Consider the following 107,918-nt stretch of genomic DNA (forward strand, 5'->3'; position numbering starts at 1 on the left):
ATATGTCTCATCTATTATTATTATTATTATTATTATTATTATTATTATTATTATTATTATTATTATTATTTGGTAATCTATCTCTCAAGTATTTTTGATTATTTTTTTACTTATTATTAAGATTTGTATTTAAAAAAAGTGTGTTATAATCTAAAATCATTGAATATATTTTTTTAGGAAATTTGTCAAGAACATTTAACCAAATATTGACACTTTATGAAAAAGTGTAACGAAGTTTTTTAGTAGTTTTGTTTTATTGAAGATAAATAGTTTATCAACTTTTTTATTTTTGAAAAAAAAAACTTCTATTAGGTATCTATTTAGTTTTTTGTTTTTATTTTTAAAGAATCAAGCACGTTTTAATTTATTGGCGTGTTTTATGTTTTGTTTTCTACGTTTTAACAAATTTTGAAATTTTTTTTTTTTTTGAAAAAAATTATATGAAACTCAAATGTTTATACGAAAATTATGTATAAGAAAACATGAATTATAAAAATTTCAAATGATTAGCAAACCTTAGTGGAATAAGCCATAAACACACTTCATGTTTCTTTCTTTTTTTCAAATGAACTTCAATAAAAAACCAATTTTATTTTCTTTAAGGAAAATTATTCTAAACTTAGTAATAAACTCTAAAATTATATACTGATTATAGATATTTCCAACATCACTCTTAGTCAACTACTTTATAATAAGTATCTTCGATCAAAAAGTTAAAAGTTCGAGTTCTTTCATCTCGTTCATTATTCTATTCCACGTGTATATAATTAGACGTATAAATCAACTAACTTAGTCAACTAATGTATCCATGAATTATTTTTAGTTCTAGTAGAATAGGGTGCAGAATCGACCCACCTCTAACTCTCAACTTGGACATTTCTTCAACCATTAATTAAACTATATGTTGAGGATAATATTTCCTAGATTTGAAATGAGGTATTATACATTTAATGTGCAATTAATGATATCTATTTTCAAAATCTTTTGCGGTCACCGTCCAAATTTCCTTCCACCCAAATTGTCAACTCTCTTGTAATTAAAGATCGTAGAACTTTGAAACATACACACATATATACGAATGGTTATGGTTCTCTTTTGATACATAAACTTGAAGAGAAAGAGAAAAGACAGGTTGAAAATTCATCCGAGATTGTACTATCTCGCTCTAAGTGTATCTCGAAATTGTTCTGAGTCTAGGTTTAACTTGATCAATATTAAAATTTAGAGTGCCTGAAATTAAATTAGTTCTATTAGAAGAAGAATCAACGTAGAAGATTTTTAAAGTAGTTCGGTTATCAACAACGACCTTGAGAGCAAGATTTTTTTCGAAAAATTTCTTTTCAATTTGATATAAAGTATTTTATTTTTCTACCCCTAAGACTATGTAAAGAAGAGATTAAAAGATTTAGTTAGATTTCTTTTACAATTAGCTAGAAACAAATAATTAATTTTTAAAAATGAGAATTTAATTATTACTTAATTATTGATTAGGTAATGGGATGACCATATTACAATAATAATTTGTTTGCATTGATTTGTTGGGATGATTCTGATCTTAAACCAATATGCCATATATTATTATATAGTTTTTCTTTTCTTTTTTAAATATTGAAAGGTGAATTTAATTAGATTTGGTATGTTTAGGAATTAGATTATTGGAGATTTAAAAGTGGAGACATAGAGACAAAGGGGCTTTACTTGAGTTGCAAACAAATTATTAGATGCTAAAAAAGAAAATTTCTTTAGAATAAAGTAATTGATGAGACATTATGTTGGTCTCCTTTGTGGGTTTCAACCCCTACCCTCAAGTGGTTTTGATTATCCCTTCATGTTCCCCACTATAACTCTCCCCCCAAACCTTTCTTAACCTAGCTACTACACTATAACATCCCCACATTATAATCTATTTATATTATATAACATCCAAATCTATTTATATTCAAGATGTACAATATCACAAAAGTGAAATCCCTTTTCAATTTTTTTTTCTTTTTAATTTTAATTTCTTGTACAATTTCATCAACAACTACCTTAAATATATATATATATATATATAGATATATATATATTCACAATCTTGTTCGACCAAAAGCTCATTTTCATACAAGAGTTTGATCTCTCTTCCAAAGCTTAATTAATTGGATGGGTTTTATATGTAACCTATCTCTTTGTATTATCAATTTTAAGCTTCGTTTGACTCTTATTTGTATGTTTTTTATGATAATTAATACATATATTTATGGTGTTAGGGGATGTGATGAGAATGTGAAGGATGTGTCAATCTAGCTAGTTAAGATATATTTCGATGTATCTATTGATTTCCTTACCTTCATAACTTCTTAAAAAAGGCAAAAAAAAAAAAGAACGGTTGTTTCTCTTTTTATGTTTTCTTTCGATTGATTTGTTTCCTCAATATATTAATTAGAAAAAAAAAGGGAGAATAAGTAGACTTACACGTGCTTCAATAAAAATAACGTGAGATACAAAATGTAAAGAAATAAAATAATGTGACATACGAAACTCAAATGTTCAAATATTCCAATGCTTAAGTCTAGATGAGAGTATAAAAAGTTTATGGTTTACTCAATATAGAGGACGTTGGAGTTACTCCATCTAAAGTCGTTAACATATATTATTTGACGTCAATAGAAGAGACAATATTTTTAGACAAGAACATGTTGAAAAATAGGTAAATCTATTAGAGGACATTTGACCCCAATTTGATTTAGGTGTGGAGTGGATTATTAGAGACTCCACCTAATATTTTGGTCTCATTACAATAGTTGAAGTTTCCAATTATTATAACTTACACTTAGTTACAACAAAACTATTTGAAAACTCTCACTGTCTACCGTGCGTATAACTTTTGTCTCTCATTTGTAAGTTATACTAAAATAATCTGTCCTCCAAACATATACTATTATAATCTCAAACTATTATAATCCAAAAAGTACATAATAATTATTAATCATTAATAACCAACACCAAATTAAACAACTCCTAGATTTTATAAATATAACTAAACCCAAATATCCCTAGAGATTTATACTTTTATCTTCCCATACAAATGACAACAAAAATAGAAAAGAACCTTCTAAACAAAAATAGAAAAGAAAAATATGGAATCATGTGGGGAAGAGTAGAAAAATACACATAAGAGAGAGTTGAGATTTGCAATTTTGGAGTTACCGATTTCATCCTTGCACATTATTGGGCTACTAGAGTCGAGCCCAAAACTAAGACAAATGGTGAGAATGGGCCTGAAATCAGGCCCAAAACATTTGATCCGGAGATGTTTGTATAGAATGGACACTGTCGGCCGGTCTACTTTTGTTGGCGTGGTGCTGAGGCAACGGATATTCTACTTTTGTTGTGTTATATCTACATACGTCCACGCTGCGGGGCGGGGACGAAGATGCCACTCTCGTTCCCAAAATCCCACCCCTATCCCATTCTCTATTTTTATAAATTTTTTTTGTAGAGAACGGGATGAGGATTCTCCATCCTCGACCTCGAATTGTCATTGTATTTGGGGATCCCTCATCTGATCTGAGGTGAAGCCCTATGGATCCCGCCTTTACTGGTTAGATAGACATATATAGTTATATTGGGATGGACTATCTTTGATAAAATATCATCCACGAAAACCTAAAATTCATTTTAATTTTAAAAAATAGTGAAAATCTTTGCTTTTCTTTTCAAAGTTAGAAAAAATTGTTTTATCATTAGGCCGGTTTCGAGAAGCTCAATGTCGATATCGCTTGATGCAACGGTAGGAAGTTACATGAGATTAGAATGAGTGGTTTGTGAGTCCACTATCTTAATTAATCTATGTTCAATAGGACGTGGCCTATTAAAGCTTTGGATGGGAAGACTATTTGGGTTGACCTTTTTTCCCTTGTTGATCTTTGTTAGGATTTCTCTTTCTTTGCAGGGACTTTTCTTATTGATGATCTCTAACTAGAATGAAGTTTATTTCCAAAATAATAATAATAATACAATAAAAGTTGAGAACATATTCACATGTTTTTATTTCTTTCTTTACATGAAAATTATTATTATTATTATTTAACCAATTTCAATAAAAATTAACTTCAAAGTACAAAGATTAGAATAGTAGTTTACATTGATAAGGGTTCTTTTAAATAAAAATTGTGATATTTATAATTTAATCGATAATCCAATCGAAAATGAATATAAAAATAGAACTTTATTTCTATTTAAAGAATAAATTGTTGCCTCGTAAATATTCGTACTCAATGAACCAAACTCTTAGAAAAAGAGAGAGAGAGAAAAAAAAAGGGAAGATGACTCATGTCTCATTATTCTTGATGCATCCTTAAAGGTTAAGGAATGTCTTGTTGTGTCACTAATGCTTTTTTATGCCTAATTTTTCAAAAGGCCTTTAACCATGAAAATTAGACTACAAAGTTACTAACAAATATTGTTTTTCTAAAGCCTTTAATATAAACTAGAATAAATTATACAATGAAAACGGAAATTCGTTTTATAATAATTATTAAAGATAAATACTAATCTTTAGTTTCTAAGTTTCTAAAACTTATCTTTTTAGTCTCTAAATTTATAAAAATAGGTTTATTTGGTCTTTGTCGTCTTTGAATTTTTAAAAATAAGTTTAAAAAGTTCTTAAAACAATTTTAGTTTGATATTTAATATATTTTAATTAAAAAATAACTTTTTTATTTTTTTAAAAATAAAAATTTATTTATTTTATTGTTTCTTTAAAATAATTGTAATATATATTGGGTGAAAATTTGAACAAGTTGAGTTAAGTTCAAGTCGACAAGAAACATGGATCCGGAGGAACAATAAAAGAAGAGGAATTTAGGAGTATAAAGAAGCAATCTTAGGAAATAATAAAAGACGAGGGAATTTATCTAATTGGCGCATAAAAAGCGGATGCTCCAACGACCAACTGGAGCCTAAATTCGCGAGCGGCTTGGGCGACGTTGCAAAAGTCAAGGCGGAGACGGCGACGGCAACGGACAGAGATGAAGCCGGAGACGGTGACACTGATTCTGGTCAACCTTGCTGGAGTCATGGAGAGGGCTGACGAATCTCTCTTACCTGGTGTCTACAAAGAGGTCGGTGCCGCCTTGCACACCGATCCTACTGGTCTCGGTTCCTTGACTCTCTTCAGATCTATCGTTCAGGCCGCTTGCTATCCCTTGGCTGCTTATTTGGCCGTCCGCCATAACCGAGCTCATGTGATTGCTCTCGGCGCTTTCCTTTGGGCCTCCGCTACGTTTCTCGTCGCCTTTTCCTCTACTTTCCTTCAGGTTCATCCGATTCTACTCTTGCTCCTGATTCTCTTTTTTTTTTTCTCTCTCTCTTTCATTTCACTATTGTGTAGCCCTAGATAATGCTGCATTTTCCCCCATTGTTTTGGTCTCGCCTATTTTGCTTCCTTCTCTTTGCCTGATTGTGTCTTCGCTTCCGGATATTATTGTGTACCTATAATAACGAATAGAAGTTTAGGGCGGTTGCACGAATCAATTAAAATAGAACGTATTTGTCTTCATTGTTTGTATACGAATACTGATGTAATCATAAATAATGGAAAAGTTGGGACACAAACCATGAAACCGTCCTAGAATGATTATTAAAAATAATAAGCCATATCAATCAATTAGTGATTTACAATTCCAATTTTGCCTTATCCACTTATAGCAGAAACTTTGTGAAACACTAAGAAGTAGATTTCAAATGAAGATTTGGAACACTTGTGGTTGTTTGTTTGTTTATTTATTGTTGAAAGTTTGAAACTATGAACATAGTTGTTTAGCCTTTGACAGTTGCAGTGAGGCGTAATCTTTGCTCAATTCTGGTTGGAAATGTATATTTTTCTCAGTAAATTGCTCATGCGCTCATCATGTACAAAAATACATTTGCAAATAGGCAATTACTTGAAAGCATATAGCAAGGAATGATGTGAGATCATGAAGAATTAGAATTGATAATAACTGGTATATAAGGAAGTAGGTAATAAATTTGGGACGGAGAAACTGATGTTGACACTTTTGTGGCTTAAAGGGTTTGTTTCACTCTTTGCCAGTTATGTTTGAACTTACATGTTCTGTTGGAAGTTTGTGTATGAAGCCAGTTGCCTTTGGGAAATGAAGAAATTGATTCGAAAATTTCTGCGGGTGGGCGATTTATCTGTAGGATTAATATATTTTTGACAAGCATACAAAATTTGGATGATATGCTGGAAGAGGGAAAGCCTGCACCGATTTATAGACTAATTTCCATTGGTGCTTAGATATTGTGTTAAGTCACCCGAACTTGCAAAGTTGATTTGTTAGAAGTTCTTTAGTTGTCAATATATTAATATGTGGCAGATTTACCTATGCTGGGATTAAATATTAGCTGATTATAAGTCATTCAGATTATATCCAACAGGTTGCTATTTCAAGAGGCTTGAATGGGATTGGTCTCGCATTAGTTGCACCTGCCATCCAGTCCCTTGTAGCAGATTCAACAGATGACAGTAACCGTGGTTTGGCTTTTGGATGGCTTCAAACAACAGGCAACCTAGGCTCCATTATTGGTGGGTTGTGTTCAATTGTGATAGCTCCAATAACATTTATGGGAATCCCTGGTTGGAGAATTGCATTTCATCTAGTTGGATTAATCAGTGTTGTTGTTGGGATTCTAGTCCGGTTATTTGCACAGGATCCACATTTTTTAGACGATGGCATTAAAATGGGTAATAATGTTCCACCTCGAAGTTCTTTTTGGTCTGAAGTGAAGGTCTTGGCAAGGGAAGCCAAATCAGTTATGAAGATTCCATCATTCCAGATCATTGTAGCGCAGGGTGTCACAGGTTCGTTTCCCTGGTCAGCCTTGTCATTTGCAACAATGTGGTTGGAGCTCAAGGGCTTCTCCCATGAGACGACTGCTTTTCTGATGGGCATGTTTGTGATTGGAAACTCTCTTGGAGGTTTGTTTGGAGGTAAAATGGGAGATGTCCTCTCCACACGTTTCCCAAACTCCGGAAGGATTATTCTAGCCCAGATCAGCTCAGGGTCAGGCATTCCTCTAGCTGCAGTTCTTCTTCTCTTCTTGCCTGATGGGCCCTCTACAGCAGTTATCCATGGACTAGTCTTGATCGTTGTGGGGTTTTTTATTTCTTGGAATGCTCCAGCTACAAATAAGTAAGTGTCATATTTGCTGTCATCTATCTCAATCTATGAGAAAAAATAGTGTTCAGGTGGGCCAATTACATAGAAATTGAAAAGTTGATATCCAGATTCCCTGAAAATTGATTAGAAAATTGAATAATAAGCTATACATCTTTCGAAGAATAGGTTTTCTCCAAAACTAAAAGAATCCTACTTGTAGTTTTGGCTCATAAAGTGACAACATGACGTAGAGGATTAGCATCTTTAATGACAATTGGATATTGATTACTTATAAACAATATCGAGAAAAAATGCATGTTAAGAATAGAATGTTAATACATACAGCCTTGAACATTGAATGGATAACAATAGAAGTTTTTGGCGCGTACATTACTTTATAATTCATGTACCAAAGGAACAAAGATACAATATTGACTTTGAATCATGGTTTGATTTATTGTTTTGCAGTCCTATTTTTGCCGAGATAGTTCCTGAGAAATCTCGGACTAGTGTCTATGCTTTAGATCGGTCCTTTGAGTCTATTTTGTCATCATTTGCCCCTCCTGTTGTTGGAATTCTGGCTCAGCATGTCTATGGATATAAGCCTGTTCAGAAAGGATCTAGTGAATCCGAAGAAATTGCCACAGATAGGGAGAATGCAGCATCATTAGCTCGGGCATTGTACACAGCAATAGGAATTCCATTGGCTCTCTGTTGTTTTATTTACTCGTTTCTCTACTGCACCTATCCAAGAGATAGAGAACGAGCACGAATGGAAGTTTTAATTGAATCAGAAATGCAGCAAATAGAATCTGAAAGGTCACCTTCAGGGGCTGGATACTCTCAAGTCCATTTAGGAGGGTCAGACGATCTATATGCTAGAGATAGAACAGTTATCGATATGGATTATGAGGATGATCTAGATTTTGATGATGACGAAAAGACAGCCCTTTATCGTCAGTTGACATTTTCAAATTTTGTCCAACAATAGCCTTCCAACGGGATGTACTCTGTTGTCTAGCTCCTCGACTCGCTGAGAGATCAGAAAAGTGACTCCATTCCACATATTGGACTTCAAACCTTGATGGTTGGAAAGTATTATAATTTTGACTTGGAGTTCTCTAAAATTCAAAACTACAGATGAAATATTCTTTAAAGAATTAAAATGAGTAGATATGTTTCGGTTTATCTTGTGACAGATTAATAGGACACGATATAAGAACATATTGTCAGGTCGTCTTCTTGCAGAGTTTGTAGATTGTCATATGAACCTCTGCTATTTTTACATGTATATGTTCAACTACATGTGTTGTACAGTGGAATCAAACTCGTATTTTGTTGTAATAGGAACCATTCTTATTCCGTTTAGTAGTTACAAGGAGTCTATTAACATTTGTTGTGTACTACAAATTCTTATTTATACAATATGCTAAGATAAGTAAATAGTAATCCTATTTTCCAAGCCTTTCTTTGCAAGTTCTTCTGATTCCTACTTTATGGAGTATCAGTTTTTTGCAAAGATCACGTTAAATACATTCATTCTCTATTCTTTAGAAAAGTTGGTACGCCACATGTTACTCTCCATGAGGAGGGGGAGGGTATGTAATTATGGATGGGCTGGCTCGGCTGTGGTTCGAGACCTCTAATGGGGAGGAACCGGGAATTCTTCTCTCGAGCTTGTCGAAATAAAACTATCCGCCTTTTTTGATAACCCCTATGGGTGAGAGTTCGTTCATCCGAGGGTTCTGAGATCTTAGAGAGCTCTGTATAAGACTTTATCATCTATGTTTGAGTTGCTTGAACTCATAACGGAAGTAACTAGTGGAGTGGGAAAGATACAAGCATGGTTCTACATGTGTTAAAAAGAACTATGATAGGTAAGTAAGGAGTAAGGACAACTACAACTACTTTCATTAGTCTAGTCTTTTGGATGTTATAAAAATAGTTGTGAAAGTTAACATTTAAAATAGACAATTTTAGAGGAATTGTCCCCTTCACCCTATAGTTTTCTAGAATTTTGTTGGATGCATTTTGTTGTTTTTTATTTTTATTTTTGTACTTAGTTGCAAAAGAGAATTTTAATTTCTTCGTATGATTAACAAGGTCTTAAAATGTGTGTAATATTAACTAATCGTCACAATTGTAAAAACCTGTTGGTAGCTAGAATCTTTAATCAAAAATTGTGTAAGTGAACAAAATAGTTAGATTACTATGTTATACCAATAAGCTGGAATAGCTCAGTTGGTTAGAGCGTGTGGCTGTTAACCACAAGGTCGGAGGTTCAAGCCCTCCTTCTAGCGTTTTTTTTAGATTTATTTTTGTCTTTTTGTAATAGATTAGTTGGTTAGAGCGTGGCTGTTAATCACAAGGTCCGAACTAAAAAACAGGTAATTTTCACCTAACCATGGGCATCTCCTTTTTCTACACACAAAGAGAAAATAAAGAAGAATTTTATTGGATAATTACTTCGGTTGCACCATGGTACAGCCAAGAGAAAACTCAAGCTTTTCACTTTGATAAATTACATTTCAAACAGATGTGTAGACAACCAACACCAACATACATATAAAACACCAACATTTGAAATGTTTGTTATAATGGTATGATGAAGGGAACGGACTAGAAACCATTAGAAAAACCAAATGTTTAGCTCCGTTTTGTAGCGGACAACATTACAAACTGCCTATTTCTTAAACATTTAAAGTCAACTAGACCACAGGCTGTGCAAAGTTCTTCTAATTCACGTTCAGATAAGAAGATGCGGCTCCCTGCTATTTGCTGAATACCCTGTGGAGTGCGATGCAAATAATAAAACTTAAGGGTTAAATTAGGCCAAACTGAATATGGTTCAGTGATATTGACATGTTCTCCGTCCCTAAACATTGGAGGTACAATCTCCTAGTACTGGAAAACAATATATAAATAAAAGTAGAATCGGTGGCAAGGAACCGCAATTCTACCACAATTCTATTATTAGTAAGTAATATGAATTGAACGTTGCAGCATACTTATATGGTTTAACCAACTTAAGTAAATGTGATTGTTTTTCTTGGCAGCGGCACTCTAGATAGTATCAAAGAATTTCAAAGCAACAAAAGATATAATAGGACTTAAGTAATCAAACTACCGAAGCTTCGAAGGAGAATCTCAGTAGTTGTAGAGAGGAAAATTAAAAGCAAATTGCGAGCATACCTCTATTTGAATCCTCAAAAATGGTACAAAAGAAAACGGCCCATCCATTATGAAAGTACTGGCAACAAATACTCCTCCAGGTCTCAAAATTCTACTTATTTCAGCCACCTGCAAAGTTCGTTATGCACATAGTTAATTACTAAAAGCTTGTCCGTGGGGCGTGGATTACGTTAGTGGGATGATTCTATTGTATAATTATAGGTATATGTCACAACATAAATCAGCAGGTGCCAGTAGATATACACATTTCACTATCAAACAGAGAAGCAAAGTTGAGAGTGTTAAAATAGGTTTCCTTTGAAGATGAGAAGTCATATCACTCTAGTGAAAAGTCAGTAGCCATTAACAAACTGCAGTTTCTGCCGTGTGCTTTTAATTAGTGCAAACTATGGAAAGTCAAATCACATGCTATAAACCCAGATATAGATGAAAACTACTCACACCAGCTGATGGTGAAGGCCAGCAGTGTACAGCAGCACCAGCATGCACTGCATCAACAGAACTTGAAGCAAATGGAAGTCGAGCAATATCAGCTCTAATCAGAACCAAGCGCCTAAGAAGGTATAGATCCATGTAAATTAAAAACTTAAACAACAATTTAAATTATACCACACGAAGTTCCTTGAACTATGGAAATCCCACAGCTACTCAAGTAAAGCTAAAACTAAAAGAGAATATTGTTTACTCGTTGGGGAAGTTTTCCTCTTGTTTGATGAATCCATAGCACTGCCTTAACATGTTCTCTGAGTAGTCCAAAGCAACGACAGAGGAAAATAACCCACTCTTGGCAAAGATTCTTGAAAACATTCCACTTCCACAACTTGCATCAATTATGCTTCCACCTAAGACTGGTGTTATGAAATTCTTTATCAACTCGAACTGCAATGAAATCATCATGTCAAGGCATTGGAAACAATAACTGGATCAAGAATTGATATCACAAGTCTCGTTGACATGCAAATAGTAATTAAAATCAATAATCTTTGCCATCCTCAACATGGCTCAAGGGGTTGGCACTAGGGCTTCCCCTTTATAGGACGTTAAGCTTGAATTCCCTCCCCCAGCATCTGTAATATAAAATTCTAGATCAAAACAATAATCCCTCTCTTTGAATTAGTATTGAATTACTAATGGACCAATCGAATTCCTAAATTAAACTATACTTGCTGATATTACATGAGAAGCACCATGTAGACATTTTGATCATGAAGAGCAATAAAAGAGCTAACATCACCTCCTTTTCTGGGCCAGGAAAACCAAGCAATACTGAAAAACTTTGACGCCAGCCCCTCTCATAAAGAAAAGACACCAATCTAGTCCTGATCCAGAGAAAAGCTGAAAAATATGAGATGAGAAACAAAGGGGAGGGAGCCAGCGAGGGAAAGATATCAAAAGTTCTAACCAAACATAGCTTCTGTTTCCTTAATACAACTAATGCTATCTAGCTACCAGTGTAGTCCTAATTCCAACATAGCAAAAAATCAAAATATTTACGAAAATAGCCCAGATAAGTAAACTAATATGTCCATACTGAATTTGTAGCCAATTGTATTGTACCAATGGTTTCTTTGTGTATATGGCATACCCAGTTTATAGTTTGTTTTTCAACATAAAGCATAAAGATTCATCACAGGGCATTTGTACCAGAATTAAATTCTCTTGAGATTAAGAAGCTCTTTACATATGAAAGTCTAAGTACCATGCTAATTAGCTACCTGTTCACAATAAATAGCAGGCGATAAAGTTGAAATACCGAAAAATCTCAGTGGCAGCAGGCATGGATTCACCACTGTTGATTCCACCGGTTATCGTCAAGTCCAAATGAGATTCACTGCCAGTGAATGACTTTTTACATGTGCCACATTCCAATTGATATCCATTGGTGGACTCCCTACCTCAAAACATATAAATAAAGACACATCAATTACTAAGACGAAATAGAAGAAATAAGCAAAACAAAAGTAGGTACAACAATACAGTTTCAAACATACACTGAAAGGCCCGAATCAGCTGCTGCTGTCAATGGGCCACGACATATGGAACAAGCTAAGATATTCTTAATCTTATTGACTTCTTTATCAATCATAACAGAGTCCTATGCAAAATAAAAACAGAAGATTATTAAATCTAGAGAAAGAAAAAAAAAACAATGAAATTCGAGAAGGTCAAATCGACAGGTTTGGTAAACTATTCATTTTTTCCACAATATATTTTTGTCACTCTAATTTCACACATGTGACTAATTTAATCTCATCAGTGTATTCTTTAACAACTTAGTTTCATCGGTAATGCAGAATGAAACAGTTCATTCAAATCAATATAGAAATTAGAAACAACAACTTTGAACTCAATTTCACTACCAGAAAAACAAATTAAAGGTCTAAAACCTTCAAGAAATTACTGATACTGTAACATTACACCGATGGCCATACCTTCCTCGAAAGAAGTCTGAAACTGACGTAATAAGTATCACTCAAACTCTCAGTATAAGTATAACTCAATCAAATTCAATAGAAATTATAGAACTCGGCCAGCAGAATGGAATTGGCTGATTATTTATTCTCTGCTGAATATGAGCTAATGGTTCCGATTGGAATTATAGAAGCATCGGGCAATTCCATTTAGCTCATATTCAGCAGAATAGAAATTACAACAACATGGAGCAGATTCCATAGTAAAATTCAATAAATATGCAGCAGAGGAAGGGAGAAAGAGAAGAGAGAATACAAACCGATGGTGGAATAATATTAGTTCTAGTTTCCATGGGGGGAGCAGAAGAAGATCGAAGAGTAGAAAGGGAAAGACGGGGAGAAATGGATAGGGTTGAATGGAAGTTGAAGAAGCAGCGGGTGAAGGAAGAGAATTGGGTGGGAAGTGGAAGTGGAAGGAAGGGGGAAATATGCATGGCACTGGCAGCCATTCAAGTTTACATGTAACGCTTACGAATTCAGGGGATGGAGTTCAAAATCCCGTTCCCGACATTCGTTTTCCCTTTTTAATTTAATTCTCCGGCCGACATATCGTCGGAATATTATTTTTTAAAAAATCATTTTAAATATAAAAAAAACAATTTCACAATTTGTTTCACTGTCATTTTAAGTTTATAGACACTACTTTTACCTTTTAATTTTTCTTTTATCTATGTATTAATCAAACTAAAATTTTAAAAGTTATTGAACATTATGTTTTTGTTTTAAAAAGGGTAGAGAAATGTTAATGGAGGGTTTTGCATGAAGGAGAGAGAGTAGTTGATATTAGATGATGCCATGCATGTTGATATTGTACGTCCTGTTGTGTGCTGTGCATGCATCAGAAAACGCACACACACATACCATATTTATTCATTTGTTGCCTTTTTATGCTTACAACATAAACTAAGCTTCACATTAATTGCTCAATTAGTTTGTTTGTTAGACTTTCTAGGAAAATACAATCTTTTAACTTATTTTTGTATGGTGAGAAGATAGAGAGCATACAAGACATGTCACCTAACCATTTTATAATGTAATTTAGATGTTTTTTACAATATATATAGGGTGAGAGAATTCAACTTTAACTTTGAAGTTGATTGTATCTACGAACTATGTCGATGGAATTGTACTTATTTTGACGTAATTTTGATCAATTATAGATGAGTGTAGATGTAAGAATATAAGGGATTTGATAAGTAGAGAAGACACTCTTCCAAAATCTTTTTCACATGATTATAAGAGTGAGTCGAAAAAATGTGACCGTGACGGTGGTAGACATGAGTCAGAGAATATTGACACATCTTTAAAATAATTTTAACTCTTAATTTAGTGTCGGTCAACCATAAAAGATATATCTCTTAAAAGAGGTTAGTCTCATTAAACGTAAGGACAATAGGAAGCCCGAAAAGCGACCTAAATAATCACAAAGCATATTTCAAACCCAAATTAAATCCCACATTTGTTAATAGAGGGAAGAACTTATTGGGTTGCTAACTTAAAATCCCATTACAGTTTTAAGTTATAAACATCATCAACTCATATATATTCTACATATATATATATATATATATATATATATATATATATATATATATATATATATATATATCCAACTAAACTTATAGTTTGTTTCTATTAATTAAAATTTGATAGTATTATTTAATTACTTTTTCTTTTAGTACAACATAATTTGTTACCTCTAAATCCTAACTCATTGAACGAGCATACTTAGTCACTCGAGGTAACAAATTTAAACATTCCAACATATCAAATTAATTATTAGAAAAAATACTAAATTCTAACCTTTGTTTCTAAAATACACTTACTCGTTCAAAATTAGGAATAGTAACTTTACCTTTTTATAGACTTTTTTAAAACTATACAATGGAGTAGAAGAATAGAAGTTGACATTAGAATTACAAAGCAATAATGTCTTGTTAAAATTAACCTTCATTGTTAAACATGGTCAATGATTAAAATTTAATATCCAAATTACATACTTTAAATGTAATTATGAAACCTATCTTTTTGAAGTGAGATGATAATTAGTATCCTATTCACCAAGTTACACTTCAGGTGGCAATCACATAACTTAATCGGTCTATCTTAACCCAACTTGTATGAAATTAATTCTTATGGAGGTTACCACCATGAATTGAACATTATATTTGACCTCTTAGCCATTTATCGAGACTATGTCACGTTTTTACCACTAGGTCAACCCATGGTGATTCTTAGTTCTTTCTTGTTTATAGATTACTCAATCAATTATTTAAAATCAAATTTTAACCCACTTGATCGATAGTTAATTAACAAACACAATAAAGACTTGGAGTTTGATTTTTCTTGTTGAATTCTTGTAGAAAGGTCAACACATATTTAAAGGGATGTTTTGAATAAAACTAAATTAAATAAGCTTTAGATCAATGATAATTGACATGATTTTTATTTCTAAAGATCGAGAGGTTCAATCTTCACATTCCACGATCGTGGTTCTAATAAAAAAGGTCAAGTGTAGTAATAAAGCAACCGTTTTACGATGGCCATCATCCTCCTTTTGGCTTTAACATTTAAGTGAATTCATGAGGAATTAAATGAAGGCAGGTAGCCTTTTACTTGAAATCAATCCCTCTTCCCTTCATAGCATTTAATGACTTCACATATCCCTTTTTGCTAACAATTAAATCTCTTCCTCCTCTTCCAAACACAATTAAATACCTCTTTATTCAAGAGAAAATAAAAATCTAGTACTATAGTGTAGTATAATAATATTTCTCTCACATGTGAAACACATATTTAGATTAAGTTATATAATATATTAATTTTACTCATTGAAATTTTCATGGACAAGAAAAAATAGATATAGGAATGAGTTTCTAAGTGTTTGTTGATTCTATTTGTTATCCATACAAAAACTTCTTATACCCTAATCGACCGTAATTGTAACTTTGCAACTTAACTATCCATGAATGACAAAAATGAGTTTTTCGACGACAAGACTTGAAAATTAAAATCATTCCCTATGGATGGATTGATCCACTCTTCGTTATGATTTTATTTCCTTATCTTTTTTAGTTCCTTTTCTACTATCGTTTAAACAAATGTTCTTTTATGATATACAATTAATGAAATATGGTGTAACAATGAGTTTGCTACATCTACGACAAGGAGGGAAACTTTTTTATCATCTTAATAGGAACAACATATACTATATAATACACAAAAAAAAATTCAAGAAAATAGTTGAATAATTATATCACTCTTTTTAGATTAATTTAGGAAGTGTTTAGGTCATCCAAGTAAATTGAAGTTTGATAGAGAGGATTATTATAGTTCACTCCATGTTTGAGGCTCCATTTTTAATAGGTGATGTCTTGAACATTTATATTTTACCCTTCTCAAATTTTATTATTGTTCCTCTAAGGGTTTAATTACTATTTTCTACCAAGACTAAAATAATTTGCATCCTAAAGACAAACTATTATATAATTCAAACAAAAACAATTTGCATCCGATCAAAATACATATTATTATTAGTAGCCTACAAACTATTATAATCCACCAACAATAATCAAACATTATCTAATATATAAAACCCTATCCCAAAACGAAAATCAAATAATAATCTCCATAAAACTAGCCTAAAAGACGAGATTACATCTTTTGGTGCTAGATAACAGTTTCAAGACAATTAATTTCAGTGCTAGAAAGCCAACTTTTTTCCCATATGTACGTGAAGAAATAATATATTTTATTACTCATGATATATCCAACCATTAATTAGTTTTGTGAGGTGATGTTCATAAGTTGTTTTAAATGGGGAGTGTGGTAGATATAACATACATATATGTATATGTGTGTGTGTGTGTGTGTATGTTGAGAGCTTTAAAGGGTGTTTATAGGTTATTGAGTGAGCCAGTTGAGGAAGTTGGAGTTATTGAGTATATTAAAGATCCCATAGCCATCAAAGACCTTCCCCCCTTCAACTGCTTTTCCACTTCCAACATTAATTTCACCCATTCAACATACCCACCTTCCCTCTTCCCCCATTGTCACCGCCTTCATAAATATATGTATACACACATACACACACACATAGCATTATTATTCACTTAATCCACATTTTCCCTTTTCCCACCTTCCACTACGTAATCTTAATCTAACTTGATAGAGAGACTTGTAGTGTTAATCACGCGTTGAGGCGATCCTACAATCTTTAGAAGACATAGAGGCTATACTAATATGCTGATCTCAACATTAATTTGTTTTGAGATTAAATCGATATCATGTTGAAGTATACTATCGAGATCAAGGTGGTTTTATTGGTAATTAATGGAGATGGATAGTTAAACAAACAAAAACAAAGATTGTGGTGTGTGTTTAATATTCTAACCGATACGAGTAGGAGTTGGTTAGGGCTTCACATCATGGATTCAATTAGGGTTAGCACTAGGCTTTGGAGTTGAGCTACATAAGGAAAATTATCTAATACACAATATAACTGTCATTTCAAAAATTTATTGAATATAAATGTGAGATACTTTTGCTGTTTTTCTCTCATGTATATTGAAGAGTTTGAAACTGCTATCCGTGTATATTGTGATGGTCTATTTGAATAATTTTTCTCTACAAACTGTCGTACAAAAACCCTTTATTTCAACCTCCAAAGCCTGTCCCCAACTAGATTCTTCCCTTGCAGTTATAGCTAACCCCATCGTCCATATTATATCTAAGCCTTTTTCACCCCTTCCTAACACACACATACACAAAGTGATCTCACAACCCCCTTTTGAAATCAGAACTACAAAAGATATCTCTCTCTCCCTCTCCCTCTCCTTTCGTTTTCTCTCTGCAAATCCAAAATGAAGAGAAAATGGGAAGACCCACAAGGAGAAAACTTCAATTCTCCAACTGATAATATCGAGCTCCATCTCGAGACTCCATTACCTTTGGAGTGGCAAAGGTGTCTAGATATTCAGGTATATGACAGTTTAACTTTTAAGTGTCATGAAATCCTAGTTTTCCAGTATTATATAATACTGTTCTCTTATTATTTTCTTCTCTTTGTCTCATCTTTTTGTTTTAAAGTCAGGAGAGATACATTTCTTCAACACAAAGACTCAAAAGAGAACCTCAATGGATCCAAGAAGAAATAAATTAGAGGGTCCTACTACTACTCCTAGTAGAAGCCATGTAAGTGATCATCAAGCCTTGAGCTTGGACCTGGAGCTCAATCTAAATTGTCAATCAAAGAAGAAGATCTTAAGCAATAATAATGATGATACTGGAGGTTTGATGAAATTACAAGCAAATAATTATGGGATCAGTTGTCCATGGCTAAGATTTGAAAGAGAGCAACAAGAAATGGTTGCAAGAGTTTGCATGCAATGTCATTTATTAGTTATGCTTTTGAAATCCTCACCTACATGCCCAAATTGCAAATTCATACACCCAATAACAGATCATCATCAGTACCTCCAAAATAACCCTCCAACTACTACTACTACAACAACAACAACAACCTTCTTTTTACCTAATTCTCTCCCTACTGAGAATGATAATAATCATCATCATCAAACTGAGTCCTTAAAGAGTTTCTTCCCAAATCCTATTCAAAATAAAGTTTAGTTAATTTCTTTTCTTTTTTATTATATTATTCATTTAGTATTATAATTACATATATACTGAATTATCAGGGATATATGTTTAGAGGTAAAACCCCTTTTGTTTTTTGGAAATGTGTAATTATATATATATGCATAAAAAAAGAATCATTATTGTTGTGTGAGAGATCAAACCCATTAGGTCAAGAGAGTTTTTCTTTTCTTTTTTAACAATATTCAAAATGCAAGAAGGATCGAGAAGTACATCAAGACATCTCACTTGGATTGATGATAGTACCGTCGAGCATCATCACCGCATTAGGGTTAAGAAAGTTGAAATATGAATTATGGTAAATTTAGTTACATAGATGTTTCAACCTCTAACCTATTACGTATTAATTAATTTAATTGATTATTAATGTGACCCATCAAAATTTAAAGCAAGGTTTTCACTTCATACGAAAATAGATATTTTTTTTTTTTCTTATAGTCTAATGATGTAAGAGATATGTGAATTAATTTGAAGCTACGTTTGGACCAATAATCAGGGGTTCAAATTTTGGAAAGAAAATAAATAATAATGTGCAAGAGGAAATGGATATATATTTATGGTGTTTCAATTTATTTTTCAAGAGAGAGTTAATTAAAATATAGTTGTGTATCTATTCATATATCATAATTAATGACAACTACATTGGAAGAAATGCTATTAGTCATTTGACCTGTGACCCATTACATTTATATTGTTAGGTTCCTCAAAGTTATTAAACCACACAACTTGGAAGAGTACCAACTCCATTCATGATTTTACCAATATCTAAAATGTCTCTAACATTGTTCATACAATTTATATAATTTTAAGGGTATATATGTAGACTACAAAACATAGATATTTTGACGTGTGCAGAGAATCGGTATCAAATATGTTGACAAATGTAAAGTGTTTTAACTAATCATTTCGAAGGTTCCATACATAATTCTTAAGTTTGAATTAGAAAAGAATCCAAATGATTATAGAATAATTATTAGTACAACTTTTGGAAGTCTAATATTATAATTCTGATAAGATATGATATTTTATAAAGAAAAAATATTATAACTTCTGATAAGATCACGTGATATTCTCTAAAGATAAGAGATGACATAATTTTGTAGTTAAAATATCATTTTGATCTATGCAATATATTTGTTTAGTTTTAGTTTTTATACTTTAAAACGTAAATCATCTTAAATTTAGTCGTTATGGTTAAACTCTATCAAAATTGATTAAATCATAATAATAACTTTTCATGGAAAAAGAAATACAACGTGTGAATATGTTTTACAGTGAAAATGTTAAATATAATAGAAATACGAAAATAATGAAAAAAATTGCAATAAAATAGTAGTAGAGATTAAATTCAAGATTTATTTAATATATAAAATTAAACTTACATTTTAAAAGTATAAGAACTAAGGGATGTTGTTTGGGACACGACATCAATTAGAAGTTTAATTAGCCCACTCCATGTCGGAGAGACCAACTACAAATATAATAGTTGTGTTTGCATCTATTTATAACACACAATTAAGTAACAACCCTTATTTAATATTTGTTATAGTATATTGAATATTTTTATCTCATCTTCTCTTTTCTTCTTTACGACTTTTCTATTTTCTATCTAAACAAAAATAATTTATATCTCAAACGCAAATATAATTAGGATTATTAGACTAAAATAATTTGTCTCCAAAAACTAAATATTATACCTCATAAACTAGAATAACTCATCGCCTCAACGCTCCCCTAAAATTGAACAAATTACAAAGTATAGGACCAAGATGAAATTTTAGCCCAATTATTTTTTTTTCTTTTTATTGTTTGGAAAAGTCACCTTTTAGTCTCCAAATTTTAATGAATATGTGTGTTTGGTCACTCAATCTAGTTTTAAAAATATATATTTTTAATCCCCAAATTTATAAGAATACTCTTTTGATCTCTTTGATTTTCAAATATATCTGAGTTTTTAAAAATATGTTTAAAAGGTCCTAAAAATATTTTTGTTTGACGATGTTTTGAAATAATCAAGTAATACTTAAAATTAGAAAAGAATAGTTTTAGAAATAACGTGATCTTAAAAAAGTATTCCTAAAAACTCAAGAACAACAAATATAATGAAATAGATTTGTTCCAAAAAAAATTACTAAAAATGACATTTTCAAACATAACAAAATAAACTAAAATATTTACTAAAAGGATTCTATCAAACCACTGATGTCTCTAATATCAATATTGTCTATCAATATCTATTATAGATAGAATCTAAAAATTTTGTTATATTTTGTAAATTATTTATCAATTTTATTATTTTTAATAACTATAAAAAATATATTTTTTTAAATTCACGATGGAAAGTCATATATTCTTCGAAATTTGGACTAAAAATTCATCTTTTCTCTTTTCTGTATATCATTCGCATAGAAACGTGAGAAAAACAGGACGGAGCATGAATGTGTGTGTGTGTATATATATATGAACTGCCCAACCCAAAATTTCAAATAACTCGATACTAAAACTGCATTGCAAAAATTTTCTTGTAATGTTACGACAGATTACCTTCATAATTTCTTTCGATCAGTTGTAGTTGTAGCAGAAATCATGGAGAACGTTGAAGCGGAATCCAAAGACGAAGCAATGCGAGGATCCAAAACCGCCATTCGATGTGCAAAAGCAGCTTTTCTACTTTCTTCACTCAAATCCTCCCAAAATCGCCAACTCAGAGCCACTGCCCATGAACAAGCCAAGGTACTCAAAGTCACAATTTACGATCACTATATAATTAATCTATCCTAACTTGTCTATATATATATATATCGCTCTGGCTTACTTATTTTTTTGATTCGCGATTTTGATAAATTAAAACGTCGATCGATTACCTGTCAGGAGAGGAAGATGCTAAGGAAAACTGTGGGAGATTTGAAGATCCAGTTGGCTAGGGAGCGTCTGAGGAATAAGAGGATCAAACTCTGCGGTTTGATGGAATTTGTTCTTCAGCTTCTGCTGGTTATCTCTCTTTCGAGTTTATCCCTTTTTGTTGCCTTCAAATTTGTTTGAGTTCTGATGGAATGATCGATGGTAAGGCTACGGAGTTTGCTTGAGGAAATTAAACAACCCTAACCAGTTCATGAATTACACCACTGGATTCATCGTCGTCTTCCATTGTTGTTTGTAGTTTTAGAGTTCTTAGATTTTGAAGGCTTCAGAGAACTACTTCGTTCCAACTGAAATCGTTTTTTTCAAGGGGGAAAGAGAAACTTCAATACAATTTGGAAGTGTAATGCTTCGAACGAATTGTTATATTAATAAAAGTTTTTGATATTCCATATAAGTCCAAAATAACAAAAATAGAAACAAAAAATTATATATATATATATATATATATATACACACGAAAGAGAAAAAAGAAAAAAGAACTAGTGAATTAAAAATAACAGATGTTTAGGAATAAACGACCATTTTTCAAACATATAATACTAGAAAAGTAGATAGATTTGATAGGGTTCATTTACGAACCATAACTTGTTCATGACGGTAAACTCGAGGATCATTGCATTACTACTCCATGTAGTGTAATTGGATTCATTAATGAGGATATTCAAAAACCAAAATGAGGTGTGTGTATGCTATGCAAATAGTGAAGAAAATATAGGGATAAGCATATAAGTGATGAACCATTGATTTGAGCAATAGAAGGAGAAAGACGAAGAAGTCATTACAAACCCAATTTCGGCCATGAAAACCCTGGAAGAAAGAGAAGCACTCAAGAGCAAGAATTAGAAAATAACATGATATCATACTAATTCTTCATATTGCTACTTAAGTGTAAATAAAACTTACATAATTTTTCTGACCGAACAAATTAAGTATACAACATAATAACAAACTAATTAATTTTCTCCAATAGTTTCAAGTATAAAAATTGAATTATGTATGATTATTACCATAATTATTGATCTTTTTTCCTTCTTAAAAGACACAAATATGTCATTGAAGTAGGGGTACTTTTTGACCCTTTTATTTCCTCCCTTTATGGTATAAAAATAAACTTCACTATATATTCAAAGAAGAATTTAAAATTATATTATTTTTTACATTTGCTCCATGAAAACATTGATACATCATTTTATATATATTATTATGTTACAAGTTGGAGAATATAGATTTGAATGACTTCACGTCTAAGAAATGGAAAAGATTGATGACTTATCATGCCCTTCTTGATCATCAAATACATTCAATTCTTGATCATCTAATTCAACTCTCGAGCATGTTCAATTACTATATAAATCTGAGCATGTTCAATTATGTCATTTGTTTCAACATGTCATCAACCATTCGTAATCACTAACCAAACAGTTACTCCATAGTTGAATGGAAAATCATGCAATTGAAGTGTATGAATCAAAGTAAGATTTAAGGGATCAGTGAACTTTTTAACAAGGAATGTTTCTAAAGTTCACACCCAATTTATCAACACAGATTACGCCGCATTCTCGGTCCTGTAAACATCCATGGCGAGCTACACATTTTAAATTGGACAAGAAAACATATGGGCATTGTATAAGTACGTATACAGAGAACAGTTCAATGAAATAAGCAGGCAACGCATTGAGAAGATGAAACTTGCCTTTCAAAAATAGACATGCAAGGCCATCTCACATCTTTGGCTTATCGAGTCCCGCGGCCATCCGTGTGCTCTCTGTTCAATTTCAATGGATGCAGTACCTAAAGGGAGAGGCAATATTCATTTGAAACTTTATGCTTCAATAATAAAATACAGTTTACTGGGTATAATTGATCAATCCGGATCTTGTTTGTCAATTATTTATTTTACTTTACTTGTTTACGACCGACAATAATCTTAAGACAACCGATAGTTTTCAATAATACTTCCTACACAGACACTCAATCATAAATCTTGTGTTTATTTTTTGATCAACCAATGTCCAAACTCCAGTAGGGATGTCACTAAAGAGAAATTAACTAAGTCCACTTCTTTGATGAAAACTTTGCAAGCATGGACCAAGTTAATGAGTCCTTCTGAGCATAAGATCAGAACGAAGTCGATGTTCTTTCCTACCATTTTGGAACTCATGATATTGTTTGGTATATTGGTACCCATTTCATGATTCACCTCTTTGAGTCGGAAATTTGGGAGAATAACGACTGTAACCACTTATAAAGGAAAGGCCAAACGATTCTTCTCTTCGGGACTAAGGCGAATGCAATATCTGATCAAAACATAGTTTTGTCCCTGGACATATTGACGTGCTGACAAACTTTGGATAGCAAAAACAGCCAAATGGACATTAACTGCTGAAGATTATGCACAAGGAGCAAAAATATTAAATTCTCTTTGAAAGATAACTAAAGACTAACAGCGTATGGTTGAATATACCTTCAATCAAATGCATAAGGATCATCTGCATAGGGATTCAAGGACCCTTCCGAAAACAAATCACCAATGTTTGAAGGACGTGATTCAACTCCACCCTTGATTTTCTACGCAGAGAGCGGGATAATACAAGTTATGTACAACAATATGCAATAATGTGACATTTAGATGACGTTACAGTGCAAACTAAAAAAATTTAAAGAAAATTGTGATTCTTAATATTTTGAATTTCATAAAGAAAAAATTGCTTAGGTGCATATAGGAAGAATCTATCTTTGTACAGCCCACCAAATTGTCCAATCATAAATTTTTCATGTGGCAAATACTTTAATTCAATGTGTGTAATGAGAATGAGATGCATAAAGATGGGTACATCTCTTACATAAAACCAATTTTTTTGTATTACGAAAACCCCCTTTTTTCAATATAGTTCTCATCGCATTGATACTGAGAAATTATTTGAAGTTAGCATGAATCAGCAACCAACTAATTACCAACTGCAGTACACAAATCAAGAAGGAAAAACTCCCAATAGGATATGAGCCTCTGCCTTACCTTGACAACAGGACCTCTGGGGGTATTTCTTCTTGGAGTTTTATTATGTTTTCTCGGGTCCTGATATACATGAAGACCAAATTTTACTATTGCATAATAGTTATGAGCAATAATTATGAGATGATCCAGTTTCTCAACATACGCAAGGTTCTATCGGTTCATTTTAGCGTTGAAGTTTATACCTCAAACAAAACTGTACTTTTGGTTTTTCTTCTTTTAGTGATCGTCCTTCCATTTGTGGTTTCAACTTCATATTCACGGCGAGTGACCTGCCAGCCATTAATTAAGTTTCAGTATGCAGAGGGAAGGCAGAGTGTAAAACCATGTGGAAAAAATTGGAACTTCACATAATTCCCTTGATCTTCAATCGTGATGTTAATAGTTACATCCACTAATCTCGACTGTTAACATAATGTGAAGTGCACATCATTTAACATAAAGCGTACCTTCTTATGGTGCTTAGGTATATTTGCAACACTTCCTGTGTTCATGTCCTCTACGGTCTTCAACAACTGTGACACTGGTGTTTGAGTTGGTTGCAGGTAAGGTGACACCTATGAGAAGACATAAGATACAAATGAATTTAAAACGTGGCTGATATACAGACTTCTTTTCGGTCATCTATCTATCAGCTGTCAGTAGCACCTGTGCATTTGCTGTTCTAATCAGAGCACGCTTGTTTCTTCTGGAACCACCGGAATCTCTCATCTTGATTGATGACATGGAGTAGTCCTGCAATATATCAAGTTATTAAAGTATGAAGGATCGACTACTATTGATATCCGAAAATGAAGAATTACTAGCTTGGATCCAATACTACAAAGTGCGGTAGTAGTCTAAAGATTTCATGTTTGAATTTACATCTTTAATTTTGGAAAATAAAATAATACACAAATTAAATTAAATGTACATTAAAAAGGAAAAAAGTAAAAAAAACATAATTGAGAGTGTTCAATTTGACAATGGTTTTGATGGGAAATTGACTCAGTTGAGGATGTTTGTAAACCCCAAGACTTAATAATGCATTTCTAAAATTACAGGATTACATTATTTTAAAGAAGAATTGAAGGACCAAAATATTACAAATGGTGCAAGAACTGGAAATATATTTTAACCTCATTTTGATCCAATGAAGTTCTATATGGAGAAATAGGCCGCTCTTTATTACAAAATTAAATTTTGATAATGGAGAAAAATGATCTATCAAGAATTAGTTTCATTTTTGCAAATAATATAAAAAGTCTGAATCAGATCAACGAGGCAAAGATGACGGAATACATCTAGCTACCAGTTCAAGCTACAAGAAAGCCTCAGTGAGAGAAATAGAATCGCATTGATTGGTAACCTTACATGCATGTACACACTTACACATGGACAGGAGATTACCTTCTTTGAATTCACTTCTTGGTCCTCTTGTAGTTTGTCACCCATCACTTTCCATTGCAATTGCAACAACGTTCTCTGCCTGTCTTCCTGTAACGTTTATGAGCATATTAAGTCATGAGCACAATACTAAATAGTTATACCCGAGTTTGTCAGTACTTTGGTTCTTTGGAGATCCAATTCCTCTTGAAGTTTCCTACATTCATCTTCGCTTTGACATCTTACAGCTTTCATCTGAGCCTCATGTTCACTTCTCAGTGATGTCAATTTCTGGAACATTGTAAATTACTGAACTATTAATTAATGGTGAGGGTTGACAGAAACCAAAAATTTAATCTATGTAACCTCTTTCAAGTCGTTCTCAGCTTGAAGTTGAGCATACTTTAACTCTTCATTGTGTTTGGCTTTACAAATTTGTTCATTTCTGGCATGATCTTGCTGAATTTGACTCAACTGTGAAATCAAAATGTAAGATATCAAACACCATACTCATTGAGCCTCAGTATCGACCCTCAAATAAACATATAAACATATGATAGCCAGTAAGATTAATGCACCGCCTGAACAAAGAAGCTTCTGAAATTGTCTAATGAATTACAACTATTGGTAGTGAAAGACAATAAATGCAATTTCTGCTAAACTACAAGTTAATTTCACTCATAAGCTGGCCAATCCACCAAGTCTATCACATAGTCTCTCATCGTTTATGATATCATAAATTTAACATGTTAATATTTTAACTTGGATAAAAAAGGAATCTGATGCACACATCCCTAATCCAGAATATAAGTTTTGCTAACAATTCAAGCACAAGAAAAAAAATAGGAACAAAGAAAAGATGGCAAATATTATCGGATGGGCCATGTCAATTATGAAAATCTTGATCAGAGAAAGATAAGTAAACTTCTTTTCAAATGTTACCAGAGCAGCATGTTCTTCCCGAATGCGAATCAAGCATTGCCTAGATTCTTCTTTCATTTCTTCCAGTCTTTGTTCACAATTTCGTTCCATCTCTTGTACAACTTGATCTGCCTGTATGCTTGAATGAATAAGCAAAAAGTTTAAATATTTCAATATGCTCCAATATGAGTATTAAAGTGAACCTTTTCTTTTTCCTTGCTGACAATCTCCAATTTCTCCACTTCATATTTGTTCCGGATGTCATTGATAGCCTAAAAGTTTCTCTGCTGTCAGCCTAAATAAAGATAATCTTACTGCATTAAGAGCATGTATGAGAAAAATAATGTCGAATAGTACCTGATCGTTTCTATGGGATATTTCTTTCAAATGCCTTGATAACTCCATCTGTTTACTCTCCAGCATAGTATCGTGCTGCCTTTCAGCGTCAGAAAGCTTCATTTCAGCAGCAACCAGTAGCGCTTGATTCTGTAATAGATAAGTACTTGGTTTTAAATTTAAGTTCATTCAAAATCTAGTCACAAGAATTTGTCGTGAACCAACAACTACACAATATAATTTACAAAACCTCTTTAATTTTGTCTTCTAGCTTCTTCTCACGCTCCTTAGACAAAAGAATAAATTCTTCCTTTTCTTTCAGAATATTACGAAGTTGCTCGCTCTCTAACTCGATCATATCTGCATGTTTTTTATGATTCTCACTCTCCTTCATCAAAGTACCTATCTCTTCTGCTTTTTCGTGTAACTCTTTCTCCAATTTTTTTATGTTGTACTGATTCTCGATTTCTAGTGCGGAAATCTTCTGCAACAAACTTTGCTGCAAGAAAATATATCATAAAATTAGTTGAATAACAATGCTTATCATCAAATTGTTTAGACCTTTTGAGAGAGGTGTTGACCATTTTACTGTCAGATAATCTTGAACTTTCTGACAAAGTACCAATTGTCCCCTCTAACTTGGAAATTAATGATTCTGTCTCCATCTTTTCTGAAACGAGAGTTTCTATTTCAGACTCCAACTTTTGAATTTTCTCTCCTGCTAAACGTGATTCTTCTGAATGCTGTGCCTTGAGTGATTCTTGGACTTTTTGAAGTCCATCTACCTTCTGCTGTGATTCCACATTTACCAAATTGAGTGCATTGTTTTCTGATGTTATACAAATCAATTTGTCATGGAGCTTGTTGTATCGTTTTTGGGCCAGCTCTGAAGCAACATCGCTCTCCAATTTGGCCAGCTTAAAGCAAGAGTCACTAAGAAGGCTTAGAAGATTAAATTTCTCTAAAAAAGTTGAGCTATGACAATCCAACTGAATCAGCTGTTCAGACAATAAATTGACGAGATCTTCAAGTTTTCTGGTCTCCAAGAGTGACATGTTTAATTTCTTATGAACCTCGTCCTTATGCATCTCCAGATCCCTCTTTTCCTTTTGCAAGTCATCCAGCGAGGCTATCAAACTAGTAATTTTGTCTTCTTTCAAGTTCAACTCTAATTGTGCCTCTTCCAGTTTAGAGCTCAGTCCCTCTATGATCAACCTGTTCTCCGCTAGTGTTTCTTCAAATCTCTTGGTCATATAGTCTGCAAGAAAGTAATGTAGTAGTCCACTTTTACGAGAATAAAGCAACAAAACACTGCAGATTATAATTTTATTTTCTCAAGTTGAGAATAAAGTAACAAAACACCACAAGATTATAATTCTACTTTTCTCCAGTTTTTGAACATCATGAGCTATTTTGAAATATTTCAACAAGCTTTAATGGTTTTATATCAAGATTGTGAAAAGCATTGAGTCAAATACTGTGATGGGGAAACAGAAAACTGGAAAGTTGATTCTCATCTACTTTAATAAATCCAAATTCTAGAACCGTGAATATATTACAACTATGGAGTATGGATATGCATGTGATTAGAGATCTAGTCCGGCATTTAAGAGTTCTCTGGAAAATTTTCAGGTGAAACATGGATATAAGAAAGTGAAAAAACACCAATAGCCAAATTTATATTTCATTGGGTCAATGAAGGATGAAGGAGGATCATGAGGGAGGAAATGCATTAGGCAGACAAAAGAATGATATTTGTACCACCTTATTTGTCCCTAACCAGAAAGGATATTCATAATATTGTATTTCATAAAATTAAGAATATTCTGATTGTAAATAATGTTGAAAAAAGTCCAACAAGGTAGTTTTCAGCCCCAAATGAAACAACAAAGTATGCTTAATGCTCCTGAATAACCTAAATGACTGGAGTACTCAGAGCAAACCCCCAAATTACTCCAAATATTTTAGTTGCGAATCTCAGAAGAGAAGTCTACAAAGTTACATTGAACTTTACTGTCTATACTGCATAATGAAAAAAAGACCAGATTAAACATTGCTTTAATTAAACTTTTACCTATTCTGAGACTCCCATAACTAGTCGAATATGAAAAGTATTAGGGGCTTTAGGAATCTCTGTGCAAAATTCTTCAAGCATAAAGGAATCAACTATCAAGGTTAGGATCGGAAATTATATGGTAGGGAGTAGTTTCACGCAGGCTTAGTTCTATTTTGTTTGCATAACATAATCAAATAAACCTTCATCAATTCATAATTATGCAATGCAAATAGGAATTGGCAAAGTTATGGCATTGCATGTTAATACGTATCTATATTGGTAAAGAAAATAGAAAAATGAGAGCAATTTATTGTCGGACGATACTTCTTTGCCTCATCTCCAAAATGAAATCTTCCATATTAAGTCAGGCGAATTATTTCTCCAAATTACCAAGCATAAATTGTTTTATGAACTTCCTGAAATTTTTAGCCTTAATTGTTATAGTTACCTTTTTCCTCACTCAGATTTGCAGTTCTCTGCTGTTCTTCTCTGTACAATTTACAATTATCCTCTTTCTCAATTTTGAGCTCCGCCAGCTCCTTCTCACCTATGTTCAGAGTTCAAAAGCATTAGATAACAAACTGCACTCCAAAGTTTAATTACCAAGATAGAACAGAGAAATTTATGGTACATTCTGATATTAACCAACAAAGTATTGCAAGAAGTCAAGTTCAAAAGTTTAAGATCTTACGATTTCTTATTGTCTCTTCTGCAGACTCTACTTTTATTGATAACTCCTGCATTTTTTGGTTTAACCCATCAATCGCCGTACAACTTGCAGATAATTTGGCTTCTAAAACCTCCTTGTCTTTCTCAGCTGTATGATTTCATTAATACAATGATTAAATTTTGAGTAAGCCGTACTTGAGATCAATTATTACTGACAAAGAAAAACGGAAGGCTTAAATTTTGAGGCTCAGATTAGTGACTACCATCCTGAACCTGACTTGCTAAACGTTGTAATGTTTCATTGAGCTGATCACACAGTGACTTAGCCGACGAGAATTTCGATTCCAGTCCCTCCCACAACTTCTCGTCTTCTTTATGCTTCACCTGTAGTTTGGCATTTTCATTCAAGGCATTCTGCAGTTTATCCTCTAAAGCACGTGTGTGCTCCAATGATTTCCTCAATTTCCCATTCTGTAAACTTTTCAAACTTAAAAATCCAGTACTCCGCAGAATGATCATAGAAAAAGGAAAAAGAAAAAACGCAACATTGCCGAGAAAAAGTAATCCAGACCTAACAAAACTGCGAACTACATAAAATAGCACACAGACTATTCATGAACTGAGACTAAAAAGGAGATTGTTGCTATTCGACCAATTCCATATAAAGTTTGCATGAAGATGCGCGCGCGCGCAACATATAAAGAATGAACCTTCATACCGCCATTTCCAGATCAGTCTTTAAAGAAGCTTGCTCCTTCATCAATTTTTCTGCATATTTTGACGAACACGATCAAAAATAAAACTCCATTCCTTACAAAAAAATGATTAACACAGAACTTTCCGATTAGAACCTGCAGCAATCTTCAAATTGACAAAACTTCCTGATGAGGCAGAGTCGGGAACGGAACGCGAAGAGAAGGACAATGTTTTCGAAGTTCCTTGTGCCGAACCAGAGAGTGGTGACTTCAACTGGTTCAACCTCTTCATGCTAGAAAATCCGAGCTTCTCCATCGTTGAATCAAACGGAGAGAAAACCTAATAACTTTTACTTCCACTCCGCTCTCAAGCCCGCCGATTTTCGCATATCATAGTGTTTGTCTGAAGAGGTTTGGGCGCCAAGGGACCCGAAGTTCAACCAACTGCCCCCTTCACCCTCCAGTGCTTCTTTTATACTACATGGTACCGTAAGTTCCGCGAGCTTGTAATTTTACAGTTTTGCCCTTACGAGACAATTTCTTTAAAGAAAAATTACTTACGTGGAGTTTTATTAAAATTCACCGATTACGATTAATAATAATTTTAGAGATAATAATAAGTGTCTAACAATATTTTTAAAAAATTGTAAATATAGCAATCTATAGACTTGTACTTTTATGGTCTATCACTATAGACCAATATCTATTACTAATAGATGTCTATCATTGACAAGAAATGACGAAGTTGTTATATTTGTAATTTTATTAAAATATTACTATAGAAGCTAATACTTTTTGATCTAATTGTAATATTTGTAATTGTTACTTAAATTTATGTGATTGTTACAAATTTTTATATTTGATTTTCTTAAGGTACAACTTACTCTCTCTTCATCATTAGTTTAAGCACCATCGTGTTTCTAAATTTTACCTTTTGATAGTGTTAGTAAATGAAATGTAACTCCACAATTTCACTTATTTGCAGAAATTTATGGTCCAATATATTAAAAAAAAAAGTTCTTATAATATACTTTGTGGAATGATGGAAGATCGAACCAAACATTGAGTTTGATAGTATATGTTTAGTATATGTTTATGAAAGTTGAGTTAGCTCAAGTTAGCTAAGATCCGATCTATCATGTACTACATATTTGAAAATAAAAAGTTAATAAATCATTAAATATCAAATAGATTTAAGAAATAAAATTATGGACGATAAAATACTAAAACTTCAGTTTTATATTTAATAGATATAAGAATTTTAGAAAATGTCAAATAGGTCAGGACTTCATAATCTAACCTTGTTCCCTTCTAACAAAGTAACCCCCTTTTGAATCATTGTTCTTCATCCCTCCTCCAACGCCCAACTAGCCAAAATAAGAACAATGAATGCATATCTTACCTCTTTTATTCATTCATATTTTATCATTCGATAAATATTCTTTTTTTGCTTTGTATATTCTTCTTACATCTTTTTAAAAGTATATATTATTATTTTGGTGGAATTTACGTTAGCACATTCTGAACTCGAATACTACACTTTCAAAATAGAGAATAATATCTTAAAGTAGATGAATGATTGAAAAATAGGGGTAAATGATGATATTAGTTAATAATACCTTTTCTTTACCAGGTTAGCTACCTACTGACTGACGATACTATTGATTGAATAAATGAACCAACACGGTACAACATTTTGATAATAGTTGATGTTCTGTTGTGTTTGCACCAAGGAATTTCAAAGTAGAAATAGGAATGTTGGAGTTATGAACTTCACTCCTCATTTGGTTTAAAAAGTTTGTGGATTACACCACTAAAAAGACATTCATCTTATACCTTATCAACTCCATCCACGTTGTACTGGCTCACAACTCCTTGTCATGAAGGAACTTGAAATATTGTTAGATGCACTTTTACATATGAAAAAACTTGAACAAACGAAGGCCCTTTGAGGTAACATCCCAAGGTTTATGATGTAAAGGAAAATTTTAAGAATGGATACATGCATTAAGTAAATCAAGTAATAACATTTAAATTCCAAGATTATAAACTTAAAAAACTCGGGCACAAGCCTTCAACACTCTAATATCTGAGTGACATTTGAGTGAGTGCAGACATTCGAAGTTGCTTTCCAGAAGTGTCTATCTACACTAATAATAGTACAAAGTGAAGATGAAAAATGGATAAGGTTGGCCTTAAATGGAGTAAACGTTCCTTTAGTAAAAACCTCGTCAAAAAAGGCAGATCAACTAAAAAACTATTGGAGGATAACTCAATCCAGTTTCACTCTGTCCAAATCATTTATCATCCCTTCGAGCTGTCAGAAAGAAAAACAAAAGCATGATTATCGTTTCATCCAGATAATAAGCGCAGAGATGCAAGGTTAACAGGGAACTTTACATACTTTAACAATTTGCCGCAAGAAGAAATCTCCATAGCGATTTACGGGCTTAGATTCAACAACATGAATAATGTCCTGCAATGAATTAAGGTAAAAGACAACGTTCTTTAAGATAGCAATTCTTTAAAACGCTAAAGAAAATAATTATTCATCAGGAACATCTATCTATTATATATTATCACAAACAAGGAATAAGTCTGGACCGAGTCAAATTTGTATGGCAGCAAAATCAACATATAAAAATATGATAGATCAGAGAATAAAAATAATTGTAGAAGAACCAAACGAATCCAATCCAGACAGTCATACTCAGCAGGGCTAACGTATAAACATTTATTTGCAATCTAAAGGATTTTTCTAAAATAATAAATAAATAATAATAAAATGAAAAAGAAAAAGAAAAAGCTAAAACCAACCCATAAAATATAGACCACACAAGTTAGCATTAATTTCAATTTGAAACCATCTGAAATCCAACAATGTTAATAACAAAAATGAAATACTGATAGACATGCCATGTGAACCGAATTCAAAATGCATTTGCAAACCAAAGAAGAAGCACTTGAAGAAAAGTAGGCGTACATCATCAATGTAGAAATCCACGTCTGCATTGGACATAATTTTTCCAACACTATCAACGGCATGGGTTTTATGCTTGTATGTCAACAAAATAGTCCTGTAAATATAACCCAACGAAAAGCGTCGGTTAACTAATCTTAAGAAACACAGCTAATAAAATGAGAACATGTCTTCTAATTCCAACCTTAGAGTAGATTCATCCACTTCCATATAAATCGCAAGCTGACCAAGGGAGATGGTGGAATACACTTTCAAGAAGGTCCGGACGCCAGATAGTAACTGTTGTTGCTTTACTTCGTAAAGAAACAGTTTCAATTGAAGTCTATAGGCATCCTGGAAAAGATAAGAGATGCAAATAAAACCTCTGAAAGAGAGAGCCCACACACCCAACTTCTTTTCTTGTCAACTTCATTACTCCATCGGATATAACTTCAACAGGAATATCAGTGGCAGATATATCTGGAATTTACTTTACAAATAACTGCTGCTTGCTAAAAGTTACAAAATACAACTTCTTTGGAAATACAAATATAAAGCTTACTTGGTTGTAGTTTACTAGTGGCTCCTCAAAGCTAGGAGCAGATGGAGTGATGAACTTCGGACAAGCATAAGAGAAAAGCTCATCATAGATGGCAAAAGCCTCCTCATCATACCTTTGCATTCTGATCATCTTTTCACCATACTTCTCCCGCAACTGAGAGTTCACAGTTTCATCAACAAGCTTCACTTGTGGACAGAGTGAAACACATATAGCCAACAAGGCATACATCTGCTCGTTCTTCTTCAGAATCTGCTCATACTGAGGAGATTTCTGGTGGTATTGCTTGGTTTTATAAATATACAAGAGAATTCGGTTAAATTCATGAATGGCGTCCACATACCTGAAAATAGGGGGAAATGAACTTTATTTAGAATTCATTAAGTGAGAAATGAAGGGAAATAGTCCAATGCACTAAATACAGTACACTATGAGATCTAATAAAGATATGACATTTAACTTTCCATAACAGATTGGACATTTCCTTTAATCCTTTAAAGTAAACTAGCAACATTTAAAAAGTTTCCAAAAATTGTTAGGACTTAGGCCATTTGAAACAGATCAAAAGAACAAAAATATTGAAAGAACAAAAAGGATGAGCAGCACCACATGCAATTCCTCAACACATGACAGACCCACCTAAAATTCAAGAACTTTCTCATAATCCATCCATAATAAATGCACGAACATCATTATAATTATGTATAGAACATTAGTACCTTCAACCAAATGCACAATGCATCAATAAGATGGAACGCATGAAAGAAATACAGAATGAAGAAAAATAATTCATACCGCCGCAACATTAGGTTGGCAAACCCGTAATGGTATATAGTAGTAATATGGCTTCCAATCACACTCGTAAAAACACCTTGCTGGCTTATGTCAATTGGGAGTAAGCACTTCAAACCAGTGTGATAATCACCTAACAGGCAATGAACCCGAAGTAATCCAACCATGCTGAAATATCCCAATACCTTCAAAACATTACTACTTCCACCACTATAGTCATACCCATCAGTGGCTGTAAATTGTTCAAGACCTTCTTTCTCCTCCTCAAGAATATGAATGATTGAGGATTTCTCTACAAAAGCTTGCAAGTAGTTGAGGACACCATATACGTTCCAAGCCTGGAATCAAACAACCAGTGATGTTAAAAGATTGTCATTCGAAGTTTAAAAACAGTTGGATTCATGGATATTCCTACTATTTTCCATCATCCTTAGAGAAGGTATAGCTTATAGTCTTCAAATTCACTCCTAAGATAATACAAATTTGATGAAACTAAATGCACATAAGAGAAGAATGCCAAGGCCAAGAAGTACTATCGGTTTGTAAAAGCTCACTTCCTTCTCCAATTAGTAACACGCAGCCTCCACATTTTCAAACAACAACTAGATCTCATTTAAACAATGGAGAAAAAGAAGCGAAGTTAATCGTACTAACCTGATCGAATTGCCTCAGAAGAGCAATTTCCTGCTCGGTCTTATTCTTCATCTTAGCCCGGTACTGGCAGAAACTCTGGAACTGATAAACAAACTCATCCACCATATCCCATAACCACTGGTTAGGCAATTGCATATTCACGACTCCGTGCAAAACCACCTGAAATAAGCTACAATAGTTATCCCAAGAGTCAATCCTCTGCTTCAAAGTTGGTGATAGCCTAGCATAGAGATGGCGAAACCACATCTCACGGTAAAGCAGGCAGAACACATGGTCATTATCCACAAAGTGAGCCACAGCATCAACTGAGGGCCAGGGTGTGTCCTTGAATAGGCGGTCAGATAAGGACTGGAAGGACGTTTCATACATTTGATGGGTTTCATATACATTCTTCTCACGGATGTGGCGGTATAGATGAACGACAAAGGACTTGACGGAATCTGGAACGAAATTGGGGTCGTAGCCAATGTCTTGGCCAGCCGGAGACGACACCGGAGCGTGGCGGGGGTCATCGTAGTTGGCCCGTGAGTCGTCGTAATCGTATGATGCCATGATGAGTGAATTCTGGTGTGTTAGTGAGATCGACGGAAACTAGGGTTTTAGTATGGAGTTGGGAATTTGGGTGGCGAAGCAAGGGGAAGGGATTGCTGAGTTGTGAATCTCATTCATCAAAATTTTGGGCTTTCGGTCCTGGGCCGAAATTTCTTAGTAATGGGCCTAGTCCGAGTATGTACCCATCTCTATTTTAAAACGGTAATAATATTAAAAGGGCAAAAATAATAATAATAATAATAATAATAATACGTACCTAACCCAATTTTCTAAATTACAAAAGTAGCAAATTTATAAACGGATAGTTCCTTTAGCCCAATTACTTGTCATATTTTTCATATTTGTAATATACAAAAAGGACGTGTTATAGATTGTTTTTTTCTCTAAATTTTGTTGTCATCTGATGCAATTTTCTTGATAATTAAGTATATAACAACATTTTAAAAAGATTGCAAATATAGTAAAGTTTATATATAGACTTCTATCGTTGATAGATTTTTATGGTATATTTACAAAGTGATCTATCATTTTCTATCATTAATAAACTTTGATAGATTTCATCTAATTGTTATATTTGCAACTATTCCAATTTAAAAATAGAGATATCTAATGGCATAGATATTACCTACCGATTTAAACAAAAAAAAAAAAAAAAAATCTTGAACAAAGAAGATAGGGTGATAGTCGATGATTCAATTTGGTCGATTTTGAAGTCAACCAATAACAAAACAAAGTCAATAGGTTTTAAAAAAGATCGATCAAAACCAATAGATCTAACTCGAATCGGTCATTTGTGTTTTTATTTTCTCAACAATAAATATACATGTACCCTAATAATTAAAATACTATAAAATATACAATAAAATATTTAATATATATATATATATATATCATTTCTTGATATTAACCAAACTATTAGCTAGTTTAGATTGGTTTGGTTTTTTTATTTTCCGATAATTGCATCTCTAATAGGCGGTAGCAATGCTTCTTTATAATTTTTGATTAATCTTAAATGGTCTCAATACCATATGAAAAGTTTAATCCTAAAAAACTCATATACTCATCTTAATTTCGAGTTTTGTTCATTGTTTAAATTTCATCCTATCTTCCTCAACATATTTTATCTTTTCTTTTTTATCTTTTGACCCTATCTTTTTCTCTGCTATTGATTTTAAATTTTTTATTATCTTTATTATAATTTTAAAAATTTTTAAACAATAAACATGTCTGTTTAATTAATTATTTTGTTGTTCATCTTTATTATCTTTTATCTCTTGATGATGTTGGTTGGTTGTTTTATTTGCTTTTTGTATGTTATTATTATTTAAAGTTTCTTGAATAGACTTTAGGTTGGTATATATAGATTCTTATATATAGTGTGTTTCTTTTCTTTTCATTTATTATCCTTTTTTTTTTATCTAGTCAAACTATATAAAATCAATATTATATATATATTTAAAAAATAATATATATATATATATATATTATTATGTATTATCTTTCTCAATCTTTAAGATATATACAAATTTTTTAAGATTCTAGGGTTTTGCAATAGTGTCTCAAAAAACAATAATTTATTTCTTTTTTTAATCTAATATTTTTTAAAAAATAGTTAACAATATAATATTTGACAAAATATTTACGTTTTACATAAAGTATAATAAATTATGTGTTGATCAATTCTTTTCTATTTTTGAAAAAATATCTATTTTTTTATTATACTCTTATTAATATATTTTTGTAATTTTGTATAATTTCTTGGTTGAGATGTGTCTTGATTCTTTTTTTTTTTTACTAGGAATATGCTTGTTTGATCGAATTGATACTTTGCATGTTTATGTATGTTTGAACGTTACTTTTTCTATGCAATTATCATAATTCTGTACTTAATTTTAGTAGTGACTAGATAGGTTCGTGTTTCTTTTAAAGGGGTTTTCTTCGATCTATTTACACAATAGACTTTTTAATTATTTCAAATTTCAATCGCAATCAATTTATATATAGTACCCATTAATTCAGTATGAAACAAAATCCAACTAAATAAGTGGTTTACCAAATTTGGTCTCTAGATTTTAGAAGTAATTTATCGCAGTCTAAGTAATTATCGAAACTAAGCCAATGTTCACCGGATAAAAGAAGAAAAATACATTTCGTGCTCTTAGATTTTATAAATAAATAATTTTCTTCTTAAAAATAAAGGATAAATTTTAGGGTTTTTTTGAAAAAAATTGACAAAACTATTTAAAAACTACTAAATTTTATTATGCTTGATTTTTTTAAAAATATTTTGTTTTTTATAATTTCCCTTCATTTTACCACTTGAAAACACTCCAATTAAATTGAAACAGAATTGAATTCTCCAAATAAAAAAGGTTGAAATTAATTGAAAAAATGTAACATAAAATTTAGCATATAAATATGAAATATAATGGTAACTTAAAAATTGAATAAATAAAAAAAACTATATTTTATAAATATTTTAATTCATTTTTCTATATTAAAAAAAGATTTTAAAATAAAATCATCATCACAAAAAAACAACAGAAAAATTTAAAATAGCAATGGCCGTCTGGCCTTTTGCTTGGCGAGCGATGGTGAGAAGAGCGATGGCGGACGGCGGACTACCATCGTCTTTACTTTGCTAAAAGCAATCAGATTCGTCAAACACCACTGTACAGTTTTATACTACTACAAAGGGTCAAATGCTGTAGTAGCATCTCAATCAGATTTGTCCACGAACACCCTCTCTAGGATATTTCATGGCTTCTCTCCAGTCTATTCTCCGGCCCATTCCTCAGGCAACAAACAGCCCGGCAGTGTTACCTCACCGTTCTCAAAGCTCAATACGTTTTACTCGATTTCGCTCTCACCATGTACAGAATTTGCGCAATACCCGACGGCTGTATTTCCGAGGATTCAGAATTATGGCTTCGATTGCAGGTTAGTTCTCTTAATTCGTCGTGAGACTGTGCGATTCTCCTATGGCACTTGATAAAAGCCTTAGAGATATTGATTGAAGCAAGTTTGTATGGCGCGTGTATGATAGTTAACTTGATTTTCAGTTTTCATAATCTGGGTGTTTATAATCCTGTTTGGGTTTTTGCTTTATTTCAATTTTCCTTATCCACCCCTTAGAAATGTCGGTTATTGAACTAACTGCCTTGTGTTGTTGCAGATACTGTCGATCACACTTCTGATGCTCCGGTGCTTACTAGTTCAGAGGTTCACTTTTGATGTCTCCATCATTCTTTGAAATTTCTTGTATGTTAGGGATATATTTTTGGGTTGAAATACACGTAGAACAAGATTTAATGTTCTACGTGTGGAAGATGGTGGATATATAGATGTACTGATTGTTATTTCGATCTATGTTGTTGTACTGAAGGTTATCGAAAGGCTAAGGGCAAGAAGAGAAAATCAAGAAAACCAGCAAGAATACCTTGCCATGTATTCCAGCGTTTTTGGAGGAATTACGACAGACCCAGCTGCTATGGTAATTCCAATTGATGATCACATGGTCCACCGGGGACACGGTGTTTTTGATACTGCTGCCATAGTAGATGGGTATGTGAGAATTTTATACAGTTCACGAAGATTACGATGTCAATTTAATCCAAGACATGCATAATTCTCACAGTAAACTATATGTCTTTTATGTTTGTTTGAAAGGATTGACCTACTAGAGATTCAAACAGGCCAATCGTCTTTGATCTACTAAAGAAAAGACAATTTAAATGGATATAGTGTAAATCAGCTCTTAGAGTGTCCATTTGCTCAAAGTTTGGAAGAAGGAAGTTTAATAGTCATAATCTCGGTTACAAACGTTCAGTATAACTCATGAACTGACTCCAGGACTAATCGCTCAATCACAACACTTTTGAAGATTTTTCCTTAATTTTATAAGTGAAAGAATGTAATATATAGGACGTGTAAAGTTGTTTCTTATATCACAATAACAAACAAGAAGCTAGACTATGTGTAGAAAGTAAACAGATCTATCTTTAAAGTTCGCTAAGGCTGCTCAGTTTTTGTATTTGTTCCTTTTTTGAAAAAATTACGAGATTTAAATGTTGTGGCTTTTTCCTTCGTGGGTTATAGAGTAGGAAAGTCATATTTTCATTTCATGATTTTGTCAGTGGTAGAGTTACTGCAAACATTCCTTTAATTTACTTTTGATTTAGCCAGATATCTGTATGAGTTGGACCAGCACCTTGACCGCATTTTGAAGTCAGCATCGATGGCAAAAATTAACCTCCCAATTCCATATGATCGGGAGATGATAAGAAGGATACTCATAAGAACTGTGAGTGCTTCTAAGTGTAGAAATGGATCACTTCGATACTGGCTCTCTGCAGGACCTGGAGATTTTCAACTTTCTTCTTCTGGCTGTCATCTGTCAGCCCTTTATGCAGTTGTAATTCAAGGGAAGCCGCCATCTCGTCCAAAAGGCATCAAAGTTATAACTTCATCAGTCCCGATGAAACCACCCCAATTTGCAATTATGAAGAGTGTAAATTACCTACCAAATGTTCTTTCAAAGATGGAAGCAGAAGAAAAAGGTGCATATGCATCCATTTGGTTGGACAGTGATGGATTCATTGCTGAAGGGCCTAATATGAACGTGGCTTTAATTACAAACGATAAGGAATTTATAATGCCTCACTTCGACAAAATTCTAAGCGGGTGCACGGCTAAGAGAATTATAAATCTTGCTGAGAGGCTGGTGAAAGAGGGTAAGCTTCGGAGTATAAGCTGTGAAAATATAACCATGGAGGAAGGGAAGAAGGCGGATGAAATGATGCTTATTGGAAGTGGAGTCCTTGTTTCTCCTGTACTGCAGTGGGATGAGCAGATAATTGGTGATGGTAAGTATCCCTATAATCGGCCTGATGAATTTTTATCTCATAAACTAACCTTGTGAATCTTTGTTCGTACAAATTTTGTGAAGCTTTCGTACTACTACAACCACTTGATGATTTAAGAGAACCATCGTTGTAATTTTTCTTATGGTGGGGATGGATGTTCTTATTATATTAACAATGAAAACATGGAAGTATTTGTTATCTTACAATTTAAGAACTTTTTGGGTTTGCTCCTCAGGAAAAGAAGGTCCATTGGTTCAGGCACTTTTCGATCTTCTTATCGAGGACATGAAATCCGGTCCCCCAACAGTCCGAATACCGGTTCCATATTAACCCAACCTGCCATCTCTCTCAGAATTTACTGATGCAGCTTCCATGAATGCTGCTAGCTCAAGCAGTGCAGGGCATGACTATGAGAGATAGGACAGCAGTTTCCCTGATGGTTGGGTTGTTTTTAAACGCTTTTTTGTTCTCCCTTTCTTTTGTGTATAAGAAAAAGGGCTTTAATAAATCACCAATAACACACATTTCTTTAGCTGTTTTTCATTGTTGATATAGTCTTAACAAAGTATGTTATAATCGTTATTAGAAGCCGACCAATATAGGGACGTGTAGAACCATTTTACGGTATTTCCTATTTGTACTTTTCAAATAGCTATAATCAAACGTCAATTTGTTACAATTTTTTACTATTTGAACTATCATGATTAACTATAATACCCTAATAATCTAGGACCAAAATAATCAACTCTATCGTCTCTAACATCCCATATATTCTACACTAAAGGAAGCAATTATATTTTGTTGAAATCTTTATTTCACTTCTTTCTGTATTATATCAAATTCATATTAAATATTCTATTTGAAAATTATTTGTGCCACCAACTTTTAAAGTTATAGATGTCAATACTGTTAAAACGTAGCTTAGAATTATTTTTTTCTTTAGTTTGAAAAAGAAGACAAACTCACATAAACATTGTAATAATTTAAAGTGCCAAAACTTAATTTCTTTGACTTTTGAAATACCAAACCAAATTTGATATTTAAGAAGCTAGAGCTCAAAGTCTAACCAATTGTGACACATTGACAATCCTACGTAGGAAGAGTGTAGCAACAATCATATTTGACCATCCAATGCATACAATATTCTACTTGAAAATATCAAAATTTATTTGTGATAGACTATTATTTGTATCTATAACGTTACAGATATCATATAGACTATGATATTTGTAAATATTTTGTCATATTGGACAATAATTCAAAAATAAATTTAGAGAATCTTTTTTTTTAATAATGCATTTTAAAAAAGTAATGTCAAAAATAGGGTAGTAGGCAAACTATTGACAAAAATAGAGTGATTTTGTGGAAGTCGTGTACCCCGTACACGACTTTGCTAGGAAATCGTAGACGGGGTCCACGATTTCAACGCGTGGACCCCACTCCTTTCTTTTTTAATTCAAAGATATTCAATATATATATTTGTTTATTTAGTATTTAATACGTGGGTCCCACACATATTAAATATATATTTATATATTTATTTATTTATTATTTAATACGTGGGCCCCACAAGTTATTTATTTTTAAATTTAAATATATTATATATTTATATATTTATGTAACATTTAATTAATTAATATATATATATATATATATATATATATATATATATATATTATTTTGGATTTTTAATAAATGCATTAATTTTCTTAAAACGAAATTAAACAAACTCAATCTTTTGGATTTCTATTATACCAAATTTCGTTATTCGGACTAAGCTAAGTAGATAAAAGATGAAAAATAAGTAAAAACGAGCTTAAAAAAATTAAGACAATAGTATTCTATATATACATCAAATTTATATCAATAAAATCCAACAAAATTTAGGAATATTTTTTTTTAATAATACATCTATTTTTGTCAATAGTTTGCCTCGTACCCTATTTTTGATATTATTTTTTTAAAATGCATTATTAAAAAAAATATTCCCAAATTTTTTTACATATTTTTCATCTTTTATTTGCTTAGCTTAGTCCGAATAACGAAATTTGGTAGAATAGAAATCTAAAAGATTGAGTTTGTTTAATTTCGTTTTAAGAAAATTAATGCATTTATTAAAAATCCAAAATAATATATATATATATATATATATATATATATTAATTAATTAAATGTTAAATAAATATATAAATATATAATATATTTAAATTTAAAAATAAATAACTTGTGGGGCCCACGTATTAAATAATAAATAGATAAATATATAAATATATATTTAATATGTGTGGAACCCACGTATTAAATACTAAATAAATAAATATATATATTGAATATCTTTGAATTAAAAAAAGGAGGGAGTGGGGTCCACGCATGGAAGTCGTGGACCCCGTATACGATTTTCTAACAAACTCGTGTACATGGTACACGACTTCCACAAAATCACTCTATTTTTGTCAATAGTTTGCCTTCCACCCTATTTTTGACATTACTTTTTTAAAATGTATTATTAAAAAAAAAAATCCAAATTTAGATAATAAATAAATATTTTATTATTTTAAAATAAACAAATCTATATTATATTTATATCGATGACATCAAGATGTTTACTTTTACTTTTTTATGTTCCCCAGATTTATAAAAATAATTGAAATTTAATATTTATTAGGACCCTGAAGAATCGTAAAAAATGTTAAATTTAACAAAATATTTATAAAATATAACAAAATATCATATTTTATAATGGATCAACGGTAACTAAAGTTTATCCATTTGATCCAAATTTTTGATATATTTTAATTTATTTTATGAAAATTATTTTTACTTTATAATAAAGTCACGTTGAAAAATAGTTTATGATCCAATAATTAAAAAAAGAAAGTATAAATATAGAAAGGAGTGGCGGGCGATCAAAGTGCGGCGAAGTGGTCGGGCCGTTAGAGAAGAAAATGCCAAAGAGCAGTTGATTAGTCGGCGTTGTCTGAATCAGCAGAGGAAGAAGAAAAATCTATCGTCACCCTCCAACTCCAAAGCTAACAATCTCAAAGACGAATTTCTTTGCTAAGCTTCTCCATACGACTGAAGAACGCTCATGGAATAATCGGAATAAGGGTGAGAGTTGGGGACTTTGAAAGAAAGATTTTGATACCATACTATCATTCCACAATTTGAATAGTTTGGACTAGGAATTTTTCTTTTCTATACAGTTGGGTTGATTGTTTTTGTGGTAGTGGTGGTCGTGGAGATGGTGAATCCGATAGTTGAACGTGCCACGAGCGATATGCTGATCGGTCCAGACTGGGCTGCGAACATGGAGATATGTGATATGATCAACAGAGATTATGGGTAGGCGTTGGTTTATTTTCTCTATTACACTCCCCTTCTCCTTAGATTTCAGTGTTTTTCTTGGTTGTCGTTTGGTTATTCCTTCTCGTATGTTGATGTTTTGTTATGGATTTTTTAAGGATTAATTCATTGAGTGGTTTCAAGCAGTTGTTGGAGTCCGTTTGCTGTGGCAGTACCTTGTGTAGAATTTTTTCTTTTTTAATGAAAATAACAACTTTCAATGAGAAAGAAGGAAAGAATACAAGTGCATATAAAATATTCCAGCCCAACAAACCACTCAACTAAAAAAAGGAGTTCCAACTAAGTAAAATGTTATCAATAGAATAGTTAAAAAGGTATTCGAAATGGAAGCTTAAAGCAAAACATGAAATCTAACAAGGGACTAAACCTCACAGTAATCCCTCTCCCATCATTCCTCTTCCCCCAAATATTCCACATAACAGCACACTGCAACCAACCACAAAATCAAAATATTTAATTTTATTTTGGCTCTCTTAATTTTGGTTTCGTCTTTATTTAATAGACAATAACATACTGTTGTGAAGATAGGTGGAGGTTACATTGTCCTTGTCGAAAATTCAGAATTCATGATAAATATGTTACTGATAATTAATATTGCTTCTTATGCAAGCAGCTAACCTAGTCCATATACTCTGTTCTGGATAGAACTTATAAAACTAAGTAGGTAAGGGAGGAAGCTTCTTCCATCAATAGAAGCTTCCATATATCAGTTTGCCAAGTTTTCTTGAATTGGCTGCCAAATGGAAGCCTCTATTTATGGGAAGAAGCTCCCACATCGGTGGATACTATGAACAGCCTTCCTTTAGTTCAGTGAACGTACTAATAGTAACAGTATAGAAGAACTGTTATGCATAGCGATCACCCAATTTAGTCAGTTAAAATTTCGGCAAATATTTTCAAATATTTTCATTATGGTCATTTCTTTTTTCTCTTACAATAAGACACAATCAATCGTCTCTTTGAACAATACAAAGTAAAGTTTGGTACTTTAGAAAAATTCAACCTGTTGAAGGACTAAGAATTTATGTGGAAGTAGTATTCTTTTCATTATCGTTTAGTGTAAACTATTCAGTTTGTTGATGATTTACCAGGCAAACAAAAGATGTTGTTAAGGGAATAAAGAAGCGCCTTGGAAGTAAGCACCCCAAAGTTCAGCTTCTTGCTCTAACAGTAAGCTTTGGACATCCCTATCATTTCAACCACCAACATTTTTAATCAACTTATTGACATGATTTTGTCCCTATTTACCTTGCTCACAAATTGCCATGGGGGAAATCAAGTGTTGAATACATTTCACCTTTTGTATCTGCTTATATGCAGCTCTTGGAGACCATCTTCAAGAATTGTGGAAACATCAGTCACGCACATGTGGCGGAGAAGGAAATTCCCCATGATATGGTCAAAATTGTAAAGAAGAAGGTAAGAGAGGCTGATTTTACCTTTACTTTTTTTTTTCTTTAGGGGTAAAAAAAGAGTGTTTAGCTTGGTTTCATGGGGTATGTGATGCATGGTGTAGTGTGACCTTCGTGTCCAAGAGAAGATATTGCTCTTGATAGATACCTGGCAAGATGCTTTAGGAGGACCAACAGGACGATATCCACAATATTATGCTGCTTATCAAGAACTATTGGTATGGTTTATCAACGTTATCCATGATATTATGTAGCGTATTGTTATGTGCGAGTCCTTGGACATGAAAATTTCATTGTTAAATAATAAAATCTGATTGATAAGGAGACCATCTTGAGTTCTAAACAATGTTGTCTAGAACTAATACGTGCAAGTATCTTATCTTTGGTAGGCGTAGGACCAAACGATCTCAACAGAAACTGACAGTTTCTGAAAATCTGTTCCTTTTCAGCGTGCTGGGGCAGTTTTTCCCCATAAATCTGAAGGACCAGCGCCTGGATTCACACCTATTCAAAAACAACAAGTGGTATTGGATAATCAGAATCTCCACAATCCTGATTATCAGCAAGATGCTCCAGGATCCTCAAGTGATGTTAAATTTTCAGCCTTAAGGTACACTGTTTTAGTCTTTTAGATTGATTGTATGTCTGAAGAACAGACTTAACTAGAAACTATCGAGTGTTCTAATTCCCTTCCCTCTCCTCTGTTTAGCTACTTTCTGATAGTCAGTTACATAAGCTCCCCTTGAATTCTCAGTTTTAAACTATTCGCTTCATTACATCTTACAACTTCCCCTTTTTGCCCCTTCTCACTTTTCTTACATGAATTCAATGCTTTTTAAGATCTATTGAGAAACGACAGTGGAATGGAAGGTTGATAGTTCCCTGATACACTACAGTTTTCTTGCCCAAATGGAACTGTTTTCCAGGAGTTTGAGACGGAGGCTTGATGATCTGCTAGTCTTCATTTGTTAGACATTTGAGTGGGTGGTTCATTGTCTTTTGTTTGACGTTTGTCTTCAATCTTGTTCTGGAGTAACTTGTAGTTCCACCATTAAACTTTTGTTTGACGTGATAGTTTATTCCGTCCTTTTGACATTTTCGCTCTATTGCCTAAAATACTATTTCGGGACCTTTTGTGACTTGAAATTTCGTATTCAGCTTGAGTGAGATCCAACTTGCACGGGGAGTAGTGGATGTCCTTAAAGAAATGCTAAATGCATTAGATCCGGGAAACAAGGAGGTAAGTTATTGATTTGAGAAAACATTGGATCAATATTGTAACAAAACCCTGCACTAATAATGGTGGTTTTGAGTAGTAATATCATAATGTATTTTCTCGGGTACAGGTGAGCTAAGCTCCAACTCTCGGTTATTGAAAAATATATCTCATAATATAACTTGTGATTTATCAATTTTCTAATGTTACCTAGTAATTAGTAAATGATCCCATATTTTTAATCAACCTTTTGTGCATTACAACTCCTTAATTATTATGTCCCTTTGGAGACATCCTATACTTTTTTCTTATTATCAATTCTATTTTTATGATAAATGTTTATCACCAATTTGATGTGTCACTTCACTTTGTGCAGGATATTAGGCAGGATGTCGTTGTTGACTTGGTAGAACAATGCCATAATTACAAGCAGAGAGCTGTTCATCTCGTGAATTCAACTTCGTATGACTTTGTTTTTTACTTTTTGGGTATTATATCATTGTTTTTTCCTCGATATTTTTCTATCGTACTGTCATTCTGTTGGCATGCAGTGGAACCAGGTGGTTGGTGTAGTTAGGTACTGTGTTGGATGATGTATACTTGTTATGAGACTGCCTTGTATGCTACCCTTTTGTCTTAGATCCTGAAAGATGCTGGAAGTTAATATCACATTTAACCGTGGGTGAAAAAATTTACTTCAGTATCTATTGGAACTTTTCCTTTGAAAATTATGTTTGTGTTACTTTTGTGTTCGTTAGAGGGGATACCCATATCCAGAGCTCCTCATCATATTACTTTGGCTACCAATTCAGTTTCATGAAATACAGTTCCCTTTCAATACATAGATCATATAACGGTATATACTAATTTCAACTCTTTCTTTAGGGATGAATCATTGCTGTGCGAAGGATTGTCACTTAATGATGAATTAGAACGTGTACTTTCCAAACATGAAGCCATTGCTTCAGGAACTTCTGTTCTGAAGGGGGAACCAAAGTCCGAATTGGTTGGAGCACACCGTAATGATCATTTTCCTCTTGGTAACACTGGAGATAACAACCAACAACCTGAGAAGAAGTAATTATATTCTTTGATTTCTTCGCATTTGTCTCTTTGGACACTATAACTTTAGAATCAAATTCATTTTATGTTTACCCATCAAAACTGCTGAGCATAATACTTTCTGTATCATTTTATATTTGACTTGTTAGTGCCAATGAATTTATTGCAGGTTGCCCTCCAATACTACTGGCTCAAGCACACAAACAGTAAATCAGTCCTCGAGTGCATCTCCATCCATTGATTGTACAGCTTCTCCAGCTAAGTTTGATCCTAAATTGGACCTGCTGAGTGGTGACGACTACATTCATCCTGATGCGAACATTTCACTGGCTCTCGTTCCTTTGACTGAGCAGCAGCCAACTACTCCTTTATCTGAACAGAATGCCCTCGTCCCTTTTGACGTGCATTATGATAGAAACCAAGCAACTGAAGCTCAATCCAACAATCCTGGAGATCAGAGCCATGGTTCTGTCTCAAACTTCCACCAGCACCAAGTTTTTCAGCCCCCGCAGGGTGGATTGCACCTTAATGGAACTGTCCAATTCCCCACATCGGCTCACTGCGAGCAGTCACTGTACACAAATACTTCTGGTCCTGGTCCCTCCATGACTAGCCAGGTTTCCCAGTCAGAACAGAAACAACCCCTCGGTCCATATAATGGTTTGTATATTCATTTGCTAGACATATATATCTTTGTGAAATTGACTGTAATCTTCCAAACAAAAGTCCATTCAACTCTTTAATATATGTTAGTTCACATGTATTGCACTCTGTCGTTTTAGGCTATTCATAAAAAATATGATGCACCATATAATCCACGCCACTTCCCAAACAGGGAGATAAAACAAACAAACTACAAACTTTACAAAGGTTGATTTGATCTAAAACAGAGTGTTTGTTTTAGCTTTGGACAGCGTATACTCACTCACTGATCTCACTGTTTGGGTGGCTGATCAGGTTCTGAAAACCAGGAGTCGTTTCCACCACCACCTTGGGAATCTCAGCCCGTGGGTGACAATGGTTTGGTAGCAAGCGATGAGTATCACCATCCAATGACGGTAACTCAGGCCGTTTTCAAACATGTACGAAATGGTCTATATCCTCAAGGACTTCAACCAATTGCAAATGACCAAGTTGTAGGTGTGTATATCCAGCCAATTGTAGGCAGCCAGATTTCAACACTTGATGGCCAGTTTAGTCTTAACGATCAGCTGGATTTGGCTCCTCAAACATTCCACAGAGGGGCTTATGGAGCCATGCTTTCACAGCAAACTGGACAGATGGCAACTTTGTATCCTTTGCAAATGTTTGGCAACCAATTCTATGGCCACATCCAACCAAAGGGAACACAGTATTTGGAGCAGAGAACGTATATTAGTGATGATAATGGCCTAAGAAATTCATCCTACCAAATCTCTGCCCTGCCTAGTATGCCTCCCAATAAGCCTTCTAAGCCAGAGGACAATCTGTTTGGTGATCTTGTTGACTTGGCAAAGTTCAAGGCCATGAAATCTACTCCCGCTGCTGCTGGTGGCGACTGAATTTTGATTTCACATCCACCAAGTACTTTTTGGCATTCTTTATACTCTCTCTCTTGATGCAATTCTTTTCCTCACTGTTTGGTGAGGGGTAAGAGTCCCTGTATATATTGATGAACCTTTGGCTTTCTTTGCGTTATGTCAAGGCCGTGTAGGAATATCTGGTCATTGGATCTTCAGTATGCCTCGTTGATTTATTTTGGAATAAATGTTATGCTCTTTTTTCTTTTCTTTCATGAAATTCTAATCTACTTACTTCTATAGTAGTAATTCTTAGGACGAAACTGAACAACTGTTATAAAACGCTAATGACGGTTTTTAAACTATTGATAGAATATCTAGACTTAATTTTAAAACAAAAAAACAAAAAATATTATCAAATGAAGCCTAAATTACTATAATTTTGAAATTACATGAACTAAATTACATTTCCTTTAATGTTGCAATTCAAACAATCTCACTCTAGTTTTGACCCAACTAGAGCATGAAATGTAAGGAACTTGTTAAGTACCAAGTAAGACAACAGATTTTTCAAGCTAACAAATAACATTTCAATAGTAAGGAAATTGTTACTCGTACATGAAGAACATTGTATTCATAAATGCATATATAATAGACGATCCAAAGGAATTAAGGGACGAGAAAAGTCATTACTCTTTGATACTCTCGCATAAGAACTTGTCAAACCAATCACTTGCTTCTTTTACCATCTCTGTTGTCATTTCATGACCAATCCCAGTTTGTGCGATGAACTGCACAACATAAAACATTATAAAGCAGATAAAATAAAAGTCCATCCTGTTGGGAAGTCCCATATTCTTGTTCTTTCTTATAAGCTACTTGTAAGTGACACTTTGAAACGCTTAATAATCATTCACTTAAAGAATTCAAAAATTAATTAACAAATAAAAGAAGGTAGAAACTGGAAAGTCATATGTACCTTGAAATTTTCTGGACAACCAAACTTTTGATAAGCTGTCTGGATTCTTGACACCGGAGCATCCAAACCGGCAACTGGACATCGAGGATCGTCTGCACCTATTGAATGAAAAAATTATATGTGTGTGTGTGTGTGTGGATTTCAGCAACTTTAAGGAGACAGCCTACTGTTTACTGATATGATGTCAGGACTACTGGATGCTTAAAAATAAAGCATTAGTTTTGTTTTTGAACTGCATATTTGAATCTTCCAATTCCTCTAAATTTGAGGTTGGTTTGTGATTAAAATCATGAAAGTATAGGCAGTATATGAATGTTACCATTTAATAACAACAAAGGACGGGGCGCAATAGCTGGAACTGAATAAATTGAGTCAAATTGGGAATCCAAACCAGGAGCAATCCTATTCCAGACCTGAATCAAACAGTAGAAACCGTCGTGGTAATTCAACTTCAAATTTGACAGATAAAAGTATGTATAAGTTCTAGCGTCCAAAAGAAAAAGAAAGAAAAGAAACAACTCTTGTAATAAGCATAATATAGGTTTGGGATTGATCATAATTCATAAACTCCATTCGAAAAGCTGAATACTAAATCAAAAGTTGATAAACCAAGAACTTGAAAAACAAACCTTCTTCACCACTTCTTTGTTGATCTCATTCATGCCTAAGTCAATTCGTGCTTCTGCAGACAAAATACAAAGACCGGTTATGTGTATTTATAAAGTTGTTAACTTTTTCAAATTATCATAACTTAGAAAACGCTCACACAAGAGGGCACAGCTATACAACGATCTCTTGCTAATTATCATTCAGAAGTTATTAATCACTCCATTTTTTTCTTTAAATTATTGAATGTGTTCTTCTTTCTAGCTTATGTGCTTCGTGTGTAACAACTAACAACTACCAGTCACCTAACCAATTGCCATTTGCACCTTACCCTCAAAAACAGGCTTTATACTGTCAACTCGTGCCTGCCACTTATCATTATCTACAGCCCATCCAAAAGACTGCAATCATATCACAATATATCAGCTGGACCCCGTTTCTCCTTTCCAAAAAGGAATATACTAACACAAGATCCAGAGTGTGGGTTAAGTTAACTACCTGCACACCGATTATGGGGACAACCACAGAATAGCGAGTGTCAGCAGCAGCAGCAAACCATGCATGCATTCCTGCAATGAAAATGTGAAGTGGTAAGCCTTATATAACAAAGAAAAGGCATGTTCCCAATTTGTTCCATATTATTTTACTTTCGACTGACCTCCAAGTGATTCACCAGTAATTCCTATTCTACATGGATCGATGTCTTCCCTCCTTGTCAGATAATCTGCCAACTTTATCAAGTCCCAAACCTGCAAGTGATTTAGTCTATTAACTCTTTATAAACCAGAGTCACTCTATTAGCATAACGGAAGTTATTCATTTGTTACATTTTCAGCTAATAGTTCATTCATAATCCAAAAAATTCAGCTACTAAATGAAATGAGGAGCTACCGTGTCAAATATGAACGGCATGGTATCACCTTTTTTCCATGCAGAAATAAGAGCCTGCTCCAGATTATGACATCAGGTTAGGATTGCAAAAGAAAAGAGAATTTTTCTGTAGAACTAGAGAAAAGCTAAAAATGCCATATTTACAACTATCATCTCATGGGTTGATTGACAATCTCAAAAGCAGAGAATATTTTTCTCAATTAATAAACTAAATTACTGGTCTACCAATTCCTTGGCAGCCAGATTAAATAAAATTATACACCAATTCCTTGCCTGAGATTTGAAGATCTTGTGTTCACAGTTTAACTAATTGGTGATAGCTCGTTAAGCTAGCCAATGAGCGTACATATTTTTGAGTTGAGTCATAAATAAAAGACATCTCATTGGCTAAATGAAACAAACTTAAACAATATTGGCATACATCACGGTATGTGGTTTTGGTCTTGGCCCTTTCACCATGGTAACGAGAATCAATGGCAATAGCTACATATCCCCTCGATGCATAAGCCTGAAAGAAGCAAGAATATATTGTAAAATCTAGTTCTCAACTTGTTGACAACGAAAAAAGGCCAGAGCAAAGGAAAACCTCAAGCAATGGTCTCAACCACTCTTTACACTTGTTTGTACTGTGCAGAAAAACAATTCCCGGTCTTTTTTGCTGTCTGCTCTCCTTCATGCTCATGATCAATATGGGCAGCTGCCCTTGCTCTCCCTCCTATATATCATTAGTGAATAACTACATTATTTGTTTTGTCCCAAAAAAAAAACATATGGACTAAAAAGCAAAAAATTGTTGTTTTTACGAACTATGCCAGCAGATGTTTTACTGAATGCGTGACGGTAGAAAAGTTCCGGATCTAATTCAGCTTCTCCTAATGCACCATTAAAACATGCACATAACTTAATGTGAAAAGTATGAGAGCATAGCTTGCCTCCGTAGTAAGATGAAGATTTTCCTCGTGAAGCAAGTCCTTCAAATTGCAAGAAGTTTCCTTTGGACAAGAAGCCATCGCCTTTAAACAGGTAAAACAAATCAACATGGATAAACTACAACTTAAGCAAAGATAAAAGAACGAAGAAATAATATTAATTCAACCTTACTAAAGGTTGGCGGGCTGGCCTCCTGAATCAGAGGGTTGAGAACAGGCTCTGTGTGCTTCACATTCAGCGGAACTGAGAAATTAAATTAGAAGTAATCATCGATTCATAACTCTTAACAACAATCTCAAGAACTAGTACACTTAATGAATCAAAACAAGCACTACCTGAAGTAAGAAATGATGGTCCGAGCTTAACTTTCTTACATGAATTTTCTTCAGGTTATAAGTACGTAACAAGAAAAGACAATACACCCACTGACTAAAAAGACGAACAAATACACACAAACAGTAAAATGGTCCCAGAATCACAAAAAGGCTAAACATTTTCCAAAAGATGTCAAAAGCAAGAAACATGTCAGCAAAGAGACGACGACGACCATTCAAATGAACTAAGAATTTCAGACACAAATTCACAAGCTTTCCAGCGACCCAGAACAGAACAGACATCATAATTTACAAGGCAACTAAAACAGATAATAGAGAAACAACATTCGAATTCAATTCTCGCACCTTCCCCAGATCGTCTACTACGGAGAACTCGAAGGAATTCGGCCCGAAACTTGTCGGCGTCAACGACAGCTTCTTCCATTTGATTGACTTCCTTTGGGTACCTGCCCCTGGCTGCAACACGGTACGAGGATTTAAAGGCATAGAGACTTTGCCGGTTCATGGGAAAGTTGGTGCGTGGCAAAGGCATGCGAGGGAAGGGAGGAGTCGCACGTGAGATATGAGAATTGCCATTATTATTAATTATTGTTGCCATTGAAGTGGAAGCAACCGAAGAAGGCCCACGTCATTTTTCCGATCGCTGACGCAAAGTTGCCGCCATTCTTTCTCGTTATCCTTTTTATCTTTTCTGATCGACGAATCTTTTTGTCATGCCGGCTTCTAGAACTCGCATTTACTACATTTTTTGAGTGGATGTTTGGTTAGAGATAATAATTTGTTTAATCCCAGATTAAAATAATAAGAATAAATAAAACATTTTGATATAACATTTTTAAATAAAGTAAAATAAATTAAAATATTTACTATATATAATAAAATTTTAAATTTTGTCAGGAGTTTTAATAAACTTCTATCAACTTCTATCACTATCTATTAATATTATTGATAGAAGCATATTAATCTATTAATATCTATTATAAATAGAATTTCATTTTTTTTTGTTATATTTTGTAAATAGTTCGTTAGATTTACTATATTTGATAATTTTTCTATTTTAATATAAAAGCATTATTAAACTTATATTTTTCAAAATTTTAGAAAAATTGATACTATGAATTAGTTAAATATATGATTTTAGAAAATAAATATATAAACATTTATTAAAGATAAAAATTGTATAATTTTATTAAATAAATATATAAACGTCAATGTAAAGGTTCATTTAGATATGGTAATTAATTGAGAATATATCATAGATGGAGATTCATATAGTAAAGATCTGATTCAATATTTTAACATAAGCCCAATTATTTAGCAATATTGTCTTCGATGGTTTACAAATATAAAACACACAACCCCAATAAAAGAGTTACAAAAAAATTTAGGTGGCATAAATAATTTTAAATTATAATTTTTAAAAGTAATTACAAAGGTGATAAAATATTACCCAATATATATTACGATCCATTATAAATAGTCCGTAGTATTTTGTTATATTTTATAAATATTTTGATTCATTCTGTTATATTCGAACCTAACTCATTATTTATTATAGCCAATACAATTAAAGCGGAAAAATTTTAATGCATTCCAAAATTTACTTTGTGATGCATTAAACTACTTTCTTAATTGAAAACTACGACCCTTTATTTACCACTGAATCAATTCTCATTTACCTCTCCACCACTAATTTTGTTTAGGGAATCTAGCGTTGATGCATACAAACAACAAGGTTACTAGTTTAATTAAAGTGGGTGACATGTAAGTTCTCTGAGATAAAAAAAAAAAATTTATCAATCTCTATTTGCAACCAAGTATGATAAACAAATTAATTATTATATTGCAGTATATATAATTGTTTTTTTTAAAATTGCATATTTGGTTTCAAAGCAAATAATAGAGAAATTACGGTAATGTGTACAATTGACACAAAAGTTTAAACTAATATATAAAGTAAATTTAATATTATATCATCCTAACATCTAAGACTTCTCCTCGTTTATAGAGTAGATCGAAGACCCAACAAGCTAAGTAAAAAATCAAATATTTAATGGGAGTGTGAAAACAACATGATAACAAATAGGCATGTTAAATCATTAATAGCCCAACCGCGTTTAAGCTCATGTATGAAAATAGATTTAATATTACATCATCTAACATATAATACTAGGCATGGTCTTGTTAGTTGCTAAACATAAACCTTTGAGTTGCAAGATAAACAGACAGGTACTTGTTGAGAAATTCTCACCTTTTAATGGCCAAGTTCTGTAAAAATTGCACAAGATGTAGGTGAAAGTGATGAAGAAGGGTTACATAGATTGAGCTGTAGGCTCATATTTTTATGAATATAGTAAGAGTTCAAAAAGGATGCGTAGATCAGAATATTGAAGAGGGGGGGCATAAAGTGAAGTTAATTAATTATTCTTTCTTTTTAGCAAATGTACCATAAAGTAACCAAGTGGAAGGCTGAATAAATAATGGAAGTGCGTCTCACTTTAGAGCATAAAGTAACTAACACACACCTTTCTTTAAGAAAAGAAAAAGGATTTTCTTTGGTTTTATATAAGGCAAGGAGGCAGGACTACCCAACCCCTTCATGTAAATTTGGTTGCATTAGCTACCTTTTGAGTGTGTAACATGCAAGCCACCATGATATCTGGATATTGTCTACGAGTAAAAGGCAGACTGTCAAAAATAATCTATAGTAAAACGAGAAAAAGTTAAGAAGCAATCACTTTTTAAAGAAAAGAAAATTCGTATATTAGGAGGCAGTAGTACCGTACGTACACCTCGAATCTTGTGATTCACGGAACTGCATGCTGACACAACCTTTAATTTTGGTACAATTGCATATTACGTTCTAGGGTTGTATTGTACAAGCTGCATCATGTCATGTCTAGCTAGCAGCTTCTCTGTCCTCAACATTTTTGGGAAGGAAAGAATTCCTTTGCAAATTAAATTCCTGAACCAAATAGAATGTAACAAGTAAACAAAATATACACATTACAGAAAAAGAAAAAGAAGGGGGTGGAAATGCAGTTTCACAGTTTGCCTATTTCACCAAGTCAAAATCTGATTAAACTAACTTCTAAACTTCAAAGAGGTGTGAAGTAATACGTTTTGGTAAGGACTTATGGCGTAATTAAGACCAGGACATAATCATTTAAGTCCATATGACTATACTTTAAGTCCATATACTTATAAATTTTATTTTTATCTATTTACTGTGTGACTTTTAGTCACTGTCATAGCAAACTCAACTGGAGTAAGTAGGGGTACCACTCACTTGGTTCCTCTAATTAGGCACGGTCAAAGTTGGGGGTATGTTATTCAAGTCATTGGCTTTCTATAGAGAACCTTTTTTTCTCCTTTCCAATGATGTAGTTGTAGCACCTTTAGACAGTCTCCAAGGCTAAACAATATCAAGTGGGCGCTTGAATTAGGGTCTTTGGTGATATAATCAACAGTGTCTTCTAGATAAGGAACAAATGGGGTAGTCCGAGGCTGCTAGCGCATGCCCCACATGATAGGCCACATATCAAAAGCAGCATTACTTCAGAAATATTATTCTACGGTACATAAGTTTTACTCAAAGGGCACAGCTTCTCAGTTCTGATATCATGAACTTCTGGGACATGATATTATTATTATTATTATTATTATTACTACAGAGAAAATGACAAAGGAGAGGACAAACCTTCCTTGGTATTCTCTAGAAGATGACCTGTCCAAAAGTAACAATGGACCTTAAAAAGTTTTTGTTAGGGGTAAAAGTCAATTGGACATGTGAGGTCTGTAAGCAAATTCAAGTTTTCTGTAATTGATCATTACGTTATCCATACAGACCAATAAAATCATATGTTATATATTTATATATATATTTTTAGTGTCCTTCTCGCTATGTATTTATACATATGAGCGTTGGGTTAAATTATGCTCTTGGTTCTAAAGGTTTCTGTTTTACCCTTTTCAGAAAACGAAACAAAATAAAGTTTCAATTTTTACCATATAAATCATTATGATGCTTTTACACCCATAAAACCCCTTCTTTAACAATATGCATTAAAATGTGTGATAGAAATTAAAATATGCGTAATATACTTAGACGTAGATATCATTCATCTCTATGGATTCTACTATCAACTTACATATATAAAAAGTAATTTAAATGTTATAAGAAAGGAAGAAAGAATAATCTGACACATGCCAAATTGTGATTGGATAATTTAGTTAGATAATTTGGTGAAATAAATAGAGATAGGTGTTACTCATAATGCACCTAAGTATCTTTCATAAAAAAATAGAGTAAAGTTAAAATCAAAAGCAATACACTACATGATTTGTTTGGTTTCAAATTTTCGATTTCTTTCCAAACAATTTAAGGGAGTGTTTGGAGTAAAGAATGAGTTACTATAGTCCTTGGATTATTATAATTTAGTTATAATAACTTTTGTTTAGGACGTGGATTATTTTAGTTTGAGTTCTAATATTATGTATTTGTAGTGTGTATTATTTTAGTTTGAAAAAAAAATAATAAACACAATAGCAAATAAAGGAATTGAAAACTTTTAAATAATATTTACGGTAGCTGAATGTAGTTATTATAGTCTTGCAATCCTTGTTTTCGACGGCTCCTATGATAATATAAGTACTCAACTCACATGTCTAAGGAGGCAAAATATTTAAATCTCAAATCTAAACATTGTTTAAGAGAGGGAAAGATCCCTAAAAAAATGAAAGTAAAGAGAGATGGACTTTACAAATGGATAAGAGGTAAACTGAAGGGTAATTTGCACTCAAAAACTGAGTTCATAACTTTAACACTTTATAACTGAAACAATCGTTTGACCAAAATGACCACAATTTGATAGAATAGATTCATAAGTACTAGATTTTCATAAAAATCTAACTGTCATATGATTATTAATGATGTAGATTGATATTTGGTTTTTACCATTTAATTGCTATTTGATACAAATTATCATTAGTTGCTATCTTCAACTAATTTTGTTGTTTGATATTAATTATTGTCTAGTTATAATAATATTAATTATTATTTGATAGGTTTGTTTGATTACTTTAATATCTATTGTTGTTTAATTATTATCTGATACTAATTGACTAATTACTATTCAATTATTATTTTAGACTAATTGTCAGCAATATCATTTACTATAGGATTGTTTTTACTAATTCAATACCAACTGCTGTTTGGTTCTTTTTGTTGAATCCTTCGGTTGATCTTAAGTGATTTTGTATGTAAGAAAAACAAAATGAATGTTAACAAAAGAAGTAAAGCTTTTTATATTGAATAGATATATTGCCACCTGTTACCTCTTCGTTTTTCTAAGCTGATGATTGAATAGAAACAGACAACCAATTCGTGGAGGGTGACTTATTTTTAAGTTCTACAAAAATTTGTTGCAATAAGCTCAATACCTGTTTATGAATATGAAGGTAACAAGTCTAATCTTCATAGTCTAAATCAATCATCTTTTTTTTCTTCTTCTTTGTTCTCCAATGGAGAAATTAAAGAGTGATTTAATTCGATCGTAGGATTGAGCTTACTATGTTCTTTAATGCCACTGTTTCATGGAAAGTACTTCGACAAATATCTCGGTAATTCCTTGACTAGGTCGACATAATCTTAAAGCATACAATCGATACCTCTTCTTTATTTTCTTTGAAAGCCACAGGCATCAGATTTGGACATAGTAAAAAATAAACGTGCAAAATACTATTTTAAAATTGACAAAAACGGTAATTTCTCTAAATTAAAAAGGGTCAGATTTCAGACATCTAAATATAGAAAAAAAAAAAAAAAAGATTAATGGATGGTTTAAACTATTTCCAATATTCCTTAAAGAAAAAGGTTAGGCTTAGTAGATGTCTGGCCCTTGCTTTTTTTTTCTTTTTTCCAATGTTATGAAAACAAACAGTCTACTTATCAGCTATCACATTCCCCTGTAGGAAAAATGTCAGATTTTGGATTTTACATAACTTTGACCATATAGTAGTAGCCATATATATATATTCTTTATTTACATAATTTCATAATCCACCGGGAAGGATAGAAGCATAAACTTACTTGAGTCAGTCACATAGTGAAGCGCTTTCATCCGATGTAATTTAGTTTGCTCCTCCGTGGCCATATGTTATACGTGCTAGATATAAGGACCTAGCTATGACCCGAATCAACTGTTAAATGAAACAAATTAAGTTCAATTAATGGTCGATATATACAAACGTAATGTTAGTTTGATCTAATCGAAAGAAAATTCGTTTACGAGCTTGTGTTCAATAAACCTTCCTCTCTCTTCTTTTTTCTTTCCGATCTTTTCTGCACTAATTCACACATCTATTATTATATATAGAAGATTGAAAATTTTAATTTTAAGTTTCCTACTCACTATTAAACGGATTTACTAAAGAATTCATTGGATTTTGATTAATTACAAAATATCTAAAACGATGTAAAATTATTGATTATCATCGATATAATAAACATAAATCCTTGTAGTTTTATTGTTAGTTCTACCAAAAAGATATAATAAACATAAATCCTTGTAGCTTTATTTTTAGTTCTACCAAAAAAAAATATAGGTCATCGAATCGAGTTACGATTTGTAGCTCTTCATTAGTTAACTACTACTCTTTTATGGCATTACACCCCACTGTGACTATATTTCTTATGTTTTTCGAAGGAGTGGTCGACATCATGTATAAAAAACCGATTGAATTGTTAGACCTAAAGGGTTAGTGAGTAGAAGTTGGATGAACGGAGTTATAACCTTCCCTCCTTGTTTAACGAGGAAATTCGTAGATTTCATGACTAAAGAACATCAATTTTGTATGGGCTTAGAAGTTCAAAATTCCTCATCCTTCACAACTCCACTTCTTGCAATTGGGTCGTTGCGATTACGGGTCGCGCAACGGGTACATGCGGGACCCGAACAGGTGGCTCCACAGATTTCCTTTAAAAAAAAAAACCTCTCCATCTAAGCTTTTCTATACAGACAGTAAACTTTACTAATTAGCATGACAAAATACTAAAAGATATCATAAAGAAAAGAAAAAATCACTAGGGAAAAGTCATCCCCCCATGCAACGGGAGCATCAAGAATCTTATGTCAATGGTGGGGAACTGATGAAAGGGCCGCAACATAATGAATGGTCTTCCAATTGAGCTACACTACAACCGACAACTAAATAAAAACAATCTGAACCCTCACTCATTGCGTGGCCAAACGAAACCGCAACTGATTACGCCATATGAATGTGATATTGCGTTTGACAATCCATCCTGGAGTGCAGCTGGAGAAAAAGAAAAAGGAAAACGAGACGTCGACTGCCGACCGCTCTGTTAGAAATAGAACTAGTACCCTAATTCGTCGTTATGCAATAACCAAATTTGGGGAAAATTTTGAAAATCGTTAATTAATCTAACGAATTAATTCCAGAAAGCTTTTCGAGGAATTAATGTCCTAAAGAACTCGAGCCTTAAAGTATTTCTGGTGAAGATAGGCGATCAAGGCGGGATCTGAGAGCTGATTCTGAACAAAAACAATGGTAATTTATACGGAAAATGAGAAACTTATGAAGATTTTAAGAGTAGATGAGATCGTACGTACCTCCGGAATCCTGAACTCGTAAGGCGGAGCAAAGTGGACGAAGATTGCAAAGAACAGTTCGTCTTTAACGCGTTCTGTGTAGGTTTATTTGAAAATCGAAAATTTTCCGTTCGGTGATTCGTGAGGATTGACACAAATTAACTCCACCGATCTTTCTCTATGTTGACGGCAAGATCGATATGAGAATGATCGGAGGGGTGAAATTGAAAATCAACGTGATCGTGGAAATTGAGCGAATCGGAGAGCAGGGGCGGGTTACCGTCTGATTACGAATGGGTTTTAGGTTTCGTTCATCAAGCGGTGATTTGGGGATCGATTTTGGCGCGAATGGGGCCGGACAAGTATCGGCGGTTCGCGCCAGCGAGATATGAGACATACGTGGAATTTTATCCTTTTTTCCGATAATATGCGAAAAATTGTTTCTAAAAAAATCTTTTTAAAAAAGATGAAAAAATCAAAATTATTTACAAAATATAATAAAATTCATCTAACCGTCTCGCCAATTTAAACATTTGACTATAATTTATTTATTTTTTATGTTAATTATCTATAATAATTTTCTAAAATAACTCCGTGAAAAGATTAAATGAAATAGTTGCAAATACGACATTTTAGAAAATTGTAACTATAAAAGAATTTGTTAAAGTCGATCGATTGATCGACTATAAGATATTATTTTATATAAATATTTTTACTAACAACATATTTTCAAATAATTTGTCTATGGCAACTTTGACAAATATAAATTCGTAAATTTTTCAAATAATTAGTAATTAACTCTAATTGTCTAACGAATTTAGATAAAATTTTGTTTTTGTGTCAAATAATGAAGTGTACAGTAACTTCGATAAATCTTACACTATTTTGTAATTTTTTTAAATATTAAAATATACATAAATATTTTGAATATAATTATTATATTTATAGTTGTCCATATGTCTAATTATTTATATTTAAAAGTCAACCAAAACTTTTTAACTCTAAAAATAAAAGTTACCAATTTGAAATAAATTTTGAATTATTATATTATAAAATGAATGTAGTATACTCCATTTATAACACAATTCGCTTTCTAACTTAAAAAAAAAAAAAGAATAATAGCATATTGTAAATATGACAAACATAAATAATTAAAAAAAAAAAAAGTCCAATGTTATACGAAAAAGTATAAATAATTAACTTTTATAAATTTGCAAGAATGTCTATTAAAAATTTTACGTCACGATGAAATTATTAACTTTAAAACAATGCCTAGTAAATCTTTATCGAGGACATATCAATTTTATTTTGTGTAAAAAAAAGAACTTCAACCTATTTAATTAACATCGTTTTTTAAATTTTATGAAATTATTAACGATGCGGCTTGTTATGTATAAAAACAGATTATAACATGATTGTATACTATTACATAGTTGACATTGGTATGTGATGTTTGTCGGTGACGAATAATAATGCAGATTTATCGATCATATTTGAGAAAATTAATATTTTTCAATGAAGCGATGTATCGTAATATATAATTAGCATACGATCATAGTGAAAAATAAAATAAAGTAAAGATAGTAGTAGAAACAATCAAAATGGGCAGCAGCATTAAGCACAATGCTAAAAAGGATGTGTTATGTCAACACAATTTTGAGCCAAGCAAGACACCCTTTCTTGGCATTTGCGAACTCCCAAATGGGGCAACATCCCACCGTCTTTCTTTCGGTAAAATATTTCCTACAATGTTAACTATAAATATAAATATATTTTCACTATTTATAAAATATTTATAAATACAATAAAATATCATAGTTGAAATATTTTCTATGGTATAGATAGGAATACCAATAAAAGTTTACTGCAATCATAGCTATATTTTGTATATACTTTAATTCATTTTGTTATATTTGAAAATAATTGGTTTTTTAAAATTAATTTTAGCCAAAAGCTAATATAAAATATCATCTCGAATGTTATTGTTACTGTATTATTACTTTCACCTACTATAGTCGTTGTATAATTCGTTATATTTCCCAACTTAAAAAATCTCAAACTAATAAATTGTGTTGTCATTTTGTTTATTTAATAGAGGTTAATAAACTTATCGCGAACAATGGCTTAGTTCAATCAACCAACAAACAAACTTAGGTTTGAAAATTAAGAAAGAAAGTTATTGTTGACACTTAATTAAATAGTTTATTAAAGATACTAACCAGATAGGCAATATTATTATTATTATTTAAAATCGATTAAAAACTAAAAAGTGTTTTCTAAATCGGAAAATACAACAAATAAATTATATTGGTATAAATTCTATTTTATTTTAAAGTTTTTCTAGAAACGAGCATAACATTTACAAATTTATAATAAAATCATATATCCTCGAATAGTTGCTCTAATCTCCCATATGATCACTATTTCAATATTTTAGGGTATTTGAACTCGAACTTCGAGAACAAAATATATTTCATCAATAGTTGAGTTAATTATCACAAATAATGAAATTGTTTCGAAATAAGTGAGAATATTACGAATGTATTAGTTTAGTTGAGAGATATTCAGACGCATCCATCAATTATTATCGTTAGATTTGTTTATAATTCAATAATGTTTATTGATAATACGTATGTATGAGTTAATTGAGGTTTTTTATAACCTTTTCTAATATACATTCGTGCTATTACCAAACCAAATTTTCAGAAGAAATTTCTATTTTATTCCAAACCATCGTATGTTTTAGGAATATATTCTAGTGGATATTGATTTCATTGAGATAACTCATACGAAAAACTAAAAAGACTCGACAGAATTGTCTTTTCAAAAAATTAAAAATTTGAACCAATTAAATCAAATCAAATACTAAAAAAGTAAATATTATTCAAATGAATATATATATATATATATATATATATATATAGATATTTATTGATGTTGAACTAAATTAAGTGGGTAATAATGGGTGTAAATAACTTTGCTTTAAATTTTAAAACACGCAAGTCTAAATATTAGACAATTGATTAGGTTGAATCGACTCCACCTAACATATATTTATTTGAGCTTCACAAATTATTCAATACATTAACTACTTAAAAGTTTTGGTTCCTATAATGAAATTAGATTGATGGATAAATGGTAATAAACTCGAATTAATTTTTTTTTGTCGTATATACTTGGAATTATGAATTTTGTAAAATTTACATCAATATCGGTAACAATAATAGTAATACTCAAATGTAATTGGATTGAGTACTCTCAATTTTATAAATCACATTGCTTTATTTCATTATAGATTTGAATGTAATCTCCATGTATCAATACAATTACATAACATAACATAAGTAAACAACACTAAAAGTAAGAAAATAATGTTATTTTCCATATTTTCGTTCATCTATTTTCCGTGAACTGGTAAATTGAAAGAGACCAACAACCTCAAGAACTGAGATTAGCGAAATGGGAAAATGTGATTGACCCATGTAAATCCTAATTAAGTATATATTAAAAAGAGAGAGAGAGAGAGAGAGATTAGATCATAAGCATTCAACCTAAGTAATTTGATTGTGACATTGTGAAAAGACATAGAGAGAAAAAGGAAAGTAGGTATATATATTCTTAAAATATATACAATGGAGGTAATTAATTTAATTATGTAGGAAAAAATAGAATTTTATTTATTTGTGGAAACTAAATAAATAATTAAAACAGTGGTGGGTCAATTTGAATTATATGGTGGCGTTGGAGTCCGGTTTGAGCTGGCTTTGGCATACATGGAGGGGTTGCAAGCAGGGCGCGGGGGGGGGGGGGGGGGGGGGGGGGGGGGGGGGGAGAGAGGGCATATTTAATTATGAAGGGGGAATTGTAAAATAGGATCTTCAAACCGATTCACTGGCCCATGCAAATATATATTGGAATCAATACACTCAGGTAATTCATGGCAACACGACATTTCACCTTTTTAGGTTTTCCCTTTCTCCATCCTCACTTTTATATTGTCCCCCTATACATACATATATATACACACACACACACGTCCTTCCTTTCAATTATTATTTATCAATTTTTAAGAATCTTTTTTTTGTTTTTCGCTTTTTTTTTAACAATATTATTGTGTTGTGTTATGTCACGTTAACGTGAATAATGTTTGAATTTGTCGTATGACATTAGTTTTGATGTTTTAGTATCATTAATTAATTACTTTTTGATCTCTTTGGTTCTTTTTGGTATATTAGAATCCTTATGTGGAAAGATGCGATTTAAATGGACATAGATATATATAGATGTGTTCGAGTATAGAATTTTGGGAGAATTTACTTTTTTTTTTTAATAAATAATTTTCTAGAGAAATTGCAATTTTTTTTTAGAAAAAAACTTTTGATTAATTCATGAACTTTGCTTTTCCAATAATTTTTATTGTTCCACATAAAAAATTGTGCGGAGTTTTTAATTAATCTAATTATAGGACAATGGATTTTGTGCTGGATTTATATAAAATTCACCGGTATACTTAGTGGTTCCATTAATAAATTTTAAAATTTTGAATGATAAAGTTTAATTATATATATATATATATATATAAAACTCAACATACCAGAAAAATAAAAAATAAGCTTTCTTCGAAATAAAATCGAACAAAAGAATATTACATTACGATTTATGGATACGTAGATATAATTATCAAACACATAGCTTAGCTTAATTAATAAAAGGATATTCACTGACTAAAAATGATAAAACACGCATTCTTAATGTGACTCGTGTATCTAAGTTAAATAAAATTAACCTAGAAAAAGTAAAAGAATAGTGACAAATGTTAATTAATTATCGTGACATTGGGTAGTAATTATTAATTAAACTCTAAAATGCAGTCATAAAATGGTAATTAATAAAATTTGTATAAATAGTATAGACTATATGGTTTAACATTTACAACTAATTGTAATTAGAGAGACGATGTTAAGTTTCTAATTAAGCAGAGGGTGGGTTTAGAAATTTTTAGGGTTTCCAATGGGGTAGTAGAAGTAGTAGTAGTAGTCGTCGTCTTGGTCCTAGTCGAGGTTGGAAGGGAAGTGGCGTGTAAGACACGAACCAATTAAAAGAGGTTTAAGTGGGAAGGCATCTTTTGGCTTTGGTGACACGACAGGCACAAATGGACTATGTGTATACGTTAAATAAGCGCGCGTGTAAAGTACGCATGGTAAAATGTTGTGTTTTTAACTTCGCTAGGGTTTCCTCTTTCGGTTCATTCACGCTCAAAGCCTGATATAGCCCTTCAGATAAACAATCCACATGAACCTGCCACGTGTCGACTTATAATTACCTCCACGAGTTCCTCCCTCTCTTTTAATTTAACATCACCTAAATAAATAGGTCGCGGATGTTATGTACATGTGGAATGTGGATGGCATGGGCATAGATGATTTTAATACACCCACACATTAAGGACTGAGGAAAAATATTATTAAATTACCCAACAAAAAAAGAAAAAGAAAAAAAGAAAAAGAAAAATAATAAAATAAATAAATCCACTCCACTATCTATAGATCTCTTTCTCTCTTTCTCTCTCTCAAAGTATCGAGACTTCCCTTTCTCTCTCTCTCTCTCTCTCTCTAGGGTTTATCGGAGCTTCGCACTCAAATTCTCTTCGATCAGCTTCGAATCTCATCTTACAGTTTTGATCTGTTTCTTATTCTCTAAATGCTCTCTCTATCAGTACAGTTTCCTCGACTAGCCGTGAAGAATCGTTGTCTTCTTAATTCATCGTCGTTCCGATTGTTACTTGGCTGGACTTAGGTACGTTCTTCAACTACATCGTATTTTTCTTCTTTTTCTTCTGTGTGAAATCTTCGATTTCTTTCCTTTTAATCGTTTCAAGCTTTTTTTCAGCTGTTTTCTTCGTATTTTAGTCTTTTTTTTCTCTCTCTCTACACCGAAGTTGTTGGCTCTTGTTTTTTTTTTTTTTTCTTCTTTGAGTTTTCTTGTATGGCTGATAATTGGAGAGTGAATTGGCTAAGTATCCGGCATTTTATATGTTATTGTTAGTTATTTGATTGTCACTGAGTCAACTGTTTGTCCGTCGAGAATTTCTGAGCTGAATAAAAACCCTAAATATTTATCTGTGGACCAATTCGCATCCTTCGTCTCTTCCACTGCTGTTAGAAATCTCAGATGGTGAGTAATTTAGGTGGTTTTGTTAAATCCATTTTCCTTGTGTCATCTACTGTATTTCCTCTATTTTCAAATAATTGATCTCAGTAAACCCTAGATTATGCTGTTCTTACTGCAGTACTGATTATTGCTTTTCTTTGAATTATATGTGGGCGGAACTGGTTATTGATATAATTTATTGTTTGTAATAGTTAAAATTATGGTTTGTCGAGGTCCTTGCTTTGTTATCTAAAAGAATTAGGGTTTGAGGTTCATTTCCCTTGAATTATTTGTACTAATAAGTTGCAAAGTGTTTATTATTTTATGTGGAATGTTGTGTGTTTTAGATTAGTGTTTGCTTCACGAGTTGTTTACATGAATTATACATACTTCATTTTTGTTAGAAACTGTTATTTTATGTGAGAAATAAGTACACATGATGACCATTTTACATAACTTCATGTAAGGAGTGTATGTGCATTTTACATAACTTCATGTAAGGAGTGTATGTGCTTTTTTACTAACTTTTTATTGTCTGTAAAAACATTAGATACGTGTTTTCAAATGGACTTGTTTGAGAGTAGATCTCTAGATCTTATTGTTTTCTTTTTATACGTATCAACACTTTGATGATTATTATTTTATGATACTTTCAGTACTAATTGATGACTAATATTTAGCTCTTCTGCTGCCTGGTATATATATATTCAGAAATTGGTCATAGCACAGCTATAAACTGTAGCGTACCAGAAGTCTTCTAATGGACGAAGAACATCATCAGAAGAATGATTCTAGTATCATATTGAGGACTACAGTCCCATTCATTGAGATTGATTCTTTATTCATAGATCTTTCCAGTTGTATTGATAAACCTGATGCTGGAAACTGTGACCATTTCTCCATTCGGTATGACCCGTACCCTATCAAGTTTAATCATATTTTTTTCTTCCTTTTTCTTAACTAGATTATATGACTTTGTTTGAAAATTTAGACTGGGTTAACTAAAGAGCATGGGTTCATGCACGTGTCATTGAGATCGACATTCATGCTTAAGGTCTCTCGTACTGCACTTATACACACAAATGGATAATTATCTAGGCTCAGTTTTCATGCTAGTCTTATTGTCCATACACAAACGATAACGTCCTTACTGTCTTTCGATGTTTTGTCCAATTTGGAAATTTTTGTAGGAAGCTTCACTAAGAATGTAACAATCCATAGCAACTAGAACTACTCATCTCATAGTTGCCTTTTGATATTGCTTTCCAAGAAAGAGACCGAATGTGGAAAATGATACTTAGCATTTGAGCTCACCTAGTTTAACCTGTTCTTCCAACATGAATTTCAAACAGGAGCTTAGAGTTTAGGTTTAGAAACTATTTCTCGATGAAGTGAAGGTTCGTTAATATATCCTTTGCAAATCTAGTGTCTTTCGTTACATTATTGCCCCATGAATTAATTTCCTCAAATCACGATCTCAACATCAATGTAAAACTCCTTTTTCTGATCAACTGCCTTTTGTTCAGTGGATATGCATCCCAAATGCGTGAAAAAGATTGGAAAAAATGCTGGCCATTTGATTTTGATGGTGACTATGAGTCTGCAGAGACAATATCCTTGCTTCCACCTTTTCATGTTCCGCAGTTCAGGTGGTGGCGCTGTCAAAATTGCAGGAAGGAAACTCCTGCAGGTGGTGCTATAAAGGATTTAATAGTTGACTTTTATGTTGCATTCCTCCTCCCCCAAGTTTCTCACCTTTCCATTTTTGCCGTCTTTTCCATGTCAGGTGTTGAGAAATTTTCAAATCTAGATATGCCTGATGCTATAGAGGCAGTCGCTAATGCCTCTACGAATGTGTGCAACCTCAATCATCCTCCATCTTTCACGAGTGAGAGAGAAAAGAAAGCTGAAGGCATTCTTTGTTCTGACTTTTCCATTTTAATGTCCTACTTTTTCAGGCTCTTGAATATTTTATTTTTTTCTTTCCAGGAGATGAGGTGGACTCTAGATGGATCTTGAATACAGAATTTCCCATAGCGACTAGTGTCATGCCGGAAGTTGAGTCAAATCTTATGTTAGAACAAAACAGAAGTGATCCAGGTAATTAATTTACTGCTGTTATGATGCCATTGAAGAAACCAGCTGGTTGGGGATCCTTGCTGAAATTATAGTAGTTAGATAAGCAACCACACATGTTGCCATATAGAGGAAAATTCCTTAGGCATGTCTTTATAAAAGTATCTCTGTTCATTGATATTGCTTCTCATAGTTGCATATAATACATATTTGGCTTGCTTCTATAATTTTATATCTTATTTGTGAAAAAGTTATTCTTAATTCAGTGCATAGGGAATCCGTTAAAAACTCTAAGCTACTCTGTGGAAATGAAGTTGCTGAGGTTGAGCTTGGTCTTCGGAACCTCAAAGTGATTGATGAAAATCTTGAAGGCTTTGATGATGAGGAACAAAAAATTGCACATAATGAACAAACTGAGGTAACTCGTTCATCATCAGGATTCAAGGTGATTGATCAGGCTTGTAAAAGCGAGAGACAGAGGTTTCCTGCAGACATTGATGGGAGTTATGCAACAGCATCTGAGCATACTGAAATTTCAGTAGAAAATGATACGCAAGGCCATCACATAGATAAGTCAGGCAGTTTGCACCGTCGAAAGGCTCGTAAGGTGCGCCTACTGACTGAGTTGCTGAATGAGAATGAAAACGTAAAAACGAATCACATTGATACGGAAGAGTCCCCATCCCATGGGACTTCTGAAAAATCTGAAGGGTTAAAAGACCTTTCTGCTTCCCGATGTACAGTGGCTGCCAAAAAGAATGTCAGGTGTTCAGGTCAGACTTCAAAAAGTAAAATGCCTCTGGATGAAGATTGCCTTGCAGCAGAGACTTCCTCTTCATACAACGTATATGACAAGATTCAGCCATTGAAGGGAGATGAGGAAACAACAAATTCTTTTCATGCTAGTGAATCTGAAAATGCATTAATTGCAACTGATGTACGAACTAAGAAAAGTCTCTTGAACAAGTGTAGGAATGATCTGAAATCTCTTCATGGTAAGAAAAACAAAAAGATCCCAATTGAAGCATGCTCTCCTCTTGACATTCCACCAGGAAGTGGTGACAACATATCTGACATTTCCCTTAAACACAACGAGTTTTCTAGCAATGCAATGGACCCATTTCTTTTATTTGGTTCAAGAATTGAGCCAATTTCTAATCCGTCTAAAAGGAAAAGCAAGATGCCTGTAATTGATGACCGGCGGGGTTTTTCCTGGAGCAATAGCATGCCAAGAAGAGATTCAGCCTCAAAAGAAGTGGAACTCAGGAACAATGATCCTCTAGTTGTTTCTTGTTCATCAGTGCCGGATGAATGTAGCGAAGGTTTGCATCTTTCCCTCTCTAGCAATTTAGCCACAGCAAGAAATGACAAAAAGTCTATTTTCGAGACCGAGGATGGCTCACATTCTTTGTCGTCTTGGCAAGGAAGAGCAAGTGTTGTTAGGATCAAAGATAGTAAAGCGAAGAAACTTAAAGACTCAAATGTTCCTTTTAATTATTCAGATACCTTTTCTCGGCAAGTAGGGCACGGTGGAGTCAATAGTAAGATAACCTCTGGCAGAATGCATTTACAAAATGGGAAGCAAAATTCAAATTCTCAAGCTAATGATGATAGCTGGTCTCAGTTGCAGGCAATGGTATAAGTTCTGCCATACTGTGTTGTTTTTGTAGCCTATAGAAGGAACAATTTTATGATGCACTCATGAATGCCTGAGGAATTTCTTTTTTCCTCTCTAAATTACTTGCGGTCTGCATGGTTATCTGATTGAAATACTTTCGTAACTGAAATGTTTCATGGATTTCAATGGAATCATTTACTGATGCAAACATTAATTTGTTTTGTACAATGGGTTAAGGACTTCAGCTGGACGAATTTTTCTCATTTTCTTAGTGTGTTATTTATCATTTTCTTACAAGAAGTTGGTATTGGAGAGTGATAACAATAAGTCATTCAGGATTGCATATGGAATCATGAATCTCATAAAATTCATGTATGACAAATCTTCTATTATTATGTTTCTTAGATTTTCTTTATCCTTTATTTACAAAATTTCTTGTATATTCTTTTATTTCCTATCTATCTCCCTACAAAATTTATCAGATTAAGATTTCAGGTTTTGTTACTTAACTGTTGTCTATTGTTTTATAGGACAATTCCGGGGTAAACAAAGTTGAAAAGAGTGTTCAGGAGCACTTGGCAGCTCAGATGAAACAGAGTGAGCATACGGTTGGTAAGATATCTGAGCAAAGAGCTTTAGATGACATTCCAATGGAAATTGTTGAGCTCATGGCTAAAAATCAGTATGAAAGGTGCCTTGATAATACTAGAAATAGTAAATCCCTATCAAAGACAAGCTCAAAGAAGGCTAGAATTATGAATTTCAGTTATGTATGTGGCAGTAGTGACTCATTGCAGGAGAAAAATATTCCCAAGTGGAAACCCCAGGTTAGGAATGGGAGAAATAGCTTGCATACGGTAGGAGATAATGTGGCATACGGAAAACAAGGTTCAGGTAATTACTTTTCTCACACTGAGGGGGGACATTTTAACATAGACCACCTTCGTCAGACTATTATCCCTCCAGAATATTCTACTTTTGGACATTCTCAAAATAAATCATCAAATCCTGTCAAGTTTTTGGCAAGAAGTACTAGTGAGAAGGCATGCTCTCAATATAGCCAATATCCTAGGGGTGTGGAAGATCAGGAGTCTTCTCATTACAGGGCCCAATCTTTCAGGGTAAATAACGCACACCATCCTGTTTCACAAAACAATGAAGGCGTAGCTCATCTGTGGAACGAAGTCCAGCCAAATCATCATTCATATATACCTACCACTCCTAGAAAGGTTGCATCTCAGTCGACTAGTGTTACTGCTAATAAAAACTATCCTGAATCAAGTAGCAGAGGGGGTATGAATCGGGGGCACAACTTTAAATTTTTCAATCCAAAAGTTACTAATCTTGAAAAAGATGATGGTAATTATGGCTTGGAAAATTTCAGCAGGACTAGTGCAAAGTACCCATTTTATTGCCATTCTAATGGCATTGAGCTTCCCCAAAACCCGAGGGGGTCATTGGATTTGTATTCTAACGAAACAATGTCAGCAATGCATTTACTCAGCCTTATGGATGCCGGAATGCAGCGCGGTGAAATGCATGAAAATCCAAAATTTAACAAGAAAAATTTTCCCCACGATCACAAAGCTAAGGATAGTTCTGGGCTGGATGTTGGGTTGCACAAGGCATATGATACCATCAATTATTCATCTGATTATTATGGTGAAATCCACCCGTTAAAGAAGTCTCACGATTGTTACCATCGCCCTTCAGTGGGCGGTGCATCAATTTCTCCTCCCATGGGAAATGAAAGTCATGAAATAGTTTCTGATTTAACAGGTAAAGTTGCATTGCAATGTAAACAAAAGGATAAAACCAAGTGCTCCACTTCAACATGGAACAGAGCTCAAAAATCACAGAAGAGTGTACTTACAAGTGGTCAAGGTTCCAGTGAAGGAGTTTTTCCCATTCATAGCTTGCAAAAGAAGTCTGGCGGTCCATCTAGCTCTTTGGTGTCCATGAGTGGATATCCTAGACTGGAAAATCCTGGACAATGTATAATAGAGCGACACGGTACAAAAAGAATGTTGGAGCATTCGAAAGTCAGTTCTGAGTTCGGAATCTGCAGGATTAATAAAAATCCTGCTGAGTTTAGCATACCAGAGGCAGGAAATGTATACATGATAGGCGCTGAAGATCTACAGTTTTCAAAAAGGATATCCGAAAATACATCGGATTTGAATAACATGGATGGACGCAAACGCAAAAGGAATACAAAGCATGCTGTTGTAAAACAACACGCATTACATTATAGTATGTGAGATCATCGTCATGAAAAAAACAAGCTGGTAATACTCTAAACTCCCTGTCTTTTGAAATGGATAGCAATATATTCTTTTGTCCATGCCATTGGTCATATATATATGCATCTTGTGAAGTCATCTAATTGCCTCTTCTTCATTTTTTTCAGCAGGATTTTTAACTTTTAAATGGTTCGTTTTAAATCTCTTGCCGGTTAAAATATTGGTAAAAAGTCTAGAATATGAACAACTCCCGTTGCGCCCAACAAACACTGCCCGCTGATGCGCCACCTTCGGTATAAGCCAAGGCCTGTACATAAGACTACGTGAATCTTGAGATTCATATCAAGTACATTTGATTGTATATGCAAATTTTGGTTTTGATGATGTGGTACGTTGTTATACTTATTCACAAATCACAAGGTTATGTATATTCGCTGAGTTACGTACTCTTTCGTTTTCGGAAGAGGGGAAGTTACATCAGTTTTATGCACTGATGAGGTAGCAGTGTGTGAGAAGGAAAATAACAGAGAAATAGTTAGATTTTTCTCTTTATTATATATATATATATATATATCTAGATAAATCCGAAGGCTCATTGTTAGTTTTGTTCCTGTGGGAAAGATACTAATATTTGTAGCTTTAGTGTGAACCTATACACTGTAATGTGATGTTGTGGGAGTGCACTTGAAATAAGAAAAGAAAAGGAAAAAAAAGGGAAAAAGATACTGCTTCTTCTCTTTGTAGAAAGAGAATATACTTGATGGGTGCAGCACAGTGTTTATTTATCTATTGTCCTCAATTTATTTATTCTCTCTTTCGTTGTTAGTTTAATACTTAGAAAGTCAACTTAAACGTACCTCTAATTTAATTTTGTTTGTTTGGTATTTTCTTGTTTATCTTGCATATCTATTTAAGGTATTATTAACTATTACATAAGGTCATGTTTAAATTATTTCTCCAACTTTATGGTTTTTCAAGTTTTTAAAGATTTTTTTCTGACTCAAAAACCATTTTTTTTCTAAAGTGCTTTTAGAAATAATTTTGTTCTAGCTCTCGGTTGAAACATTGGGTGTTTCTTGTAGATTAATTACTGTTTCAAGTATTTAAAGTTTTGAGTTTATGTATTTTACCTATCTACGAAGCATTGGATCCCGAAACATGGATGCATCTTTTGAGTATTTAAATAGATATTGAGACAGTTGTAAATATAACAACTAGATTTAAAGTATTAGCATATATATATATAACAACATCTTAAAAAGAATCGTAGATATAGTAAAATTGGTTAGAGTCAATTAATCATAGAAGTTTATCTATAGATCATATTGCAAATATTGATTTATCACTTATAAATTTTACTATATTTGTAATTTTTTTAAAAACGTTGCTATAAACTTGATCATTCTTTCTAAAATCATTATACGTTATGATTATCATATGAATTATGTGCATAGTTGGCCATTTGATGAATTAACCCCTCTTCATTCATGACTATTTCAAGGTCCTTGTGGCTACACGTTGTTAAGAAAGGAAAATAGGTAAAATATAAATTTATACTTCTAAATTTTATAATGTATCAATTAAAATATACTAAAATTAATAATTATATCGAATTTAAACTTTAAACTATGTATTAATTGAAATATTATCGCATGTATATCAATTAAACTCACTCATAAGTGTATATCAATTTAGAATCTTAGCTAGGATCTCAAATTGTTCCTGCTTCATTTCTAATAATAAATTTTATAAAACCAATGTTCGAAAAAGTTTATAAAAAGACTGAATTTTATTCACAAGTCAATGTAAAACAATAATTACAGTGAAGAGTCAAAATGAATTCTCTCACGAACATTTCAAAGTTTAATCGATATAACTAATTTTAAGTTTTTGCCATAGAATTTAGTTTAAATTGAAATCCTTACAGAAGTTTAAGTATTTAATTAAGCTAATACAATTACGAGTTCTTGAGTTCTTGAGAGTAATAATGGATCTTAGTACGAATATAAATTGATATTTCTTTTTCAAAAGAAAATATAATAGAAATGTGACTTTTTTTTTTTTTTGTCTCGGTATAAACCTTTTATATTCATAGTCGAAGAAATGATTTTTCTGAAATTAAAAAAGAAAAGAAAAAGGAAAGAGGATTTGAAGGTAAGAGAATTTTCTGAAATTTATGCATGTGGTGTCATCATATATATTTTATACCAATAATCACGATGTTTTATTTCGGTAATTATAGAGATAATATTTAATTACTTGATAATTATAATATATAGAAATTTTAAAAATAATAATTAAATATATGGTACATTTAATTTTAAAAAATGTAAATATGTCTTGTAATAAACTTCAATCCTTGATACATTACTATCGATAGAAAATATTTGTAATATCGATGATAGATTTTGAAACGTTATACTATATTTATAATTTTTTTAAAAAAGATTACCCTTTAATTCCTATATTTGAAACTATTCCATAATCATCTCATCAATCAAACAATGTCCTCAATACAAAAAAAATCACTTCGAGACATAAACAATGACAGGTAAAACTCAACAAAAAAAAAAAATAATTATGGATTGCTGTTTTAAATCACATAAACAGTTGGCAGCTAGAGAAGCTGACCCATATACATATATACATAAAAATTAAAGCCTTCTTCTTGTGTTGTCCAGAGGGTTTCTCTTTTTCTTTAATTTCTATTTATATATACCCAATGGTATATATATACACTAAAATGGTTATGACAAAAACATGACCTCTCAGTTTGTACTTTCTGGGTCTGGGGTGGGTTCTAGCTTCAGTTTAACTTTTTGACTCAATAAAGAAAACGCCTCAGAGACATGGCAGATAAAGAGATGCTCTCAACAATGGAAATCATGGGCTGTAATTCTTATTTATTTATATATATATATATATTTTACATGAAGTCTGCCTCCGTCAATGGCAGATCGGATATTGACGGAGGTAGAAGAGGGCGTGGCAGCCATGGAAAACCCTTAAACGCTTTGATGACACATCAGGATTGTTATGTTATTAATAGTAGAATGGCTACTTTTAATCTAATATTATGTTTTGATTATCCAGTAACGATCAGAAATCATTACTGTCTTTAGACCTAAACTTCTAATTTCATAATCAAAATGGAAACTTTCTTTTTTCTAGTATGATAAATTCGTGCATGGTGGTTCAACCTAATAAATCTTAGGGTTTGATTTGAATTTTGTGTACCAACTCTCTGAATTATCTCTTCTATATCACCACGTTTGTTTAATTCTTGTTTTTTTTTTTTCTTTTTCGCTAATTAAATGGGTTTCTAAATCTTTTAAGTTTCGAGTTTTTGCAGCTCGATCTTTACGGTTGCATTCTTCTCTAATTTTATGAGTTGCGTTCTTTCACAATTAGTCTATTACAATTTTTTAAACTTTTTATAAGCTCGTTGAAGTTCGATTTATTTCACAAAATAGAGTCCACTAAATCTTGTGGACTAGGTATTGTTCGATAAGAAAATATAATTACAACTTTTCGTTGTTTTAAACATCCTTTTAACTGTGTATACCTATTTTATGAGTTTACAAAATTTAAAAGTAGAATATGAAAATAGGAAAAGAGAAAATTCTGATTGAACTCAACAGTAGTTTTCAATATATATTTGAGCATATGCATATATATAGATGAGCCCCATGGCTAGCTCACCATTATTATTCCTAGATTCTATTGTCCTTCAGAAATCACTTCCAAGTGTAGTGTAACCCTGTGGGACAAATAGGAATTGGAATCAAACCCAATTAGTACCACAAAAAGCTGATATTAGAAAGTATTTTATGTATGTTAACAGTTAAAAAGAAAGAAAAAGTGCATTATTAAAAGAATACAAAGATTTAAGAAAAATAGTGTATTGACATATAGTCCATTTATAGAGTATAAAAGAAAGAAATAATTGCTCTTCAAAAATAGGATTCTCTTAGTTTAGGGAAAGAAATGTGGTGCCCATGTTCCAAATCTGGTTTCTCAATGGACTGTCACTGCCCTAATAAGATAGAGTTAAATTTTACGTAGGGTCGTCGTCTATACAGTAGTTTATTGTAATCTATTGCATTGTAGATGATCGGTTTTCATCGATCGGGTATTTAAAAGAAAAACAAATCAAAACAAAAAATAAAGAGTAGAAAAGAGAACTGGCAAATGGTCAGCCTCTCTTATAGCTCAAACACATGTACACAGCAAAGCATCACATATACACTTCTTCACAGCCCCACACATTGCTGCTTTGCCAGCTTTAATTTACCAAAAATTACCCTAAACCCCTTTTTACAATTATTTGTTTTTTTTTTTTGTTTTCTTTTCTAAAAACAATATTCATAAAAGTACGTCATGAAATAAAAAATAACAAGTGTACATGATATTAGTCTATTACGGTCTATCAAAATACATTCAAAATTCAACTCGAGAATTCAAGAACCCAACTACGTCCAAAATCCTTGCTCATTTCTCAATGTTCTAACGTTCTATTGTTAATTACTAGATCAACACCAAGTTTAGACTATTTAATTGACTTTCTCTTTATTCGGTATGGGCATGTTGTGTTTACTATAAAATATAGCAACATTTTTAAATCTATTAGTGTTTATCATTTATAGATATTTTAAGCCGTTTTGTCATATTTATACTAATTTTTAAATATATATATATATATATATATATATATTAAATACTTTATTTTATTTTTATAGATTATTTCATGTAAGTATTGACTAGTGTGTATGAAGATATTAAATATCACCATGTCTTTGTTTTTAACACCACTTTTAGAATTACTCAAAACAAATAGAGGATCGTTGAATTTTAATTCATGCAATAAATAGTATTTTTTTAATACGATAATTGATGGTACAAGATTTAAAATATCCAAATGTCGTTGAGCTATGCTTTTATAAATTGTTTTAATAGCAACAAATTTTGGAAACATATTCGTACATATTGTATGTTTTTACATAAAAATTATTATTACTATCTAATCTATTTTAGTAGGCTGATTTTAAGATTTATTATTTTTCATTAATTTTAAAATAGAAATTTTCAAATAATTTTTAAAACGGTTCTTTTTTTTTTTCTTTTCCTTGAAAACAAACTCTTGGTTTTGTTTTTGAAAAGACAACAAATAAATTTATTTTTTCATCTACGTGTTCTTGGTTGATTTTCTGAATACTTCTTACCGATTCCAATCCGTTCTTTGACGAGTGCACATCATTGTTCAGAAATTGTGTTAACGAACTAGAAGATAAACCATGAAGTTAATTTATTTATACAAGACAGTGAGTATATATATATTAAAAATATTTAAAAAAGGAAAAAAAATGTGGGGTCCACGCATGCACGGAAATTACCCTATTTTTGTTGATAACTAACTTATATCCTATTTTTTACCTTACTTTTAAAAAATACATTATTTAAAAAAAGGATTATACATATTATGTTGTGAATTTTGTATTTAATGATTAAAAGATGAACAAGTTAAACAAATTTATATGATATTTTAGTTTGGGAAGGGAATCTAACATTTTATTTTGTCGTATATTTAAATACTGAATTGTTCATATGAAACAATGGGCGAGGCATGTGCTGCCATGCAGACTCTGTCCCCAATCTTTATTTTCTAAATAATTATATAATTAAATATCACTCAATAACTATATATATATATATATATATATATATATAATTTGAACAAACTTTGTTATAAATTGATGAGCTAATTGAAAAAAAGATTGTAAATTTAAAAAACCCCATAAGAGTTGAATTATTTGTCTAACCAAAAACCATTCAAACTGTATTAGTCATCTCAAAATTATGGATTGGTTAACACTAAACACACTTCAACGATCAACTCCGGCCGACCACAGTCGCCGGATCTATAGGGCTGCAGTGAAGAATTCGTCTTGCTGCTCTTGCAGTGTCTTAAGAAGTCTCGCCCCTTTTCTTCTTCCCCTCACACTACTATCACCCTGCAGCGCTAAAACAACCGCACGCGCAACCTCCTCTGGCGGCGCCGTCACTGCGGACTTAGCTTCCGACGAGACCCCATTGTCGTAAATAACCCCAAGCACACTTATGGCCGATTCCTTCCCTCTAGCTGCCATTCTTCCCATCATTGTAACCATAGCTGGCACCGAAAGAGCGTGAGCTCTAACCTCTGCTGCTCCTTCAGCAACCGTACACATAAGTTCGAGCGACGCAAGTGCTCGCTCGGCAGCCGCGTCTTCCATCTCTGGCAGAGATTCTATCACTGCGCCGACCGCCCCTGCCTCCACTGCAACGTGACGATTACCCTCTGCCAAACAAAGTGCCAATAGAATTTTGGTGGCCGGTTTGGAACCGGTTTTAATGTTGAAACTTTCGATTAAACCGCGCATCAATTCGGGAGTACAGTCGGAGTCTAGAGATGGGTTTGGAACCAAGGAGCGTTCGAGGAGTTGGAGAGCGGCGAGGCGGTCGGAATCTGAAGCGGAACAGAGTTGGAGCTGTGCAACTTGGAGGATTTCTTGTAGGGCTGATGCAGAGATGGGTGGGGGGAGAGGATCGGAAGGGGGAATGGAGAAAGTAGAAGGAGGGTCTGAAATTGAAGGTTGTTGTGTAAAAATGGGTGAACGTGGAAGTGGGAATCTCCATTGAGTGAAGCTTTGAGAAGCAGAGGAGGAAGAGGATTCGGAATCGGGAAGGGGTGGACGGCGGGAGGGCGGCGGTGGTGGTGGTGGTGGTTGGTCGGAGGCGGAGGGAAGGGAAGGGAGAGCAGGGGAATGAGAGGCGGTGGGGCTTAAGACAGAGCGAGTACAATGGCGGAAGAATCCGCAAGAGAAGAGTTGAGTTTTAAGCTTTGGTTGGTGAGTTCTCATGGCGTTTTTTCAAAATTGTTGAAAACAGAGAGATGAGGGTATGTATGGTGTTTGTGTGTGTGAAATGTGAAGGAATGGTTGATGGTTGATGGTAACATTACAAACATAAAAATGCAAAATTTGGCAGAAAAATAGCCTTCAATTATTCTCTTTCTAAATTTATTAACAAATCTTTCCTTACCTATATATTGTTAATAATTTCTTCTTTGCTTAGGTAACAAATTCCCTAGTAAACATTCAATTTGTTGCTTTTGTTTTTAAAAATTAAGTCTATATAAATCATATATAGATTCCTAAACTTTTGGTCCAACTTTTAAAAGTAGATATTTTGGTCAACTTTTAGAAAGATTATGTGACGAAACGTGGAAATGACTTCGATGATTAGGATAATCACTTATAGTAGTTTTGGATTTTAATTTTTAAGTAAAAGCTAGATCATAAACTGATGTTTTATAGTATAACTTAAAAAGTCGATATCTTCTAGATTTTTTAGTGCCTCATTTGAGATATTTTGTGATTCATTAAGAAGTTTTTTTTTTCTCTTCCTCCCAATTATTTCACTCTTCCTTCTCTTTTTGGAGTTTATGATTCACAATAGGAATATTTGTTTACAATTTCATAGAGTTTGTTTTAACCAATTGTTATACTTATTTTATTTTTCTAGTTTTATTTTACCAATATGTCTATTTTATCTTTTTTTTTTTTTTTTTTTATTATTATACTCCAATATGTTAAACACCGATACATGAGTTATGTATTAAACACTAATATCTCTAGTGGACTTGCTTTTAAGATTATTTCAATTTAATAAATATACAATTATGAGGAGACGGGAGAAGATGTGAGATTTAAGTTTTGGAAAAATAAAAATAAAAATATGTTTTTAGTTTGGATTTATTTAATTGGAGCCTTAATTATATTTGTGCATACAAGATTTATAGAATAAATTAGCGAATTTATGGGTTATTTACCAATTTAATTAATATAATGATTCTAAAGCCTATATAGAAAGTCACGTCATCATTGGTTAACCAAATTCTACGCGATGGAATCTCTAGACTGTGTTATAATATAAAATTTTCTTAAACGAAACGAAATGTTAATCATGGCTAAACACAGTAAACAACATTTGTATAACAAAAAAAAGGAAAAGAATATGCAATGTGATTCTAATTAATTTCCAAAAGTGAGATTATGAATTGATTTGCAAGGAATATGTTGAAGAGGAAAGTAAGTCTTCATATTTCCATATCTACTGCCCATGTTTGACTTGTAGTCATGTGTGCCTATGCTATGCCTCTCGTTTTACTGGTCCCTGACGCCAACACACACCTTTGAAAAGAAAAACATTTCTTTTATTCATTGTCTGATGCTCCATACGAGCGAGGTGAGAGAATGGTTGAGTACGAACTCCAACTGGGTAGTGTACTACACCTTACTAACTTCCCACTAAACACACTCAGATTTCAAATCCAGCTCTAATCTCACCATATTTTCCATGTTTAAATCCAAACTTTGTGAACAGTCAACAGAGTACTGCCTTTTCCATGAGTTGCAAATGAGCAGGAACTAATCGCCATTTCAGTGTGAAGCGCCTTTGTTTCAGGTATTCAAACTTGGGTTTTGGGTCTTTTTTTATCTCCCTTCTGGATTTGTTTGATAACGGTAGGGGGATTTTTTAACCTGTTCATACTGTTTCAACCATGATATTGGATTCCTGGGTTTTTTGTTTGTAGGTTGTGTCTGGTTTGGGTTTGGATTTGCTTTAATAGTAGTATTTAAAGTCTCCAGTAATTCGGGGGTAGTTGGATGGATGGGTCAAATTCTCCTTCATGACATTGCGAACTCATAGGATGAGCTACAATGGGAAATTTTTGTTGCCATAATAGTGGATTGACTATTTACTCAAAGTTTAGCTTGGTTTAGATTTGGAGCTCTGTTTTGTAATGGTGGGTTTCTGGTACCACTAGTTGAATTGGGAAGCTGGGGTTTTAAGTGAGTTTTCATTTTCATGGCTTCTATTAGAAGAACCTTGTCCCCAGTTCCTCGGCCTGGAACTTCAATGAATGGAGAAGCATGCTCTGTAGGTTCTCCCCTGTCCAGGTCTTCTCTCTCTCCTCAAAACCTCCCTCAATCTACTGGACTGCACTATTCCCTGTTTAATACATTGGAAACTCAAGCTGCCATTCTTGGGATCTACTCTCCAAGGTCTTCTAGATCATTTGACAAATCTAAACCAAAGGTTCAGATTTGGAGGAGGGCGATGTTCCATTTCTTCATGTGTTTTTTTGTTGGGTTTCTTGCTGGATTGGTGCCATTTGCATCCACCAACATATCCATGAATGTCATGTCAGAATATCAAGCTTTCCAGTTTGATAGGTTCTCCTCTGACGGAAAATCTCAGCCTCAGAATAATTCTAGCAGCACCATCTCTATTCCATTGGAAAGTGAAGACATGAAGAGTAGCCCAATCCTACCAGAGGTGCCAATGTATAATAACCTTTCTTATGATAATTTGGATAACCATCTAATTGCTCAAGAATTAGAGCCTCGAAAGCTACTGATAATTGTGACCCCAACGTCTGCTCACCCACTACAAGCCTATTATCTTAGCCGTTTGGCGCACACACTAAAGTTGGTCCGACCGCCTCTCCTATGGATCGTTGTAGAAATGTACTCCCAATCAGATGAAACAGCTGATTTATTGAGGAGTACTGGGATTATGTTTAGGCATATTGCTTGCACTAAAAACTTAACTGATATGAGAGATGTAAGAGTTCATCAAAGAAATCTAGCCCTGTCTCACATTGAAACCCACTGCCTTGATGGAATTGTTTACTTTGCAGATGAAAATAACTTCTATTTGGTTGATCTATTGGAGAAAATGAGGGAGATCAGGTACTTTTGCTATAATGTATAATTCATACTGTTTATAATCTATTATTTCTTAGTGCTTATAAAATACTTGTTGGAGTATGCCCCAATCTGGATGGACCCATGTTACAGTGGATCTTAGTACTTTCTGTTTTTTTCTCTTGCAATTTTAATTCAATTAAGTTGGGAGATTTCTGGTGCAAGGCAGACATGTTAATAAAAGTTTCTCGTCTTTCATTTCCTATATACCATATCAGTTACCTCATTCTTGTAGTGTGCTGTTAGGAGTTAGGACTATGCTCTTCATAGTGTCCTCAGTACTTATGATAATATTTTTTTGGTAAAAGAAACATTTCATTAATAAATGGAATCCAGGAAAAACCTCAAACATCAAAGATGAGTGCAAATTACTGACAAGAAAAGACAAACTAAATGTACCGAATGAAGTAGATTAATGTTATAATGAAAAATGAGCAGCTGGTCAGATGCCTGTGTACCTTTGAATCTCATGTTTTTCTAGCATGTTAGTTTGCTGTCTAAAAGCACAAATTTGTGAACTTTTTTTCCCGAGAATCACCATCGAAATAAAGAGAAAACAAAGTTGTACTTTACCTAAAAAAGTGTGGAGTCAACATTACTATTCTCTTTCTCTGCATACACAGGAAGATATTCTGTTGGTACCTGTTACAAACTGTTTGTATCTTCTCTTTAACAGGCATTTTCCTTTGTTAGGCTGTGTAGTCTTTGCATCATCAATATCTGCATCAATCATCTCATGAATGCACTTACAGTTGGTTTATTTATTTAAAACTTTCATTTGTAGACGGTTTGGGACTTGGCCGGTGGCAAAATTATTAGGGGGTACAAGTAGATCCTTTCTGGAAGGCCCCGTTTGTAATGGAAATCTTATAATTGGATGGCACATATATGAATCAAGTATGAGACCTCGCAGGTTTCATGCTGAACTATCGGGCTTTGCTTTCAATAGCACCATTCTATGGGATCCAGAGAGGTGGCATCGACGCACTTCAGAACCTGTGAGGCAGCTTGATTCCATCAGAGATAGTCTCCAAGTTAGTCTATGTTCCTCTTTATTTATAATCCACTTCAATTTGTAGCTAGTAAATGATGGTGGTACTAAATTGTGACACTTTGACTTGAAAACTATTACGAGAATTATCATGGGACATCAGCTAAAGAATGGGAGAAAATACGTCTCATAGACCATGGTAGAAGGACTCGAAGTTCTTTCTAGTTCATGATCCACTGTTCATAAGTTATGGCTTTACACTGTTGGGCCTTTGCCATGCTAATTCACAGAGTTCATTAACAATTAGAACATTAGAACATAAAATAGACCAACATAGATTGCTTTGTAACTCCACGACAACACTATCAACTTAGAGATCGGAAGGTCTTTTTGTAATCCTTCCATTTGGTAGAGGCTTAGATTGATTTTATAAAGATATTCTATTGTTTCTCATCAAAAAAGAAGGAAAATCTGTGATATATTTTGCTAGCTTTTTAACTCGTTGACTTGTACACTGAGGTGTATTTCTTTATAAATGTTTAACATCATTAAATGGAAACATTGATTTGATATATATTTGATCAAGATATCCACTGTAAACTCCTTTTTTTTCCCTTTCAATTATAATTCTTGTAATAAGAAACTGATATATATTTAACAAACCAAGAAAGTAGTGATAACCTAAAGGCATAAGGAATGAGGGATCCCCAAGCCTAAAAAGAGGGGTCATATAAAGGCCTCCAACCTAAAGAGATGAAGAGAGTGGGAACATTACAAAAAGATAGGGAACATTACAAAAATATTTATGTTAACTTGTAAAGCACTCCAATTGGAGGTTGTACTGATCCCCCAACTCTCTTAACTGATCAAACATTCTGAACCGACAAAATCTGAAAATAGGTACTGCTTTGAGGATGAGAAATGACAAAAACAAGACCAACTCTTCCATAATTTTCATATATGTACCTTAGCACCTTAAAAACTACCACCTAATGGAACTTTTCTTTTAGGCAAGCGACTTCATCGAACAAATTGTGGAAGATGAAAGCCAAATGGAAGGATTACTAGAAGACTGCTCGAGAATCATGGTCTGGAACATCAATTTTAAACCGTCAAGTGCAGTTTATCCTCACAAATGGTTCATGACGAATTATCTAGATGTCACTGCTTCACTTACATGAGATTCAAGATCTGGAAGGAAGGTGAGTACTCGAAGCTCTCTATTTTCAATTGGATCTTCAAGTGTAATGAGTCGAGTCTAGTGGGACCATTTTAATTTCTTTACACCAACATACAGCAACTCATCTTTAAGATGTTTGAAATCTAACTGTGACCTTATTTGTACTTCCTAAAGATGTAAAGTTTTGTTCTATAGTCTGCAATTCAAAACCAATATGCATTAACTTTTGACCGTATATCATCATGTCATACAGAAAAAACTTCATTGTAACGGCACCTTGATCAGCTCAGATGCTTCCACCATGGTCCAGGATTAATTTTCAAATTGTTTCTCCTGTGTCCGGATTGTTTGGCATTGTTGGTGAGAGATATGAACGGTGGTGCTTCCCTCTAGCATCTTTCAAATATAACGACTGAACATTCACTTTTATGTAGCTAATGCAAGCTTTTACTTTGTCCAAATGGCAAAGCTTATGGAGGGAAGTCTTGTTGTAGTACAATTCAAATATTGGTCTCCTTTTCTTATAAAGGACATTTGATGATTTGATATTTTGTACAGAAGGATCCAGCTGCATTTTCCTCTCATTGATAGAGATAGATGCTGAGGCGCTTGAAGAGGACTGACTTTGAGTTTTTTTTTTCCCCTTTATATCATTGCAAAAGTTAAAGCAATTTTGAATGGCTTTTTTCAGGCGTCAAAATGAATTTGCTTTGGCTTGCTACTGTACACTAGCAGAACATTCAATTTGATTTGATGGGTTCATATTGTTATAATTCAATTTTCGTAAAATTTTGTTCATGATAATGAAAATGCAGATTTTTGTACATGAAACCAAATCGAACAATTCTGATTGATTGAAAATTTCTTTCTTAGAAATGGTTGGTTCTTAACACTCAGAAGTACAGTGACGAAACTAGATTCCTTCTCTTGCTCTCTTTTGTGGCAAACAAGAATAGCGAAGGATTTGCCTTGCTCAACAATCCTATGAAAATTCTCCACTAAAAACTCAGTTCCCTTCCCTCTTCCTTAGTTCAATCTCCAAAGCATAGCATAGAGTGCAGGTCACTCCATCCTCATTCCTTTCCTCAACTTCCAACTTTTAACCATTACCAAACTGGCTTCCAAAGGATTCCCGGGATCCGATGGTTCCTAATTTGGATCTGTTAGCTCTTGCTTGCCTCTATGGTTCCTTCATAGCTCTAATTCTCCTCCTCATCATCTTCTTCCTCTTGATTGTGCTGTTTCTATCATCTTCCCTGGCTCTGTTTTCAGTATTTGTGAGTGACTTGTATGATGCCTACTCAGTTATGAGTCTGTACTATGAAGACGTGAAAGCTGAAATTGAATTGGGTTTAAGTTTAATTATGTTTGGAGTAATGGGGTTTGGTGTTGATGTTGTTTTGCGTACAAAATCTCTTCTCCGACAGCAAAATCTAATATTGAAAAACATAAGGCAACAACAGATGAAGGTAAAAGAAAAATGGAGGTTTGAGTTTGGCATGCTTGAGGAGCTATGAATGTTGTTCACCCTTACTTTTCAGAAAACTCTCTTCTCAGTAATAATGATCCTCGTGCTTCACCTGATTCTCTGCCTTCTGTTGTCATCATCGTCTTTTTCCTTTCTCAAATTATGGAGCTAACAACAACAAACATGGTGCCATTACATCAATTTCAACTTCTGTTCTTTTGTTGTACATCCAATTATTTTGTTAGGATAGGGAAAATAAAGGGCCAATTTTTATTTTTTATTTTTTAAAAAAATTCTTGTACCTAATTAAATGTTACCTTTTTTCTTATATATATATATATTTGTGGCCAGATAAAAATGTATATAATTTCTTTGAACTCAATAAAGGTAGGCATGAGGATCAATCTTCATCTTAAGAGATTGGGTGCCTACTGCCTTTATATATTGAATTATGTAATGGATTGACTTTTTTTAATAACTGATATTACTATTTTTAGATATAATGATGCTATTTTGGAGGTTTCTATTGATTACTGTTTTACTCATGAATTTGAACCTTTTGGCATTCAATAGTAAACTCTGCTACAAAGTCAAAGTCTTTTCAATTTTGTTTTAAAACATTTTAAGTTTGGTAATATGTGGTGGAAAAAATTGAACATTTAAGGTTGACGGTACATTCTCTACGTTAGTTGAGTTAAGCTCGTTTTGGTTCGAATTTTTATAATACTATATGAAATTTAACAAAAGGAAGGTTTTCATATATATATATATATATATATATATATATATATATATATATATAATCTCAAGAAGCGGGTGAAAATTTAAATTTTAGTTTTGTTTAAGTGGACAAATGATGATATGTTTGGATGATTATTTGAAATATCATAATCAGGCCATGGTCTCCCTATAAATTTAAAATAAAAGAAGACTATAAATTGGAGTGAGGTTGCAATCAAATGGGTTAAGGGATAAAAAAAGGTTGAGATATCAAAAATGAATGCTTGTTGTTGAGTGCCTGAGATTCAGGAGGCACTAAGGATAGTGCACTATAAACTGCTTTTATGATTAAATATATAACAGCAATTATGAAAGTTACAAAGTACATAGATGGCGTTTCCCATTGGTGGGGGTCTCATGTTTTTTCTTTTCTTTTTGTTTACTTTCATTTTGGTTTACAGAGGGAGGCCATCCTTGGGATTATCATTATGATTATCATAATTATTGATCATCATTATCAAATATTATCAATTCCCCGTGGCTCTTAGATAAGCCAAAAGGTACGTCATTCCAAACCATATAAACCCTTTTTAACAATATTAAATCTTGCACACTTTAAAAGCTTTATTAAAGTTGTATATTGTGTTGGTATATGGTATAATTGTATATCAATCAATCATCAGATGCTTATCTGCAGTAAAAGTTCAGGCCCCTGAGAAAAAGAAAAATAGAAAAGAGATATGCCTCTCTTTTTCTAGGGGCTATATATGCTCTTTTTGATAATGCAGGCTAACTGTTCGACATAAGTTCATAGACCTTTTACTTTATTTTTTGGGTGAATAAAAGTATGGTATGGTTGAAATCTTCTTGAAAAGTTTATTATAAAGGAACAATTGAGATGGGAATAAAAACAAAGATCATAACTTTTAGCAAAATATGGTGACATTCTTTTTACTAGCTTAGTTTTGTTCAGAGTTTTGTGTAAATTCAATAGATACAATACATATTTACAAGATTTTTTTTTTTTACTTTACTTTCTGATAAAGTCATGAAGGACAGAGATGTGTACCATGCAATCATGAAGGCGGCCGTTGAGTTTAAGTGGTAAATGAAAGATAGCAAAAACAAAGTAATGCGGCCTTTTCTTTTCATATATTTTCTATGGAATTCGTGTCCTCTGTTTGGCTTTCACTTTCCTCAATAAAGTAAGAGAATCTTGAAACTCGGGACAATAACATTACCTCCATTTCATCATTTTCTGTTAAATACCCCAAATGAACTCCCTCCTTCCCTCAGGAGCTGGGTCTCTGTTTCTTTCAGTAAATGAGCATTTAAAGACTGAAGGAATAAGTCATGCTCATCTCTCTTAATTCAGACAGTGAAAGTAAGGCCATGCGTAGTCACTTTCTCTTGACATTACTATAAATCATAATTTTGGTTAAATGTTATAAGGAGCCAAACTAGAGTAGTGATTTAATTGTCTGTGTGTGTTGAAATGGTTTCAGTGAGCTCATGCTTAGCAAAATGTTCATCAACTCGGCTAGAAAACATAGATGAAAATGGCCCTCCAAGTTGGTTACCAGGTTCAAGTGTTCTACCTGAAACTCCAATCGAGTCCATGGAGTACCTTGGCAGATCTTGGAGTCTTTCTGCTAAAGAGCTCTCCAAGGCACTTTCCACTGCCCATGATGAACCAAGTCATCTTCAAAGTTCTGTGGTTGGATTTCTTAGTGTTGAACCAAATGATTCAAAATCCACGGTCTTGAGGGAACCGGTGAGATATCTTTTCCACCCTTCTTTTCTTAAGTCGTATCTTTTACATTAGTACTTTCTATATCTTGCAAAAATCCAAACTTGAATAATCCTCATAAGATCGTGAAACCAAACTGTTTGCGATGTTCTCTTCTTCTATGACATGTAACTATAAATTCAAGACTTTGTTTCAAGTGTCAAATCCCCTTCCTTTCTTTTATGCTAATCCTGATTGTAACTTTGTATGTTGGCTGTGTTCTTAATATTTCAGCTACTTCGGCACTTACCCAGTGGAGACAGTCCTCCAGCTTCACCAAGAGGAAGTGACGAAATGAAGGTACTTTATTTTGAATCTGTTTGAAGCCTACATTCACACATACACCAGCAGATAGATAAATTCTGCAAATGAATTAGTTTGTGCTACTTCATTTTTAATATTGGTGCAGAGCATCTCTCAAAATCAGTGAATTGCACATGCATCTTATTTTGAGCAGGAACTGTTGTTACTTCACCAAGCGTTGAACCCAGAGTTCTTTTCCAACCAGCAACTGCTTGGAAATGGGGTATGTGTCACTCTTTTCCTTCAAAGCAAACACTCGTACATGGGAAACAAAAAGTAAACTATATCATATTCATGATTTACTGTTCCTTCGATGCAGCTATATAAGAGCATATTAAGAGGAAATAAAACACTGGGAAGGTGGATGAAGGATCAAAAGGAGAGAAAGAAGCAGGAAATCAGAACACAGAATGCTCAATTACATGCAGCTGTATCTGTTGCAGGTGTTGCTGCCTCAGTAGCAGCATTTATAGCATCACTCGTGTCACGAGAAACATCATCGGGTAATCAGAACTGGCCATTAAAGACATCAGCAGCCATAGCTTCTGCAGCTGCTCTAGTTGCATCTCATTGCATAGAGATGGCAGAGGAAATGGGAGCCAGCCATGATCATATCTTGAATGTAGTTAACTCTGCAATCAATGCTAAAACTAATGGAGATATAATGACCCTTACAGCAGGAGCAGCTACAGGTTGCTAAGAAAATTTCATAAGCAGCTAATATTCAGAACTGGTGTAGCAAAATGCATCATACTCACAACATTTGTTTACTATTGCAGCTTTAAGAGGAGCTGCAACCCTCAGGACGAGGCTTGAGAAAGGGTTGGGAGCCACAAACTTTGGGGTGGGTGAGGATAAGGTTGAAGAAGAAGGGAAAGAATCAAACGTCTTGTTAGCAATCAGCTATGTTTCCAGAGGAGGAGAGCTTCTCAAACGCACAAGGAAAGGTATTGGTTAGATCGAAAGATTAAAAAACAAAAACAAACAAATTGGTACTGTTGGTATGCATTTAGATTGAATATTGTCGCAAATTATCAATTTCTGATGCTTTCACTGAGATTAGGAACATGATGGTGACAGGGATTCTTCACTGGAAGCAAGTGTCTTTCAACATAAATTCAAATTGGCAGGTAAGACAAGAAGCGTATCAAATGGATGGAGTGATGAAGTTCTGAGAATAATATTCCTCTTCGACAATTAACAATGCATGCATCAAGTTTCTTTCTTTACTATGTTAATCTTCTTTTCAACAATATTCTTGGAATTAAAAATAAGTATTCGGAAGTCGAATATGTCTACAGGTTGTGGCAAAATTGAAAAGCAGGTATATGGCAGGAACATTTACAAAAAACAAAAAATGTAAGACAGCTTTCATTCAAACAACAGACAATCTCTCCAGTTGCCTACACAATCTCTATATTGATGAACCATGTCCTGTTTCAGTTATAATCTCGGGTGTAAACTGCGACGTTGCAGCATGGCCAGGGCGGGAAAGGGAAAGGGAAACGGATGGAGAGCAGCAGAGGGCATACTTCGGAATTGTAACAACAGATAGAACAATAGAGTTTGAATGCAGTGGGAAAGGAGAAAAACAAATGTGGATTGAGGGGATACAATATATGATGAACTTTCGTGCTTACGTGAAATGATTCTGACCTTAAAATTTAGACTTTACTTACTTTCAAACATTGAAATAAAATGAAGCTGCTTTATATACCGTCTTTTGTTGTGTTCTTAATCTTACAAAGATTACAGTAGTTAAATTTACAGTTTTGAATGAGAAAATCAGAAATAATTAGGTTGAAGCTTTTTCTGAACCCAAGAAGGAGACAAGACAGGGCTCGTTTCATAAAGCTTCTTCATCTTCAAGTCCTCCTCCCCCTCCTCCTCCTGATACTCCATTAATACCTTTTTGTCTTGATTATTATGGTTCAAAAAAACCTTCACTCCCCAAACCTTAAACGTCTGATCCAAACTCCCACTATAAACCAAAACACTGGTCTCCATCTTGTTCATTACTCTGTTTTCCATGGTTTCCAAGGTCCCTGCCAAGCATCTGACAGGCCCTCTATGGCTATCCAACACTGCCAAGCATTCATGGGACCAACCTGCTTCCTCCCTCCTCCAAATCCTGATGGTGGTGTCCTCAGAGCCACTGAGCAGCAGGCTCTCCACCACCGCCAGACACAGAAACCCCAAACCAGTGGCCTGGGAGGAATCCCCCATGATTATATCTAAAAGAAACCTTCTGCTTTGCCCAAAAGTTAATAACCCCGTGGGAGCGTTGCGTTAGGTGCTTAAAACGAGGGCGTTAGCAGGGGAAGTTTGGAACTTGAGTGTCATTGTAAGAGTATGGGAGGGCCAAATCTTGACGGTTCCATCTGAGGAACAGGTGAAGAGAGAACCGTCGTTTTGGTTGATGGTTAAGGAGTTGACTTTTGTGTTCGTGTGGGATGAAGGAGTCAACGCATATACGGTCAGAGATTGTGAAATTCCATATTCGGATTCTTAGATCTCTATGTGATGTGAAGAAGAACTTGTTTCCTGATACATATCAACTTTATGTTATTAATTTTACATCTTTCAAGTACAAATTTAGTTATTGAATTTAAATTATATGGTAACATATCAAAGTAATTAAATTGTTTACAAAAACACATTGTCTCTAATTTTCTTAATCCTACAAAATTACTTCTGAATTATAAAATTTCTTTATTTTATTTTATTTTGTTATCCTTTTTCTATCCAAATGCTTTTAAAAAATTAAACAAATAATTGAAAGGTAAAAAGGTAATTTAAAAACTAAGTTTTTTTCGGCAATTTCATTAAGAATTCAAATATTTGTATAGAAATGTTGAAAATTATAGGTATAAAATTGAGAAGAAAACAAATATAATTTTAAAAAGTAGAAAATTAAAATATTTATAAAATATAGTAAAATTTTGATTATATTAATGATAAACACGGATAAACTTCTATTACTATATATCAATGTCCTCGATACAAACATATCAATGCTTATCAATATCTCTATCATTGATAGAATATAAAATTTGGCTATATTTTGTTAAATTTATTATATTCGACAATTTTTCAAATTAAAAATGAGTGGATTATTAAACAAAACTATAAAAACAGTCCTTACATATATATTTACCTCAAGTCTCAATTTTTGTATAAATTTTTAAAAGTTGTTTTATTTCGATAGTAAAATTTAAAACTCGAAAGGTAAATAATAAATTAAACAAATCATACTATTATTATTGCTCAAAAATATTTTTTAACGAGATTTTTTAAAAATAAAAAGATTATTTATATTCTATACGTGAGACGGAATTAAATTCATACTTAAATTTTCTATGAAACATAAATATCCGGTTTTTATTCGTTATGTTTTAAAAGTCCCAAAAAGAATTATAAACTGTTTATTTTTATTTTATATAAAAAATATGGAAAAAAAACTGACGAGAAATAGACTTAATCTTAAAAAAAAAACTTCAAAAAGTTAACAAAATGATAATTATAATATATATATATATATATATATATATATATATATATATATATATATATATATATATATATATATATATATAGCAGAAGTAGCAATGGCGTTGAGTCCGGCGGCGGCGGGCTTGAAGTGGGCAGGGTCCGTACAGTACAGTCAGGCTGTTTCCAGGCACGAATACGGCAGATATTGCCGTCGTGAGAGGCAGAAAAAACGAGACCTTTAGAAGAAATAGCAATTGAATATATATTATTCCCCTTCCCCACCATGGAGCGACGCTAGCCTATGCAGTGATAATAATGCAAATTATTATTATTCTTCATTCCCTTAACTGTTCTTTCATCTGACCAAGCTTCTTGTTGTTGTTGTCGGGACTCGTAATCACTTTTCTTCTCATCTTCAACCATTATGCTCACTAAATTACACGACTTGTTGCAGTGGAGACTGCCCCATGGCATTCGCCAGGCCAGTCGTAGAATAATGTGTGGAGAATTTATTCGAGCAAGAGCTGCCCACACGATCAGTTTTGTGGTTGCTGTTAGAATGTTTTTGTTGGTCTGAAGAAAGAAATGTACTCAAAATATTTAAAAAAGTGATTCGAGTAATTTAGAAAAAATAGAAATTAATCTTCAAACTCAACGTAAAACTAACTTTGTTAATCTTACAAACCCTAATATAAATTAGACACAAAAACCTATCATATTAAAAAGATATTCATTGAAATTATGATTTAAAGTTGTATATCCAGTCATCTATAATTTAATTCATCCATTTTCGTACCAAAAAATATTGTAAATAGTATTACTTAACAGGATTAAAACCAAAACACATATTCAATTCAATTAAGTTTATTTACTTTACAAATTTGATGTTTTTAAATATTTGATATCAAAACCTCATAACCTCAATGCCCCCTAAGCACAGATGGAACTAAAAAGATGTAATAATGTGAACTAACTTAATCAATTAGGGCAATAAATACATATATATTAAAGAGCCATATAATTACAAAAGTTGCTACCCACTCTCACACCTAAATATTATAACTAAAAATGGACAAAAATGAAAATTTATTTATTTGCATTATTAATTAATTATTTTTGATGGGCATGAAAGCACCATGGAATCCATAAGGAACTCTTTGTGGAAGTGTGATTTTTGCAATTGGCTCCTCACTGAATTTTCTTGCATCTAATACATATACCTGCTGATTAAAATCACAATTAAATTAAGCTAATTAGAGAATATAGAATAATATATATGATTAGTAAGATAATTAATAGTTATATAATGAATGGAATGATAATTAATAATTAACCTGAGAAGTATTAGTAATCTCATTGTGAACATGAGCAATTATCCAACCATCATCTTCTTCCTCTCCATTTTCTCTGGGAACAAATGAAGCTCCACTGCAGTATGAGTTCTCCTCTAACATATGGCATTCCACTTTTATCTCCTCATCATCCTGCATCCCTTTTTCTTATTATTACATATATATATCGTAAAAATATTGTTCTTTAAACGTGGATCACGATCTTAATTTGACCTAAGTTTTTCCCTTTTTTTCTTCTTTGTAATCGAGGAGGTGATCCATGGAAATGGGTGTTGTAGTTTGAGTTTCTATATTTTACCATCCGAGAAACTCAACATGCCTCTCAAAACGATGCATAAAACATAACTCTAATATCATATTGAATAAGATAGAGTTCCATCTCAAAATAAATGGAAACACTTTAAATCAGATAATTATAAAAATGAAAAATTACCAATGAAAATTCATCATTACTCGTATGCTGTTGAAACTGCAACTTGGCCAACCCTCCAAATTTGAACATCCCTGGTTAAATTCAACAACAACATTAAGATTAGAAAATGTTAATAATAATTCAGAAGAGATGAAAAGAAAATGAAATTATTTCAAACGACAAATCTTCTAAGAATACCTGAATTAGAACTAGCAGAGGAGTGGAGAAGTTGAGCATAACCAAATTTGTTAGGAAGACCAGTGAAACGTAAGTTAATGAAGGGGAAATCCATGAAGATTGATTGATGAATGAGACATTTCTCTTTGACCTCTCCTGTTCTGAGGTTGAGCCTCCATTGATAAGCAACAGGAAGCAAAGAACCACCATTGTTATCCTCCTCCTCATTAACAACAATCTTGTTGTTTTGATTATTAAATCTTTGAGAGAACCATTCAAATTTGTTCAATCCTTTCTCAGGTCCAGGTATAACTGAATCATTAGCTCTACATCCCCACACCACAACCTGAAATTGATTAACATTATTAACTCACAAATCATTCTAATTAAACAACAAAACCCTTTTGCCGTTATAGATCACGGTAGACCAAAATTTAAACCTCGTGTTGGTTGAGTTCGAAGCAGTTGAAAAGATGCATGCAGCAATTGGGTTTCACATTAAACCATTTAATTGAATCACTGTCTCCATAACGAGGCATTACTCCTATTCTAGTGTACCCTTCCTTGTCGTATTTTAAGAATCTGCAAAATATGGTACCATAGACTATTTTACTATAATTTTTAGAAGTTCTGTTATTTAAGATGATTTATAGAAATAAACGTACGGTCCGCCTCTGATAAGTCGGTTGAAGTCCATGGTTAGTGCGTAATCCAATATCACGTTGTACCTGCATTATATTTCAACTCCATAACATTTCATTAATCCAATTATTAACCTGTTTTGATAACATTTCGTTTCTAGTATAGAAGAAAGTTAATTGGAGTGAATATTTACCTTTTTGTGACACCAATTTCATGGCTAAGACTACTTCTACTGAGTTTGACATCCACTTTATGAACCATTCGCTTTCCATCTTCTGTAGATGAAATAAAATAAAAGATATCAATTAAGAGAACACATAAATAAAATATCCTTAATCTAACTTTATAATCTTAAAAATTTACATGTAAGTAACAAACTGATCTATACCAGAAATAATTCCCACTTCCATGAAGGGTTTGGTTGAAGTGACGCCCATGATCACCAGCTCTCCGGTTTCCGGTGCTTTCTGTCCTTCCAAAACAATAATTAAACATATAATTTCTGCATATGTTAACATAAGTAATTTTTTTTCTTAAATCATTCAATCGAGTTCGACCTTTGGATGACTCGTAAATGGGCGATTGTTCCAAGCAGTGGCATCGAGATCCCAATTCCCCAAAGTATGGAGAGTGTTGATATCTATTTGGTGTGGCAAATGATTTTCAGCAATTGAGTAAAACTTACCCGAGTGCTCAAATACATTTGTATTGCTAATGTCTTTGTTGAATTTCCCAAATCTAACCTGCAAAATTAATTAAATTCATAAATTATAACCCTTTCAAATATATAATAATACAATCTGTATATATATATACTCACCCAGTTGAGTAAAAAGGCAAAGAGAACAGCAACTGAATCGCCTTCAACCGTTGGAAGAAAGCATGGTCGTTTTTTCTCAAGTTTTTCTAAACGGAAACTATCAGTTTCGACAAATCTGTTATTGTATAATACTTCCCATGATTTCCCATTGCTGGCCTTTTTGAAATACAAGGCATGAAGCATTCCTTCACCTTCCACCCAAATAAAACTCGATTCTCCAAATATCGATTTCACCCATTTCAGTCCTCCAAACAATGGATTTCCTCCTGCACCACCACCACCCACTCAGTTGTAAATATAACAACAACACATTTTAAAAAGTTATGAATATATATAACAAACAAAATCTATGGGAGCTAGTCTTTCTAGCTACTTGATTATTAAAAAAGGATTGATGGAGGAATGAAGAATTAATGGACCATTTCTTATGTAGACTCCGTGAGGAAAGTCTTGTGGGAGGGTTCCTTGGATGTTGGTGACGGTAACCGCCGATCCCATCTCTTCCACCGGTGCAAAGTTGATCTTTTCATATAATTAATTATAATATTAATTTAGATTCAAAGTAATTTTAGTATTAATCTAGATTAACTAATATAAGTAATTACATATGATAGATATTATTATATATGGATATATAGTTTTACCTGATTTGGGTGAAGGGTTTGATCAGAGAATTCAAAAACTGAATCAACAAACCCATCCAACAGTTTCATCCATGTTGTTTTCAGCTTTTTAAAAACATCAACTTTCAAAGGAATAATCTCCCGATCAGTTTTCTTCACCTTCTCCGTTGGGATTATTATCGACTGTCAACAACCAAAAAACAACACAACATTAGTTTCTAAATTATTAAATTCATCACTCTAAATTCTTTCCTAATCATAACGAAAGATCTCACCAAATTTGAAGAAGAGAAATGGGGCAACTTTGAAGGTGGATGAATGGAAGGCTTTTGATTAAGAGAACAATTTGGAAGAATAATCATCTTCTTCATCATCATTATCCTTAACTAACCCTTCTTTTGTTTTTTTTTTTTTTTTTTTTTTTTGGGGGGGGGGGGGGGTCTCTTTTGTGTTTCTGCCGGCAAATTGGTTTGGTTTTCACAAATTTATACAAAACTAAACTTCCGTCACCTGCTCCAATGTTATCATACTAAGATATTAGCTACATTATTAAATTAACAAGGGGTACGTAATTAGGAGAATATTGGTGTTTGAAAAAGAAATTAGTAGATTAATTAAACACAATTAGTTTTGATACTACTTAAGAAAAAATATGCTAATTTTTGGCTGTTAGTGGGATGAGTATCTTGAGGAGAAAGATTCAATTGGGAGTCAACAATATTCTTCTAAATAATAATATGATAGTGAGTCAAATATATCATAAACTAAATTTGGATTTTATTTTTTTTTCATTACTACCTAAAATGAATTAATACAATTTTAATCTTTTTTTTTTTTTTTTATGGTATGTTTGGTTTTCCATTTTTTGATTTTTTTTTTCAACAAGAAACTCAATTTAAGGGTTATAAAATTTCTTCTTTTTCTTTTATAATTATGTATTTATGTTGAAGCCATGATTGAAGAACTTGAAACCAAAAGTTTTAAAATAAGAAAATTGAATTTTTTTTTTTTTATGAAAGTTGAGACTCTTTTTCATAACTATTTCAATTTTTTGTTGTTGTTGTTGTTTTTTTTTTTAAAAAAACCCTGTTTTTAAATTTTTGTTTATTAGAAACAAAAACCACTGAATATATATATATATTTTTTCATTTATAATTTTTTATCATAATTTAAAAGACAATTTTAACAAGTTTCTTAAGTTAATTTTAAAAAACAAATGAGATAAAAAAAAAACTAAGAAAAATAAATGTATTATGAATTTTATTTTAAAGTTATATTTAGTAGAAAAACATTATAGAAAGATGGTGTGACATTCTAAAAAAAATACATAATTAATTAATCTATGGTATCCAATGAAAATATTTGTAGAATTAATTTAAAGCATATGGTAATTAAAGAAGCTAAGTGAAAGAAAATGAGGATGAATAATAAGAGATTAATTATTATATGGTGGGGAAGGGAATTATATAAGGTGATAAAGAGTACAAAACATAAGATAAGAATATAGTTAATATAAAATCAAAGTATATAGGTATTCATCACCTAAAAGGGTACCAATTAATAGAGATGAACCAAATATGCCATTTTTGGCTGCATCTCTCTACCTTAATTACTTATAAATATTAATCTTTTTTTTATTGCATCATGGAATATGCTTTCTCATAGCATGCAATTAATTAATCAACAACCACATCATATTGCTTTTTTCTTAATTACAAAAACAATTATATAAAGTATGCTTTTATCTCATACAAATTTCACTAAATAATTATTATACTTCTTTTAGGGGAAAAATTAAATGAAAATGTAATTGTCATTGTTTTGAAGATCATTATTGTTGTTGTTTGTTGTTAAGTAAGAATTTAGAAATGACCCTAATAGAACCAACTTGAAATAAAACTAAATTAATGTGAAACTCAAAATTTAAAAAATTCATATCTTTTTGTTTGTTTGTTTATTTGTTTGTTTTTTTTTTTTTTTTTTTGAGGTGTTTTTAAACGGTAGCAAATTGAACTAAAATATTTATAAAATATAATGCAATTTTAAATCAATCGCTGAAAGACAGCGATAGAGTCTATTAATATCTATCTTTGATAGAATTTGAATTTTCTATACTTTGTAAATATTTTTAATAGTTTTGTCATTTCACAATAATTTGTCTAATGTTTTTTAACAAAAGTTTTGAAAATTTTCTATTTAGTCCAATAAAACTAAAATTTCACATTGGTCACATTTATGATTTTAACCTAGAAAATAAAAAAAAAAAAAAAAAGTAAAAATTAGAGTAAAAAGACAAAAAGATTGTAACTTTAATCACATAATAGATGAAATAAATATAAACAGTTCAAAATGTATAAAGAGCTTACTCGAAAAATTAACTAATGAAAATTGATTTTAAAATGTATGGGACATGACCTAATTAATCAAGATCGAAAAATCATAAATTTAATCAATGATTGTCTTCTAAATGTTGATAGAGTATAAGTTAGTTTTTCAGTGAGATTGGCCAAATCCAAATTAAGAGATTCTAAGACTAGACCCTAATCGAGAAATTTCTTTACTTTACACCTTTTTCTTTTTTCGAGAAGTTGGAGATTGTTAAAATTAAGAAAAAGAAGTATATCAAACTTATTAGAACAAAATTTAATGCAGAACTTATCTGTTGGCATAGAGCCTAACTAAATACGTAACATATTATTATAATATGAATGATAAAATGTTATATATCTAAGTAAATGGATGAGTTGTTTGAGCCAATGTTTGTAGTATTCTAAAAGATAAAATAAATAAGATATCTATAAATTGATGTTATCTAGAAATAATAAGATGAGTATAACACAACCACTCAAATCAATATATATATATATATATATATATATATATATATATATATATATATATATATATATATATATATATATATATACATTGACAAGTTTAGTTTAACTAAAATTGATTTTAGGAAAATATAAAATCAATTTAAATTGATTTGAAAAAAATTAAGTAAAATATAATTTTTGTTATATTCTATAAATATTTTCAAGAATCTATTTATAATTTTTTTTTAAATATATATATATATATAGCAAATATTTTCTTATGTCTATTTATACACTTGTATTAACGTCTGTGATAAAGCTCAATTATACATCTAATTACGAATGTTGGTAGTTGTTGTGGAAAAACATTTGTAATTAGACGTATTAAAAAAAATAAAAACAAAAAAACTTGTTAGTCGAATTATGAATCAAAACCTAATTTGATTGATAGATATGACATAATATTAAGAGTAATTATAATAGATAGCAATTTTTAGAATAATTATTAAATATGGAGCAATATTTTTTAAAATTTGCAAATATAGCAAAGTCTATTAGTGATAGACTTTTATCGTTGATCGCAGTGATAAATCAATATTTGATACATGGTCTATCAATAATAGACTCCTATTATTGATAAATTTTGTTATATTTATAATTTTTTTAAAATATTGCTATATTCTTAATTATTTTTTTTTTTGAATTTAATTGTTATATTATCGGTTAAAGTATCAGCAAATATACAAAAGGATTTGGGTAATGAAGAAGATGGGCCTGAAGTGAAGGCCCAAATTAGATATGGGGTGTTGGATGTAGGGAGGAGAAGGAAGACAGCCCATTCATCAAGGCAACAACAACGTGGGTTCGTATGTATATATGCAAATATTGTTTTTAAAAAACTTATATTTGTTTAGGATTTCAATTAAAACTTTAGATGTCTTTCAATTACAATTAGTGTATAAATTCTTATCAAATTATTAGAACTTTTCTTTTTTTTTTGAGAAAAATAAAATTTCGCATATTTAGTCCTTAAGTTTTGAGTCTCATTTCAATTTAATGTCTATGTATTAATCTATAGATATTAAGGTGACGATGGAGATTAGAAATAATGGGTATAAATAGTTATAATGTACGTACGTGACGTAGGTACTTAACAAGTACAATAAAAAAAAAGTTGGGACCTATTTAATTTGTTGTTACTGCCTAGAAAAGAAAGTGCCTATACTTTTGGCATTATTTATGGGACTATATGTTAATCATACGTGTTATATTTAGGTGTTACTTTTTATTGATTAAGATTGTTTTCTTTTACTAAGTAACATTAGTTTAAAATTCTTAGCATATTTGGTTACATAGCAAAATGAGGAAAATTAACTAAAATCACACATTTTTCTATAGTCTCTTCATATTGTTTTGCTTGATTTAGAGTTGAAAAGAATCGTAAGTCGTTACAATCATAAGTTTGGATGTGATACAGTATAGTTTTGCAATAAATTATTGATTAAAATAACGACTTAGAGTTTCTCTATTTATGGAACTGATGATGTACTTTTAGATATTTTGATCGCATTAAATCATGGAAAGTATCGTTGTTGTATCGTTAATTACAACTATGGATGAATCAATAATACGATGTTTTTATCTTGTTAATTTCGTGAATTATTAAATAATTCGAGATTAACATGATCTAATATAGTTATTGTCAAGATGAATTTAGCTCAATTGATATAAATATATGTGTTACGTTAATGACAGAGACCGATCAAACACAATATTTCTAAAATTGATATATAAGTTCAAAAAGCAACGCAATATTTCTAGAATTGGGAGTTGAATTTCACTTCTAAATTGAGTTCACAACTAAAAAACGAAACGAAAAAGCCAAAAGATCATGATTAATTCCACGAATTCACATTACTACATTTATTGTTCTTTTGTGTTCTTTTGTCACTTCTTCACACATATATTAATACTATTTATTTTCTTTTTATCACGTGGAGCAAGTAAAATACAAACGAAGATAGCTACTTGATCTCGATACTTAATTTGATTGTATTTGAATTTATTAGGATTCCCTTTTGATGCAATTGTGTATTTATTTTATCTCTTGTTCATAAAGTTCGTTTAAAATTTAGGGATACTTACAAAAATAGCAAAAAAAATTTATCACCATATTTTTTAAATCGTAAAAACAACAAATTTAAAAACGGATAACCCTCTAATATGAATAATTACTTGTTACATTTATCATATTCGCAATATACAAAAAAGATAGGTTATGAACGGTTTTTTTTTTTTCTAAATTTTTTTATCATCTGATTCAATTTTCTTTAAATTTATCATATTTCTTCGAAATTAATACAAAAATATAGACATGTGATTAAATATAATAAAATAAACTAAAATACTTCGTGAAATTTTTGGACGTATTATTTAAAATGAGAAGGTGGAAAGGGACCACTGCCCCCCTCTAGTGAGACCCTATGGAGGAAGGAAGAAATAGCCGAAACACCCATTTCTCTCGTGGGCCTCTCTCTTTAAATTAAAACTTTATATTATAATAAACACTCATCTCTATGTCTCATTTTTTCCAATCTTTCATAAACTCTTAAAATCTCTTTCTTTCATTTCCTCTCTTACATAATATAATAATAATAATAATAATAATAATGTCACCAACAAATCAACAATCTCAAATCACTCAATCCAATGACGATAACAGCAGCAGCAGCAGCAGCAGCAAGCGGGTTCGAGCATCCGATTCAATCTACCGCGGCGTGAGAATGCGAGCTTGGGGCAAATGGGTGTCCGAAATCCGTGAGCCACGCAAGAAATCCCGCATTTGGCTCGGTACTTTCCCTACCCCTGAAATGGCCGCTCGAGCCCACGACGTTGCCGCTTTGTCCATTAAAGGTAACTCCGCCATTCTTAACTTCCCTGAACTCGCTCACTCTCTTCCTCGTCCTGTCTCCCTCGCCCCTCGTGACATTCAAGCCGCTGCTGCTAAAGCCGCTCACATGGACTTCAACTTTCATTACTCTTCTAATCCCTCTTCTTCTTCTTCTTCTTCTTCCTTATCTGTTTCCACTTCTTTATCTCCTTCTTCGCCTTCCTCCTCCACCCAGCCTGACGACGACGACCACGAACTCACCGAGATCGTTAAACTCCCTACTCTCGCTTCCTCCAACTATGACGACCACGAATTCGTTCTCATGGACTCCACCGAGGGATGGGTCTATCCACCACCTTGGTTACGAACCATTGAAGATTATTATTACGGCTACCATACCAACAATATTAACGAAGAATTGGGAATTGGTGATCATAATCATAGTAATTTGTCGTGGGATTATTGATTTTTTTTTCTTTTTTTCTTTTTTCTTTTTGTTCTTATCTACACTGTAAATGTAAATCAAACATGTTGGGTGGGAGGGATTTGAGGTAATTAAGCTTTTTGATTCGTTTTTGTTTTCTGGGTTCGTTTGATTTCCACAAATTTGTTCTTGTATGTGTTGGTAATTGGGTTTTGGTTGGAGTGTACTGTTGTTGAAATATCTCGTGTGAATCTCTTTTCATTAATGCACTTAACTCCTTTGTAGTCCTTTTTTCTTTTTTCCTTTAAATTTATTGATTAGTACAAACAGTTAAAGCAATTATATAATGTGCAACCAATCTATACATAATAATTAGCATATGAGATAAATATATATTCATAAATTTATGATAATTTTTTGAGTGGGTTGAAGTTCGCCAAGAATTGCAAAACTGACTTTTCCTTTGCGTAAAACCACAAATGTCTTATTATGTAATACACTGACACACTTAGCCTAAGCTCTAAAATTTTGCACTTTTTTCTGATAGAGAGAGATATCGATTTAACTAAAGAACACAGAGATTAGTTCCAAATTGAATTGATTGATAAAATGGGACACATAAAACAGTAAACTACAATGATTTCACTTCACAATTTTCCTTTTCCTTTTCTTTTTTTTTTAACTATTTTTATTTATTTATATTTTTAACTACAACTGGATTTCCCCTCTTGGGTTTGTTTTTGTATTTGGTTTCACTTTATTGAGGCAAACTTATCAGTCCTCTGCTTAGAAAAATTAAAGCCTTTGCTTTTTTTTTTCAATAAAATAAAAAGATAGAAAAAAAAATTAATATTTTTTTAAAAATTGTTTCCACGTATTCAACTTGTTGATGACAGGTGGCACGTCCACTTCGGTTCAGTTTTTTTAACTCTCCCACAATAATGCAAAATCACGCACAAAATTTTGACAAAATCTGTGGTTGGAGAAACTAATTCTCCAAATCTGCAAAATTAATACAATATTTATTATTTTTATTATTATTATACATGCACATTTTAATCTTAAATATTACATTGTATAAAAAAAAAATTTATCGTAATACTTTTTTTTTATATTACAAATATGACAAATAATTAGATATATTAGACGATTATCGATAAAGTATTGAAGGGTTATTGTTTTCAAGTTTGATATTTTTGCAATTTAGAATATAACGTTATTATCATAAAACTTTTTACTATTTTTATAAATATTTGGTATATGAAAAAAAACATTTTGGTAATTTTAAAATAAAGAGAGTAAAAAATACAAAACTAAGAGGATTATTTTACCAAACCAAGACCTAATTAATTAGCCATTACATTTTGATAATAGTTCGATTCAATAATGGGATGACTAAAGTTAAATTAAAAAAGATATTTACAAAATATAGAAAAAAAATAGATTTCATCGATACGGATAAAAATTTATTAGCAATAAATTTAAAAATTATTTTATTTTATTTAAAGTACAAATTCTCTATAAAAAAAAAAATTAGAATAAAGTACAATGATCGTAGTGGTCTTTTTGTACAGTATACACTAATCATTTTATTATTATCAATTCTTATCTTATAATAATATGATCCTTAAATAGAAAACAAAAATACGTCTTACTCTTATGACATGAGACCTAATAATAATTGAATGAATATATATATATTGCGTAATCTTTTTTCGATTAAAATAATAGTTATTTTTGAAAAATATATTAGTCTAATATATTCATTGACCTAATAATAATATATATTTTGTTATATTGTTTATTTTTTTAATACACATCCATCTTTATGAGTATTTGAAATTTCCGACATCTATAAACAAGAAGATCTTTTTTTGAAAACTAACGCGGGTATGTATGTTACGTTTAAATTGATATAACTCAAAATATCATATTAATTTTATTGAATTGTATATGCTAATCATTCGCCAAATATCAAAGAAATAGTATAAGTATGATTTTTTTTTAAAAAAAATATGTATAAATAAATGAACTTTATAATTTAAAGTGTTATATCTATAAACACACAACAAACCAAATTGTGCTGGCCTAATTAATATATTTTCATTATATATTTTTTTTCTTTTTCTATTTTATGAAAAAGCACTTAAATTATTGATCAACTAGACAGTCGTCACAAATTAATACCCTAATTATTTATGGGTATGATGAAAACCAACTCATAATTAAATGATTAACGAAAATTAAATAAAGACTAAAAAATCATAATTTAAAATTATATATATTAACTTTAGAAAAAATTTAATGAATGATTATTAAACTCTTATTTTTCTCACAACTACATGTTCATAAATAATATAATTGTAAGAAATTAGTAACAAAATACCATTATTTAGGCATGTGTGTTCATATACCACATTGATGAATTAATTTAGGGCTGCTGGTATTAATTAAATATTGCACTAATGTTTAGATAATTTAATTTAATAAAAGTAAATTACATGGATGACAAAAGGGCAGTTTAGACAAAGAGGAAAGAAAAAAACAAAAAGGTAATTGTCTGATTATTCCGTAATTAATAAGGTTAATTAAATATTGTATAGAATTTTGTTGAAAGATTATTAAAATAAGACCTACATTGACCAAGAAATATTAGATTAATTAAAATTTATACATCCTCCAATCCTTACCAATGTCTTGTGCCACTTTTGTTTTATTTGTTAATAAAGAAGTAAACTTTGAATTAATCTTAAATACATATATAAAAAAAAAAAAAAAAAATTGAAGAAGAAGAAGAAGAAGAAATCTCAAAAAAATAATCTAAATTCTATTGACTTTTACTCTATATATTGTTAAATGTTTTATGTTCTTTTTGTCTATGTAAGTATGATATTTATTATTATTGGTGGAGGGTTTAAGAAATAGTTGATAGAACCTTCTTAGACATTTTCTAATAGATGATTATTAATTATAGAGTAAGGATAGTTCGACTCTATATCAATTTGATTTATGTTAGGTTTTTTGAGGAGGAACGTATGAATGTGCGACAATTTTGAAATATAGGTCAATTGTAAAATCATGCGGTGAACTATTTGGTCAATTGAACAATTAATGAGTTTGTCGATCTAGCATGTACGATGTGAAGATTTCTTTTCCATGTGGATTCATTGGATTTCTAAGCAAGAAGTGTTGTCTTTCTAGCTTTGGTAATTATAGATTGCGTTGCAAAAGACTTTGACATAATTTATGTACTCTCTAAAACGTTTAGACAATAAATCAAGTGTCCATAAGATCAATTAGGTGCGAGAACGATGCATTGACTTTAAATGTATGGGAGGAAGTTCGTTAGTCGATTATTTAATAAGTTGTATATATTGTTTTTATTTATATACTAAGAACATTTAAAATTAGAGTGATGCATTTGTTTTTTCTTTAAATTTATATCAATGAATAACACCCATTAAAGAAATAATGAAGAATAATATGTTTTAAAACAAACAAGCAAATGAATATATATACATCAATAATTAGATGTGTATAAACTATAGGTTAAAAGGGGGGAAATTTGATTGGAGGAGAAGGGTTGGAATTAGAGAAATGTAGTTGGAGTTGACATAGACTTATAAGAGTTTGAAAGACTATTTAATTTCTTGTGATATTTGAGAATGACATGTTTCAATTTCATCAAAAGGCTTTCCTATCCCATTCATTGCACCCCTCATGCTTTCTCTATCATAATTCACAAGAAAAACTCTTCACCATCTTTAGTTTTAATTTAGACTTTTTTTTCACGATCAATTTTGCACTCAATTAAATAATACGACAAAGGTAATTTATGATAACATGTGAGATATACTTTTCCCGCCTTTCAATTATATGGTAAAATAGTGTACGAAACGTTACTTTGCTCCGCTCCATATTTCATATTATTTCCCAATGTTGTTGACTATTAGACGGATGAAGTCATATATAAGGTTGGTGTGCGTTTGAAAATAATAATGAAAAATTACATCAAATGACAAAAAAATAAAAAGCAGCTTAAATATGACAAATAATTAAATATATCATGTGACTAACAGAGGGCTATTAAAAGACTATCTGCTTTTAAGTTTGCTACTTTTACAATTTAGAAAATGTAGTGACATGTGTCCTATTATCATAAAACCTTTTACTATTTTTACATGCGCCCCAATGATAATCACCCTTTTATTTAAATCCTACATTTATCTTCTCTCCACCTTTGAGATAATCTTCAAACATATGTATGAAAATGCTAACCCATGCATGTTCAATACGTTACGAACAAAAAAAATTCATTATGTGTAAAATTATCATCGATTGCTCGTAAATCTCTTCCAAATTACTTCAATTATAAGGAAAATATTTTCATTTATATTACTCGCAACCTTTTGTTTCACTCTCAAATTAACTTAAGACTACAATATAGAAATTTAACTAGAGAACTCTTTTTATATTCAAAACCTATCATGATTAATAAAGGGTAATGGGTAGATATTAATCGAAAACTTTATATATATGAAAATGAGATGTTAAAATGAAATAATTAAAGTGGGGTGGGGAGAGTGATGGGTAATTGGCATTAACACGTGGGATTGATGAGTTGGCAAAAAGAAAAATGGGATGTTCTGGCATCATGCATTTATTTAATACGACTTGAGTACGATCGTCATCGTCGTGTCGTCCCCCTCGTGGGGATTTGGCCGCCGAATCGGATGCACGGCCACCACAACACACACATAAAAACAAGTTTCGGGTTACAAGTACTACTGCATAAAAGAAAAAAAAGAAAAAACAAACATAAACAGGAAGGGGTTGTGGGCAAATCAATTCTCAACCACCACCTTAGTTTAAATGGTTTTTGTCAATCAAGTTTAAGTTTTATTATAATGTGACAAAAACAATAATTAATATATATATATATGTGTGTGTGTGTGTGTATGTGTATATACTGTTTTAAACTAAATCATATAATGTCATCCTCTCTATAACAAATGTCTTCCTAATAATTAATGAATGTATATATATATGTATATATCAATTTTCATGCCTACCTTACCTAACCTATTACCTCTTTCCCATGCCTTGAAAAAGTAATAAGAAGTAGTATGTCAAATAATAATGTGTGTACTGTTAAATTGGGAAAATTTAATCTCGTGTAACACTTATTGC

General features: G+C 32.3%; 16 protein-coding genes, 1 long non-coding RNA gene and 1 other non-coding gene across 39 annotated transcripts; 10 read left to right on the top strand and 8 right to left on the bottom strand.

Moving 5' to 3' along the window:
• Positions 1–4,823: 4,823 nt before the first annotated feature.
• LOC103503585 (high affinity nitrate transporter 2.5) lies at positions 4,824–8,607 on the top strand. 2 transcript variants are annotated; one of them, XR_540856.3, is made up of 4 exons: positions 4,824–5,300; positions 6,424–7,178; positions 7,614–8,337; positions 8,379–8,607. XR_540856.3 is itself a non-coding variant. In XM_008467811.3 (3 exons), the coding sequence occupies exons 1-3, from the start codon at positions 5,013–5,015 to the stop codon at positions 8,134–8,136; spliced, it is 1,566 nt and encodes a 521-aa protein (XP_008466033.1). In that variant the 5' UTR covers positions 4,824–5,012; the 3' UTR covers positions 8,137–8,607. The 2 variants fall into 2 exon arrangements, 1 of the variants encoding a protein (XP_008466033.1); XM_008467811.3 differs by having other exon boundaries at positions 7,614–8,607.
• Positions 8,608–9,371: 764 nt separating this feature from the next.
• On the top strand, positions 9,372–9,445 carry TRNAN-GUU (transfer RNA asparagine (anticodon GUU)). Its single transcript has one exon. It is a non-coding gene; the product is annotated as a tRNA-Asn (tRNA).
• Positions 9,446–9,580: 135 nt separating this feature from the next.
• On the bottom strand, positions 9,581–13,345 carry LOC103503586 (uncharacterized methyltransferase At1g78140, chloroplastic). Its single transcript, XM_008467812.3, has 8 exons — positions 13,069–13,345; positions 12,329–12,432; positions 12,091–12,228; positions 11,572–11,656; positions 11,023–11,216; positions 10,779–10,890; positions 10,338–10,445; positions 9,581–9,932 (listed from the first exon to the last, which is right to left on the bottom strand). The coding sequence occupies exons 1-8, from the start codon at positions 13,255–13,257 to the stop codon at positions 9,792–9,794; spliced, it is 1,071 nt and encodes a 356-aa protein (XP_008466034.1). The 5' UTR covers positions 13,258–13,345; the 3' UTR covers positions 9,581–9,791.
• A 4,012-nt stretch (positions 13,346–17,357) lies between these two features.
• LOC103503587 (protein CURLY FLAG LEAF 1) lies at positions 17,358–19,031 on the top strand. Its single transcript, XM_008467813.3, has 2 exons — positions 17,358–17,787; positions 17,897–19,031. Exons 1-2 carry the CDS (start codon positions 17,671–17,673, stop codon positions 18,434–18,436), a joined length of 657 nt encoding a protein of 218 aa, XP_008466035.3. The 5' UTR covers positions 17,358–17,670; the 3' UTR covers positions 18,437–19,031.
• Positions 19,032–20,871: 1,840 nt separating this feature from the next.
• LOC127149012 (uncharacterized) lies at positions 20,872–21,779 on the top strand. Its single transcript, XM_051083517.1, has 2 exons — positions 20,872–21,196; positions 21,335–21,779. The coding sequence occupies exons 1-2, from the start codon at positions 21,050–21,052 to the stop codon at positions 21,503–21,505; spliced, it is 318 nt and encodes a 105-aa protein (XP_050939474.1). The 5' UTR covers positions 20,872–21,049; the 3' UTR covers positions 21,506–21,779.
• Positions 21,780–22,553: 774 nt separating this feature from the next.
• Positions 22,554–30,870, bottom strand: LOC103503590 (synaptonemal complex protein 1-like). 5 transcript variants are annotated; one of them, XM_051083515.1, is made up of 19 exons: positions 30,597–30,870; positions 30,464–30,513; positions 30,009–30,129; positions 29,768–29,893; positions 29,525–29,623; positions 27,602–28,278; positions 27,271–27,519; positions 27,042–27,170; positions 26,888–26,956; positions 26,706–26,816; positions 26,130–26,237; positions 25,944–26,054; positions 25,788–25,874; positions 25,047–25,133; positions 24,848–24,955; positions 24,584–24,670; positions 24,402–24,461; positions 23,850–23,953; positions 22,554–23,767 (listed from the first exon to the last, which is right to left on the bottom strand). In XM_051083515.1, exons 1-18 carry the CDS (start codon positions 30,754–30,756, stop codon positions 23,852–23,854), a joined length of 2,541 nt encoding a protein of 846 aa, XP_050939472.1. In that variant the 5' UTR covers positions 30,757–30,870; the 3' UTR covers positions 22,554–23,767; positions 23,850–23,851. The 5 variants fall into 5 exon arrangements, with proteins under 5 accessions (XP_050939472.1, XP_050939471.1, XP_050939470.1 ...); XM_051083514.1 differs by having other exon boundaries at positions 22,554–23,730; positions 30,009–30,216; XM_051083513.1 differs by having other exon boundaries at positions 22,554–23,764; positions 30,009–30,216.
• A 1,556-nt stretch (positions 30,871–32,426) lies between these two features.
• On the bottom strand, positions 32,427–36,135 carry LOC103503591 (uncharacterized). Its single transcript, XM_008467817.3, has 7 exons — positions 35,405–36,135; positions 34,754–35,088; positions 33,962–34,301; positions 33,605–33,753; positions 33,424–33,517; positions 32,845–32,916; positions 32,427–32,757 (listed from the first exon to the last, which is right to left on the bottom strand). The coding sequence occupies exons 1-7, from the start codon at positions 35,954–35,956 to the stop codon at positions 32,713–32,715; spliced, it is 1,587 nt and encodes a 528-aa protein (XP_008466039.2). The 5' UTR covers positions 35,957–36,135; the 3' UTR covers positions 32,427–32,712.
• Positions 36,136–38,493: 2,358 nt separating this feature from the next.
• LOC103503592 (D-amino-acid transaminase, chloroplastic) lies at positions 38,494–41,500 on the top strand. 2 transcript variants are annotated; one of them, XM_008467819.3, is made up of 5 exons: positions 38,494–38,896; positions 39,132–39,178; positions 39,342–39,520; positions 40,142–40,821; positions 41,057–41,500. In XM_008467819.3, the coding sequence occupies exons 1-5, from the start codon at positions 38,716–38,718 to the stop codon at positions 41,149–41,151; spliced, it is 1,182 nt and encodes a 393-aa protein (XP_008466041.2). In that variant the 5' UTR covers positions 38,494–38,715; the 3' UTR covers positions 41,152–41,500. The 2 variants fall into 2 exon arrangements, with proteins under 2 accessions (XP_008466041.2, XP_050939475.1); XM_051083518.1 differs by lacking the exon at positions 38,494–38,896 and having other exon boundaries at positions 39,126–39,217.
• A 2,173-nt stretch (positions 41,501–43,673) lies between these two features.
• LOC103503594 (TOM1-like protein 9) lies at positions 43,674–49,643 on the top strand. Of its 4 annotated transcripts, none has more exons than XM_008467822.3 (11): positions 43,674–43,929; positions 44,025–44,163; positions 45,276–45,354; positions 45,505–45,603; positions 45,701–45,814; positions 46,046–46,206; positions 46,755–46,836; positions 47,189–47,274; positions 47,698–47,889; positions 48,044–48,534; positions 48,832–49,643. In XM_008467822.3, the coding sequence occupies exons 2-11, from the start codon at positions 44,063–44,065 to the stop codon at positions 49,413–49,415; spliced, it is 1,989 nt and encodes a 662-aa protein (XP_008466044.2). In that variant the 5' UTR covers positions 43,674–43,929; positions 44,025–44,062; the 3' UTR covers positions 49,416–49,643. The 4 variants fall into 4 exon arrangements, with proteins under 4 accessions (XP_008466044.2, XP_008466045.2, XP_050939477.1 ...); XM_008467823.3 differs by having other exon boundaries at positions 43,703–43,929; positions 44,049–44,163; XM_051083520.1 differs by lacking the exon at positions 45,701–45,814 and having other exon boundaries at positions 43,703–43,929.
• Positions 49,644–49,785: 142 nt separating this feature from the next.
• Positions 49,786–53,837, bottom strand: LOC103503593 (uncharacterized). Its single transcript, XM_008467820.3, has 13 exons — positions 53,460–53,837; positions 52,946–53,022; positions 52,782–52,862; positions 52,436–52,564; positions 52,271–52,357; positions 51,850–51,903; positions 51,617–51,707; positions 51,457–51,527; positions 51,290–51,359; positions 50,982–51,034; positions 50,672–50,765; positions 50,353–50,450; positions 49,786–50,164 (listed from the first exon to the last, which is right to left on the bottom strand). Exons 1-13 carry the CDS (start codon positions 53,710–53,712, stop codon positions 50,063–50,065), a joined length of 1,260 nt encoding a protein of 419 aa, XP_008466042.2. The 5' UTR covers positions 53,713–53,837; the 3' UTR covers positions 49,786–50,062.
• A 1,266-nt stretch (positions 53,838–55,103) lies between these two features.
• On the bottom strand, positions 55,104–61,060 carry LOC127149013 (uncharacterized). Of its 2 annotated transcripts, none has more exons than XR_007820186.1 (5): positions 60,350–61,060; positions 59,909–60,091; positions 59,206–59,315; positions 55,896–56,079; positions 55,104–55,773 (listed from the first exon to the last, which is right to left on the bottom strand). It is a non-coding gene; the product is annotated as an uncharacterized LOC127149013 (long non-coding RNA). The 2 variants fall into 2 exon arrangements; XR_007820185.1 differs by having other exon boundaries at positions 55,104–55,784.
• Positions 61,061–66,294: 5,234 nt separating this feature from the next.
• Positions 66,295–73,599, top strand: LOC103503595 (protein EMBRYONIC FLOWER 1-like). Of its 3 annotated transcripts, XM_008467828.2 has the most exons (9): positions 66,304–66,523; positions 67,589–67,783; positions 68,404–68,567; positions 68,664–68,789; positions 68,867–68,977; positions 69,220–70,275; positions 70,456–70,589; positions 71,102–72,859; positions 72,982–73,599. In XM_008467828.2, the coding sequence occupies exons 2-8, from the start codon at positions 67,638–67,640 to the stop codon at positions 72,830–72,832; spliced, it is 3,468 nt and encodes a 1,155-aa protein (XP_008466050.2). In that variant the 5' UTR covers positions 66,304–66,523; positions 67,589–67,637; the 3' UTR covers positions 72,833–72,859; positions 72,982–73,599. The 3 variants fall into 3 exon arrangements, with proteins under 3 accessions (XP_008466047.2, XP_008466050.2, XP_008466049.2); XM_008467825.2 differs by having other exon boundaries at positions 66,295–66,523; positions 69,220–70,589; XM_008467827.2 differs by having other exon boundaries at positions 68,664–68,765; positions 69,220–70,589.
• A 4,996-nt stretch (positions 73,600–78,595) lies between these two features.
• Positions 78,596–79,814, bottom strand: LOC103503597 (U-box domain-containing protein 26). The gene has a single exon (XM_008467829.3). It carries the CDS (start codon positions 79,711–79,713, stop codon positions 78,733–78,735), a length of 981 nt encoding a protein of 326 aa, XP_008466051.2. The 5' UTR covers positions 79,714–79,814; the 3' UTR covers positions 78,596–78,732.
• A 1,225-nt stretch (positions 79,815–81,039) lies between these two features.
• Positions 81,040–85,357, top strand: LOC103503598 (probable beta-1,4-xylosyltransferase IRX9H). 3 transcript variants are annotated; one of them, XM_051083521.1, is made up of 6 exons: positions 81,044–81,133; positions 81,239–81,319; positions 81,450–82,611; positions 83,411–83,660; positions 84,628–84,819; positions 85,051–85,357. In XM_051083521.1, exons 3-5 carry the CDS (start codon positions 81,725–81,727, stop codon positions 84,796–84,798), a joined length of 1,308 nt encoding a protein of 435 aa, XP_050939478.1. In that variant the 5' UTR covers positions 81,044–81,133; positions 81,239–81,319; positions 81,450–81,724; the 3' UTR covers positions 84,799–84,819; positions 85,051–85,357. The 3 variants fall into 3 exon arrangements, with proteins under 3 accessions (XP_050939479.1, XP_050939478.1, XP_050939480.1); XM_051083522.1 differs by having other exon boundaries at positions 81,040–81,319; positions 83,540–83,660; XM_051083523.1 differs by lacking the exons at positions 81,044–81,133; positions 81,239–81,319 and having other exon boundaries at positions 81,326–82,611; positions 83,540–83,660.
• A 1,784-nt stretch (positions 85,358–87,141) lies between these two features.
• LOC103503599 (VAN3-binding protein) lies at positions 87,142–90,793 on the top strand. Of its 8 annotated transcripts, none has more exons than XM_051083524.1 (10): positions 87,142–87,246; positions 87,447–87,545; positions 88,032–88,369; positions 88,491–88,759; positions 89,009–89,074; positions 89,232–89,300; positions 89,397–89,769; positions 89,857–90,024; positions 90,158–90,207; positions 90,379–90,793. In XM_051083524.1, the coding sequence occupies exons 3-10, from the start codon at positions 88,339–88,341 to the stop codon at positions 90,724–90,726; spliced, it is 1,374 nt and encodes a 457-aa protein (XP_050939481.1). In that variant the 5' UTR covers positions 87,142–87,246; positions 87,447–87,545; positions 88,032–88,338; the 3' UTR covers positions 90,727–90,793. The 8 variants fall into 8 exon arrangements, with proteins under 8 accessions (XP_050939481.1, XP_050939482.1, XP_008466057.2 ...); XM_051083525.1 differs by having other exon boundaries at positions 87,165–87,545; positions 88,032–88,190; positions 88,282–88,369; XM_008467835.3 differs by having other exon boundaries at positions 87,168–87,545; positions 90,363–90,436; positions 90,521–90,793.
• A 52-nt stretch (positions 90,794–90,845) lies between these two features.
• On the bottom strand, positions 90,846–91,543 carry LOC103504006 (protein JINGUBANG-like). Its single transcript, XM_008468428.3, has one exon. It carries the CDS (start codon positions 91,301–91,303, stop codon positions 90,863–90,865), a length of 441 nt encoding a protein of 146 aa, XP_008466650.1. The 5' UTR covers positions 91,304–91,543; the 3' UTR covers positions 90,846–90,862.
• Positions 91,544–93,554: 2,011 nt separating this feature from the next.
• On the bottom strand, positions 93,555–96,972 carry LOC103503600 (carotenoid 9,10(9',10')-cleavage dioxygenase 1-like). Its single transcript, XM_008467838.3, has 13 exons — positions 96,871–96,972; positions 96,617–96,778; positions 96,392–96,494; positions 95,973–96,238; positions 95,710–95,895; positions 95,541–95,619; positions 95,346–95,427; positions 95,176–95,238; positions 94,951–95,092; positions 94,532–94,856; positions 94,355–94,425; positions 93,904–94,053; positions 93,555–93,789 (listed from the first exon to the last, which is right to left on the bottom strand). Exons 1-13 carry the CDS (start codon positions 96,970–96,972, stop codon positions 93,676–93,678), a joined length of 1,845 nt encoding a protein of 614 aa, XP_008466060.2. The 3' UTR covers positions 93,555–93,675.
• A 5,096-nt stretch (positions 96,973–102,068) lies between these two features.
• Positions 102,069–103,018, top strand: LOC103503601 (ethylene-responsive transcription factor ERF043-like). The gene has a single exon (XM_008467839.3). It carries the CDS (start codon positions 102,084–102,086, stop codon positions 102,768–102,770), a length of 687 nt encoding a protein of 228 aa, XP_008466061.2. The 5' UTR covers positions 102,069–102,083; the 3' UTR covers positions 102,771–103,018.
• The last annotated feature ends 4,900 nt before the right edge of the window (positions 103,019–107,918 follow it).

The sequence above is a fragment of the Cucumis melo genome, chromosome 4, assembly GCF_025177605.1.
Source record: "Cucumis melo cultivar AY chromosome 4, USDA_Cmelo_AY_1.0, whole genome shotgun sequence".
NCBI lineage: Eukaryota > Viridiplantae > Streptophyta > Magnoliopsida > Cucurbitales > Cucurbitaceae > Cucumis > Cucumis melo.

What these genes read in the sequence shown, in the direction of transcription:
- LOC103503585 (XM_008467811.3), top strand. Translation starts at nt 5,013, where the DNA reads ATGAAGCCGGAGACGGTGACACTGATTCTGGTCAACCTTGCTGGAGTC. An exon ending in TTTCCTCTACTTTCCTTCAG is followed by an intron (nt 5,301 to 6,423) that starts GTTCATCCGATT and finishes TATATCCAACAG; the next exon opens with GTTGCTATTTCAAGAGGCTT. An exon ending in AATGCTCCAGCTACAAATAA is followed by an intron (nt 7,179 to 7,613) that starts GTAAGTGTCATA and finishes ATTGTTTTGCAG; the next exon opens with TCCTATTTTTGCCGAGATAG.
- LOC103503591 (XM_008467817.3), bottom strand. Translation starts at nt 35,956, where the DNA reads ATGGCATCATACGATTACGACGACTCACGGGCCAACTACGATGACCCC. An exon ending in CACTAGTAAACTACAACCAA is followed by an intron (nt 33,754 to 33,961) that starts GTAAGCTTTATA and finishes TATCTTTTCCAG; the next exon opens with GATGCCTATAGACTTCAATT. An exon ending in TGGATTTCTACATTGATGAT is followed by an intron (nt 32,917 to 33,423) that starts GTACGCCTACTT and finishes AATTCATTGCAG; the next exon opens with GACATTATTCATGTTGTTGA.
- LOC103503597 (XM_008467829.3), bottom strand. Translation starts at nt 79,713, where the DNA reads ATGAGAACTCACCAACCAAAGCTTAAAACTCAACTCTTCTCTTGCGGA.
- LOC103503594 (XM_008467822.3), top strand. Translation starts at nt 44,063, where the DNA reads ATGGTGAATCCGATAGTTGAACGTGCCACGAGCGATATGCTGATCGGT. An exon ending in TCAAAATTGTAAAGAAGAAG is followed by an intron (nt 45,604 to 45,700) that starts GTAAGAGAGGCT and finishes TGCATGGTGTAG; the next exon opens with TGTGACCTTCGTGTCCAAGA. An exon ending in CATCTCGTGAATTCAACTTC is followed by an intron (nt 47,275 to 47,697) that starts GTATGACTTTGT and finishes CTCTTTCTTTAG; the next exon opens with GGATGAATCATTGCTGTGCG.
- LOC103503599 (XM_051083524.1), top strand. Translation starts at nt 88,339, where the DNA reads ATGCTCATCTCTCTTAATTCAGACAGTGAAA. An exon ending in GAGGAAGTGACGAAATGAAG is followed by an intron (nt 89,075 to 89,231) that starts GTACTTTATTTT and finishes TATTTTGAGCAG; the next exon opens with GAACTGTTGTTACTTCACCA. An exon ending in TCTCAAACGCACAAGGAAAG is followed by an intron (nt 90,025 to 90,157) that starts GTATTGGTTAGA and finishes TGATGGTGACAG; the next exon opens with GGATTCTTCACTGGAAGCAA.
- LOC103503595 (XM_008467825.2), top strand. Translation starts at nt 67,638, where the DNA reads ATGGACGAAGAACATCATCAGAAGAATGATTCTAGTATCATATTGAGG. An exon ending in GAGAGAAAAGAAAGCTGAAG is followed by an intron (nt 68,790 to 68,866) that starts GCATTCTTTGTT and finishes TTTTCTTTCCAG; the next exon opens with GAGATGAGGTGGACTCTAGA. An exon ending in GGTCTCAGTTGCAGGCAATG is followed by an intron (nt 70,590 to 71,101) that starts GTATAAGTTCTG and finishes ATTGTTTTATAG; the next exon opens with GACAATTCCGGGGTAAACAA.
- LOC103504006 (XM_008468428.3), bottom strand. Translation starts at nt 91,303, where the DNA reads ATGGGGGATTCCTCCCAGGCCACTGGTTTGGGGTTTCTGTGTCTGGCG.
- LOC103503590 (XM_051083514.1), bottom strand. Translation starts at nt 30,756, where the DNA reads ATGGAGAAGCTCGGATTTTCTAGCATGAAGAGGTTGAACCAGTTGAAG. An exon ending in GGGAAGAACATGCTGCTCTG is followed by an intron (nt 26,238 to 26,705) that starts GTAACATTTGAA and finishes TTGATTTCACAG; the next exon opens with TTGAGTCAAATTCAGCAAGA. An exon ending in AAGAAGTGAATTCAAAGAAG is followed by an intron (nt 25,134 to 25,787) that starts GTAATCTCCTGT and finishes GATATATTGCAG; the next exon opens with GACTACTCCATGTCATCAAT.
- LOC103503598 (XM_051083521.1), top strand. Translation starts at nt 81,725, where the DNA reads ATGGCTTCTATTAGAAGAACCTTGTCCCCAGTTCCTCGGCCTGGAACT. An exon ending in GAGAAAATGAGGGAGATCAG is followed by an intron (nt 82,612 to 83,410) that starts GTACTTTTGCTA and finishes TTTCATTTGTAG; the next exon opens with ACGGTTTGGGACTTGGCCGG. An exon ending in CCATCAGAGATAGTCTCCAA is followed by an intron (nt 83,661 to 84,627) that starts GTTAGTCTATGT and finishes CTTTTCTTTTAG; the next exon opens with GCAAGCGACTTCATCGAACA.
- LOC103503586 (XM_008467812.3), bottom strand. Translation starts at nt 13,257, where the DNA reads ATGGCTGCCAGTGCCATGCATATTTCCCCCTTCCTTCCACTTCCACTT. An exon ending in TTCCTGGCCCAGAAAAGGAG is followed by an intron (nt 11,217 to 11,571) that starts GTGATGTTAGCT and finishes ATTTCATTGCAG; the next exon opens with TTCGAGTTGATAAAGAATTT. An exon ending in TTTTGAGGATTCAAATAGAG is followed by an intron (nt 9,933 to 10,337) that starts GTATGCTCGCAA and finishes CGCACTCCACAG; the next exon opens with GGTATTCAGCAAATAGCAGG.
- LOC103503592 (XM_008467819.3), top strand. Translation starts at nt 38,716, where the DNA reads ATGGCTTCTCTCCAGTCTATTCTCCGGCCCATTCCTCAGGCAACAAAC. An exon ending in AATTATGGCTTCGATTGCAG is followed by an intron (nt 38,897 to 39,131) that starts GTTAGTTCTCTT and finishes GTGTTGTTGCAG; the next exon opens with ATACTGTCGATCACACTTCT. An exon ending in TGAGCAGATAATTGGTGATG is followed by an intron (nt 40,822 to 41,056) that starts GTAAGTATCCCT and finishes TTTGCTCCTCAG; the next exon opens with GAAAAGAAGGTCCATTGGTT.
- LOC103503600 (XM_008467838.3), bottom strand. Translation starts at nt 96,972, where the DNA reads ATGATGATGAAGAAGATGATTATTCTTCCAAATTGTTCTCTTAATCAA. An exon ending in AAACCCTTCACCCAAATCAG is followed by an intron (nt 96,495 to 96,616) that starts GTAAAACTATAT and finishes TTATATGAAAAG; the next exon opens with ATCAACTTTGCACCGGTGGA. An exon ending in CATTTACGAGTCATCCAAAG is followed by an intron (nt 95,620 to 95,709) that starts GTCGAACTCGAT and finishes TTGGAAGGACAG; the next exon opens with AAAGCACCGGAAACCGGAGA.
- LOC103503601 (XM_008467839.3), top strand. Translation starts at nt 102,084, where the DNA reads ATGTCACCAACAAATCAACAATCTCAAATCACTCAATCCAATGACGAT.
- LOC103503587 (XM_008467813.3), top strand. Translation starts at nt 17,671, where the DNA reads ATGAAGAGAAAATGGGAAGACCCACAAGGAGAAAACTTCAATTCTCCA. An exon ending in AAAGGTGTCTAGATATTCAG is followed by an intron (nt 17,788 to 17,896) that starts GTATATGACAGT and finishes TTTGTTTTAAAG; the next exon opens with TCAGGAGAGATACATTTCTT.
- LOC103503593 (XM_008467820.3), bottom strand. Translation starts at nt 53,712, where the DNA reads ATGGCAACAATAATTAATAATAATGGCAATTCTCATATCTCACGTGCG. An exon ending in TCCTTTGTTGTTATTAAATG is followed by an intron (nt 50,451 to 50,671) that starts GTAACATTCATA and finishes TTCATTCAATAG; the next exon opens with GTGCAGACGATCCTCGATGT. An exon ending in GTTGTCCAGAAAATTTCAAG is followed by an intron (nt 50,165 to 50,352) that starts GTACATATGACT and finishes TATGTTGTGCAG; the next exon opens with TTCATCGCACAAACTGGGAT.
- LOC127149012 (XM_051083517.1), top strand. Translation starts at nt 21,050, where the DNA reads ATGGAGAACGTTGAAGCGGAATCCAAAGACGAAGCAATGCGAGGATCC. An exon ending in CTGCCCATGAACAAGCCAAG is followed by an intron (nt 21,197 to 21,334) that starts GTACTCAAAGTC and finishes ATTACCTGTCAG; the next exon opens with GAGAGGAAGATGCTAAGGAA.